Below are 144172 nucleotides of genomic sequence, written 5' to 3' on the forward strand. Positions count from 1 at the left end.
CCTCGACATAGGGTGGCACACTGTCCCCACACCCTCCACCTAACAGTTTCCACCCCTCTGTTCTATTATCTCCTCCCCATTCTCATCTGAATGGTGTATGTTTCTGCTAACTGAAGCAACTTGAACAATATAAGTTGTAATAATAACACTGAAGAAAAGCTGCACTAGACGGCTCCTTACCTGTATTTGCTGATGAAGACTGTGGCTGAAAGTTTTGTGTAAGAGTCTTTTAACTGTGCCTGTCTGCAACTTCGTGTCATATTTATGGTATGTAGCAGTCTATCTTTTCCTACATTGTTAGTTACAAGAAAGCTGACTGTGCTGGTCGATGGCTCCCACGTAGCTAAACAACATTTGCTTGATACATTTTTTATTTTGCTTCTGGACAAAAAGTTATTCATGGTGGTCAAGAGAAATGGAACAGCTTGTAGCTGGCCAAACACCTTTTGACATCAAATTATTGGTACAGCACTAGCCTATCAAAATTTCCATCACCAACTTCTATATTTCTATAAACACTTCAGTCATTTACCTCCTTCTTTTCTGATCTGGGAAGAATGTTAAGTTTTCTGTCACCGAGCACGCTGACTGCTCGTGGACATGACTGTCAGTCACTTAAACCACAACAACAAAAAGTCAGTCTGTCCAATAAGTGTGACAGCGAGACTGACAGTGCACAAAGAAAAACAATTTATATAAAATATGAAGACATAAGTTATTTTCATATCAAATTTCACATACAAAAATAGCATATCTGAACATTTGAAATACATTTCTGCACTCAAAACTACCAAACGGCCAAGACGGTTACAACTCCGTTACCTTGGAAGACTTTGCACACAAGCATGAGTTAGCACCAATGATATTCTACACACATTGTAGGAAATGTTAAAATCTTTTCAGTGTTAAAAATAATCCACAAAGCAATCACCAATATTTTCATTCAGCTCCCAAAGCATTAACAGTGATCAAGGCACAGATAAGTTTCACAACCTGTTACCACATCACTTGCTCAGCTTAATGGCTCCTGCCATCTAGAATGTTCTATAATACTAGTGTTTAAAATCCCAGGAAAAAGACCCATATGCTCCCATGCAATTCTGTTGATGCAGACACTCCATTGCTGACAGGACTAGAGAAACTAGACACAAACTGTGATTATATCACCAACAGAACTACTCTGAGAATCCATCGGTAAGGTACCGATACGTGTAGTCATAAGCAGCCACCATCAGGGCACTTCCAACACCTCTTCGCAGAAGTCTCGGAAGCAGACCTTTGAAAAGAGCTCGCAATCTGTAAGGGGAAAAAATGCTTAGTTACATACAAGAAGATAATTTACAAAATTTTATATTTCTTATTTTTATGAGTTTTTTTCAATAAATAAAGTCTTTTTTTTCTTTTTCTTTTCCCAAGCTGTTAATATATATATGGGGAACATCCGTTTAGGTGCTTCAAATTCTATGTTTTTTCTGCTTGTGTGTGAAGTTGCAAACAATTCCAACAGATGGCAGAGCTATAGTGAAACAGCAAAATGGTATCAACACAAGACATGATTTAAAAGGAATGCGCTGTAATTAAATTCTTGGTTGCAGAAAAAGAAACTGTGTTGAACATCCATAAACAATTGTGTGTAGTGTTTGATAATGATGCAATTAACAAGAGTACTGCTGGACAGAAACTGAGCTTCATGACTGGCCACGTTCAAGACATCCTGTAACAATGCTGTTCTCCACAAGGCAAATCACGCAGATGTCATTATTTGTGTAGACCGTCACATCACAATTGACAGTTGGCTCTACAGGTACCAATGATCACTGGAAGTGAGTCTACTATGATTGACACTCTTGGATATTCAAAGGCATCCTTAAGATAGCTTCAATAAACACTCACAACAATCTACAATTTTCAAAGAAAAACTATTTCATGTGAACTGTTGGGGCAATATGAGGCTGCTGGATGGGCCCTTCTGTCATAGATCATTGCAGATGATGCAAACTGGATTTTCATGTGAACTGTTGGGGCAATATGAGGCTGCTGGATGGGCCCTTCTGTCATAGATCATTGCAGATGATGCAAACTGGATGCACTGGAACTAAAGGACAGTCACTGGAGTGGTGTCACCCAAAATTTCAAAGGGGGGGGGGGGGGAAAGAGAGAGAGAGAGAGAGAGAGAGAGAGAGAGAGAGAGAGAGAGAGAGAGAAATTAAGGCTGCTCCCTCTGCTGGCAAAGTCGTGATGACAGTCTTCTGGATGTGATGGAGTCATTCTCATCACTTTGTCGCCAAAAGGATAAACCAATACTTCAGAGTCATATATGACGGCTAAATACTGGGCTGGTACCCACGTAATGCCTCTGGTAAACAATGTGTAAAATTGAACATGAGACTCAAGACGATGCACACCTCCATCCTGGAGGCGATACTGTAGATATTTGGCACAAGGCGAAGAAGAAGAAGAAGAAGAAGAAGAAGAAATGTGAATACTGAACAAACTCAAGAACTGTTTCCAATGTGTTAGGTCTGTCAAGAACCCAAAAGAATCTTCCTCCACACAACAATGCACATCCACACACAAAATTCATGTGCTGGGAAGACATCGACAAACTGGGTTGGATATCACTTGTCATCCAACCTACAGCTCAGAGCTGGTGTCCTTGGACTTCCATGTGTTTGGGCCACTGAAGTATTATATATGTAAGACACATTTTGAAGATAATGAGATCATAAGTTGTGCAGTGAAAATGTGGCTAACAGCACAGGAGAGGAGCTATTACCAACAGGACATTCATGCTCTTAAAAACACACGCATAAGGCCATAGAATGTGATGGAGACCATATACAAAAATAGTACATGTAAAAGAAATGTTGACTGATATTTTCTCCAAATTGTAACTATTGACACTTTGGCGACTGAGCCCGAGCATAGGTTAGGCCACAGAACTGCTTCAAAATGACCGCACCCGAGTATAGGTCGGGCGGCTGTTGCACACCACTCACAGCCTATTAACCATCCAGGGGCAGGCCAGCTACTGTGGTAGTGCTTCGTGGAACACCTTCCTATATGTCCCTCAACAGCTGCTCCCCTCTGTGTTCTGGTTTTAGAACTACATAAAAAGAAACGGCAAGACACACATAGCAACTTCTGTGACACGCTGCACCATTGTGCATTGGTGTAGGTGCAAGTTTCACGTGTTCTCATTACTGTTTGCCATTTCTTGTTAATTTTTATCTCAAATATGTCACATTTGCTGAGTGAGATAGAAATTTTGGAAGCCTTATAAGAAGAATTGGATGATTCTGGTTCTCAGTGGGAACTGTCTGAATGTGAAGAGAATGAAGAGGATCCAAATACAGGTAAGGAGCCGTCTAGTGCAGCTTTTCTTCAGTGTTGTTATTACAACTTATATTGTTCAAGTTGCTTCAGTTAGCAGAAAATTTATTTCTGTTTGTCTCGTCTATCTTGCAGAGGAATCTAATGAGCCTGCATCTGTGCAGTCAGTGATAACTGAACAAAGTACATCCTCTGCGACACAGTTGTTGGCTGTAACAGAGCTGTCTGTACCTCCAACAAAGAGGCAACGAATTTTGCGGGAAAAACCAACTGGTGCCGAATTAGGCTGTAAATTTGCTGACAATCAGCGTACTGTGCCACAATTTGTAGAGAAAAGTGGAGTAATGGCAGCTGTTCATGAGAATTCCACTCCTCTCAATGTGTTTTCGATCTTTTTCCCTGATTCCATAATGAAACACACAAAATCTGAAACAAACAGATATTGAAAGTCTGTCTATGACAAACTCAAAGCAGCTTCCGGGGTAAAGCCTCACAGTTTTTGTAATTTGTGGGTGGGAGTAAAGCTGCACGAAATATATTTGTTTTTTGGCGTATTTAAACACATGCGTCTTGTGAAAAAAGCTAAACTGGCAAATTACTGGTTTACCAACAATTTTATTTTAACCCCTTTCCCTGGTTCTGTTATGGCCAGAAATAGATTCAATGCAATATTATCAAACCTGCATTTGAATGACAATGCAAAATACAGTTCAAAAAGTCAACCTCAGCATGACCCCATGCATAAAATCAGGCCAATCCTGGATCATTTCTTATTAGAATCACAAAAATCATTTTACCCATCAGAAAACCTCACTATTGACGAAGGCATGTGTGGTTTTTGTGGAAGAGTGATATTTCGGGTTTACATAAAAAATAAAACTGACAAGTATGGAATCAAGATGTTTATTGTGTGTGATTCCAAAACTGGTTAAGTTCTTAGATTTGATGTATATGCTTGGAAAGGAACACAAGACAACTCTATAACAACATTATTGGAGAGGTTGCTAGCAGATTACCTGGGAAAAGGCCACACTGTTAACATGGACACATTTTGTAGTTCACCAGCAGTATTCAATTTTCTGTGACAACATAAAATGAAAGCAATAGGTTCATGCATGACTAAATGGAAAGAACTACCAAACGAAATTGTTTCCAAAAAACTGAAAAGGTATGAGTCCGTGTCAATGAGGAGGAATCATCTGCTTTGTCTGAAGTGGAAAGACACAAGAGATGTACCATGCCTGTTCACTGTGCACAAAATGACCAGCTCTGACACATCTGTTCATACAAAGGAAGGTATCAAAGTAAAATCAAAACCAGATGCCATTCTTGACTATAATAATTACAAAACGGGGGTCGATAGGAGTGATCACATGATTTCTTACTATGCATTTGGGAGGAAACAGATGATGATGTGGAAGGAATTGTTCTTCACATGCTTATAATGGCTGCAAACAAATGCATTTGTCTTATACCAGGAAACAAGGACTCCTGCTCAAAGAAAGAGCTGCTGTTTTTCCACTTTTCTACAACAAATTAGTGAAGGACTGATTCACAAAGGTATAAATTTGGCACTAGACTATGTTCCTAGTGAAACTCACAGCAACAGACTTACAGGACACCACTTTGCAGAAATATTCCAGCCACTGAGATGAAGGAGTGTCCAACTAGAGTGTGAGTTTGTTCTCAGAAAACAAAAAAACTATCTAGTGGTAAAGCAGGTAGGAAGGAAACCAGCTGGTGGTGTCCAGACTGCAATGTACCACTCGGCATGCCAGAGTGGTTCAAACTCTTCCACACTGAAGCTAATTGCCTGTGAATTTACACAAAACTAAAAACCAACATTTTTTTGTGAAACTGAAGCCACACATTTTATGTTTGTTGTTATTAATTTTGTCATCAACCAATAAAATTAAAAGAAACATTTAAAATAAACCATAAAGACTGTTATTTCATAATATGTTTTCTGTTTCAAGATACCTTAAATATAAACGTGCCAGTGACATTTCAAAAAAAAAAAAAAAACGCTAAGAATGGCTGGTCCACTGGACCAAGAATGTGTCTAAGCTGCCGGTCCTCAAGGTGTTAAGAACAAATATGTTCTGAGAAAAAAAATTGTGAGTCCTTATTTACTGACTGACTCTCAAATATAACAAAATTCTGTCTGTTGGATCAAAAATTCTACTCACATCAAGATTTTCCCATTCACAGTTTATTTACGAATTTATTGTTCTAAACAGAAATTATCTCAGGAGAGAGGTTACAGAACTTAGCGTTGCCTTGCACCCTTGCAGTTAATCTCCAGAAGTGTTCTCTCTCTCTCTCTCTCTCTCTCTCTCTCTCTCTCTCTCTCTCTCTCTCTCTCTCTCTCGCACTGAAGCACCTCCCTAACTGTGCACCAGTTAGTGCTCAATGAAAGTGCCCCATAGTGTTCCATACGCAGCCCACCACATACTGGGCCCTGCACCATCAATGCTAAACTGAGACATTGCTGCTAGCATCTGGATTGGACAATGGTCCTCTTTTCATATTTCCACTTGTAAGGAACTAGTCAATGACATTTTTCTTTAATGTACTTTTCGATACACCCAAATAAACGTACTACTCGATACATGGACATCGTTCAAAAATCATAATATTCTTAATAAGGTATAGAGTATTATTATACTTATGTGCAAATGTAAGAACATGTAACAAGAAATTTTTTCAAAAAGAGAATCTAACCAGTGAAGTTATGTCGAACATTTTTTTGTTTTAATTCTGAAAAACATCTGAAATTGTTATTATTATTATTATTTTTATTTTTCATGCTTTCCCAGCAATCTGTTGACATCTTGGATATTCGGGAATCCAGCTGGATGTTCGCATCGTTTTCGCACGATATTTCAACAGCGTGCCTCGCTGTCTTCTTCAGGTGCTACCTGAGACTGGTCCTTGGGTCGATAGAGTCCAGTATTTATGCCTGGAAGGAGCTGGGCATTCCCTAATCCGTCCACGCTGAGTCAAGTGTTTCATCTGTCGTCTGTGCCTGCCAGACTTGGCTTCAATGGACCCCACCAGTTGCAGACGTTCTGAATGCCGTCCGTGCCCGTTTTGGCTGCCCTCAATGGTTGTGGTTGTCATCTGAGGTGTGTCAGACCTGATCTGAGATGTTGGGTACTCTGTCTCATGACTGTTACTATGATTTACACTTCTGTTTCGTGCTGGAAACTCCATAATCGGTCCGCGCCCGCCAGACGCGGCTACATTGGACCTCTCTGGTCGTCGGTGTTCCAACCGCCGTCTGCGTCCAGCCTGGCTTTCTTCTGAAGTCGAGTTCATGATCTGGGGTGTGTCAAATCTGGTCTCTAATGGCTGACTCCTTGTCTCACGGCTGTTCTCTCAGCCTCCACATCTATTTCTTGTAGAATCCCGGAGTGTCCTGCGTTGAGTTTTCACAATCTCAAGTGCTGGATTCCAGGCAGTGCTGATTTGGTATCCCGAGTCACGATTGATTAGGTTGTCTGTGACCTTAATCTCAATGGCTTCTTTAATGACACTGTCCGAAAATCTTGATGTCTTTGTCACAATCTTTGTGTTATTGTAATCCATTGAATGTCCACAGTTCTGGTGATCTGGCCAATGTATGACATCCCACACTGGCATGGTATGTTGCTAATACCTGGCTTGCATAGCCACAGGTCATCTTTTACATTCCCCAGCATAGCCCCAATTTTGGTAGGTGGGCAAAATATGCTCTTGATGTCATATTTCTGGAGAATCCTGCTGATTTTAGCAGAGAGAGGTCTGGCATATGGCAGGTATGCCATCTTCTTCTGGTTCTTCTTCTGGATCCTTTGGCTGATTGGCAGGTTGAAATGGAGACCGAGAGAACATCCGTGAGACAAGGTGTCGGACATTAGAGACAAGATTTGACACACTCGAGATCATGAACTCGACTTCAGAAGATGGCAAGGCCGGGTGTGGATGGTGGTCGAAACACCGGTGACCAGAGAGGGACAATGTAGCCGCGTCTGGTGGGCGCGGACCGCAGACGGAATGCACGACACGGCACGGACCGATTATGGAGCGCCCAGCACAAAAAAGAAGTGGAAATCATAGTAACAGTCATGAGACAGAGTACCCAACATCTCGGATCAGGTCTGACACGCCTCATATGACGACCACAACCATTGAGGATGGCCAAAACGGGTGCGGACGGCAGTCGGAACATCCGCGACTGGAGGGGTCCATTGAAGCCGAGTCTGGCGGGAGTGAACCACAGATGGAACACCCGACTCGGCATGGACCAATTAGGGAACGCCCAGCTTGTTCCAAGCATAAATACTGGACTTGATCGACCCAAGGACCAGTCTCAGGTAGCACCTGAAGAAGATAGCGGGGCACGCTATTGAAATATCATGTGAGAACAACGCGAACATCCGGCTGGATTCCTGAATATCCAAGATGTCATTATTATTGTTGTTGATGTTTTTATCATTGTTGTTGTTGTTATTTCCATAATTTTTGTATTACAATTTGAAAGGCATTTCTAATGCAAATTTTATGAAATATTAATTGCATATAACTTTTACCTCTGGATGCACAGATTGATATCTAGATATAAATAGATCTGCCCTGTGAGTTAAGCATCACTGGTCACTTTTGTTGGTCTCACGATTTTAGTGTGACTCAACACAGTTCTGTAATATGGTGTGGTTCAGTTCTAGAAATGCTGTGGTGTTCTGTTATGTGCAATGTTGAAGTGCTTTACTACTTAATCCAGTAAGTTATTGTGAAAACAAGAAATTATGTAAATAATAAAAATCAACAAGGCTCTGTTATATTTTATTTCTCACATTTATGCTTGAATAACCAGAAATCTGGATTCCACCAGGTAAAGCAGGAATATATCCTGAATTTGAGGAAACTTAAACAAACTCTGAGAAAACTACTGACAGGCAATATATTACATAGCTTTTTTTTATTTCAAATACTGCTTTCTAACCATGTACACTAATTTGCCACATCTTTCTAATTTTTATCATATGCAGCTCTGAATAAAACTCACCATTAAAGATTGCTGCGCAAATACAAATATTAATTTTTGATATATCATCAATAGAAAGATGAGAATACACATTGTAATTACTTATGTCTCTGTTATGTGTGTGTAGATGGTAGTTTTTTGTTTCTTGTGGTTTTGCTAGTAATTCTGCACTAACTGACACTCCAAAATAGAAACCATTAAAGAGAGTAGGAATGCTATTGTGAAACACTCGAACTCATATTTATTTAACTCGAAAAATACAAAATGCAAAATTACAAAATGTTTTCCTTCTCATCCTTTCCAGTAAGTCTCCCCTGATACAGGATTCTGGGTAACTTTGCCAGTCTCTGCAACTTTTCCCAAACCTCTCCAGTCCTTTTCCTTCAACCCTAGTGCCAGAAGGAGCCACAGTTCTCCCAGGATTTGTAATGATCCAAAGAAACGACAACACTACAAACTTTACTGTAGCATTCTCAAGAAGGTTATAAATAAATCTAAAAGTATGTGCATAAAATCAGAAATTGAAAGCTCAGAAAATAAAATTAAAACTATTTGGAATGTAAGAAAGAGGGAAACTGGCAGGAAAACAGAGAACATGTCTCAGGTAGAGATTATAACAGGGGACAGTATCATAAAGAAACCTGAGTTGGTTGCAGAAATATTTAATAACCACTTTTTGAGAGCAGCAGAGAAGACAGGCTGTAATGGTTCTATGGAAGAATCATTGTCCCTCCTACAGAAAGCTATTAGCAACAGAATCCCACAGTTATCTTTACCTCCAGTTACTGTAAGCGAAGTCATAAGAGTAATCAGATCATTAAAAACTAAATACTTCTGCTGGTGTGGACAATATTTCTAGTACAATACTAAAACACTGTTATAAATTTGTTAGTCCCATCTTATGCAACATATACAATACATCCCTACAAGAAGGGATTGTCCCTGACAGACTAAAATTGGCTGTAGTAATTCCTCTCTTTAAAAAAGGTGATAAAAACGATGTAACAAACTATCGCCCAATATCCCTATTAACTACCTTCTCGAAAATTCTTGAGAAACTCATACACGGGAGGATTGTGGATCATCTCAACTTCCACAGTATCTTAAGCAAAAATCAGTTTGGTTTTCGTGCTGGTCTTTGTACCGAACAGGCAATATTCTCTTTCAGCAACCAAGTTTTGGAAGCCATTAACAAAAAAATGTCTCCAGTGGGTATTTTTTGTGATCTTACGAAAGCCTTTGACTGTGTAAACCACCAAATTCTTTTGAAAAAGGCAGAATACTATGGTTTAGGTGGTACTGTTGGCTTGTGGCTGCAATCGTATCTGAAGGATCGGAAGCAGACAGTAATGCTAAATGGCTCTTCTGGAAAACCTGCCTCGTCTGAGTGGGGCACAATAACATGTGGGGTGCCTCAAGGCTCCGTTTTGGGCCCATTGCTGTTCCTCATCTTCATCAATGATCTTCCTCTTTGTTCTGAGACAAACAGCAAATTTACCCTGTTCGCTGATGATACCACAATTCTAATTGATGATTTGATAGATCACAATCTTGAACAAACTACAAATACTGTCTTTAATGACATCTTAAATTGGTTCTCCTCAACTGGTCTCTCACTCAATGCAAATAAAACTCATTATATGAAGTTCCATACATCACAAAGTAATCTCAATGAAATTAACATAAAATGTAGAGATCAACCAATACAGAAAGTTGAAGATACAAAATTCCTGGGTGCTTATATAGACAGTAAATGTAATTGGTCAGTTCACATTCTACATCTATGTAAGAAACTTAGCTCGGCAACATTTGCATTACGGGTAATTTCTTCAGTGGCTGAAGTTAACACCATTAAGGTTGCCTACTTTGGCTACTTCCACTCATTGATGTCATTTGCTATCATGTTCTGGGGGAACCAACCACTTGCAAAAAAAGTTTTCACCGTCCAAAAAAAAGCAATCAGAATAATGTGTGGGGTCCATCAAAGACACACTTGCAGGCACTTGTTTCGAAAGATAGGTATCCTAACAACTGCCTCACAGTATATTTTTTCCTTGCTGACCTTTGTGTGCAAAAATTATTCTATCTACCAAGACAACAGTAAATTCCATGGCTATAACACCAGAAACAAAAACAATCTACATGTCGAAATGAAACGTCTCACTCTGGTACAAAAAGCAGTTTACTGCTCCAGCATTAAGCTGTTCAATGCTCTCCCACTACATATCAAATGTGTTCATACAGAACTGCCAAAATTTAAACAAGTTCTCAAAGATTACCTGACAGAGAGATCTTTTTATACTGTGGATGAATATTTGAAAGAAAGTGTACATCATTACTAAACTTAATGTGTCTAGAACTAGTTCAATTGATTTTATTGAGCATTTGAGCATAATCACAGTTTTTGCAACAACAAATTGGCTGTACCTGTATTTACTCATGTAGGCCTAATGTCTGATTTAACCTTGTGCTCTTATTTGTAACCTTTATTTGAAACTTTTTTCTGTTAAATAGTTGGTATGTTATTTAGCTGACATTGTATATATTACTGTATTTATAGTATGTCTTCCTTATACTATGTACAATTTGGCATTGAATTGCCCTTGTATTTATTGTAAGTTTAAATTGAAACCTGTACAATTTGACATGTTCCATATCCTTGTGATTGGCCCACTAACTGGATCTATGGAACATGAAATAAATAAATAAATAAATAAATAAATAAATAAATAAATAAATAAACTGGCTCTGAAACGTGCATCCATTTTACGTGTGCATTCTGCTACTGCTTGGTGAGTAGATTTTTTACAACCCAATTACATTTTCAAAAATGGATTATTTCTGTTGATACATTAACATCTTTATTTCAATAGACTGCTTAATTATACTGCCCCAGAAACATGGCATTTACACCACAGTACTCACCTCATCATATTTCAATTTCATGACTGTATTTGAGGCCTTGCACAGCGACAGCTGATTTCCTTGACTGACTGAGCTGAGTGTGTCGTTATGTGTGTGATCTTTGCATACCATCCCAACTGTTCTAACAGTGCACCACATAAGTCATTTCATGTTGGCAAGGAATGTGGTACCCACCTGTTTTTTGATAACTAGAGTGTTGTAAGTTTGCAAAGAAGACTTTTTATCTCTGATGAAGAGAGTGAAATAAATAGGTGCCAAGTTCCCACATGAGTCTACTGATGTATTTGCAGACTGGGACAATGTAGGTAAATAAGTCATTGTTGGTTTTTGTCTTTCTTTCTCAATTATAGTCTCTTCCTCAGTAGTTGATTTTGGCAGCATCGGCCACTTAATTGGTCAAATGGAATACTCCTTCTTTCAGAGCTGTTAATGTTCTTCAGTAAGGCTCTCCTTGTCTGAAGGTGTACAAGCTCTATGGTCCCTAATCTTTGGCATGGAATATCTTCCTTACCTTTCTTAAGGATTGTGTTAGCTCGAGGAATGGAGACACGAGGTCAGTATCTCATCAGCACGCAGTACACCTTGAGATCATCCATGCTGTCCTTCTCTGTATGTATTCAATATCTGCTGTCAATGCCATTTGTTATGAGTTCCACACACAATGCGAAGAAAATGTTGCTGGCCCTCTTTTTCAACTTCATACCTTGAGCCATCGTCAGCCATCACAAACAAATTTGGTGCAAAAGACTTTCAGAGAAAGAGAGCCTCACCGAGCACTTAGAACACCTGCGAATAGCGTTCCAGAACAATGGGTACGCTGATCGAAATACTGAGTGGGTGTTGCAATCAAAATGAATAATGCTCGAAAAAGTGCTAGAAAGCATGACAGAGAGAAGCCAAGAATCACTACCTACCTTCTGTTGGTACAAAATCTGGAAAGACTGCTGGACTCCTACAAAAACATGGCATCCAGTGTATTTTACTGATGTTAACAAATTAAAAAGGGTTCTTTGCACTGTTAAAGATGATCTTGGTCCCCGAAAGCCAGGTGCACTGCATGAGAATGTGGCACGCCGTAAGTGGAGCACACTATCAGAAGAGTCAAGGAGAATGTAAGAAATATCAGCAACACTACCTCACAAAACAACCAAACAAATCAGGTGTCGCTAAGTACTGCCTCAAATATAATCGTGAAATAAATGCAACGAGACCAATGTTGTGGTGCAAATGTCACGTTTCTGGGGTGGCACGGTTAAGAAGTCGATTGAAATAAAAATTTTGTAAAACCAAATAACCGAGACGGAGGTTTCAATTTAAGTGGGGCTTGAGATGTGGAAATTGATCTAGTAAGATCTTGCTAGCCATCATACCCACCAGAGCCGGAAAAAGCCGAGAGAATGTGTGTTTCGCGGGACTTCAGTGTGGGCTCCTGGAGAGGAGCACATGGAATAACAGTGGGTAAAGCCTAAAAGAACAGTTGACCAGTTACTTGATAGATATGGATCTAGGAGAACGGCTCATGAAGGAAATGACCACCATGGTATACAGTCACTGTAAATCAACTTCTACAGAAACAGAGACAACTGCATAATAGGTGTAAAACAAACCACATGGCTATAGACAGAGAGATGATGAATAAAACGTATCTGCCTGTATGAATTCTCCTTATTCACCCCCCACCCTGTCCCAATTCTCCATGGATGGATTCTGTGTACCCCACCTGTCTGTGTCTGGAGTTAATCTCATATGAAAGCATAAGAACATTATCCCAATGTTTCCACAACGTGTATCTGGAGCGGAACATAGGTACGTGCCAACTGTTCACCTAGTGCAATGTCAGAAACGGCCTAAAAATCACAGCCAGGCTGGTCAGTTCACCAGCCTTCATTGTTAATTCACAAGGCAGATTTGATCTGGATCAGGCTCACCTTCCTGTGTCCCGGAAGCAGTGCTTTAATGCGCTTGGCTATCAAGGCAAGTAACTTAATTTCTGAAAAGCATTTGACTCAGTACAACACTCATGCTTGTTACCAAAAATATGATCACATGGAACATCAACTGAAATTTGTGACTGGGCTGAGGATTTCTTGGTATTGGTACGAACAATGCAACATCTTATTTCAGCTGGAGAGTCATCAACAACTGTACGAGGTTGTTATAATAAAGTGGAGCAACTCACAGAGTTTGTGTGGATGGTAATTATCATATAGCAGACTCTAATGCATTAATACACAACCAACTTTTTCCGAGTGGGGGGGAGAGGGAGAGGGAGGGGGAGGGGGAGGGGAGGGTTGGAATAGTTCAAATCTGGCACGGTGAATGCAAGAAAGATGTATAGAAATGTTTCCTTGTGTAACAGGTTAAGAACCGAACATGGGCAGAGAATGTTAAACAAGTGAGAAAGGCATAATGTTGATTTTATTAACTGCTGTCTACACAATTTGTTCTGTACGAGCACCAGAGACATCAACAAGATGCCGATCCATAAAACGACATGATCGACAGTTGCTTGCAGCAGTTCTGGTGGAATATAAGCAACATATTCCTGTATAATGAGCTTCAGGTCAGGTAGAGACTGAACGGGTGCCTGGTAAACATGTTCTTTAGATATCCCCAGATCTGTAAGTTTCAGAGCATCAGATCAGGTGATCTATCAGGCCATGCATCTGGAAAACCTCTGGAGATAACACATTCATAGAAGGTCACATTAAGCAGATCTTTCACTGGAAAAGCGACACGAGGTGTTGCCCCATCTTGCACATAAACTGTGGCTTCCACGCAGTTGCACTCTTCCAAAGTAGGAATCACATGCTGCACAAGTAGGCCTTGTTAACATGGAGATATTGCTGTGTACTTGACAAGCCCTCTCGGTGTATTCTCTTCTAAGAAGAACAGACCGAGAATAAAAATGTCTGTGAATCTACATCGTACAAAAACATACGGCAAGTGCAATGGCTCTTCGTGTACAACATGTAGTTTAAAAGTATCAAAATTTGGCACTTCTGTGTATTCACTGCACACTTAAGTGTAAAATGTGCTTTGTCACTCCACAGAATATTACCTGGCCATATGTCGTCAACTTGGATCTGTGCCAGACACAGAAGAGCAAATTCAGAACATCAGAACATTGCTGTAGATGATGAGTTTTCAGTTACTGCACCGTCTAGTTGTTGTTTTGTGCCAGTGTAGCCTAGATCTTGTGCTGGTAACAGTGTAAAGCTTTCTGCGTGTCAGGACTACAGTGTGGACAATTCTCATGACACTGCACGGTTACCTTGTCAATAACTTCCACCAGGGCAGGAGCCTTCCTCTTTCAGGTGTCACACAAAGCTCACCCATGATTTCAAATTTCATTATCACCTTCTTTAATCCATTTAATGACATCCGACCTGTTCTCGAGCCCTTCAGTCGGTGATAACCTCTCAATGCAGCGCAGTAATTGCTGTCGTTCACGTAAAACAGTTTCACTGACAGCACACGGTCTCTCTTATCGATAGCCCTACTATTCACTCGCCTTGTCGAATGACAGTGTGGATATCGTAGAAACAGTGCACAGCATCACATTTGCACCTGGTGGCAAAAACTGGAACTAATTTTTTTCCGGCACAAATCGGGTCTCCAATCGCAGGTCAGCTCATCTGCCGAGTTTTCCTGCCGTGTGACAATTACAGCCCACACCGGACCTCTGTGAATTGCTGCACTTTAATTGTGAATATCTGATAGAAGTAAGTTCAGGTGTGCCCCAGGAAACTATGTTGTGACCCTAGCTGTTCGTGTGGTAAGTTAATGACCTTGCACACAATATTAATAGTAACCTTTGATATTTTGCAGATGATGAAGTTATCTATGATGAAGTACTGGCTGAAAAAACAGTTCTACAAATATTTAAATCAGATCTTTAGATTATTTCACGACGGTGCAAGGACTGGCGACCTGCTTTACGTGTTCAGAAATGTACAGTTTGAATTTCAAAAACAGAAAGTTGTAGTATCCTATGACCATAATGTCAAGTGAGCCATAGTTGGAATGGTCAACACATGCAAATACCTGGCTTTAACACCTTGTATGGATATGAAATTGAATGGTCACTTAGTGCAGTTGTAGGCACAGCAACGGGCAGAATTCAGTTCGTTGGTAGATTATTAGGAAAATGTAAATACTCTACAAAGGTATTGATTACCAAACAGTTGTGCAACCTATCCCAGAATACTGCTCGAGTGTGTGGAACTCTTAACAAATGGCACTGACAGCAGATATTAAATACATACAGAAAAGGACACCATGGATGATCAAAGGTTTTTCTATAGTATCTGGCTTTTTCCAGATATTCTACATTGTCACTTGAAGCTCTGCACACTACACTTGTAGCTATTCAAAGCACTCAATGGAAGAAGATCTGTAAGCTTGACAATGTGCCCGAGTACTGAAACAGAAACGCTGCACGAGCCACCACGAACATAGCATAGGCCAGCATTATGCAGGGATCTGCTCTTACACAAGTGGCCCTTGCCACACTAAGTGCATCAGCTGCCTTTCTGGGTTAGTAGTAGTAGTAGTAGTTTTATTCATCCGTAGATCTCTTTTTACAAGGATATAGGACATGTCAAAGTATTTACAAGCTTAGATCAATTTACAATAAGCTAATTCGTATACACATATATTTACAGACTTCTAGTTAGAGACAATCATTAGATTTTACTCCTGGTATACAATAATTTATTTACAAATAACTCATTAAATAATGTAATGCCACACTATTCACTCATATTTCACTATCAGTCACTGCACACACTATACACACATTGTTTCATAACACTTCACTCACTACACACACACACACACACACACACACACACACACACACACACACAGAGGTGATCCTTGGGCCATTTTCTGTACTGCAAGTTCCCATTTGCTATCCTGAAAAACTGAGTCAGCATCCCTTCATAATGAGTGAGATGTTGAGCTCAGAAAGAGGAAGAGGTGTTAGTATTGTGCTATGCATAGCTTGAGGGGAGAGTGTCTCTAGAAAGGAAAAAAGAAGAAAAATAATAAAGTGAAGGTGTTATGTGGAATATTGGATGTTTTATAATCATCATTATTATTATTATTTGTTTGTATAACATTTTTTTATCAAACCCCTACTCTGCTTTATCTAAGTAATCCTTCAATGTGTAAAATGTATTGCATAACAAGTGCTTTTTAGCTGCCTTCTTAAATAAGTGTATTTTTGAAATTTCTTTAATCTCTTTTGGTAATTTATTGTACAGTTTTATCCCTTGGTAGAAAATGCTGTTTTGAGTTTTATGTTTATTTTTTCTTGGTAAATGTAAGTTGAGTCTATCTCTTGTTGCATGGTCATGGACAGAGCTCTTTGTGCAGTAATTGCCAATGTTACTTTTGATGTGTACAACTGACTGGTAAATGTGTTCACATGGAGCAGTTAAAATTCCCAGTGTTTTGAACAGATCTTTACAATGAGCTCGACTACTATTTCTGGTTATTATTCTTATGGCTCTTTTCTGGAGTTTGAAAATTGTGTTCATATTTTGTGGATTTGTTCCCCAAAAAAGAATGCCATAGCTAAGAATTGAGTGTACATATGAATAATATGTAACTAAAAGACACTGCATGTTACACACAGATGATAGAATTCTAAGGGCATAACATGCTGATGACATTCTGTTTGCAAGTACCTTTGTGTGTTCGCACCACTTCAGCTGAGAGTCAATATTCATTCCTAGAAATTTTGCATTTGTTACACAGTCTATAGAGGTGCCATCTACATTTAATTTAACATTGTCATTTTTCCTCTTCAAACTGAAGTTCATGGCATTAGTTTTCTTTATGTTTAATGTCAATTTGTTGCTTATTGACCAATCGTAAACTTCCTTGAGAGTTTCATTTGCTTTCTCGGTAAGGAGTTCTCTTGTTCTCTCAGTGACTATAATATTGCTGTCATCAGCGAAGAGAATTTTCTCACCATGAGTAACACTACTGGGAAAGTCATTGATGTATATCAGGAATAGTATTGGTCCTAATATGCTACCTTGTGGAGCCCCTATATTAATATGTTTTGGTTCTGATAAGTATTTTACTAAATGTTTAGATCTATTTGAAGTATGTGTTATCTCTACTCTTTGTACCCTATCTGTTAGGTATTATCGAAACCAGTCATTAGCTACCCCTCTTATTCCTAATGCTTCTAATTTATTTAATAGAATCTTGTGGTCGACTGTATCAAAAGCCTTAGAAAGATCCAAAAATATGCCTGTGACACACTCATCTTTATCAAGAGCATTAAGTACAACTTTTGTGAATTCTACTATGGCTGACTCCGTATTTTTGCCACTTCGAAAACCAAACTGTGATTTGCTTAAAAGATTGTATTTATTCAGATAATTCATTAATCTGTCTTTCATAATTGCTTCTATTATTTTTGAGAATGCTGACAGCAGGGAAATGGGCCGGTAATTTTCTATGTCTTCTGCATTACCTTTCTTAAGCAAAGGTACAACTCTTGCCTGTTTTAGCTGCTATGGAAATGTCCCTGATGTGAAGGATTCATTTATTATATTTGTTAATGGGCCTTGTATAATCCCTATGCATTGTTTCAGTACACACATTGGTACATCATCTAAGCCTTCTGACTTTTTATTTTTTAGCTTTTGAACAGTTTTATTGACTTCATTCTCTGTTGTTGGAAGTAACATCATTGTATCTAGTGCAACAATTTTTGCAGGTGTTATTTGTTTTGGGGAATTTTTGCTGTAACTTCTCTGCAATACTTGAAAAATGCTCGTTTACATAGTTTGCTAAGTGTTGTGAATCATTTATTATTACCTTATCCCCCTCCCTTAGCAGTATGTTATTCTGCGTTTGTTTGCCTCTCCCCGTTTCCTTTTTTATAACATCCCTGACTGCTTTGCTTTTATTCTCTGCATTATATATTATTTTGTCATTAAATGACTTTTTTGCAGCAATCAGCACCTTCCTATAAATCTTTTTGTATCTATGACAGAAATTTAAGAATTCTGGATCATTGTGAATCTTTTTCATGGAACTGAGGTGTTTAAGTGTTTGGGAGGACTTCTTAATACCTGCTGTTATCCATCTGTTTTTGTGAGATGTTGATACAGTCATGCATACTTTTGGAAATGCTGTTTCAAAGTTCAATTTAAACAATGTGGAGAATTTGGAGAATTTCATATTCACATTGGTTTCCTTATACACTTCATCCCAGCTTTGTTTTTCTAGTTCTTTTGAAAAATCTTTTATTTTGATTTCTGATAGATGTCGTTTATAGGCTTGTAGTTTAGGGAATGATTCGATGCCTGATTTTACTGTTGTTATTTGACAGAGATGGTCTGATAGTCCGAGATCTTTTACAGCTACATCACATTTTTCCCTGTCTATATTTGTGGCCACATGGTCAATTACTGATGCAGTCATTGTAGTAACCCTTGTTGCACTATTGACCAATAGGGACATGCCAAAACTTTGAAGGATATTTATGAAGGTGCTGCTGGATTCATTTATGATATTAGTGTTGATGTTTATGTCCCCACACAGAATTATGTTGACCTTTGTACTTGAGACTTTATCTAGAACTTCTGTTAATTTATTGAAAAAAGTGTCCACACTACCACTGGGAGATCTATACACACACAAAATGATTAATTTCTTGGTGATATCGAGCCCTGATAATTCAATAGCTGATATTTCAATGTGTTTGTCTTCACTTACTGTACTGATGTCATGTCTAGATTTGAACTGTGTTCCTTTTCTGATATAAATGCATGATCCTCCACCCCTTGAAGTAGTTCTGCAGTAAGAGTTTGCCCTTTCATACAATGATAATACTACATGTTGGATTTCTGTGTCTCTACACCAGTGCTCAGTAATACAAACTACTGTGCAGTTCAAAGATTGGAGCTCAACTTCTAATGCTTGTATTTTATTTTTTATTGATTGCATGTTTTGATGGAGGATTGTTAAGTCTGTGAAATGCCCCATGTTACTCTTTCCGATGGTTTTTTTTTCTTTGTGACATCTGGTATGTGTGATTTTTGAAGTGTTATAATCTGTCTTGTGACAGATGTTACACACACTTCTGATGAGGGCAAACTGTCTGTACATCTGAAACAATATAAAACTATTGAACTAGTTTAGATTCTTTTCATTACAGTCAAAAGGTATTGGACCTGAATGCTGTGGTGCAATTAGTTTTGCAGAAAACCCATTAGCTCAGGAGATAAGATCCTGTAAATCTGGAAGTCAAAAATTAAAACCTAGCCAGTTTCTTTGTAGCCATTTTTTGCAAATTCTGAGAAGGTATTAAGTTTCTCCTAAAATGTCATATTTTAATAGCTATTTGTTAAATAATTTAAATTTTGGACACCACTAATTCTTATACTGAGCCATATTTCTGAAATATGTCGCAAGCATTATAGCCCGAAATTTTCCAAGCACAATAGTGGTTTTACGTTTCCAATAGCTCGTATCTTAAGATAAATACCCTAAATTTGAACTGAAATTCAGGGAACACTGCAGATGAAGCCACACTGTCAACAAAGTAATGTCTTGTTTTCTAGAGAAATACCATTATACAAATTATTTTGTACTTGGAATGGGGTCATGTTACACGCATGGGAGAAGCAAGGTTACCCAAGAGACTCATGGGTTCAGCAGTAGAGGGTAGGAGGAGTCGAGTCAGGCCAAGGAGAAGGTACCTGGATTCGGTTAAGAATGATTTTGAAGTAATAGGTTTAACATCAGAAGAGGCACCAATGTTAGCACTGAATAGGGGATCATGGAGGAATTTTATAAGGGGGCTATGCTCCAGACTGAATGCTGAAAGGCATAATCAGTCTTAAATGATGATGATGATGATGATGATGATGAAATTATTAGTCTTAAAATTCAATTTGATTAACTTTATATTCTTCAATGTTTTTGTTTTATTATTGAAATTATCAGTTATATGTAATTAAACAAAACAAAAAGGTTGTTAATTCCTGCCAAGGGGCTTATCTATAAATAGTGGAAATTGAAAGCTGACAGGGCAATCAGACAGTGTTTCTGGTTGAATACAGTCTACACTATACATATTGCTGAACACTGTAGTAATGTGTGGCAGGTATGAATACTGTAATAGAATATGAGCATTCCATATTACAAAGAAAATAGCAGGCAAACTTTTATTGGGTTAGGAGGATTGTCAGGACATCACCATGGTAGGTGCTGTGAGTAAATAAACTGACTATAAGTTATAATTAATTCCAGTGGGTTTTTTCCATACCTGATGTACCACAAATGATGTAACTTTGGAATCTCAGTTCACAGCATTACCTGACCCCGAGTGAAACGATACAGAAAGGAATGGAAATGTCACAGTAAAAATTCTGTTACAAGTATCACTGCATACTACACACAGTATCATGAGAGCTTGCAGAATAGGGGAAGATTTAATCTGCTAAACAAAGTAAGGGAAGATGAGTCAAGCTAAGTGAGAGGTGAGAATGACAGAATGGCATTAACAATGGAAAGGCGAGGATGGAATAAAAATAATATCACGAAAAGGATAGATTACTAATCGACATATAGAGCAGACGTTTAGTCACAGACAGGCACAATGAAAAGACTGCAATACATTTTAGCTTTCAGCCAAAAGGCTGTCTTCTGAAGTAGAAAACAATACACATTCACAAAAGCACCACTCTGACATGCATGACCACTGTCTCTGGCTGCTGTTGCCAGACTGAGTTGTAACTGTGCCTGGTGGGAGTGTGGTGGAGGTTCAGAGGCAGCATGGGGCAAGTAGGGAGGGAGGGGGGATAGCAGAGTGGAGTGGGGGAAGGTGAAATGCTGCCTGTTGAAGCTTGCAGGGGCATGGTGGGGGCAGGATATAGCTGCTAGCTCCAGCCGGAGGTTGGGGGCAACAGAAAAGGGAGAAGTAGAGAAAGGGAAAAGGACTCGTGGATGCGGTGGTAAAACAGAAGGCTGTGTTGTGTTCGGGTGGTAGAGAGGAAGGGGAAAAGCTGGTGTCGGTAGGAAAGATCCAGATGGCGCCTACCATAAGAAAGAGTGCTGTAGCTATGTCAAAAATAAATCACAACATACAAGGCAAAGTACAGAAGTCACTGAATTGTGGGATACCATTAGAAATACAACGTTGGAAGGAACACGGACAGAAAACATAGAAGTGAAAAGAACAAGGGATAAGAAAGTGTGGATGACTGGAAATATATTGGGATAAAATGGATGTGTTGGAAACTGAAAACTGACAGTTTGGGAGGAGGGACGAGACAGTAGAGAAAACTGATCTATGACCAAAGAAAGTCAACTGGCCAGGCTAGAGAGGAATAGGTGGGGACACCAATGAGAAGAATTGGAAAACAAAGGCAAGCTGGAAGAAATGCACAAACAGTGAATCTTTAATGAATAGAGAAGTATTGAAAACAAGCAAACAAGAGCTCTTAAATTTGTGAACAAGACAGTATGTACAGAAGAGAAGTAAGTTTGGATGGATTATGTGAAAAAATCATACGGTGCACAGGCAGATAACAGAAACTGGTGTTGGAAGGTGAAGAGAGGAAGATGGGAACTGGAGAAAACAAGTCAAGAGCTCCGGGAAAAGAAAGCATGGGCTGTGACAGAATACCATCTGAGGCAATGAAATGCATGGATCTAAACTCAGTAGCCAGATTCACTGATGTGGTAAGCAGAATTTGTTGACATGAATCAGGCTCCAAGATCTACTTAAGATTACGATGGCTGTAATGAAAGTCCTTTTGAGGAGGATCGAAAGAAAACTGAAGAAAATACTGTGGAAGATCAGTACAGGTTAAGAAAGGGTAAAGGAAAAGGAGATGCTGTAGGCTCCCTGACAGTGATTGGAGAAAGAATGATAGAAATGAACACAGAGGTGTGTAATTGTTTTATTGACCGGAAGAAGGCATTCAATAGAGTCAACCAGTGACACAGCTGAGAATTTTAAAGACAATGGTACAGACAAGAAAGACTAGAAAATTAATAAAGCAGATGTACACAAAACAGAAAGTGACAGAAGAGGGAAAGAGACAGAAGAGGTGAGCACTGGAAGGGACCCAAGGCGCAGGAATGCTGCTACACAATATGTCGAAGCACCAATGTTACTCACAATCAGACAAATTGAAGCACGTTCCTTGTGGAGTAACATTGGTACTCTGACACACCGTGGAACAAAACACCCTGCTATTCCATATAGTAAAACACCTTGCTACTCTGCTGAGCCCTGTAGTAGGCCCATGTGAGCACCGCATTAAGAATCTGGCAGATTTCTTACATCAATTAGATGAAATGTGTTTGACTGACTAAAATTATAGTAAGTTTTGATGTGGTTTCTCTCTTCATTCGTGTTCATCTATCTGATTTGTTATGGCTGATTGAGGTTAGGTTTGGTGCTGCATTAATGAACCTATTTTGACACATATTGACTCCCACTTACTGTTTATTCAATGACCAGTTCTACAAGCATACAGACGGAGTTGTGATTGGAAACTTGTTATCACCTATTATCAACAATTTGTTTATAGAGGATTATAAACATCCTATGGAATGCAGTAAACAAATGAGGATACATTCCAATGCTATCTTCCATGGATACAGCAGGCAGTAAACATCTCTTAGTGTTACTGCTGTTAACCAAATTCACAGTCTGATTAAATGAAGCACATACATTAGTTGTAATGGAACCAGTATGTGTTTTGGTAAGTTTGTGAAATGCTTTTACATTACAGTATAAAGAAATTAGGCAGGTGGCTACTCACCATATGGATCACACATCAAGGCAGCAGCTCGGAATGGAATGGCAGTCATGTGTGCACCAGAGGTGCTTGTTTATGTGAAGGAATGTGCCTGCTTTTCCTTTTCTGATGAAAGCTAATGTGTAACTGTCTTTTCGTTGTGCCTGTCTGCAACGCAACATGTCATCTTTATGGTGAGTAGTAATCTATCTTTTACTTATACTGTTGATAACCCAATCTGGAGTTTCCATCGTTTAATTTGGCATTACAGTTTCAGTTTTGCTCTTACCAGCATAATGGAAGCCTATTATCCTACACAGAAAAAGGCACACATGATCTTCTGTTGTGATCTGACAAATAGAAGGTAGTAGGTTACATCAGAACCTCTGCCCTTTCACAGTAACATAACAATATGTTCTCATTTGTTTACAACATCCCGTAGATTGCTCATAATAGCAAAGAGATTGCAGTAGAAGATATGTTTTCCACAGTAGTGAAGGTGAGCAAATACTCATAGCTCTTACAGTAGGCATTTCAGAGCCCATTTTTACTGGACTTTTCTCCTGTTTTGATCCATACTACCTCCTCTCAAAACATGGAATACTTTTTTGAACATTTTGTATATGCATCCCTACACTTATACAACATTCAAGAAACACATTACCTCAGGCATTAATCTATTTGGAGTTTCTTTGTGAAGGAGATCATACATGTTGGATGCATGAAACATTGCACATGGGGAACCTTCCTCAAACTTACGTCCAGCTTTAGGGAAAATATAGCCTCAAAACTGCTCAACAATTCATACTTACTCTGAATAAATAATATAGTTTGTAAGACAAACCTCTCTTCTCTGTAAATGGTTGCCACAGTAGTAAGGGGGGACCGGTATTTTCTGACACCGGGTTCTGGCTGAGGGCCCTGTATTCGAGTCTTTGCAACATCAAATGGATTACTGGCTATGGATGCCAGCGTACCAGCTGCAAAGCCAATGCCCATTATGTGGAACAGGTACAGCGTTTCATCCTGCAGCAGAGAGTAACTTACATCAAATACATACATCGAGTATCCTGAATAAGGATGTTTTCATTATAATGTGTTTTTCACATGTCACATGTCCATTAAATAGTAATTATAATGTAGTTATTGTGTATCAGGGATGTTCTACGAGTGTTTAGACTGTAAAAGGAAACAAGATTTAAAATAAAATGTTTATTTTATGCTCAGTTTCAGTGTTTCCCATGTGATGCTCTTATATGCACACAAGTCTGCCAAAATTCCACCATCCTTCTCATTGGGTATGAGGAGCTCTTTCTAAAATGTCCTTGGTTTTGTGCAAACTACAGTATTTTGTTGCCATAGTAGCTGTTTCAGCTGTAACTATAGTTATTCTGCAGCTCCCTCTTTCACATGAATTTACTCTAAAAAGGTTTGGTGAACTCTGTTGTTTAAAACCATCATGTAGAACCTTTAGTAGAGATATATTGTATTGAATTGTCACGTTCTGGTGCTCTATGTTCTGCACTGACACAGCTCTCATCTTGTAAAAGAAGGTGATGTAACAACAGAGGGAGGTCCAGGTAACAATTTGGACCACAAGCCTGATTAGACAACAGAGGATGACATCAAGCACAACGCTGAGTGATATGATAAACAATGGATGAGGCATTCTTTGAAATTTGTTAATGCAGAGCTTGGAAAATCACTCAGGGAAGAGGGATGTTTACACACGGGTGTGGCCATTGCAGCACCCAACACTCAGTTGCATTGTACGTGTGTCAGTTTATGGGGGGTGTTAAAAAAGAAAAAGTACAAAACAAAACTGTGGGTATAATTGAAGCCTTTATTCAAAAGTAATCTACAGAGGCCCGAACACAACTATCACACACTGTTTCAACAGCTGAAGGATTCCTTGTAACCAGAATTTCTGTGGCTGTGATGGGAACCAGTCCTCCACTGTGTCCTTCAGTTCACTTCTCATCGAGTTGTTCACCTTGTCGATGAGTTTGGCCGTGATTACCGCGTCTGCCTGGCCTGTCACTCAAACACTCCTGACCTTCACGAAAATGGCCAATAAAGATTATCACTGACTTGTCAGACACACAGTCTCCTGCACATATGACATCCTGCGATGAATATCGGCTGGTTTAACCCCTTTTGCAGTGATAAATCTGATATTGCACACTGCTCCTCAATCGCTGAATTTTGCAATGTGAACACCACAATGTCCTCACACGCACTGCCACATCAGATGGACCAGATGGACAGAATACAACTGCCTGCTTCTCACCAAAGTCACGAGCCTGTGTGCATGTGCACAACCACAGCGGGCACTACATTTGTCCCCCTAGATGTCTCACTACATTTTCCCAAAGAGGCATATGCAAATTTCGACTGGTTTGGTTGTTGTAATGTTTCATACCATTTTATTTGAGCACTACTTAATCCCCCACCACCACCACCCTTCTTCCAGGGTTTACCATATCTCTCAAAGAGTGGCACACTCCAAACACATTAGTTCACAGCATTCTCAGCAATGTGCCTGATGTCTAATTGAGGTTACAGTCCAAAATGTTACCTGCACCTGCTACTATTATTACATGTGCTTCTTTTCCAAGATGAGAACTTTATCAGTATAGATCACAGAACACCAGGACTGCAAGGATTCAGTACAGTTGACCTCTACTAAAGCTAGCAACAGCTGCTAGTTCTAAATAGTGGTTTTAACAAGTTACGACACATTTACATAGTCCTATTTCTCAAGCCTTACCCCCTGGCAGAATAATACTGACAGTTGCTTGACACGAACATCATGGCAATTTGGATGTGGTTGTTGTCAGCTTAGGATTCTTGATGATAGTCTTGTCCCAAATTCCAATAGAATAAAAATAATCTATATAAAGTGTAAAGGTGTTTTTACAAATGGATCATTATCAAGAATATGAAAGCTGCATAGTGCTGAGCATCTAAAATGTTAGCTACAATTTTATGTAGACTGTATAAATATTTTTCACCACATTCACACCATATATGTGCTCAGATTTTCAGTTTATTAACTATATTAACTTTTAATGAATTGTTTGGAAATTTATACAAATATTTTCATACACATAGGGTTTCTGAGAATGTGGAAACACAGAACTTACAGAAAATGGTCGAAGACGGCTCTTGAGCGACTTATAGACACCGAAATACACCATATTGAAAATCCCATGACTAATTATTGTAGCAGACATTCCCCTGTTGAGGCCTTCCACACCATAGCCCTGCAAAGAATGTGAGAGAGCTTAATGAATATTTATAACACAAAAATGATCAATTATTGATACAATTATTACATTGGATACATAAAAATCTACTCACCAAGCAGTGGCAGAACACACACATAAAGACTGTTGTGATTGGCAAGCTTTCGGAGCCAGTGGCTCCTTCTTCGGGCTGAAGAAGGGGAAGGAATAAGGATGAAGGAAAAGGACTGGAAAGGTCTAGGAAAAAGGCAAGATTTTGGGAAAGTCACCCAAAACTGTGGGCCAGGGGAGACTTACCGTACGAGATGAGAAGGAAAGACTGATTGTTGGGGACTGTATTGGATGAGATTTGAAAACCTGAGACCTTAAAGATGGAAGACAGGGTATTATGCAAGACAGAGATTACTACTAAAACATTGTGCACAAGTTTATAAGAGTGAGAAGCTAAGTGCATTGTACGTAACATTGGTGGGAGGGGGGTGGTGAAAAATAGACAGGAAAGACAATGAAAAACATTTGTGGTTATAATCATACTATGGCACGTTTTCCGACAGAAATGCGCAGGCCTTCGGGGGGGGGGGGGGGGGGGAAATTAGGTTTTCAGACAAAAGGTACAACTGGTTGTAAGCTATGGCACAAAATTGGCAACTACAGCAATAAATATATTGGATCTGGTGTTTATAAGATTAGCTGCCAGCATTGTGATAGATTTCACATCGCTCAGACAGGAAGAAATTTCCACTCGTTTTGGAGGACATACATATAGTCAAAATAAGGGTGCTTTCAGTACACATTTGGACAGAGCAAGACATTCAGTAGGATATATAGACAGTAATATGAAAGTGTTGCATAGGGCGCCAAAGGGACAGTTAAGAACCTGCTCGAAGAAATAGAGACTTATGTGTACAGAAAACAACAACTGGAATTGCTGCTGAATGAACAGAATGAGTTTAGCCTGAATACTCACTTTGATAAATTCAGAGACCTACTAGTTTGAATAGCATGGAGCACCCCAGCAGATTGGCGCGTGCCGGCCGCTGGCAACAAGGAGACAGGGCCTTCCTCCGTCAGCTCAGCCACAGGAAAGCAAAGAAGTCATGCAGAGAAGCCATGACATATTCGCCATTGATGCCACACTCTAATATAATATTGATTATAGATTTTCTATTTTTAATTAAGGAGTACTACTTTATTAATTGTATTATGATTAGGCTCACTGTTAACTGATCTCTTAGGATTGAAGATGTTGTGGTTTTTTATTTTTATACTTTTTATACTGGCATTCATAAAAGGTTGTATGTTACCTACCCAGGCTAAGGGCTGTATTGTATAGTATTTGTGCTTTTTATGGATTTCAAGTATGGGTCCAATTTCACATATAGTACATCAGCAAATGCTTTTAATGTCAGACACTCATTTAGCCAAAGGAACTGTTTTACTATGTGCTCTAGCAAAAGTGCCCTCTGCTGGCATTAGATTCTTGTATTAAATACCTGACTTACACTGCATTTATATTTACAACAGATCTTAAGATGGCAGTCAGCTGAAACCAGTAATAAAGTGTAAAGAAATCTGTATGAACAAGACAGACTTGTTCAAACTAGAGTGCCAAAAATAAAATGATTCCGGACTCATTTACAGACTTCATGTCTGTAATTGATAAAGATGTGAGAAATTAAAACGGAGAGAAGCAAAGAGCAGTTGCAATGAAGAAAAGCTGAGATGGAAGAGATTAACCTATTTTAAGGCCACGTGGGTGGCGAGAACCAAGGACATGTTGTAGTGCTAGTTCCAACCTGCAGAGTTCTGAGAAACTTGTGTCTGAGGGAAGAATCCAGATGGCATGCGTGGTGAAACAGGTGCTGATGTCAAGAATGTCATGTCACAGAGCATGCTTTGCAACAGGATATTGTGAGCTCCCAGTATATACCCTGTGCCTATGCCCATTCATCCTAATTGATAGTTTGATGGTAGTCATGCCGATATAGAAGGCCGAACAGTGTTTACATAACAACTAGTATATGATGTGTCATTTCATAGGTGGCTCTCCCTTTGAAAGTGTATGTTTTGCCAGTTACAGGGCTATTATAGGTGGTGATAGGAGGGTGCATAGAGCAAGTCTTGCAGTGGGGTGGTCACAGGGGTACGAGCCATAGGGTAGGGAGATGGGTGCAGAAGGAGCATAGGGTCTAACAAGAATATTGCAGAGATTGGGAGGACGATTGAAAACTATTCTAGGTTCAGACAGAATGGGTCTCATTTCAGGCCATGATTTTAGGAAACCGTGGCCCTGTTGAAGTAGCTGATTAACACATTCCAGACCAGGATAATACTGAATCACCAATGGTGTGCTCCAAAGCTGTTTTGTGGAGGGATCGGCAGTACCAGGAATGGATGCGACTGCCTGGGAAATCTGCTTTTTAGCTAGGCTGGTGGGGTAATTATGTGCAGTGAAGGCTGAGGTGAGAATGGTGGTATATTGCTGTAAAGAGTCTGCATCCGAGCAAATACATTACTGGCCATTAAAATTGCTACACCATGAAGATGATGTCCTAAAGACACGAAATTTAACTGACAGGAAGAAGATGCTGTGATATGCAAATGATAAGCTTATCAGGCACAGAGCACAACTTAATCATAGCTAACACTTGGTTTAAGAATCATGAAAGAAGGTTGTATACGTGGAAGAACCCTGAAGATACTAAAAGGTATCAGATAGATTATATAATGGTAAGACAGAGATTTAGGAACCAGGTTTTAAGTTGTAAGACATTTCCAGGGGCAGATGTGGACTCTGACCACAATCTATTGGTTATGACCTGTAGATTAAAACTGAAGAAACTGCAAAAATGTGGGAAATTAAGGAGATGGGACCTGGATAAACTGAAAGAACCAGAGGTTGTAGAGAGTTTCAGGGAGAGCATAAGGGAACAATTGACAGGAATGGAGGAAAGAAAAACAGTAGAAGAAGAATGGGGAGCTCTGAGGGATGTAGTAGTGAAGGCAGCAGAGGATAAAGTAGGTACAAAGACGAGGGCTGCTAGAAATCCTTGGGTAACAGAAGAAATATTGAATCTAATTGATGAAAGGAGAAAATATAAAAATGCAGTAAATGAAGCAGGCAAAAAGGAATACAAACGTCTTAAAAATGAGATCGACAGGAAGTGCAAAATGGCTAAACAGGGATGGCTAGAGGACAAATGTAAGGATGTAGAAGCTTATCTCACTAGGGGTAAGATAGATACTGCCTACAGGAAGATTAAAGAGACCTTTGGAGAGAAGAGAACCACGTGTATGAATATCAAGAGCTCAGATGGCAGCCCAGTTCTAAGCAAAGAAGGGAAGGCAGAAAGGTGGAAGGAGTATATAGAAGGTTTATACAAGGGCGATGTACTTGAGGACAATATTATGGAAATAGAAGAGGATGTAGATGAAGACGAAATGGGAGATACGATACTGCATGAAGAGTTTGACAGAGCACTGAAAGACCTGAGTCGAAACAAGGCCCCCGGAGTAGACAACATTCCATTAGAACTACTGACGGCCTTGGGAGAGCCAGTCATGACAAAACTCTACCAGCTGGTGAACAAGATGTATGAGACAGGCGAAATACCCTCAGACTTCAAGAAGAATATAATAATTCCAATCCCAAAGAAAGCAGGTGCTGACAGATGTGAAAATTACCGAACTATCAGTTTAATAAGCCACGGCTGCAAAATACTAACGCGAATTCTTTACAGATGAATGGAAAAACTGGTAGATGCAGACCTCGGGGAGGATCAGTTTGGATTCCGTCGAAATGTTGGAACACGTGAGGCAATACTGACCTTACGACTTATCTTAGAAGAAAGATTAAGAAAAGGCAAACCTACGTTTCTAGCATTTGTAGACTTAGAGAAAGCTTTTGACAATGTTGACTGGAATACTCTTTTTCAAATTCTAAAGGTGGCAGGGGTAAAATACAGGGAGCAAAAGGCTATTTATAATTTGTACAGAAACCAGATGGCAGTAATAAGAGTCGAGGGGCATGAAAGGGAAGCAGTGGTTGGGAAAGGAGTGAGACAGGGTTGTAGCCTCTCCCCGATGTTATTCAATCTGTATATTGAGCAAGCAGTAAAGGAAATAAAAGAAAAATTTGGAGTAGGTATTAAAATTCATGGAGACGAAGTAAAAACTTTGAGGTTCGCCGATGACATTGTAATTCTGTCAGAGACGGCAAAGGACTTGGAAGAGCAGTTGAACGGAATGGACAGTGTCTTGAAAGGAGGATATAAGATGAACATCAACAAAATCAAAACTAGGATAACGGTATGTAGTCAAATTAAATCGGGTGATGCTGAGGGAATTAGATTAGGAAATGAGACACTTAAAGTAGTAAAGGAGTTTTGCTATTTAGGAAGTAAAATAACTGATGATGGTCGAAGTAGAGAGGATATAAAATGTAGACTGGCAATGGCAAGGAAAGCGTTTCTGAAGAAGAGAAATTTGTTAACATCGAATATAGATTTATGTATCAGGAAGTCGTTTCTGAAAGTATTTGTTTGGAGTGTAGCCATGTATGGAAGTGAAACATGGACGATAACTAGTTTGGACAAGAAGAGAATAGAAGCTTTCGAAATGTGGTGCTACAGAAGAATACTGAAGATAAGGTGGATAGATCACGTAACTAATGAGGAGGTATTGAATAGGATTGGGGAGAAGAGAAGTTTGTGGCACAACTTGACTAGAAGAAGGGATCGGTTGGTAGGACATGTTTTGAGGCATCAAGGGATCACAAATTTAGCATTGGAGGGCAGCGTGGAGGGTAAAAATCGTAGAGGGAGACCGAGAGATGAGTACACTAAGCAGATTCAGAAGGATGTAGGTTGCAGTAGGTACTGGGAGATGAAGCAGCTTGCACAGGATAGAGTAGCATGGAGAGCTGCATCAAACCAGTCTCAGGACTGAAGACAACAACAACAACAACAAGCTTTTCAGAGCATTCACACAAGGTTGGCGCCAGTGGCGACACCTACAACTTGCTGACATGAGGAAAGTTTCCAACTGATTTCTCATACACAAATAGCAGTTGACCTGTGTAGCCTGGTGAAATGTTGTTGTGATGCCTCATGTAAGGAGGAGAAGCGTATACCATCACGTTTCCGACTTTGATAAAGGTTGGATTGTAGCCTATCACGATTGCGGTTTATCATATCGCGAGCGACATTGCTGGTCACGTTGGTCGAGATTCAATGACAGTTAGCAGAATATGGAATCAGTGGGTTCAGGAGGGTAATACAGAACGCCATGCTGAATCCCAAATGCCTCGTATTACTAGCAGTCGAGACGACAGGCATCTTATCCACATGGCTGTAACGGATTGTGCAGCCACGTCTCGATCCACGAGTCAACAGATGGGGACGTTTGCAAGACAACAACCATCTGCATAAACAGTTCGACGACATTTGCAGAAGCATGGACTATCAGCTCGGAGACCATGGGTGCACTTACCCTTGACGCTGCATCAGAGACAGGAGTGCCTGCGATGGTGTACTCAACGATAAACCTGGGTGCATGCATGGCAAAATGTCATTTTTTCGCATGAATCCAGGTTCTGTTTACAGCATCATGGTGGTCACATCCGTGTTTGGCAACATCGCGCTCAACGCACAATGGAAGCGTGTATTCGTCATCGCCATAATGGCGTATCACCTTGCCTGATGGTATGGGGTGCCATTGGTTACACATCTCGGTCACCTCTTGTCTGCATTGACGGCACTGGAACAGTGGACGTTACATTTCAGATGTGTTATGACCCGTCGCTCTACCCTTCATTTGATCCCTGCGAAACCCTACATTTCAGCAGGATAATGCACGACCGCATGTTGCAGGTCCTCTATGGGCTGTTCTGGATACAGAAAATGTTCGACTGCTGCCCTTTCCAGCACTTTCTCCAGATCTCTCACCAATTGAAAACGTCTGGTCAATGGTGGCCAAGCAACTGGCTCGTCACAATACGCCAGTCACTACTCTTGATGAACTGTGGTATCGTATTGAAGTTGCATGGGCAGCTGTACCTGTACACGCCATCCAAGCTGTGTTTGACTCAATGCCCAGGCATATCAAGGCCGTTATTATGGCCAGAGGTGGTTGTTCGGGGTACTGATTTTTCAAGATCTATGCACCCAAATAGTGTGAAAATGTGATCACATGTTAGTTCCAATATAATATATTTGTCCAATGAATACCAGTTTATCATCTGCATTTCTACTTGGTGTAGAAATTTTAATGGCCAGTTGTGTATGCTTGCCTCAGATGCCAAGGTTGTATGGGAGAGAATGTTCAACATGGAAAGGATGGCAACTGTGAAAATGTAAGTACTGTTGTTTGTTGGTAGGTTTAATGTGGACAGAAGTGTGTACCTGGCCTTCAGTGAGGACGAGATCAACAGATGTCATCAATGTATCTAAACCAAACCAGGGGCTGACGACTTATGGATCCCAGGGAAGCCCCTTCCAAGCGACCCATGAAAAGTCTGACATAGGAAGGAGCCATCTTGGTTTCCATGGCCGTACCTCTAATCTGTTTGTATGTCTGCCCGTCAAAGATAAAGTAGGTGTTCGTAAGTATAAATTTCATTAAGGGTGAGTAGGATGGATGTCATAGGTTTGGAATCAGTTGGGCACTGCCTGAGGAAATGTTCAGCAGCAGACAGACCATGTACATGGGGGATGTTGGTATAGAGGAAGGTGGCATCAGTGGTGACAAGCAAGGTGTGTGGAGGGTGCGGGACAGGCACGGATTTCAGACGATCTAGGAAATGGTTGGTATCTGATGTAGGAGGGAGTTTTTGTACTATGGGTGGCAGGTGTTGATCAATTAAGGCAGATATAGGTTTGGTGGGTGGCTTGAAGCCAGCAACTATAGGACGGCCAGGATGATTGGGTTTGTGGATCTTAGGAAAAAGGTAAAAGATGGAGATGTGTGGTTTGGGTGGGGTGAAAAGTTCTATGGATTGAGGTGTTAGCCCTTGTGAGAGGCCTGATGTTTTAAGGAGGGACTGCAGGTCAGTTTCATCACAGGGATGAGATCTTGATGGCAGACGTTCTATGTAGAGTTGTCACACAGCTGGGGTAAATCTTCACTAACATACCCCTTTCGGTTAAGTACCACAGTGGTAGATCCTCTGATTGCTGGGAGGATAATGATGGAGTCATCAGCTTTTAGGGAACATAGACCCTGGAGTTCTGCAGAGGACAACCCTAATCATCCTGGCCCTCTTACAGTTGCTGGCTTCAAACGACCCACCAAACGTATATCTGCCTTAGTCAATCAACACCTGCAACCCATAATACAAAAACTCTCCTCCTACATCAGATACCAACGATTTCCTAGATTGTCTAAAATCCGTACCCATCCCATTCCCACCTTGCATGTCACAATTGATGCCACTTCTGTCTATACCAACATCCCCCACATACATAGTCTGTCTGCTCTTGAACATTTCCTAAGTCAGTGCCCACATGATTCTCAACTTTTGACATCCTTGCTACTCACCTTAATCAACTTTGCACTTACCAACAAATACTTCAGCTGTTAGGGGCAGGCATACGAACAGATCAGGGATATGGCCATGGGAATCAGGATGGCTCCTCCCTATGCCAACCTTTTCATGGGTCGCTTGGAAGGGGCTTTCCTGGGATCCATGTCGTTATCCCCTGGTTTGAGATAGATACATTGATGACATCTTTACCATATGGACTCATGGTGCGGCTCACCTGCTAGAATTCCTGGAATCCCTGAATACCTTCTCCCAATTAAGTTTCACATGGTCGTATTCCAAATCCCATGCCACTTTCCTTTATGGTGTCACCGCCAGACACCACACTTCCTAGGTTGTAGCCTTTAAATCGGTTGCAGTCCGGTAGTATATGTCGGCCCCGCGTGTCGCCACTGTCAATGATTGCAGATCGAGCGCTGCCACACGGCAGGTCTAGAGAGACTTCCTAGCACTCGCCCCAGTTGTACAGCCGACTTTGCTAGCGATGGTTCACTGCCTACTTACGTTCTCATTTGCCGAGACTATAGTTTAGCATAGCCTTCAGCTACTTCATTTGCTATGACCTAGCAAGGCACCATTATCAGTTACTATTGATATTGTGAATCATGTACCGTCAAGACCGATGTTCATCATTAATGGTTAAAATTAAGTATTACACCAGCTACGTCTGTTTTTCTAAATTATAATTTCCTTGTCATGTTCCAGACATCACGCCAGCCTGCGTGAGCTAAAACGCGTGCATTTCGGCCTCCTTTAGTAAAACGCTGGTGGCTCTCTTGCCAACCACAACATCCTTGATGTTAATCTCATCCTCACAAGGCCAACTACCAGCTTCCTTCCACATTAAACCTACCAATAAACAACAGCACTTACATTTTGACAGTTGCCATCCTTCCCATGTCAAACGTTACTTCCCACACAGCCTTGACATCCGAGGCAAACATATTTGCTCGGATGCTGACTCTTTACAGCAATATACCACCATTCTCACCTCAGCCTTCACTGCACATAATTACCCCACCAGCCTAGTTAAAAAAGCAGATTTCCTGTCACATCCAATCCTGGTACTGCCGATCCCTCCACAAAACAGCTTTGGAGCACACCATTGGTGATTCAGTATTATCCTGGTCTGGAATGTGTTAATAAGCTACTTCAACAGGGCTATGATTTCCTAAAATCATGACCTGAAATGAGACCCATTCTGTCTGAACCTAGAATAGTTTTCCATTGCCCTCCCAATCTCTGCAATATTCTTGTTAGACCCTATGCTCCTTCTCCACCCATCTCCCTACCCTATGGCTCGTACCCCTGTGATCACCCTGCTGCAAGACTTGCCCTATGCAACCTCTTATCACCACCTATAATAGCCCTGTAACTGGCAAAACGTACACTTTCAAAGGAAGAGCCACCTACCAAATGACACGTCATATACCAGTTGTTATGTAAACACTGTTCGGCCTTCTATATCGGCATGACTACCATCAAACTATCAATTATTATGATTGGGCTTAGGCACAGGGTATATACTGGGAACTCACAATATCCTGTTGCAAAACATGCTCTATGACATGACATTCTTGACATCAGCACCTGTTTCACCACGCGTGTCATCTGGATTCTTCTCTCAGACACAAGTTTCTCAGAACTCTGCAGGTTGGAACTAGCACTACAACATGTCCTTGGTTCTCGCCACCCACGTGGCCTTAATATAGGTTAATCTCTTCCATTTCAGGTTTTCTTCACTGTAACTATTCATTGCTTCACTCCGTTTTAATTTCCTACATCTTTCATTGTCTTTCCTGTCCATTTTACACTGTCCCCTCCCACTTGTGTTACGTACAAGGCACTCAGCTACTCACTCTCATTAACTCATGCACAATGTTTTAGTAGTAATCTGTGTCTTGGATATTACCCTGTCATCCATCTTTAAGGTCTCAGGTTTTCAAATCTCATCCAATACAGTCCCCAACAATCAGTGTTTCCTTCTCATCTCGTACGGTAAGTCTCCCCTGATCTGCAGTTCTGGGTGACTTTCCCAAAATCTTGCCTTTTTCCTAGACCTCTCCAGTCCTTTTTTCCTTCATCCTTCTTCCTTCCCTTTCAACCCTTCTACCTGAAGGAGGAGCCACTGATTCCGAAAACTTGCTAATCACAAGAGTTTTTTTATGTGTGTGTTCTGCCACTGCTTAACGAATATTTAAACACTCAAAATATTGTGTTTACAGTATAATGATTCTCTCAAACATAACAGGTTTTCAAGTTATTTAGTATTCTGTCAACACACATCAATATCTCACTTCACTCCTAAAACAATACTTTTCTAATTAGACAATGGAAATTTGAGGATGGAATAATGAAAATGTTATGAAAATAATAGATTGCTACTCCATATACTGGAAATGTTGAGTCAAAGGCAGGCACAACAAAATGACTGCTAAACAAGAAAGTTTTCAGCCAATGGCCAAAAAGCCTACTTCTAAATTGACACACACACACACACACACACACACACACACACACACACACACACGATCCCTGTCTCTGATTGCCAAGGCACAACTGTGGGCAACTAATTACAATTCTAATTAGAAAGTAGAAGAGCCAATGAAAATTTTGTGTGTTAATATCTGCACTTCTAGCACATTGTTGTTGTTCTGATCTTTAGTCTGAAGACTGGTTTGATGCAGCTCTCCATGCTATTTCATCCTGTGCAAGCCTCATCATCTCCGCTTAACTACTGCAACATACATCCTTCTGAACCTACTTACACTATTCATTTCTTGGTCTCCTCCTACGATCCCCCCTCCCCTTTCCCTCTAATAGTAAGTTGGTGATCCCTTCACGTTTCAGAATGTGTCCTATCAACCAACCTCTTATTCTAGTCAGGTCATGGCACAATGTTTTATTTTTTATCCAATCCTATCTAGTACCTCCTCAACATCTACGCAATCTACCCACCTAATCTTCAGCATTCTTCTGTAGCATCACAACTCAATAGCTTCTCTTGTCTAAACTGTTTATCATCCATGTTTCATTTCCGTCAATGGCTACACTCCTAGCAAATACTTTCAGAAAAGGCATCCTAACACTTAAATCTATTTTCAATGTTAACAAATTTCTCTTCTTAAGAAATGCTTTTCTTGTCATTGCCAGTCTATATTTTATATCCTCTCTACTTCACCTACCATCACTTATTACTCGGCCCAAATAGCAAAACTCATCTACTACTTTAAGTGTCTTATTTCCTTATCTAATTCCCTCGGTATCACCCAATTTAATTTCACTAAATTCCATTATCCTTGTTTTACTTTTGTTGGTGTTCATATTATAGCCACCTTTCAAGATACTATCCATTCCATTCAAGTCCTTTGCTATCTGTTGCAGAATTACAATGTCACCAGCAAACCTCAAAGTTTTTACTTCTTTTCTTAGTTGAAAACTGGAAGTGTAAAAAGTTCAAAGTGCCAAATCTCTCATTTGCCAGGACATTCAGAAAACAGTGTATATCTTCTTGCACATAAATGATTTGTACAAAAAAATAAAAAAATAAATAAAAAGTAATCGGGCAGGAAGGTTAGAAAATTAAAAAGGGAAATGGATAGGTTAAAGTTAGATATAGTGAGAATTAGTGAAGTTCGGTGGCAGGAGGAACGAGACTTCTTGTCAGGTAAATACAGGGTTATAAATACAAAATCAAATAGGGGTAATGCAGGAGTAGGTTTAATAACAAATAGGAAAATAGGAATGCGGGTAAGCTATTACAAACAGCATGGTGGACGCATTATTGTGGCCAAGATAGATACGAAGCCCACACCTACTACAGTAGTACAAGTTTATATGCCAACTGGCTCTGCAGATGATGAAGAAATTGATGAAATGTATGATGAGATAAAAGAAATTATTCAGGTAGTGAAGGGGGATGAAAATTTAATAGTCATGGGTGACTGGAACCCGATGGTAGGAAAAGGAAAAAAACAAAACGTAGTAGGTGAATATGGATTGGGGCTAAGAAATGAAAAAGTAAGTCGCCTGGTAGAATTTTGCACCGAGCATAACGTAATCATAGCTAACACTTGGTTCAAGAATCATAAAAGAAGGTTGTATACGTGGAAGAAGAATGGAGATACTAAAAGGTTTCAGATAGATTATATAATGGTAAGACAGAAATTCACAAACCACGTTTTAAATTGTAAGGCATTTCCAGGGGCAGATGTGGACTCTGACCACAATCTATTGTTTATGAACTGTAGATTAAACCTGAATAAACTGCAAAAAGGTGGGGATTTGAGGAGATGGGACCTGGATAAAATGACTAAACCAGAGGTTGTACAGAGTTTCAGGGAGAGCACGAGGGAACGAACGACAAGAATGGGGGAAAGAAATACAGTAGAAGAAGAATGGGTAGCTTTGAGAGGTGAAATAGTGAAGGTAGCAGAGGATCAAGTAGTTAAAAAGACGAGGGCTAATAGAAATCATTGGGTAACAGAAGAAATATTGAATTTAATTGATGAAAGGAGAAAATATAAAAACGCAGTAAATGAAGCAGGCAAAAAGGAATACAAACGTCTCAAAAATGAGATCGACAGGAAGTGCAAAATGGCTAAGCAGGGATGGCTAGAGGACGAATGTAAGGATGTAGAGGCTTATCTCATTAGGGCTAAGATAGATACTGCCTACAGGAAAATTAAAGGGCCTTTGGAGAAAAGAGAACCACTTGTATGAATATCAAGAGCTCAGATGGAAACCCAGTTCTAAGCAAAGAAGGGGAAGCAGAAAGGTGGAGGCAGTATATAGAGGGTCTATACAAGGGTGATGTACTTGAGGACAATATTATGGAAATGGAAGGGGATGCAGATGAAGATGAAATGGGAGATATGATACTGTGTGAAAAGTTTGACAGACCTAAGCCAGAACAAGGCCCTGGAAGTAGACAACATTCCATTAGAACTACTGACGGCCTTGGGAGAGCCAGCCCTGACAAAACTCTACCATCAGGTGAGCAAGATGTATGAGACAGGCGAAATACTCTCACACTTCAAGAAGAATATAATAATTCCAGTTCCAAAGAAAGCAGGTGTTGACAGGTGTGAAAATTACCGAACTATCAGTTTAATAAGCCACGGCTGCAAAATACTAACACAAATTCTTTACAGACAAATGGAAAAACTGGTAGAAGCCGACCTCGGGGAAGATCAGTTTGGATTCCATAGAAATGTTGGAACATGTGAGGCAATACTGACCCTACGGCCTATCTTAGAAAACAGACTAAGGAAAGGCAAACCTACGTTTCTAGCATTTGTAGACTTAGAGAATGCTTTTGACAATGTTGACTGGAATACTCTCAAATTCTGAAGGTGGCAGGGGTAAAATGCAGGGAGTGAAAGGCTATTTACAATTTGTACAGAAACCAGATGGCAGTTATAAGAGTCGAGGGACATGAATGGGGAGCAGTGGTTGGGAAGGGAGTGAGACAGGGTTGTAGCCTCTCCCCGATGTTATTCAATCTGTATATTGAGCAAGCAATAAAGGAAACGGAAGAAAAGTTCGGAGTAGGTATTAAAATCCATGGAGAAGAAATAAAAACTTTGAGGTTCGCCGATGTCATTGTAATTCTGTCAGAGACAGCAAAAGACTTGGAAGAGCAGATGAACGGCATGGGCAGTGTCTTGAAAGGAGGATATAAGATGAACATCAACAAAAGCAAAACGAGGATAATGGAATGCAGTCAAATTAAATCGGGTGATGCTGAGGGAATTAGATTAGGAAATGAGACGCTTAAAATAGTAAATGAATTTTGCTATTTGGGGAGAAAAGTAACTGATGATGGTCAAAGTAGAGAGGATATAAAATGTAGACTGTCAATGGCAAGGAAAATGTTTCTGAAGAAGAGAAATTTGTTAACATCGAGTATGGATTTAAGTGTCGGGAAGTTGTTTGTGAAAGTATTTGTATGGAGTGGAGCCATGTATGGAAGTGAAACATGGACGATAAATAGTTTAGACAAGAAAAGAATAGAAGCTTTCAAAATGTGGTGCTACAGAAGAATGCTGAAGATTAGATAGGTAGATCACATAACTAATGAGGAGTTATTGAATAGAATTGCGAAGAAGAGGAGTTTGTGGCACAACGTGATTAGAAGAAGGGATCGGTTGGTAGGACATGTTCTGAGGCATCAAGGGATCACCAATTTAGTATGGAGGGAAGCGTGGAGGGTAAAAATTGTAGAGGGAGACCAAGAGATGACTACACTAAGCAGATTCAGAAGGATGTAGGTTACAGTAGGTACTGGGAGATGAAGAAGCTTAAACAGGATAGAGTAGCATGGAGAGCTGCATCAAACAAGTCTCAGGACTGAAGACCACAACAACAACAAAGTATTCTGATACCAGAGAATTATGCTGTCCATCTCATCACTGTAAAAAATAATGAGACAAATTAGAAAACAAATAATTTATTATGAACATTCTAAGTACCATACCCGGAAGCTATCTGGGAGTAGGTGTCAAAAATAAAGTTTTTGTTCCAAACATCATTAACAAAGAAGCATTATGTTTTATTTGTGATAATAGAAGTACAGAGCAACAGCAGTAATATTTTAACTAGTAGAACTGTAGTCAACAAAAACTTTTCTCATTTCTTTTACATATTCTTTACAAGAGAACTCTTTGCCTTTACATATGTCTGCTTGTGTCTGTATATGTGCAGATGGATATGTGTGTATGTGTGTGTGTGTTTGTTATTTTGTCAATCAATTACGAAACAAGTCACAAACAAGATTACATGTTACCTTGCCACAGGTTAACATTATTTGAAAATACGCCATATTATATGGCTTTGAAGCTTGGCAATAAAATCTGTTCAAAGTTGAAGGACTGCAAGCTAGAATCCACTTGTGCAAACATTGAAAAATATTTAAAAAGCTAATGCTACTACAGTGTGGATGATTTTATAAACGAGGAAGGCAAGTAGGAGATATTCATGTGCTTGGTTTTCCTGTTTGTTCTACATTATGTTCGATGTGTATGCTTATGTTCCCTTTTAATGGAGGTATATGTTCTTTTTATATGTGTCCATACTTATAAACTATGTATCTAAATATCTAGATGTAAACATATATACTACTATTAAGAAAGTATGTGGTCTTTGGAGTATGTCTATATTTATAAACTCCAGAAACAAACATGATAATTACTTTAAAAGAATGATTTCAAACCACTGTGGAAATGTTAAGAAAAAGGAAGAACTCTAACATGTAATTATCTTTTTATGTTGTTATGTGCTTGTGGGAGCATCCACAATGCATTATTTTAATGTATCTTGTTGTAGTTGTTGTAGGTATACTTAGGTAGGCATAGAATTATTCACTGACAAGTCACCAATGTTTCAATCGAATGATTGCATATAACATGTCATGTGACAATAAAGATTCTATTCTATTCTATAGGAAGCAAACGCCCTCGTTGCCACAAGGACTACTTAAACAGCACTGGTCCCTCTTTTAGTCATGACTGCATTCATTCCTTTATATTTCCAGTTTGCATTAAGAGACGAACTGTTCAACAAAATATCCTTAATATTCTCAGTCAAATGTTAATAACTTTAGTTTGTTATTCTGTGTGATCATCGATTCTTTTTTTGCAGCCTCGATTCAGACTACACATATCGCTCACTTTGAGAATGTCGACCACACACAAAAGTCATTATTGAAAACTGATGCAAACTCACTCTGCTAAAAAGTTCTCAAAAAATTGCCAAATAAAATGTAATTGCTTCCAAAGTACAACTGAAGAGGCTGGGCCAGACAAGCAGCAGCTCTCAGAATAGACCGATATGGCTTAAGAAAGCTGTGTGCATTGGCTACCTTGTTGCTGACGATCTTCTTTAGGACATCCCACGTGCTGGGCGCCTTCTCCACAGGTGACCTGTCTGCCATCAGGGTCACTTTCACACGCTCGAATGGATTCATCACAATCGCTTCGGTCACACCGACACACAACCCTGTTGCAAAATACGTCTGAAACATGTCACATTTCAAAACATTTATTACTTTTGTTCATCATATACCGTTGTGCAACTTTATACCTTTGTAGATAAATATGCAGAAAAGACATTACAAACCAGTCGATTAAATCTAGTTATTTTCTTTGGAGTGGAAAATTCTCGTTATGTAGTCTACAGTGTGTTAAAAAAAGAATGTCCTGACTTCAAAACTCCAATTAAAAAAAAAAAAAAAAACACAAACTCTTAAAGTTTTAGCTATGCTATTACAAATGCTCTTTGTGCCCAGCAGCAGGAGCACAAACTTCATCTAGACAATAGCTAAATTAATCACAATGCATCTGCTTTTACAGAAGCTGTGGCAGCTGATATTCTATTCTCCACTTCTACTATGCCATGACATAAAGGAAGGATCATCATACCTTCCTTCACATATCCCTATAGGAAAAAAATCTCACGGGGTCATGTCTGGCGATCTTGGTGACCACAAATGTAGAACAGCAACTCTGGGTCCCTGTGCACCCTATCCAGCATTGTGACACAACGTCATTGAGAAACTGACATACATTGTTTTCGCAGTGTGGTGGAGCTCGATCCTGGTGGAAATTGAAGTCATTGGAGTCCTCTAGAAATTTTGGAAAAAGCCAATTCTGCAGCATTTGAAGACAGCTCACTCCAGTCATAGTGTTTCCCTCAACCAAAAAAAAAAAGAAGGCACAAAAAATTTTCACTTCAGGTGAGTCTCTTTCATACCCAACAGAGTCATGAGGGTTCTGGAGCCCCGTATGCGCATGTTATGTTGATTTACTTTACTGCTAAAATGAAATGTTGCTTCATCACTGAAGATTAACCGTCGTAAAAATGTATCATCTTTCATGTCCTTTAACAGACGAGTGTATACGCGGACAAGAAAAAAAATTCCCGGGTTTTCCGGTTAAAAATACACTTTTTCCATGTTAAATGACAGTTATGGTTTCATACACCAGCGTAGAATTTCCCAACACTTTAGAAAATGAAACTGGAGGGGGGGGGGAGGGGGGGGACACATTTTGGAAAGATGTCTGATGTGCAGCAACATCATGTCTGATGGGCAGCAACATGTACACAGCATATTTTTGTACTTTGAAAGTGTAAATTCGAATTCCACCAAACACCGCACATTACTTTCCCAAGCACTGAAATCGAGATTGCATTGCGCTTTTGTATACCAGTCATAGCTCATGTCACGTGATCTCGCCAGCCTACGGCAGCAGCTGTTCAGAGCATAGGGCACATAATGTAGTCAGCCAATAGCAACATCACTGTTAAGTAGCGAGAAGACACAAATAGGGAAAGCTAATGCTTTAAATTAATATACAGTGTTGCTACAAGAAAAGTAAAGTTTCACATATAATATTGGTCTCTAAGATTAATAAGCTGCAAGAGAAGCTAAGCTTTCACATATAATGTTGATCTTTTTTGTGCGTATTACACTTAAAGATACATCACACAAATGTGCCAGTAAAATTTGTAACGATGACATAAATGTCTTATCCTCTGGGCTCGAAATTATTCTAAATGTTCATCCCCAAAGAGTTGATTTTTAAATGAGAGTCAAATGTTCTGTGATTTAAAAAATTCATAGTACATTCTCACACGTAGTTCATCTTGTGTAAAAGGAAACTTACTTTGAAAGTAATGCTTCTCAAACCACCACTCGCCACATTTTCCCATAACCTGTTAGAAATAGGCTTGTTTCAGCAGTTGCCAGAGAGCACCAGATAAAAGGCGTCACTGCGCTTGCGCAGCTATCATGACGCAGAAAGCCTGTATGTTGGTATGTGTAAAACATTAGAAGATCTTACATTATGTCATTAAAGAAACAAGACATCAGAGGATACTCCTAGAGCATCAGAAATTCATGAACCATACAAAAATGCATAATTCGGCTTAAAGCGCACATTCGTATGTCCAGAGTCAAATGTGAATTTTCTTGGAGTACCAGTACCGTATTATCTCACGTTTGGTTCTTTATTATGGCATAATGCGATACGTGCTAGAAGATGAAAACGTGCACTTGAAATGCAGCGAACAGTTGAAACTAGCCAATTGTGTGGATTTAAACGGGTCGTTTCAAATAAATGGACTGCCTCAGTGGAAAAGAATAATGAAAGCCAAATTTCTTTAGCAAATCAACAAAAATAACTTCATTGTTCTGCAAGGCGATTAATGCTTGACTGTCAGAAAGGTGGACATAAAATCAAATCTGAAACTAATAACTTATTTTAGCCTTGCGTGTTGTTGTTGTTGTCTTCAGTCCTGAGACTGGTTTGATGCAGCTCTCCATGCTACTCTATCCTGTGCAAGCTGCTTCATCTCCCAGTACCTACTGCAACCTACATCCTTCTGAATCTGCTTAGTGTACTTATCTCTCGGTCTCCCTCTACGATTTTTACCCTCCACGCTGCCCTCCAACGCTAAATTTGTGATCCCTTGATTCCTCAAAACATGTCCTACCAACCGATCCCTTCTTCTAGTCAAGTTGTGCCACAAACTTCTCTTCTCCCCAATCCTATTCAATACCTCCTCATTAGTTACGTGATCTACCCACCTTATCTTCAGTATTCTTCTGTAGCACCACATTTCGAAAGCTTCTATTCTCTTCTTGTCCAAACTAGTTATTGTCCATGTTTCACTTCCATACATGGCTACACTCCAAACAAATACTTTCAGAAACGACTTCCTGATACATAAATCTATATTCGATGTTAACAAATTTCTCTTCTTCAGAAACGCTTTCCTTGCCATTGCCAGTCTACATTTTATATCCTCTCTACTTCGCCCATCATCAGTTATTTTACTTCCTAAATAGCAAAACTCCTTTACTACTTGAAGTGTCTCATTTCCTAATCTAATTCCCTCAGCATCACCCGATTTAATTTGACTACATTCCATTATCCTCGTTTTGCTTTTGTTGATGTTCATCTTATATCCTCCTTTCAAGATACTGTCCATTCCGTTCAACTGCTCTTCCAAGTCATTTGCCGTCTCTGACAGAATTACAATGTCATCGGCGAACCTCAAAGTTTTACTTCGTCTCCATGAATTTTAATACCTACTCCAAATTTTTCTTTTGTTTCCTTTACTGCTTGCTCAATATACAGATTGAACAACATTGGGGAGAGGCTACAACCCTGTCTCACTCCTTTCCCAACCACTGCTTCCCTTTCGTGCCCCTCGACTCTTATGACTGCCATCTGGTTTCTGTACAAATTGTAAATAGCCTTTCGCTCCCTGTATTTTACCCCTGCCACCTTTAGAATTTGAAAAAGAGTATTCCAGTCAACATTGTCAAAAGCTTTCTCTAAGTCTACAAATGCTAGAAACGTAGGTTTGCCTTTTCTTAATCTTTCTTCTAAGATAAGTCGTAAGGTCAGTATTGCCTCACGTGTTCCAACATTTCGACATAATCCAAACTCATCCTCCCTGAGGTCCGCATCTACCACTTTTTCCATTCGTCTGTAAAGAATTCGCGTTAGTATTTTGCAGCTGTGACTTATTAAACTGATAGTTCGGTAATTTTCACATCTGTCAGCACCTGCTTTCTTTGGGATTGGAATTATTATATTCTTCTTGAAGTCTGAGGGTATTTCGCCTGTCTCATACATCTTGCTCACCAGCTGGTAGACTTTTGTCATGACTGGCTCTCCCAAGGCCGTCAGTAGTTCTAATGGAATGTTGTCTACTCCAGGGGCCTTGTTTCGACTCAGGTCTTTCAGTGCTCTGTCAAACTCTTCATGCAGTATCGTATCTCCCATTTCGTCTTCATCTACATCCTCTTCCATTTCCATAATATTGTCCTCAAGTACATCACCCTTGTATAAACCTTCTATATACTCCTTCCACCTTTCTGCCTTCCCTTCTTTGCTTAGAACTGGGTTGCCATCTGAGCTCTTCATATTCATACACGTGGTTCTCTTCTCTCCAAAGGTCTCTTTAATTTTCCTGTAGGCAGTATCTATCTTACCCCTAGTGAGATAAGCTTCTACATCCTTACATTTGTCCTCTAGCCATCCCTGTTTAGCCATTTTGCACTTCCTGTCGATCTCTTTTTTGAGACGTCTGTATTCCTTTTTGCCTGCTTCATTTACTGCATTTTTATATTTTCTCCTTTCATCAATTAAATTCAATATTTCTTCTGTTACCCAAGGATTTCTAGCAGCCCTCGTCTTTTTACCTACTTTATCCTCTGCTGCCTTCACTACTTCATCCCTCAGAGCTACCCATTCTTCTTCTACGGTATTTCTTTCCCCTATTCCTGTCAATTGTCCCCTTATGCTCTCCCTGAAACTCTGTACAACCTCTGGTTCTTTCAGTTTATCCAGGTCCCATCTCCTTAATTTCCCACATTTTTGCAGTTTCTTCAGTTTTAATCTACAGGTCATAACCAATAGATTGTGGTCCGAGTCCACATCTGCCCCTGGAAATGTCTTACAACTTAAAACCTGGTTCCTAAATCTCTGTCTTACCATTATATAATCTATTTGATACCTTTTAGTATCTCCACGGTTCTTCCACGTATACAACCTTCTTTCATGATTCTTAAACCAAGTGTTAGCTATGATTAAGTTGTGCTCTGTGCAAAATTCTACTAGGCGGCTTCCTCTTTCATTTCTTAGCCCCAATCCATATTCACCTACTATGTTTCCTTCTCTCCCTTTTCCTACTGCCGAATTCCAGTCACCCATTACTATTAAATTTTCGTCTCCCTTCACTATCTGAACAATTTCTTTTATTTCATCGTACATTTCTTCAATTTCTTCATCATCTGCAGAGCTAGTTGGCATATAAACTTGTACTACTGTAGTAGGTGTGGGCTTCGTATCTATCTTGGCCACAATAATGCGTTCAGTATGCTGTTTGAAGTAGCTTACCCGCATTCCTATTTTCCTATTCATTATTAAACCTACTCCTGCATTACCCCTATTTGATTTTGTGTTTATAACCCTGTAGTCACCTGACCAGAAGACTTGTTCCTCCTGCCACCGAACTTCACTAATTCTCACTATATCTAACTTTAACCTATCCATTTCTCTTTTTAAATTTTCTAACCTACCTGCCCGATTAAGGAATCTGACATTCCACGCTCCGATCCGTAGAACGCCAGTTTTCTTTCTCCTGATAACGACATCCTCCTGAGTAGTCCCCGCTCAGAGATCCGAATGGGGGACTATTTTACCTCCGGAATATTTTACCCAAGAGGATGCCATCATCATTTAATCATACAGTAAAGCTGCATGTCCTCGGGAAAAATTACGGCTGTAGTTTCCCCTTGCTTTCAGCCGTTCGCAGTACCAGCACAGCAAGGCCGTTTTGGTTAATGTTGCAAGGCCAGATCAGTCAATCATCCAGACTGTTGCCCCTGCAACTACTGAAAAGGCTGCTGCCCCTCTTCAGGAACCACACGTTTGTCTGGCCTCTCAACAGATACACCTCCGTTGTGGTTGCACCTACGGTACGGCCATCTGTATCGCTGAGGCACGCAAGCCTCCCCACCAACGGCAAGGTCCATGGTTCATGGGGGGCCTTGCGTAATTACGTGAATGTATTTTAATTTACCTGATAGCTCCCAGCCATAGAAATCTGTTTCGTTTTCATTTGACGTGACAGCATAAACGAAGAGGAAACAGCAAAATCACTAAACGTAAACACAGGTCACATGGAGACTACTCACCTCCGCACTACGACTCCGACTGCTTTTTGGATCAGTCCCGGATCTACATCATTTCCGAACCAGGGCAATACTAGATAGTGGCACCCCCCTTTCCTCGAGCGTTTGAGGTAGGTCGCCAAAATTTAAAAGAAAAAAAATTGACTGTTCAAAAATATGCTTATTTCGTAACGCACATCTTTCTTTAGAGTCTGATACGTAAGACATATATGTAATACATATATGTTAGAGGAAATGTAAGACATGTAATTTGGCCTTAAGTGTGTCAAAGTACAGTGCCACGCCTCTTCACACAGCAGTCTTCTATCGCACGTCACTTTATTTCAGTCTGTGGAACTCAAATGTGCAATATTTTGTAATGGGTGCCATCAAACTACAGTAAATGCCCTGTGGTGCCGCTATTGCTCCCAACTCGCAATTAATAGCGGATGGGGTTAAGTGGAACCGAGAGAACAAGAACTCTTCAGAAACTTTGCACTCTGTATTGCCTATTATCTAATCACTTGCTGTTTTGTGAGACATCAAATTAAATAGAAGATACATAAAAATCAGTACAGACAAGAGACAAACAAGACAGTACACATTTCTTCCATCCTTAATTCATAGCATTTTTTTCTCTCTAATCTTGCTATAGCTTTACATGGCGTGCTTTACTTTCTGGGAAAGGATCTACTAAATATTGAAAAAGCTGTTAAAGCAATAGTATCCAAGACTGGTGTGGTTTCTCAATCTGATTACATGTATTTTCTCACTGTCTGCTAAATAAAATGAAACAAGCCTGCCTAATATTGCAGCAATTGTATCACACAGCAAATAAACGAGACTGTTTTGGCACAAATGGCCACTTTTATAACGCGACTCAATTCACGAAGTACCAATATCAGATGCCTATCACGCCTACTACAAGCAAAAAGTTTTATATTAGGAAATAGTTTCACATTTCATTCACATGCTCTATCTTCTGAAGAATGAGATCGAAAAGCAGTAGTACAAAATTTTTATATAAATTTGGAATTGTCATATTGTTCCTCCATCCTCTTTCTAATAAACAATCTTCTCATCAATAATTCTGTAACTATTCCTGCCAGTGTCAGAACGTATTCTCCGGTTACCTTCACTAACCCTGTTACAATCACCAGTTTAGTTATCCCGCATTTATTCTTCGGTTAGGAGTTATTACATGTTCGTACAACGTGTTTTCTGTGCTACTCCCAGAATAGAACTTTAGCAGCTGCTAGCCAGGGACTGTACAAATGGCCCTTCACTAGTGTAGCGGTCTGGCCAAATATTTTCTGTCAAAATTTCATTTTCTTAGATACACCAAGAAGATAATATGTGATATTTTTTGCTTGTCACTCCTGTTAATCGTTTATTTCCACTCTGGTAGTCTGAATCTATGGATTTTGTTAGTAATTATAACAATGCTAATCATTTTCAAACCCAGTCAACCACATTGGCTTTCACCCGTTTGGCTTTATTCCGCTCAACTCATATAGCCCCGTCCCCTTTTGTCTGCAGGAAAGTTTTTCTGTAGATGCCACAGGAATTCCAATAGCAGGGACATCACATACACTATGCACACATTCAAAAATAAACTTACGATTCATTCAGGACCAACTTAGAATTTGTTCAAAAATGTTCAAAATCCAACAGGGATGTGTTTCGAAATCATATGAATAATCGACAGACCAATGTGCGCTGGATGCTAGGTGTTGTGTGAAACAAGGTCTTTTTCCTCAAGAATATGAATTTGCTCCCCTGCCCCCCCCCACCCCCTCCCCTCCCCTGAAATTGCCGCCCAGGGTAGATACCCCTGTTTGTCCCCTGACCCCTAGAGCCAGGCCTGTTGACCATGCGTGAATCTGGCAGCTTAGATGCGCCAGTAAAATTTTTCCGAGTAGTATTGGCTGCTTGCTGCTATTGCTTATACAGCTAACTGCCGCACTTCTGTAGGTAGAAACGGGAGAAGATACTAACTCATATGTGACGCTACAGTACATGTGCAAGAGCTCGCTCGCAACTACTCAAACGCTACTGCAGTTGTGACATCACACTCATCGGAAGCAAGTCATTGTTATGAAGCACTGCACAGTGTTCCTAAAGCCTTTGACACAATTTGCTGCTGGCAGACGATTGTATGAGCACTGAGTTTTGTAGTTATATATGGTGCATTTCCTTTGCAACTTAAGTTTTATTTTAGTTTTTTTTCCTCTCGTTCATGTTTTATTGCTCCAATATTATTATTCAGTAGTGAGATACAGTAATATTTTTTGGTAGAGTTTTGGTTCTTACCAGTCAAAGTTACAAAAATTTAACTGAAAACTAAAACAATAAAAATTCCAGGATTTCTCCCGGATGAAAAAATTCCCGGGTTTTTTCCGGATCTCCCAGGTCGTATACACCCTGAGCAGAGCACTACTGAAGTCAATGTATTTCCTTTCATCATCAAGCCAAATAGTTTGCACTAACTGTAGTCTGTATGGTTTACAGACCAAATGATGTCTTAACAATTCACAGTCGTATGAGGCATTGTCAATTCTCTGTTTGTGTGGCAAGCAGACTTTTGGACCTCGCTTAAACATTTGCCGAATTCTTCCACCGAGTGCGAGATGACCTAGACTCTTACCTTCATACAAGCACCCTGTCTCTTCAAAGTGGCAATGCCAATGACAGATTTTTTGGGACAGGTAGATCAGTGCTAAAACATGAATGAAAAGCACTCTGGACCAAAATCAATGACTCAGTCTTTGCAAAATGCAGCACACAAAACACTTTCTGTTGAGCAGATATCATCTCACTTCTGACTCACTGCTAACTGAGACAATTCATTGACTGACATGCTTATTTTCTGAAACTCTAGACCATGCCCATTCCAACACACTCTTCCTTTCTGGTACATCCCAATGTTTTATATTTACTGTCATTCTTTTTGAAACACCTTTATTATTGGCACACCCCCCCCCCCCCCCCCCCCCACACACACACACAATAGATTCATACACCATATTATTACTCATTGAGAAGTTCTTCCATGGCGTAGAAGTAGTTGTCAAGCATACACAACTTTGGATTGTACGTATCAAGCAAACACAATTTCAATTTGTATTTGTCAAGTATACACAATTTCAGTTTGTATTTGAAGTTCATTTTATTATCTGTCGAATTTTTTACATCAAATGGATATGGGGTCAAATATTTTTTATGGTTGAATTCATTTATTTCTGCACTACCCTAATGCTGAGGGAAGGATAGTGTATGTCATTACTCATTCTAGTATTATATTTATGAATATTACTGTTATTTTCGAACTGTGTTTGATTGTTGACAACAAAGTTCGTAGGACATCTGAGGATGTTGTCAATATACCCAACAGTTTTATGAGCTGACTAGATCAGGTTCTAGCTCTGAGGGAAAGTTTTGCAATAATTTCAATCTCATTTACTGTACTTGTAGACTAGTCTGTCTCAACAACATGGTGAGTCGGAGTGGTCTACAACTACAAATACAAGAAATAGTCTTATTTTTTACTCCTTCCATTATTTACAGATCCACATTTCTTTTATACACACATTGTTAATAAAAGTAGTATAAAACAGGATCAATCTACAACACATTATACTTACCAATGGTTTTGCTGTTTCAGCCCCAAACAAGAGGTGCTGCTCATAGTTTTCAAAGAGAAGAAACTGTAATATGAGATAAGTAGTTCAGATTAGTGATATGCATTACACTATGTCAGTAGTAAATTATAAGAAAGAACAGAAATTTATCAATTACAAGCAAATAAGCATACCTGTAACAGACACAAGTACCAAATTAATTAAATACTGTTATGAGCGGAAAAAAAAGATTTGAAATTTGGGAAAACAACATGTGTCACTGAACAATATCTGCAACATTTAAAAACAAAGGGATACATGGGATGGATAGGCTGTCTGTACACTAGTGCCCCATATGATTCCAAGTCTCTGCTTGACATATTGAAGTTGCTCTGCAGTATTTGTGTGCTATGACCTTTAACCACCATGACATAGCCAGCCTGCTACACATTTTTAAATAGTATCTGCATGTATCCTGCCAAAATTAGATGTCCTTGCACATATCTAGAAATCTAACACATGCCTCCTTAGATTTCTGTCATTATTAGTTGAAGAAAAGAGTTGTTATAACATCAGATTGAGGCAATTATGCTTTGGATTGGAAAAACTATTTCACAGGAAATTCCCAAAATTCAACCTAAGGCTCCATTTTGTTAGTATTTTACTTAAATGATCTACTGCTGAATAATGGCTGTCACTCAGTTCTACTTGCAGTGATACATCTGTACCATTGAAAGTGCCGGTGCTAACTAAATTCCTCAAACTGTCACAAATACGACAAAAAATTAGACAACTGATTTAACCTGGATGGTTTAAAATTAAAACAGAAAAAGATCAGTTATGCAGTTTCAAACAAAACAAAGAAAGTTAAATGATGTTCGAATTCATTACAAAGATCAGGATTTGCAGGAAATTCCTAGGAATGCAACTGGACATAAACATGTCATGGAGCTCACACATTCAGACCCTGCAAATATATGAAACAGCCTGGCATTTGCACTGATGATATTATACAATGCAACCAGCACAAATATAAGCAAAGCAGTATATCACCGCTACTTTGACTGAATAATAATATACCCAGAACTATATTTTGAGGCAGCTTGAACAATATGTCCCAACCATTAATGCTTCAAATATCATCATTATAAATATGCACAATGCAAAGCAAAGAATGTCGTGCCACCTACTTAAAAGTAATCTCCTCATTATACTAAATGTTGCCTTGCTCTACATTTATGAACTGGTTATACAGGGTGTGGTGTGGGAACTTCGTTATTTGAAACATGCACCACACACCAGCCATTACCCACTTGTGTGGAGTTGATTTGAAAGGATGGGTCCTAATGTTTTTCTGAAGATCAGTTTAGTAGTTATTATTGACAACAATTTTGGTTGAAACAAAATTATTATACATACTTATGAAAGAAAACATACAAAATAAGAGGAAAATTTATATAAAACTACAGTGCAGTGACTATACTATGAAGAGATTACCTCAGAAGCAAATTGAGTGACTCACATTCATTGCTCTCCTCGGAGTCTCAATGAGTATGGGAGGGATGACTCCCTTCCACAGCGAGAGGAAGCTCTCCTGGCGGTAGACAGTCCGAACACAGTTGACAACTCCTGTGTAGTAGTACTGGGCTACGCCCTTGGGTGTGGATCCGGCTACCGGTGAGTGCTGCAGCTGCAAACACGTCTTCACCACGTCAAGGGGGTGCATAGCGCATACTTCCAAAAATGCTGTAACATTGTGCATGTCCATGTAAGAGTAATGTGACCGTGTAAAATCTTGAGCAAAATAAACACGACAAACGGGTAAACTATATACATAAAAAATGACTGACTTGCAGTTTCTTTTTAACCATCCCCACACTATCCACCAGGGAAGGTGCTATATTTCCTAAAACTAGGAAGTGCCTCACTTTCACTTGGGTAGTTGTAATATAACAGCCCTAGATTTTCATATAGGAGTAGCTGATACAGGCTTCTACTGAAGCACGTGATGTGCTGTCACTTTTATTAAGTCGTTGTATATTAACAATTATGTTTTTTCCTGTCATAATACCATAAAAATGGGCAGTATTGTGAGAAAGGTATTACTTTGTGACAACAGTGCGTTCCAGCTTTTTAAAATTTTTTTGTTTTTAAAATTCAGTCTTAATCACACCACGTATGTTACAAGAACATAGGCGACCGGTTTCGGTCATATCACTTGACCAACATCAGACCCATGGCATCCTTCGAAGACGGTAGGTGGAGCACTCTTATCAGCTGCTGTGATATCACTATGTTCTTGTAACATACCTGGTGTGATTAAGACTGAATTTTAAAAACAAAAAATTAAAATAAATTTTAATCACTTTTCCAAAAATGTTTATTAAAATTGTTCCAGTTTTTTATTCTTGTATACTGTAACTCGGGTCAACATTCGACAAATACTTCTGCCACAGTGTGTTTTCAACATTTACCTTTGCTGCAGTGTGTTTCTCCACAATGCTGCTATGAGTAACGAAAGCTACTACCTGAAGGTAAATTGGTATAAATAAGTGATATGTGCGAACCATTGTGTACGAGCTGAAATTTATAAAAATTTTCTACACCCATTGGAAAGCAAAAAAAGTTATTTTTGGAGATTATAGGGGTAACTTTGCAACAGCACACATACCTGCAGAAAGAAGTGTGAAAACTATAGAAAACAAGCCTCATTAAAGAAATTAGGGATGTTTGTGAATAGTTCACTAAAAGACAGTTTTATCTTACATTATAAATTTGTTTCTAAATGCAGCAGCGATGCTCAGAACATTGTATTTAAAGTATTGTGATCTTTTTTTATTTTTTATTTTTCATTCTGATGAACTTGTTAAAAAAACTACCTCGCTTAGAGGGCACTTTGTTAAATGTAAATGTTGTGAGCTGGTTCCACAACAGATGCATAAATACATGTGAGAGAGTTTTGTTTAATTACATTGCTTAATGCAGTTTAGTCTTTCTTCCATTTTTATTTTGTATCAATGATGATAAGTCTAGAATTTTTTGGATTTTAAGAACGTTATAAAACGAAATCTAGCCAAATTCGCAAACTTTGTGATTAACATTTTTCTGTGTGTGGGTAAAACAAAACTCATAAAATAGCACAAACAGGCAACAAAGCTAAAAGACCCTAAAGGAGGCCATCTTCGAGACTGATGAATTTAACTCCACTTCCCTCATCTCAGACTTCACATCACAAAGTTATGCTGAGCTAGAGAGAAACTTTGTGACATTTAATATTCGATGTTTGAAATACCTTATCGTATAGCAGAACTTCACTGAGATTGAATTTAAAGGTTAAATGTTATAACATTCCATATATGTGGAAATTAAATGTTGCAGTACATATCTGTGTAATGTTATGTTAAACAGTGCTAAAAATGCCACAAAGCTGCCCAGTTTTACTGTATATTAATTATCACAGAACACCATTTGAAGTAATATAATGAACTGCAGTAGAAAAGTTCATTACCCCAAGTATTCTGAAGACTCATATTCAGTCATATCAATAGTGGTAAATCCAGGAAAATATAATCTCGTTAATAAAATGCAGTTTTTGTATACAATATGTAAAATGTTCTGATGGCAATTTCTGGAAAACATTACAAAAGAACACAGCCAAACATTCAAAGTGTAAATATTTAGCTTGCTAACAACCTTCAGCACAATTTTGAAGACTGTTGTCTGTATAAAAGGGGCAGTGGCGAGAAGGGGAGGGGGCAGAGGGGCGACGACCATGCTACCAGACCTCCTCAGCTGTGAGAAACTGCAAACAACATGTAAGAAGTGGGGCTGGTGCCCCAGTTGCTGTCTTTCTACAAGGGTACTGCTCTCCAATAGCACCGGTTATTCATTGTGCAGAAAATAGTGAAACACTTCATCTGTTAATCTATTTGGTCCTACGAGTCTGTCACAAAGAATTCCCGCAAATGCATCGATACTAGTGATGTCGATGCCTCGTTCCCACAGCTGCTCTAGGATATGCACCTGCCCACACGTTTTGTGGCAATACAACATGCCATCTCTTCTGAATCCTGCCTACACCACCAAACACTACACATTATCTGTCACAAGTGAAACAGTCCATGTCTCAATGAGTATCGGTTTCGTAAATAAAATAGAAAGAAACTTCCACATGGGAAAAATATATTAAAAACAAAGATTCCAAGACTTACCAAGCGGGAAAGCGCCGGCAGACAGGCACAATGAACAAAACACACAAACACACACACAGAATTACTAGCTTTCGCAACCGATGGTTGCTTCTTCAGGAAGGAGAGGGAAAGACGAAAGGATGTGGGTTTTAAGGGAGAGGGTAAGGAGTCATTCCAATCCCGGGAGCAGAAAGACTTCCCTTAGGGGAAAAAAAGGACAGGTGTACACTCACACACACACACACACACACACACACACACACACACACAGACACACATATCCATCCGCACATACACAGACACAAGCAGACTTATTTAAAGGCAAAGAGTAAGGGCAGAGATGTCAGTCGAGGCGGAAGTACAGAGGCAAAGAAGTTGTTGAAAGACAGGTGAGGTATGAGCGGCGGCAACTTGAAATTAGCGGAGGTTGAGGCCTGGCGGATATCGAGAAGAGAGGATATACTGAAGGGCAAGTTCCCATCTCCGGAGTTCGGATAGGTTGGTGTTGGTGGGAAGTATCCAGATAACTCGGACGGTGTAACACTGTGCCAAGATGTGCTGGCCGTGCATCAAGGCATGTTTAGCCACAGGGTGATCCTCATTACCAACAAACACTGTCTGCCTGTGTCCATTCATGCGAATGGACAGTTTGTTGCTGGTCATTCCCACATAGAAAGCGTCACAGTGCAGGCAGGTCAGTTGGTAAATCACGTGGGTGCTTTCACACGTGGCTCTCCCTTTGATCGTGTACACCTTCCGGGTTACAGGACTGGAGTAGGTGGTGGTGGGAGGGTGCATAGCACAGGATTTACACCGGGGGAGGTTGCAACGGTAGGAGCCAGAGGTTAGGGAAGGTGGTTTGGGGACTTCATAGGGATGAACCAAGAGGTTACGAAGGTTAGGTGGATGGCGGAAAGACACTCTTGGTGGAGTGGGGAGGATTTCAAGAAGGATGGATCTCATTTCGGGGCAGGATTTTAGGAAGTCGTATCCCTGCTGGAGAGCCACATTCAAGGTCTGATCCAGTCCTGGGAAGTATTCTGTCACAAGTGGGGCACTTTTGGGGTTCTTCTGGGAGAGGTTCTGAGTTTGAGAGGATGAGGAAGTGGCTCTGGTTATCTGCTTCTGTACCAGGTTGGGAGGGTAGTTGCGGGATGCGAAAGCTGTTTTCAGGTTGTTGGTGTAATGGTCGAGGGATTCAGGACTGGAGCAGATTCGTTTGCCACGAAGGCCTAGGCTGTAGGGAAGGGACCGTTTGATATGGAATGGGTGGCAGCTGTCATAATGGAGGTACTGTTGCTTGTTGGTGGGTTTGATGTGGACGGATGTGTGAAGCTGGCCATTGGACAGATGGAGGTCAACGTCTAGGAAAGTGGCATGGGATTTGGAGTAGGACCAGGTGAATCTGATGGAACCAAAGGAGTTGAGGTTGGAGAGGAAATTCTGGAGTTGTTCTTCACTGTGAGTCCAGATCATGAAGATGTCATCAATAAATCTATACCAAACTTTGGGTTGGCAGGCTTGGGTAACCAAGAAGGCTTCCTCTAAGCAACCCATAAATAGGTTGGCATACGAGGGGGCCATCCTGGTACCCATGGCTGTTCCCTTTAATTGTTGGTATGTCTGGCCTTCAAAAGTGAAGAAGTTGTGGGTCAGGATGAAGCTGGCTAAGGTGACGAGGAAAGAGGTTTTAGGTAGGGTGGCAGGTGATCGGCGTGAAAGGAAGTGCTCCATTGCAGCGAGGCCCTGGACGTGCAGGATATTCGTGTATAGGGAAGTGGCATCAATGGTTACAAGGATGGTTTCCGGGGGTAACAGACTGGGTACGGATTCAAGGCGTTCGACTGCATGTAATGGGTTGAAGGATTTACTGTCCTACAGTCGTAGTCTCTGCTGGAAATATCACTTTGCCACGAAGAAAAATAATCCTGATCCCACTCCTAATGATCCAACTCCCCAGGACACTATCCAAATTGAACCCTGCCTGCAACAGTTCTGTCCTCCATCACAGCGGGACCCACCTCCTCTTCCTCAAAATCACCCTCTCCAAACCTTCCAGGAATTTCTCACTTCCAGCCTTGCCTCTCAATCTTTCTTGAAAAACCTTAATCCTACTCCCAACATCACCACAGCCGAAGCCCAGGCTATCCGTGATCTGAAAGCTGACCAATCCATCATCATTCTTCCGGCTGACAAGGGTTCCACGACCGTGGTACTTGATCGTCGGGAGTATGTGGCTGAGGGACTGCGTCAGCTTTCAGACAACTCTACATACAAAGTTTGCCAAGGTAATCCCATTCCTGATGTCCAGGCGGAGCTTCAAGGAATCCTCAGAACCTTAGGCCCCCTACAAAACCTTTCACCTGACTCCATCAAACTCCTGACCCAAACCGACACCTCGCACTCCTACCTTCTACCTACTTAATAAAATTCACAAACCCAAACATCCTGGCCGCCCCATTGTAGCTGGTTACCAAGCCCCCACAGAACGTATCCCAGCCTACGTAGATCAACACCTTCAACCCATTACATGCAGTCTCCCATCCTTCATCAAAGACACCAACCACTTTCTCGAACGCCTGGAATCCGTACCCAGTCTGTTACCCCCGGAAACCATCCTTGTAACCATTGATGCCACTTCCCTATACACGAATATCCCGCACGTCCAGGGCCTCGCTGCAATGGAGCACTTCCTTTCACGCCGATCACCTGCCACCCTACCTAAAACCTCTTTCCTCGTCACCTTAGCCAGCTTCATCCTGACCCACAACTTCTTCACTTTTGAAGGCCAGACATACCAACAATTAAAGGGAACAGCCATGGGTACCAGGATGGCCCCCTCGTATGCCAACCTATTTATGGGTCGCTTAGAGGAAGCCTTCTTGGTTACCCAAGCCTGCCAACCCAAAGTTTGGTACAGATATATTGATGACATCTTCATGATCTGGACTCACAGTGAAGAACAACTCCAGAATTTCCTCTCCAACCTCAACTCCTTTGGTTCCATCAGATTCACCTGGTCCTACTCCAAATCCCATGCCACTTTCCTAGACGTTGACCTCCATCTGTCCAATGGCCAGCTTCACACATCCGTCCACATCAAACCCACCAACAAGCAACAGTACCTCCATTATGACAACTGCCACCCATTCCATATCAAACAGTCCCTTCCCTACAGCCTAGGCCTTCATGGCAAACGAATCTGCTCCAGTCCTGAATCCCTCAACCATTACACCAACAACCTGAAAACAGCTTTCGCATCCCGCAACTACCCTCCCAACCTGGTACAGAAGCAGATAACTAGAGCCACTTCCTCATCCCCTCAAACCCAGAACCTCTCACAGAAGAACCCCAAAAGTGCCCCACTTGTGACAGAATACTTCCCAGGACTGGATCAGACCTTGAACGTGGATCTCCAGCAGGGATACGACTTCCTAAAATCCTGCCCCGAAATGAGATCCATCCTTCATGAAATCCTCCCCACTCCACCAAGAGTGTCTTTCCGCCATCCACCTAACCTTCGTAACCTCTTGGTTCATCCCTATGAAGTCCCCAAACCACCTTCCCTACCCTCTGGCTCCTACCGTTGCAACCTCCCCCGGTGTAAATCCTGTGCTATGCACCCTCCCACCACCACCTACTCCAGTCCTGTAACCCGGAAGGTGTACACGATCAAAGGGAGAGCCACGTGTGAAAGCACCCACGTGATTTACCAACTGACCTGCCTGCACTGTGACGCTTTCTATGTGGGAATGACCAGCAACAAACTGTCCATTCGCATGAATGGACACAGGCAGACAGTGTTTGTTGGTAATGAGGATCACCCTGTGGCTAAACATGCCTTGATGCACGGCCAGCACATCTTGGCACAGTGTTACACCGTCTGAGTTATCTGGATACTTCCCACCAACACCAACCTATCCGAACTCCGGAGATGGGAACTTGCCCTTCAGTATATCCTCTCTTCTCGATATCCGCCAGGCCTCAACCTCCGCTAATTTCAAGTTGCCGCCGCTCATACCTCACCTGTCTTTCAACAACTTCTTTGCCTCTGTACTTCCGCCTCGACTGACATCTCTGCCCTTACTCTTTGCCTTTAAATATGTCTGCTTGTGTCTGTGTATGTGCGGATGGATATGTGTGTCTGTGTGTGTGTGTCTGTGTGTGTGTGTGTGTGTGTGTGTGTGTGTGTGTGTGTGTGTGTGTGTGTGTGAGTGTACACCTGTCCTTTTTTTCCCCTAAGGGAAGTCTTTCTGCTCCCGGGATTGGAATGACTCCTTACCCTCTCCCTTAAAACCCACATCCTTTCGTCTTTCCCTCTCCTTCCTGAAGAAGCAACCATCGGTTGCGAAAGCTAGTAATTCTGTGTGTGTGTTTGTGTGTTTTGTTCATTGTGCCTGTCTGCCGGCGCTTTCCCGCTTGGTAAGTCTTGGAATCTTTGTTTTGAGTATTGGTTTCTGTATATATAACTACAAACTTTTCTTTTGGTTTCTGACCAGTATTACTTTCTGTAGAAATAAATGACATTTTTTTCTTTGTGTGTGATTTACTGAACAAAAATGGAACATATGTGAATAACTTTTTTGAGACAGTCTCCCTGACATTCAAGATACCTCCTCTATTTTACAAGAAGTCAGAAGATTCCTCTGGGAAAAAAATTCTAGTGTCTGTATGCTCAAACACCTCGTGTGTCACCTGGTGCATCTCTTCATTGGAACAAATTTTCTTCCCTCTCATCTCTTCTTTCTGTAGTTCACCCTTTTTGTTATGAGTTGTAAGCAAGGTAAAGTGAGCATTAGGGTGGGAAGGGGGGGGGGGGGGGTGGTAGTGTGTAAAGGTACTGAAATGTGGACAGACAGTGACAGACGCAACTGTTGCACAAGCAGTACTTACTAAGTCAAGGATCGTTACATTGCAAAATGACAGCTGTAGACATTATGTCCACATTGCAGACTGAAGATGATTTTTGGACATGTTGATGTGACGCACTGGTGACATTGTTTCCCCTAGCAGTGCGTTGATACTTCCAGATGTGAATGAAAATCAGACATAAAATACTATGAGCAACGTTTTACATAATGAATTATCTAGAAATCAAGCCATCCATTTCATTAGAGACAACAGATGATGTTTTATATCAATGAAAAGAAAGACATCTGGTGACAAAAGTACACATTTTTAGTTGTTTGAGATGGACTTCAAATACTTTCAATAATTAACAAGCTCGTGATATTTACAATTGACTGTCCTGACCAAATCAATGTACAGTAGTAGTAGTAGTAGTAGTAGTAGTAGTAGTTGTAGTTGTAGTTGTAGCAGTAGTTTTATTCATTCATAGATTACTTTTACAAGGATATTGTACATACCGTGACATTATAATTCAAGAGCAACAAAAATAATATAATTCACAATATATTTACATACTTACAGGTCTAGTTTGAGCAGGATCAGACAAGTAAACATTTGGGTGCAGTATATTGGCAAACAAAAACCCTTAACTGTATATTTTTTGGTGCACAGAAGGATGATATCTTTAGCACATAAGCCACAATTATTCTGAATACAGCTAAACTTGGTAGCAGCCTGCAGCTTCTCACTCACCAAAGGTAGTTCTCAGCCAAATATTACAAATTTATATTTTGGGACAATTTTTGCTATTCTTAACTCTGGGACTGAATTATAGGGCTGTTTGTGAACATACATTTAAATTGAAAATTGGTCTTACAGAACATGGCAATAAAACTCATACACAAGTTAGACATGAATTTCTTATTCTTTTTAAAAATTTATTATACCTTTTGTGGCCCAAAAAAATGAAGAAATAAATGCATTAGTGGACATGATAACAGCACTATGACAAAAGAACTGCTTTCAACAAAATTATAGAGCATAGCCATTTATCGGTTTGACTTCATTTAAAATTCTCCTAAATTTTCTTGTCATACGTAAGGCAGCAATTTGAGCACAAAATTAAAATATTTTTTGTCAGAAAAATCTTTATATTTCTAAAAAGTATTTCATGAAGATGTCATGTATAAAACAAAATTACAACAATATAATGAAAATCACGCTTTGCTACTTGCCACATAGATGAGGCATTGAGTTGCAGACAGACACACTGAGAAAACTACTACACATTTCAGCTTTCGGCCACAAGGCCTTCTTCAGAAATAGAAAGAACACACACATACACACACACACACACACACACACTCCCTCCCTCCCACCCTCCCACCCACCCACACACACGATCACTGTCTCTGGCTGCTGTGGCCTGACTGCAGACTGAAACGTCTGACATGAGCAGCAGTCCTGGGTGGTGGGGATATGGAGGAGGCACGAAGTGGGAGAAGATACTGTGCTGCCTGTGAGAATGTAAAGCGAGGTGGTGGGGACAGGATAGGGCTGTGCTAGGTGTAGAGTTGGGATGCTGTGATAGGTGGGGGAGAGGAGGGAAGTGGGAGCAGAAAAGGCAGAGGAGAGAAGTGGAGAAGTGGAAGAGAATAGTGCGTGCATTGGTGGAATGGAGGCATGTGCAGTGCTGATGTGTGAGCTGGGAAGGGGATAGGTAGGTGGAGAACAGAGAATAGCGAAGGTTGAAGCCAGGGGGGTTGCAGGAACAACGAACAGGTTTTAGGGCGGGTCCCACCAGCACAATTCAGAAAAGCTGGTGTCAGCAAGAAGGATCCAGGTGGCAAAGGCTATGAAGCAATTGTCAAAGTGAAGTAGATCATGTTGTGCAGCACATTCAGCAACTTGAATGGTCCAGCTGTCCCTCACTGCCCGTTTGTGAGTGATCATTAGCACCAACAGACATCTACTTAATTGTCATACCACATGGTACAACGGTTGCAGCTTAGTTTGTAAATCACATAGCTGCTTTCACAGGTAGCCCTGCCTTTAATGGAATAGGAGATGCCTATGACAGGACTGGAGTAGAGTAGGTGCTGGTGGGAGGAGGTATGAGACAGGTTTCACAACGAGGTCTATTGTATGCAAGGATATGAGCCATGGAACAAAGAATTGGGAGCAGGGGTGCAGTAGGGACAGAATGGTTGGTTGACTTGGGGGAAGAAACCAAACAATGAGGTCTTCGGTTTCATCAGATTAAGGAAAGGATGGGGAAGTAAGTCTGCCGTGCCCGGTCAAAGGAACCATTGCGGCACTCGCCTGAAGCTATTTACGGAAATCGTGGAAAACCTAAATCAGGACGGCCGAATGCGGGATTGACTCGTCGTGCTCCAAATGCGAGTCCAGTGTGCTAACCATTGTGCCACCTCACTCAGCAGTAGGGACAGAGATGGGTATTGTGCAGTCTGGTTGGTGCTGGAACACTGATATGGAAGGGGTGGGGCAGATAGTGGGAACAATAGTGGGTAGGACACTCCTCATTTCAGGGCACAAGGAGAGGTAGTCAAAATTCTGGTGGAGATTTGATTAAGTTGTCCGAGTCACGGACAGTACTGAGCCACAAGACGAGTGCTCCTCCAGAGGGAGGTTGTGGTCACAGGAGAGACAAGGCAAAGGAGATCTGTTCCTGGACGAGGTTGGGAGGGTAATTTCAGTATATGAAGACCTCAAGCTATTTACGGAAATCGTGGAAAACCTAAATCAGGACGGCCGAATGCGGGATTGACCCGTCGTGCTCCGAATGCGAGTCCAGTGTGCTAACCATTGTGCCACCTCACTCAGCAGTAGGGACAGAGATGGGTATTGTGCAGTCTGGTTGGTGCTGGAACACTGATATGGAAGGGGTGGGGCAGATAGTGGGAACAATAGTGGGTAGGACACTCCTCATTTCAGGGCACAAGGAGAGGTAGTCAAAATTCTGGTGGAGATTTGATTAAGTTGTCCGAGTCACGGACAGTACTGAGCCACAAGACGAGTGCTCCTCCAGAGGGAGGTTGTGGTCACTGGAGAGACAAGGCATAGGAGATCTGTTCCTGGACGAGGTTGGGAGGGTAATTTCAGTATATGAAGACCTCAGTCCCCCCATGAACCATGGACCTTGCCGTTGGTGGGGAGGCTTGCGTGCCTCAACGACACAGATAGCCGTACCATAAGTGCAACCACAAAGGAGGGGTATCTATTGAGAGGCCAGACAAACATGTGGTTCCTGAAGAGGGGCAGCAGCCTTTTCAGTAGTTGCAGGGGCAACAGTACGGATCTGGCCTTGTAACACTAACCAAAATGGCCTTGCTGTTGTGGTACTGCGAACAACTGAAAGCAAGGGGAAACTACAGCTGTAATTTTTCCCGAGGGCATGTGGCTGAACTGAAATGGAAAAAAAAACATTAATAATGTCTGTAAGAAACTGAGCTCTGTCATTTTCTTAATGATGCAGCTATCACAGTATTCAGACAAGAACCTTCTGTGTACAATGTATCATGGACTTTTCGAACCATACTTACAGTATGGAGTGACTGTGTGGGGAAACTCAAACAAACAAGAGACAAAACGAGTGTTCACATTACACACACACACACACACACACACACACACACACACACACACACACACACACACACACACACAAAAAAAAAAAAAAAAAAATTAGGACCATTTTAAGAAGAAAGACCTCTGAAACATGCAGAAACTGTTTCAAGAATTTAGGTATCTTAACTTTTTCATCGTTGTATATATACAAAACAATAATGTACATCACAAAAGGTAGTGAGGACTGGATTACAAATGCTTGTGTACACACCCACAATACAAGAAGGAAGAATGAAGTACGGAGCATACCGCACCGACTAGCAATGCTAGAAAAAGGACCCCAGTACTCTGGTATCAGACTACTAAGAAGTCTGAATAAAACCCTGCAAGATAGTGTACTTCATAATGACTTTCCAAAGAAACTTAAAGACTATCTCATTGAAAAAGAGTTTTACAGCGTTGCAGAGTACTTATGCCATTAAATTTATATATATTGTTACTCTTTATCAATGATGTAAAACTGTAAGCTAAAGGTGTAGAAAAATAAGTGATAATGAATGTTAATTCTTTGACATTTCCTATATTACACATACATTTACTGTACACAATGTAATCTTACAGGATCAAATAAAATTCAATTCAATTCAATTCAATTCAACTGTATGATTAAATGATGATGGCGTCCTCCTGTGAAAAATATTCCGGAGGTAAAATAGTCCCCCATTTGGATCTCCGGGAGGGGTCTACTCAGGAGGACATCTTTATCAGGAGAAAGAAAACTGGCATTCTAAGGATAGGAGCGTGGAATGTCAGATCCCTTAATCAGCAGGTAAGTCAGAAAATTTAAAAAGGGAAATGGATAGGTTAAAGTTAGATATAGTGTGAATTAGTGAAGTTTGGTGGCAGGAGGAACAAGACTTTTGGTCAGGTGAAACAGGGTTATAAATACAAAATCAAATAGGGGTAATACAGGAGTAGGTTTAATAATGAATAAAAAATAGGAGTGCGGGTAAGCTACTACAAACAGCACAGTGAACGCATTATTGTGGCCAAGTTAGATACGAAGCCCACACCTACTACAGTAGTACAAGTTTATACGCCAACTAGCTCTGCACATGATGAAGAAATTGAAGAAATGTACGATGAAATAAAAGAAATTGTTCAGATAGTGAAGGGAGACGAAAACTTAATAGTAATGGGTGACTGGAATTCGAGTGTAGGAAAAGGGAGAGAAGGAAACATAGTAGGTGAATATGGATTGGGGCTAAGAAATGAAAGAGGAAGCCGCCTGGTAGAAATATGCACAGAACATAACTTAATCATAGCTAACACTTGGTTCAAGAATCATGAAAGAAGGTTGTTTACATGGAATAATCCTGGAGATACTAAAAGGTTTCAGATAGATTATATAATGGAAAGGCAGAGATTTAGGAACCAGGTTTTAAATTGTAAGAAATTTCCAGGGGCAGATGTGGACTCTGACCACAATCTATTGGTTATGAACTGTAGATTAAAACTGAAGAAACTGCAAAAAGGTGGGAATTTAAGGAGATGAGACCTGGATAAACTGAAAGAACCAGAGGTTGTACAGAATTTCAGGGAGAGCATAAGGGAACAATTGACAGGAATGGGGGAAAGAAATACAGCAGAAGAAGAATGGGTAACTTTGAGGAATGAAATAGTGAAGGCAGCACAGGATCAAGTAGGTAAAAAGACGAGGGCTAGTGGAAATCCTTGGGTAACAGAAGAGATACTGAATTTAATTGATGAAAGGAGAAAATACAAAAATGCAGCAAGTGAAGCAGGCAAAAAAGGAATACAAACGTCTGAAAAATGAGATCGACAGGAAGTGCAAAATGGCTAAGCAGGGATGGGTAGAGGACAAATGTAAGGATGTAGAGGCTTATCTCATGAGGGGTAAGATAGACACTGCCTACAGGAAAATTAAAGAGATCTTTGGAGAAAAGAGAACCACTTGCATGAATATCAAGAGCTCAGATGGAAACCCAGTTCTAAGCAAAGAAGGGAAAGCAGAAAGGTGGAAGGAGTATATAGAGGGTCTATACAGGGGCGATGTTCTTGAGGACAATATTATGGAAATAGAAGAGGATGTAGATGAAGATGAAATGGGAAGAGTTTGACAGAGCACTGAAAGACCTAAGCCGAAACAAGGCCTCGGGAGTATACAACATTCCATTAGAACTACTGACAGCCTTGGGAGAGCCAGTCATGACAAAACTCTACCATCTGGTGGGCAAGACGTATGAGATAGGCGAAATTCCCTCAGACTTCAAGAAGAATATAATAATTACAATTCCAAAGAAAGCAGGTGTTGACAAATGTGAAAATTACCGAACTATCAGTTTAATAAGTCACAGCTGCAAAATACTAACGCGAATTCTTTACAGACAAATGGAAAAACTGGTAGAAGCCGACCTCGGGGAAGATCAGTTTGGATTCCATAGAAATGTTGGAACACATGAGGCAATACTGTCTATCTGACCTATCTTAGAAGAAAGATTAAGGAAAGGCAAACCTACGTTTCTAACTTTTGTAGACTTGGAGAAAGCTTTTGACAATGTTGACTGGAATACTCTCTTTCAAATGCTGAAGGTGGCAGGGGTAAAATACAGGGAGTGAAAGGCAATTTACAATTTGTACAGAAACCAGATGGCAATTGTAAGAGTCGAGGGACATAAAAGGGAAGTAGTGGTTGGGAAGGGAGTGAGACAGGGTTGTAGCCTCTCCCTGATGCGATACAATCTGTATATGAGGAAATGAAAGAAAAGTTCAGAGTAGGTATTAAAATTCATGGAGAAGAAATAAAAACTTTTGAAGTTCGCGGATGACATTGTAATTCTGTCAGAAACAGCAAAGGACTTGGAAGAGCAGTTGAACGGAATGGACAGTGTCTTGAAACGAGGGTATAAGATGAACATCAACAAAAGCAAAATGAGGATAATGGAATGTTGATGAATTAAGTTGGGTGATGCTGAGCAAATTAGATTAGGAAATGAGACACTTAAAGTAGTAGAGGAGTTTTGCTATTTGGGGAGCAAAATAACTGATGGTGCTCGAAGCAGAGAAGATATAAAATGTAGACTGGCAATGGCAAAAAAAGCGTTTCTGAAGAAGAGAAATTTGTTAACATCGAGTATTGATTTAAGTGTTAGGAAGTCGTTTCTGAAAGTATTTGTATGGAGTGGAGCCATGTATGGAAGTGAAACGTGGACGATAAATAGTTTAGACGAGAAGAGAATAGAAGCTTTCGAATGGTGGTGCTACAGAAAAATGCTGAAGATTAGATGGGTAGATCATATAACTAATGAGGAGGTACTGAATAGAATTGGTGAGAAGAGGATTTTGTGGCACAACTTGACTAGAAGAAGGGATCGGTTGGTAGGATATGTTCTGAGGCATCAAGGGATCACCAATTTAGTACTGGAGGGCAGCACGGAGGGTAAAAATCGTAGAGGGAGACCAAGAGATGAATACACTAAGCAGATTCAGAAGGATGTAGGTTGCAGTAGGTACTGGGAGATGAAGAAGCTTGCACAGGATAGAGTGGCATGGAGAGGTGCATCAAACCAGTCTCAGGACTGAAGACCACAACAACAACAACAAGACCTCTGTGAAATTACTTGTATTATATGAAATTATTTGTGTTGTGAATCAGTTCCAAGTGAAAGCTTATGAACTGCAGCGTACTAGATATATAAAGCAGATATAAAATGCATGAGTCGTTTTATGTAAGATATAAGCACACGAGAAAAAAAATTGTTCACACCTTAAAAGAACATAGTGGTCGCTAAGGAGCACCGTAGACGGTGTAAGACTGGCACCAGACAGTCATCTTGCCCTCCAGCACTGGCACTTTGGGTACATGACAGAATGGCAGGAAGGAGCCATAGTATTTGGATGTTCCTGTCATTACAATGTGAATCGAGTGGTTCGATCTGTCAGTATCAATGCAGGCTGTTCGATACATCGACAGGGGTGGTTTGAAAATTGCAGAATCACCACCGGATGTCGATGGTAGGGTTACAATGTACCCCAGTAATAATATTTTGTAATTTACAAATAAACATGTGCGGCACTAGTGCTGTCGATAAGAGATCTATGGTGTTGGCGTCCCGTGTAGTGATTTCTGAAGACGGCAAAAATCCGAGACTCGAAGAGAGATTATGTAGTTCATAAAGAAAGTATGAAAATGAAGGAAATTTGTGCTGATTTCCAGAACACTATGGGGCACTCTGCTGCTCCTCATTTGACTGCTGCAGAATAGAGGGACGAGTCGGATGGTGATCTGCAGTGTGGTGCCACTACCTCTAATATTTCTGCAAAATTGCATAAAATGATCACAGAAGGTAACTGACTGAAACTGCAAGGAACTGCCAAAGATGCAGGGATGGCACCTGAATGCACTTGTTACATTTTTAGGGTGAAATCGGACACGACAAAAATAACTGCGAGACAGATGCCGTGACTCTGTAAGAGTCCAGGCTCAAAAATGGATCAGAATTGAAATGTCCGAACAATGTTTCACTTGTTTTCAGAGCAACTGATAAGATTTTTTGCACTGGTTAGTAACTGCACGTGAAACATGGGTCCACTGCTATACCACTCAAAACAGTGGAATTATGTCAATTAACTGTCAGCAAGGAAAGCAAATGCAATATAGTTGGCCACAAAGGTCAAGGCATCAGTTTTACATCTACATCTACATTTATACTCCGCAAGTCACCCAACGGTGTGTGGCGGAGGGCACTTTACATGCCACTGTCATTACCTCTCTTTCCTGTTCCAGTCTCGTATGGTTCGCGGGAAGAACGACCTTCTGAAAGCCTCCGTGTGCGCTCTAATCTATCTAATTTTACATTCGTGATCTCCTCGGGAGGTATAAGTAGGGGGAAGCAATATATTCGAAACCTCATCCAGAAACGCACCCTCTCGAAGCCTGGTGAGCAAGCTACACCGCGATGCAGAGCGCCTCTCTTGTTGAGTTTGCCACTTGAGTTGGTTAAACATCTCCGTAACGCTATCACGGTTACCAAATAACCCTGTGACGAAAAGTGCTGCTCTTCTTCGGATATTCTCTATCTCCTCCGTCAGCCCGATCTGGTACGGATTCCACACTGATGAGCAATACTCAAGTATAGGTCGAACGAGTGTTTTGTAAGCCACCTCCTTTGTTGATGGACTACATTTTCTAAGGACTCTCCCAATGAATCTCAACCTGGTACCCACCTTACCAACAATTAATTTTATATGATCATTCCACTTCAAATCGTTCCGCACGCATACTCCCAGATATTTTACAGAAGTAACTGCTACCAGTGTTTGTTCTGCTATCATCGAATCATACAACAAAGGATCCTTCTTTCTATGTATTCGCAATACATTACATGTGTCTATGTTAAGGGTCAGTTGCCACTCCCTGCACCAAGTGCCTCTCCGCTGCACATCTTCCTGCATTTCACTACAATTTTCTAATGCTTCAACTTCTCTGTATACTACAGCATCATCCGCGAATAGCCGCATGGAACTTCCGACACTATCTACTAGGTCATTTATATATATATTGTGAAAAGCAATGGTCCCATAACACTCCCCTGTGGCACACCAGAAGTTACTTTGACGTCTGTAGACGTCTCTCCATTGATAACAACATGCTGTGTTCTGTAATGTTTTCTGTTTTCTGGAATGTGAAAGGCATTCGCCCAATACATTATTCTCCCATTTGTCAAATAATTGCAGAACAATACTACACAAATCTCAGCGACTGACTACAATGGAAGATACACAAGAAGAAATACAATAGAGAAAGTGATATTTCATAGTGACAATGCACCCACACACAAGTATCACAGCCATGGCAAAAATATGTGAACTAAGACACGAATTGTTGCCACAACCAGTTTTTTTTTTGCCTGATTTAGCTGCATCAGGCTTCCATCTCTTCCTCAAGCTAAAAATTTACCTCAGTGGACAGAGATTCTCTTTGAATAAAAAACGGACAGCTGAAGATGATGGATATTTTGCAGAGCAGGAGGAATCTAATATTTGAGATTGGATTGAGGCATAGGAACATCACCAGATCGAGTGCAATAGTTTATGGGAAGCCTAGATTGAAAAATAAAAATATTTCACCGAAGTAAGTCGTTCCTTTCTATTCCGTTCTGAGAACTGTTCAAACTACCCTTGTATGACGAATGGTCTATCACTCCCAGTCACATACTGGGACCATCAGAACAAGATCCTAACTGACAGGGAACAAAGAAGAATGTCACATCTCATCAGTGACAACCAGTTTTGAACTGGCAGGAATTGCGGCTGTCAGTAAATGCAGGCACAAGTGAACTATAGGGGCTGTCATCAAAATAGACACTTTAGGATCATCTCACCATCTTACAGCAGTGCCAATTAGTGATAATTTCAAATGTTAATAAAACATCCTGAAAAAATTAGACATTTCTATTTTTAGTCTACAATTTTACAGATTTATTTCCCTGATATGAAAGGAAATAAAAACTAACGTCACACAAAATTTTGGAGAAAAATAATTTTTTACTTCAACATGTGAAAAATCACTGACATATTTGGATTAAAAAAATATAGGAACATTCTCAATGTTTCTAGATGCACATGATATATATTTTACTGTGAAAACAAAAAAGTATTGTGAGTCAGAATAAAATAATGTAAGAAGTTTGAAACTTTTCCACCTGTGTAATGAAAAATGTTGTTGCTGATGACTTTGCATTCTGTTGGCCCTAATAGAAACTTTCAGTGAGAAAGTTATTAAGAAAACTGTAAAATTAATTTTGGTAACATGTGTATTGTATTGTGTCACCCAAAAGTGCATTTTATTTACAAGAGATTCCATGTGCAATAGCATGTGAGTAGTCGTATGATGCCACCAGAACTTTAGTTCCAACAGCTCACCTAAACAGACCGAGAATATTCTGTTTTCCAATTTGTTTAAAAATTTTTTTATTTGCAGCTATTACAGACCCTTCGTCACTGCATCCAGCACCCAAATTGCCAATATATGCCTTACACAAGTAGGTCTCACTGTACATATTTTCAGCCCACTATTTCTATTGCAGTAGAGTGAAAGATATTTGTTTGTATGGTTTTGTGAAACCCAAGTTTTACTGAAGAATACTACGAGGCAGTTGTCCTCAACACACAATACGTGATACGTGCATTCTACACAAAAAGTTTGACCTTGCTGCTCCAATGTCTGTGTACCATTAAAAAATTTTGTCCGTCATTACACTTTCTGAGCCAAAAACCAAATAAACGGTGAAGCCAAAGAACAGAATTATTTCACAGAGATCACCCTGTATTTTTCTATCCGTCAAATGCTCTCCTCTGCTGCAGTAACCAATTACACTTCTGCACAATAAATTTTTGTTAAAAAAAATCATCAAATTCTGTAGATTTCCATTTTTGTTTGTATCCCTTTCTCGGAGGATCAAAGTACACGCTCACATCTGGAGACTCTGCCGATGTCACTGCACTGTTTACAAGGAATACAATTGACTCGGAAATACAACGAGGTTTTACTGTCAGTTTATACATTTGTGCAACATTTATATTATTCCTCACTTCTTCAGTGCCAGCCATATCAGAAAAAAAAACCTTCAGTATGTGCAATACAACAACCTTAGTTTATTTTCGAATGTCTTGTCATCCTTTACACACATCGACCACAGCTGGACCCTCACTCCTTCCTTACCCCCACTATAACACGCAAGTCAACGCACCTTTCTACAGAAGACAGAAACCACACACAAACACACAATATCACACGGAAACACTGAAAATGCAGGTGGTGCTGACCTCCATCGTCGCTGTAGCATGCAAATGGCAGCAGAGCCGTAAAGTGGACAAATTACAGCAGTTCGTGCCTGATGCTATGACGCAGTGAGCACAACCTCGAGATACTTATTTAGGTGACAGCTGCTATAGTTCCTGAGAGAATACTGTGAAGGAACTGTACAGAACGGACATCTGCAGTCATATAGCATTGCTCACAGCGGCACAGTAAGCTGCAAGTCTCCAGTGGGCCAAACAACACAGTAACTGAGTAGAGGTGTCTACTGTGGTTTGAGACATAATGAATTTGCCTCTGCTCAGACAACACGAGGCGAAGAGTCAAGTGGACCGATAGCTTAGTGATGTGTTCGACCACAGTGTGTGGAGGGTGCAGGACAGGCAAGAGTTTGTTCCCTGTTGCTCTCTCAGGTGTGCTATTTGTTACCATGACTCGGGCTCACTTGTTCCACAAAAGATCACTATACAGGAGTTGGGTTGCGAAGTCATTCTGCACCCATCTTGTTCACCTGATGTGGCACCATCAGATTTTCACCTTTTCCATTCTCTATCAAACATTCTTCAAGGAACTTCATTTCCGGATGAAAATAAGTGCTTAACATGCCTCAACAGATTCTTCACCACAAAACCACACAACTTCCAGTCGTGGAATCAAAACGTTATCCCCGCGTTGTAGATTATTGTAAATAGTAAAGAAGAATATATTACTGACAACTAAAGTCTGTATTATGTGTGTGTTACGTGTTTATTAAACTTACGCAAAAAGGTTAGAAACATTTGCACCAACCCAACATTATAATCTGTAACTTACTATAGCTCTGTTTTATACATTTTATAAAGTTATTTCCTACGTTGTAAGTTCTTAGAAAATTTTACTACCAACAAAGGTATAAAAGTGAGCAGTAGATAAAAAAGGGTTGACTACTCCTGCTCTAAATCCTCAAATCTTAATCGCAAAGGAAATTTCTTGCATTATTTGGAGCAGCAGGTGTATAATGTGTGTGGTGTTACATATAACCCCAGAGGAGTGATGTGTTCTGTAAGCATTCTTATGGAGAAATGATACTTGGGAATGAAAGCAGTAAAACAAGTTATAGTAGAGAAGAGCACAAATATTGTGCACATTTTTTATTTCATTTGGACACGGGGAACCATGCCGAGGGCTGACGTGTGTCTTCCAGATGGGGCAGTGACTGCAGCACCTTCATGAAAGGAAGTTCTTGTGCAGATGTGAATATGAAGCTCTTAGCATCATCACTCTACTTCAGAGAGGTGTGAAATCCTCACAGAATATAAATATTTTTTACAATAGTTAAGACTGATCAGGCAAATGAAATGTCGCTCATATTCATTCATTCTTTGAACAGACTTATACACCTCAGATGTTAAGATCTGACGAAAGTTACATGTTATCCAGTCAATCAATTTACATTTATAGACAAAACAATGTAAGAAATGCAGTATTAAATTTCCTTACAGTGATAATTACACACGGAAGAGACAAAGTCCATAATAGCTGCATACAAGGCGACTGTCGAGCAGTGAAAAGATAACAGAAAAACAATATTAAATCTCAGTTAAAGAAATCATTTCCAGTGAAAATGAGCACTACATGCTGCAGTCAAAATCCCTGTAATTTGGTAACTCTACAGGATATGACGATCAGTGAGCGTCATCAGCTGGATACGGTACACCTGAAGAAATTTGCAGCCTCCACGCTGATTTGAGCCCACTATGAGAGTTAAAGGCAAGGGCCTGATGATTCCTGAGGGTGAGAATTTTTTGTCTAGTGCGCTTATTTTCAGAGCACAATTATTGTACTCTTATTTACTACACTAGCAAAAAAGGAAAAATAAAAAGATAAGTGAGAATTCTAAAGAATAAAATACAGTAACATAGACATAAATGTGAGAATCATTTGGTGCAAATTGATAACAAAAGATGACATCGACAAGTGAGGCAATTTCATCAATCAGCTGAAAAGAACGAGGGAAGACGACACAGGAGATGAACCCTGGACAGCAAGTAACCTAATTCATTACATGCAGATGAAAAGAAGAAGCTGCAGTGATAAATGAGTAAGCTATTTCCCTGTCAGCTACTGAGTGTCACTCTCTTGTTGTTGTCTTACCTTGTAACAATGTTTACACATATATTTTCAGTACACAGCTTGAATTTAAAACTCCAACACCAGATATAATAGTAAATAATACAGTTGTACTTAATGTGCATATATAGTAGGTGATTTTGGACTGTACAGCAGTGCAAAATTCATTACACAGAGCTGTAACCTCTGACAGCAACTATGGCCTTAACCTGGTTGGACAGTGTCCAATTGAGCTCCATGCCAGAGTTCATCAATCATAGTGACTGGTGAGTATCAGTCCCTCGACTAGAAGTTTTCACTGTGTGAGAGATCCAAAGAATGTGTAAGCAACAGACAGCAAAGCAAAGGCGACGCCGTATGGTCTCACTTTATCACGTCTAACAATATTGTTACAGAGACCTGGAAGATGAGGCACCAGCCTACACTTCAGAAATAGGTCCAAAAGACCATCAATACAAACTGGAGGTGACCTCTCGATAAATGTTAACTCGAGCCTGTAGTTGGTGCTTTGCACCAGCAAGATGTAATATCTTTGTGTTACTTTGCTTAGAGAGTATCTTTGTAAAGTCATGGTCGTGAACAGACACAGGAAAGAGGGACTGAGACATGGCTTCATGCCGATGAAGTATAATTTTATCCTGTGAACTAAATGTGGTTAAAACCATGCGTAACGAAGATGTTAACTTTTCCAAATTATCAATTTCAAGAAGAAATACAAATCCACCACTCATAAAGTTAGTCTTTATTTTAAAATCTGCCCTTTATATCCTGTTTGTTGTACATTATTAATGAGGACCCATGGTTATGCTGAAGCTACAATTATAATTGAACAATTTGTTTGAACTTATAACATCTTTCAGAATCATATAACAAAATGTACTGGATGACAAGCTGAGGTACCAATTTCATCGAATTATCTAGACCTTCATCATCAACTTACATGTCCGACAGTGCAATTAGAGAAATGTTGCTTTAAACCTTAAATTTCATCATTTTGATATCTTTGTATTGTTTGAGCTGAGGGGACAGCCAAATTAGAGTATCGAAGAAAGTTGCAGCAATGGGTGATTTGCTGACAGTCCGTCACAATTTGAGACCTCGTCGCACTGTCTAGTTGCATACTCGTCTCACTGCAAATCTGAGGAAGCAGAACACTTTGTGATAATTTGACATCTGTTGCGTGTCATCTCCGGAATGTTGAATCTGTAATGGCCAGTAATATAGCACAGTGAATTCAAAAACAGGTGCCCTGGTCAGAACTGCGACCCCACTCTTGGTACGGTGCCAACTCCTCACCTCTGCACAGAAATTGAAGAGCCCGTATGAAAACTTACCTGTAATGCCACCTGCAGCTATCACCATTGCAGTGTTGTCCGACATCTTCAGCTACAGACGTCCCTTCCACTGTGACACGCTGAAATGAGGCTCTCTTCAACTGGTCACATGCAATATCTGTCAACAATACAGACGTTACTAGTAGTTATCCTAATGAGCAACAAGCCGTGACCACAGTAAATACTATTATTACTTTGTGTGAAAATTCTTGACTCATTTTGCACAAGCATTGGGAAAACATAGCTTCTCCAGCTTCACACTGTCGAAAATATACCACCCTCATCTTGGGTAGTGTCACAACAAGAAATAATGAACAGCACGCTGTTAGCTCCAGTAGCAGTGCACCTAAATTAAAACAATGTTTGTTCATCAAAACTGAACAGGGAGAATGTTATGTAAAGTAGATGAGTGCACATTTTGCAGAGTGGTGTTCAAGGACCTTGGTATACTTATATTCACTTTCCATTACATTTACTTTCTAATGGCATTTGTTGGTAACAATAAAAATCAGTTCGGATTAACTGTGACCCTTAGGGTGTGATCACAGTGTTAAGCTTTTTCCTATGTACAACAAGTAGGACACAGTAGCAGTAGTAGTAATAGAAGTAGTAGCAGTAGCAGCAGTTTTTACATGGATGAAGGTCACAGCGTATTCACTCGTTCATTCAGTCCCTTCGGGAAGAAAAACCTTCTGGGACATGGAACACGTCATGGTATACATTTACAAAATACAAGAAAATTGTAGAAAGTTAATCTGTGTGCTTCTAGCAGTGAGCTGTCATTTTAGTGTTTACGACAGCAAAATTCAATCAAGTTAATAGAAATAAAGTGATTACTTTGGAAAAAGCTGTTGTTTCCTCAGTGATACTAAGTAGCTGCACCTTAACATTTACATGATCATGAGAAAATAGGTAGCTACATCCAATCATAGCACACTAGTACCTGTCACACAGCTAACAGGACAACTGAATTCTCAGGTCCATATAATGGCAGAGTTCCAATGCCATCCCACGATAATGCATAACTCTACCAAGAAAGCTTGACAAGAAGGTAAAGTCTATGTATTTATTTATGTGTCTTGTACTGTTTGTGTATAGCTTGCAGCTCTGCTTAAACTGAGATTACTGTCAGTACCAAAACTCGCGATGGAGTAAATGTGTTGAAAAATGAATGTAAGAATTCTGACATTCTTAAAAAAGATTCTGTGAGATGTACAATTATCTCCTCTACATAGTATTCTGTATGCTCTCTTCTGGTGATCAAACATTTTATTTACTGTAGGTTCACTGCCCCAGAACATAATTGCATATGACAACAGGAGTAAAAATATCCAAAGTAATTCATCACTGGTCTTCAGATGAGAGATGTTTCTATGGGCATAACAGAGTCAACTGACATTCTTGCTTCATTCACTCATGTTTTGAACCCACTTTCCCTTGTTAACCATCTAGAGCCCAAAAAATTTTATACAGGGTGGTCCATTGATACTGACCGTGCCAAATATCTCACAAAATAAGCATCAAATGAAAAAACTACAAAGAACGAAACTCGTCCAGCTTGAAGGGAGAAACCAGATGGTGCTGTGGTTGGCCTGCTAGATGGCACTGCCATAGGTCAAACGGATATCAACTGCGTTTTTTAAAAATAGACACCCCCATTTTTTATTACATATTCGTGTAGTATGTAAGGAAATATGAATGTTTGACCACTTTTTTCGCTTTGTGATAGATGGCGCTGTAATAGTCGCAAACGTGTAAGTGCGTGGTATCACGCAACATTCCGCCAATGCAGACGATATTTGCTTTGTGATACATTACCCGTGTTAAATGGACCGTTTACCAATTGACGAAAAGGTCGATATCTTGTTGATGTATGGATATCGTGATCAAAATGCCCAGCAGGCGTGTGCTACACATGCTGCTCGGTATCCACCATCATCAAAGTGTCCGGACCGCTCGCCAGATGTTGTTGCTGTTGTCTTCAATCCTGAGACTGGATTGATGCAGCTCTCCATGCTACTCTATCCTATGCAAGCCTCTTCATCCCCCAGTACCTACTGCAGCCTACATCCTTCTGAATCTGCTTAGTGTATTCATCTCTTGGTCTCCCTCTACGATTTTTATCCTCCATGCTGCCCTCCAATACTAAATTGGTGATCCCTTGATGCCTCAGAACAACTCCTACCAACCGATCCCTTCTTCTAGTCACGTTGTGCCACAAACTACTCTTCTGCGCAATTCTATTCAATAACTCCTCATTAGTTATGTGATCTACCTATCTAATCTTCAGCATTCTTCTGTAGCACCACATTTTGAAAGCTTCTATTCTTTTCTTGTCTAAACTATTTATCGTCCATGTTTCACTTCCATACATGGCTCCACTCCATACAAATACTTTCAGAAAAGGCTTGCTGACACATAAATCAATACTCGATGTTAACAAATTTCTCTTCTTCAGAAACGCTTTCCTTGCCATTGCCAGTCTACATTTTATATCCTCTCTACTTCGACCATCATCAGTTATTTTGCTCCCCAAATAGAAAAACTCCTTTACTGCTTGAAGTGTCTCATTTCCTAATCTAATTCCCGCAGCATCTCCTGACTTAATTCGACTACATACCGTTATCCTAGTTTTGATTTTGTTGATGTTCATCTTATACCCTCCTTTCAAAATGCTGTCCATTCCGTTCAACTGCTCTTCCAAGTCCTTTGCTGTTTCTGACAGAATTATAATGTCATCGGTGAACCTCAAAGCCTTTTTTTCTTCTCCATGGATTTTAATACCTACTCCGAACTTTTCTTCCGTTTCCTTTACTGCTTGCTCAATATACAGATTGAATAGCACCGGGGAGAGGCTACAACCCTGTCTCACTCCCTTCCCAACCACTGCTTCCCTATTGTGCCCCTCAACTCTTAGAACTGCCATCTGCTTTCTGTACAAATTGTTAATAGCCTTTCGCTCCCTGTATTTTACCCCTGCCACCTTTAGAATTTGAAAGAGTACTCCAGTCAACATTGTCAAAACCTTTCTCTAAGCCTACAAATGCTAGAAACAAAGGTTTGCCTTTCCTTAATCTTTCTTCTAAGTCATAGGGTCAGTATTGCATCACGTGTTCCAAAATTTCCACAGAATCCAAACTGACCTTCCCCAAGGTTGTCTTCTACCAGTTTTTCCATACGTCTGTAAAGAATTCGCGTTAGTATTTTGCAGCTGTGACTTATTAAACTGATAGTTCGGTAATTTTCACATCTGTCAATACCTGCTTTCTTTGTGATTGGAATTATTATATTCTTCTTGACATCTGAGGGTATTTCGCCTGTCTCATACATCTTGCTCACCAGATGGTAGAGTTTTGTCAGGACTGGCTCTCCCAAGGTTCTCAGTAGTTCTAATGGAATGTTGTATACTCCCGGGGCCTTGTTTCGGCTTAGGTCTTTCAGTGCTCTGTCAAACTCTTCATGCAGTATCGTATCTCCCATTTCACCTTCATCTACCTCCTCTTCCATTTCCAAAATATTGTCCTCAAGAACATCACCCCTGTGTAGACCCTCTATACAGGGTGTTACAAAAAGGTACAGCCAAACTTTCAGGAAACGTTCCTCACACACAAAGAAAGAAAATATGTTATGTGGACGTGTGTCTGGATTACTTTCCATGTTAGAGCTCATTTTATTACATCTCTTCAAATCACATTAATCACGGAATGGAAACACACGGCAACAGAACGTACCAGCATGACTTCAAACACTTTGTTACAGGAAATGTTCAAAATGTGCTCCATTAGTAAGGATACATGCATCCACCCTCCGTCGCATGGAACCCCTGATGCGCTGATGCAGCCCTGGAGAATGGCGTATTGTATCACAGCCGTCCACAATACAAGCAGGAAGAGTCTCTTCATTTGGTACCAGGGTTGCGTAGACAAGAGGTTTCAAATGCCCCCATAAATGAAAGTCAAGAGTGTTGAGGTCAGGAGAGCGTGGAGGCCATGAATTGGCCCGCCTCTACCAATCCATCGGTCACCGAATCTGTTGCTGAGATGCGTACGAACACTTCGACTGAAATGTGCAGGAGCTCCATCGTGCTTCAGCGCATTGTCAATGCATGTGTGAAGATTACGGAAGGTGAACTAATTGCTGCTGAGAAGAATATCGTTACACGTATTGCCAAATGTATTGAGGTTGACAGACATCATTTTGAGTATTTTTTGCATTAATGTGGTATTTACAGGTAATCACACTGTAACAGTATACGTTCTCAGAAGTGATAAGTTCACAAAGGTACATGTATCACATTGGAACAACTGAAATAAGATGTTCAAACACACCTACGTTCTGTATTTTAATTTAAAAAACCAACCTGTTATCAACTGTTAGTCTAAAATTGTGAGCCATATGTTTGTGACTATTAGAGTACCATCTATCTCAAAGTGAAAAAAGGGGTCCAACTAAAACATTCATATTTCCTTATGTACTACACGAATATGTAATAAAAAATGGGGGTTTCTATTTTAAAAAATGCAGTTGATATCCGTTTGACTTATGGCAGCACCATCTAGTGGGCCAACCATAGCACCATCTGGTTTCCCCCTTCAAGCTAGACAAGTTTCGTTCTTTGTAGTTTTTTTGATTTGACTCTTATTTCATGAGATATTTTGCCTGGTCATGATCAATGGACCACCCTGTATAGTATATTTCATTTAGTGTACAACCACTAATGTGTATTTCTAGTGTTGACAGGTTATTGTTGCTTGTCTGAACTCGTGTAATATTAGCACTTTTGAGTTCAGATCTTGAACCATTAGCTGTGATCCATTAGTAACTCTATTTAATAGCTTCCTATCTCTGTTAATTCAAGTCCGTGTAGTTCGTAATACAACAATCAAAATAATCATAAACTATTAAAAATTGGTATAAAGGGAAGCGCACAGAAGGATGTAAAAAGCTGAAAGAGACCCAAGTAGCAGGGTCACTTGGTTACCTTGCAGAAGCAGTTAAGCATTGCTCACAACATTCTGTTAAAAAAGTTGAACAGATAAAGCACAATTCAGATGTGGGACACTGTGTGTTTTCACCTAAAACAGAGTGTATGTCTGTAACCAAATTATAGACTGTCCTCTCTGGTGTAAACTGTATGTACTCTCCTACATGTAGCATACATCACAAGCACTGAACATAATTTGAATACTGGGACAACCTTTGAAAGTTTCAGTGAACTTCTGAAAACTTCATATTTTATAAACATTTATTAAAAATAAAACTTAGTGTCCTACTTATCAACTGAAATGTTCTTTTAATAATACAGACAGCAAGCAGCAGTCCATATTTTTGGAATTAGTGAATTCAGAAACTTTTTACACACATCATTGTGTGTGACCACATTCCAATGAAAGACAAATCCTTCAGACAGCTGAGCAACTAGCACATCCCCACATATGTGTCTGAAGCCTTAATTTGGTCTCAAGTTTTTTGACTGTTCTGTGAAACAGGCAGTCAGTTTTCCTGGATCAAACAAAGTTTGACACATCTGGCTGGATGAATGATCTTGCCTAATAATTTACAACATGCTTTACACTTATCTGGAGCTCCTTCTATGTACCTTTCCAAGCTGCTTTTTTTGGCTTATAAGAGCTTAACTTTGTAGTACTATTTACTTTTCAAATAAGCATTGCAAACCATATTCCTCTGCTCAGTGCCTCAATTATCATCACTCTTATGTATTTGGTACAGTATGAGCACATTTCTCTAATTTGGGCCAATTCTTTTGCATACCACTTAACTTTTAAGTTTGCCTGATAAGCTAACATCTGCTTCTGCCAGTGAACACATAACTTGACTCATCCCACATTTGCGAAGCCTCTTCTTCATAGCAGACTTTACTGAATGTGATGCATGAACAAATGGACGATTTACACCAACACAATACAAGATGTTGTAACAATAATTTCCATGTAGACTTTGAATCTTTGTTTAGGGTGAGAGAGGAAGCTCTTTAAGTATTTGATGAAAAAAAGCATTCAACAAGCTATGATACGACACCAAACAATCAACTGAATAGCCATATACACCCAAAAGAAAATTAAGAAGTTTCCTCCTTCGTTGCCCCTATAGCATACTGTAGCATACTGGATTTCTTGTGTACAGCTACTGAATGTTTCTGTTAGTTGCATGACAAGTGTCATCATTCTTGTAAAGATATCTCTACTCTTACATCACATAAGTAACTGTCATCTCCACGTTTTTCTTGGCACAATTTCATTTTTCTGTAAGACATTTTGATGACTGATCCAGTATCCCTCTTTAGGTGTTGCAAACTGTATTGTCGACTCTGCCTCATCTTCTCTAATACCCACCTCTGTTCTCATGTAGAGGTTCAGCACACAGTTGTTGTTGTTGTGGTCTTCAGTCCTGAGACTGGTTTGATGCAGCTCTCCATGCTACTCTATCCTGTGCAAGCTTCTTCATCTCCCAGTACTTGCTGCAACCTACATCCTTCTGAATCTGCTTAGTGTATTCATCTCTTGGTCTCCCTCTACGATTTTTACCCTCCACGCTGCCCTCCAATGCTAAATTTGTGATCCCTTGATGCTTCAAAACATGTCCTACCAACCGCTCCCTTCTTTTTGTCAAGTTGTGCCACAAACTCCTCTTCTCCCCAATTCTATTCAATACCTCCTTATTAGTTATGTGATCTACCCATCTAATCTTCAGCATTCTTTTGTAGCACCACATTTCAAAAGGTTCTATTGTCTTCTTGTCCAAACTAGTTATTGTCCAAGTTTCACTTCCATACATGGCTACACTCCATATAAATACTTTCAGAAACTACTTCCTGACCACTAAATCAATACTCGATGTTAACAAATTTCTCTTCTTCAGAAACGCTATCCTTGCCATTGCCAGTCTACATTTTATATCCTCTCTACTTCGACCATCATCAGTTATTTTACTCCCTAAATAGCAAAACTCCTTTACTACTTTAAGTGTCTCATTTCCTAATCTAATTCCGTCAGCATCACCCGATTTAATTTGACTACATTCCATTACCCTCGTTTTGCTTTTGTTGATGTTCATCTTATATCCTCCTTTTAAGACACTGTCCATTCCGTTCAACTGCCCTTCCAAGTCCTTTGCTGTCTCTGACAGAATTACAATGTCATCGGCGAACCTCAAAGTTTTTATTTCTTCTCCATGAATTTTAATACCTACTCCGAACTTTTCTTTCATTTCCTTTACTGCTTGCTCAATATACAGATTGAATAGCACCGGGGAGAGGCTACAACCCTGTCTCACTCCCTTCCCAACAACTGCTTCCCTTTCATGTCCCTCGACTATTATAACTGCCATCTGGTTTCTATACAAATTATAAATAGCCTTATGCTCCCTGTATTTTACCCCTGCCACCTTTAGAATTTGAAAGAGAGTATTCCAGTCAACATTGTCAAAAGCTTTCTCTAAGCCTACAAATGCTAGAAAGGTAGGTTTGCCTTTTCTTAATCTTTCTCTTAAGATAAGTTTTAAGGTTAGTATTGCCTCACATGTTCCAACATTTCTGCGGAATCCAAACTGATCTTCCGCAAGGTCCGCTTCTACCAGTTTTTCCATTCGTCTGTAAAGAATTCGTGTTAGTATTTTGCAGCTGTGACTTATTAAACTGATAGTTCGGTAATTTTCACATCTGTCAACACCTGCTTTCTTTGGGATTGGAATTATTATATTTTCCTTGAAGTCTGAGGGTATTTCGCCTGTCTCATAAATCTTGCTCACCAGATGGTAGAGTTTTGTCATGACTGGCTCTCCCAAGGCCGTCAGTAGTTCTAATGGAATGTTGTCTACTCCCGGGGCCTTGTTTCGACTCAGGTCTTTCAGTGCTCTGTCAAACTCCTCCCGCAGTATTGTATCTCTCATTTCATCTTCATCTGCATCCTCTTCCATTTCCAGTACATCGCCCTTGTATAAACCTTCTATATACTCCTTCCACCTTTCTGCCTTCCCTTCTTTGCTTAGAACTGGGTTTCCATCTGAGCTCTTGATATTCATACAAGTGGCTCTCTTTTCTCCAAAGGTCTCTTTAATTTTCCTGTAGGCAGTATCTATCTTACTCTAAGTGAGATAAACCTCTACAGTCTGTCCTCTAGACATCCCTGCTTAGCCATTTTGCACTTCCTGTCGATCTCATATTTCAGACGTTTGTATTCCTTTTTGCCTGCATCATTTACTGCATTTTTATATTTTCTCCTTTCATCAATTAAATTCAATATTTCTTCTGTTACCCACAGATTTCTATTAGCCCTCGTCTTTTTACCTACTTTATCTTCTGCTGCCTTCACTACTTCATACCTCTGAGCTACCCATTCTTCTTCTACTGTATTTCTTTCCTCCATTCCTGTCAATTGTTCCCTTATGCTCTCCCTGAAACTCTCTACAACCTCTGGTTCTTTCAGTTTATCCAGGTCCCATCTCCTTAAATTCCCACCTTTTTGCAGTTTCTTCAGTTTTAATCTATAGGTCATCACCAATAGATTGTGGTCAGAGTCCACATCTGCCCCTGGAAATGTCTTACAATGTAAAACCAGTTCCTAAATCTCTGTCTTACCATTATATAATCTATCTGATACCTTTTAGTATCTCCAGGATTCTTCCATGTAAACAACCTTCTCTCATGATTCTTGAACCAAGTGTTAGCTATGATCAAGTTATGTTCTGTGCAAAATTCTACCAGGCAGCTTCCTTTCATTTCTTAGCCCCAATCCATATTCACCTACTATGTTTCCTTCTCTCCCTTTTCCTACACTCGAATTCCAGTCACCCATTACTATTAAATTTTCATCTCCCTTCACTATCTGAATAATTTCTTTTATTTCATCATACATTTCTTCAACTTCTTCATCATGTGCAGAGCTAGTTTGCGTATAAACTTGTACTACTGTAGTAGGTGTGGGCTTCGTATCTAACTTGGCCACAATAATGTGTTAACTATGCTGTTTGTAGTAGCTTACCCGCACTCCTATTTTTTATTCATTATTAAACCTACTCCTGTATTACCCCTATTTGATTTTGTATTTATAACCCTGTATTCACCTGACCAAAAGTCTTTTTCCTCCTGCCAACGAACTTCACTAATTCCCACTATATCTAACTTTAACCTATCCATTTCCCTTTTTAAATTTTCTAACCTACCTGCCCGATTAAGCGATCTGACATTCCACGCTCCGATCTGTAGAACGCCAGTTTTCTTTCTCCTTATAATGATGTCCTCTTGGGTAGTCCCCGCCCGGAGATCTGAATGGGGGACTATTTTACCTCCGGAATATTTTACCCAAGAGGATGACATCATCATTTAATCATACAGTAAAGCTGCATGCCCTCGGGAAAGATTACGGCTGTAGTTTCCCCTTGCTTTCAGCCGTTCGCAGTACCAGCGCAGCAAGGCCGTTTTGGTTAATGTTACAAGGCCAGATCAGTCAATCATCCAGACTGTTGCCCCTTCAACTATTGAAATGGCTGCTGCCCCTCTTCAGGAACCACACGTTTGTCTGGCCTCTCAACAGATACCCCTCCGTTGTGGTTGCACCTACGGTACGGCCATCTGTATCGCTGAGGCACGCAAGCCTCCCCACCAACGGCAAGGTCCGTGGTTCATGGGGGGAGGCAGCACACAGTATGCAGCACTAATGTAATGTAATTGAGGAAGAGATGGTTTTACTTCAATATAGCACCCTTCCTGCTAATTTCACTATGTTACATTTAACCTGTTAACACATAAACAACATAAAATAGGACTGTGATATTTAATACTAATCTGCCCTCATTTCATGTACCTAAAGGCTCTATGCTGTGATGGATGAAAATGTCTTGGGTTTGAGTATCACGGAAAAAAAATGGGGCTATCAAATGTTCAGATACTTGCACTACAAGAAAAATTGGATACGTTGCAGGTACAGAAATCACATATTTTGTGCAATTTCATTCATCGGTGCATCTGGGATTTGATTTTGGGGCAACATTTCATTTAGCCAAACAGTGTCCATCACATGCAGGTTCCAAAATGGGAATTCCACAATAACAGCAGTTGCAACCTTTGTCCATGAACTGCCAAACAGACTGGATAAAGGAAACAAAGTCACTGGGGTTTCTAGATTTGTCCAAGGCCTTTTATTCTGTGACTCATGTAGCTCTATTAACCAAATTAGAAAGTTACAGTATAAGAGGAGTAGCACTTAACTTCTTACAACTGCACCTCCGATATAGTGTAGTAAACTGCATTATAGGAATGAAATCATCATCATCATCATCATCATCATCATCATCATCATCATGATCATTTAAGACTGATTATGCCTTTCAGCATTCAGTCTGGAGCATAGCCGCCTTATCAGATTCCTCCACGATACCCTATTCAGTGCTAACATTGGTGCTGCTTCTGATGCTAAACCTATTACTTCAAAATCATTCTTAACCAAATCCAGGTACCTTCTCCTTGGTCTGCCCCAACTCCTCCTACCCTCTACTGCTGAACCCATGAGTCTCTTGGGTAACCTTGCTTCTCCCATGCATGTAACATGACCCCACCATCTAAGCCTGTTCGACCTGACTGCTACATCTATAGAGTTCATTCCCAGTTTTTCTTTGATTTCCTCATTGTGGACACCATCCTGCCATTGTTTCCATCTACTAGTACCTGCAATCATCCTAGCTACTTTCATATCCGTAACCTCAACCTTGTTTGATAAGGTAACCTGAATCCACCCAGCTTTCGCTCCCATACAACAAAGTTGGTCGAAAGATTGAACTTAGTCTTGGTTCACGGTGTGGGTTCCTGTAGCCATGTCCTAGTTCATGAACCAGGGGCAACGTATGAGTGGCCAAGAAAGTGGTCCTGACAGTCAGGATACCAGTTACTTTGGAATAAGGCTGGGCATCTCGGACATATTCTGAGCCGTGGTCACCTTTGTGCTCATACGGCAAAGACTACCAAATCCACCGGTTAGTCCCTCAACCGTTAGGGGTAAAACTCAATGGGACTCTGGGCAAGTAAGGCTAGCAACCTGCTTCCCTGATACTTTAAATATGATGCTGGCAACCATCAGAGCAAAATGCCTCGGACCTTTGGAGGTGATGGAGTCCCACCTCTAACTGAAATAAGAATGATAGTAAAATCCTAATTGTAAAACCAGCATACAAAACTATCAGCCATGGAGTTCCTTAGGGAAGTATTCTTGGGCCACTCTCATTTACTGTATATATTAATGACACAACTCGGCCACAAAACTTAAACCCAGTTAATTACGCTGCTGATATGCTATTTATTAACTGGGGCTGTACTGATCAGCTAGCCCTTATAAAGCAATAAAGAGAACTCTGAATTGATCACAGAACATCTAACAATGAGTTAACTTACAAGACTGTTGTAATGACATTCTTGTTGAATTAAAACCAATCTCATATTAATCATAATCTACAGTTGGAACATCTGATAAATGTGTCTTTAGGCATTGTGACTGACAAACATCTTAAATGGGAAGAGCATTTACTTACTGAAACATCTCTCAAATATAATAAATTTTCCTGTTCTTACACAAGTGTATTATTGATTAATTCACTTGTATTTGCAATACAAGACTTGAAATTTGAGGTTAAACATCCACACTCTACATGGACAGAATATTCAAGCTTCAAAAGAGAGCAGTTAAGATGACTGCCAATATAAGGAAATGCCAGTTCTGTAGGGACTACTTCAAAAATTATAATTTATTGACTGTGTATTCATTGTAGGTACTTTATATGTAAAAGAGAGTGATGAAGTAAATGTAATTAATACAGGCATTCACAAGTAAAAGAGAGCGATGGACCAAGTGTAATGAATAGACATCCATAATTACCATACATAAACCAGAAGTGATTACCATAGGATACTAATAAAAAAGTTTTAGATCACTGTCCACTTGATACTGGAAGACAATTCTGTACTAGTTTGCCAAATAATATAAAGCAGCTCCATGAAAATCTTTTTAAAGAAAAATTAAAACAGGTCTTAAGTAAAAAACATTTATACTCAATGAAATATTTCTGGGCTCCATTACAAACAATTCTAGTTTTGTATACCTCAGCTTACTAACAGTGGCAAATGCTTATATAATGTATAAGTCTGCTGTATACATCCATTATATGTATGACATGATCTCTTTGTAAATGTACTAAACTGACAATGTCTAAGACTGTAAAGTTATTATCTACATCTACATGATTACTCTGCAGTTCACATTTAAGTGCTTGGCAGTGGGTTCAACGAACCACAATCATACAGTCTCTCTGCCATTTCACTCCCGAACAGTGCGTGGGAAAAATGAACACTTAAGCCTTTCTGTTCGAGCTCTGATTTCTCTTATTTTATTTTGATGATCATTCCTACCTATGTTGGTTGGGCTCAACAAAATATTTTCGCATTCGGAAGAGAAAGTTGGTGACTGAAATTTCATAAATAGATCTCATCACGACGAAAAATGTCTTTGCTTTAATGACATCCATCCCAACTTGCGTATCATATCTGCCACTCTCTCTCCCCTATTACGTGATAATACAAAACGAGCTGCCCTTTTTTGCACCCTTTCGATGTCCTCCGTCAATCCCACCTGGTAAGGATCCCACACTGCGCAGCAATATTCTATCAGAGGACGAACGAGTGTAGTGTAAGCTGTCTCTTTAGTGGAGTTGTTGCATCTTCTAAGTGTCCTGCCAATGAAACGCAACCTTTGGGTCGCCTTCCCCACAATATTATCTATATGGTCTTTCCAACTGAAGTTGTTCGTAATTTTAACTCCCAGGTACTTAGTTGAATTGACAACCTTGATAATTGTACTATTTATCAAGTAAACTGATTTCTTTTTGAACTCATGTGGGTCACCTCACACTTTTCGTTATTTAGCGTCAACTGCCACCTGCCACACCATACAGCAATCTTTTCTAAATCGCTTTGCAACTGATACTGGTTTTTGGATGACCTTACTAGACGGTAAATTACAGCATCATCATGATTCACAATGTTTGAATACAGTATAAGCTCCAAAAGCCTACTGCAAACCAATGTCAATGATATAGGTCTGTAGTTCGATGGATTACTCCTACTACCCTTCTTAAACACTGGTGCGACCTGCGCAACTTTCCAATCTGTAGGTACAGATCTATCCGTGAGCGAGCGGTTGTATACGATTGCTAAGTAGGGAGCTATTGTATCAACGTAATCTGAAAGAAACCTAATCGGTATACAATCTGGACCTGAAGACTTGCCCGTTAGATTAATACTTGTTCCATAGATCATGAATAAGACACTTTGTAATGATGTGGAACGTGTTAGGTTAATAAGAGATGTCTGTACAAGATATTACATTACACAAAATGTTGCATGATACTAACGTTTAAGTTAGATTTTTCCCCTCCCTTAATTTATATCTAAAAATTCTGCCAATGAGTAGAAGGAGTTGTCATCTAGAAATTCTTTTAATTTATTTTTAAATGTTGGTTGACTATCTGTCAGGCTTTTGATGCTGTTTGGTAGGTGACCAAAGACTTTTGTGGCAACATAATTTACCTCTTTCTGTGCCAAAGTCAGATTTAATCCTGCATAGTGAAGATCATCCTTTCTCCTGGTGTTATAGCTATGCACACTGCTATTACTTTTGAACTGGGTTAGATTATTAACAACAAATTTCTTAAGTGAATATATATACTGTGAGGATCCCTAGACCCTTAAATAGATGTCTGCAGGATGACTGTGGGTGGGCTCCAGCAATTATTCTGATTACACGTTTTTGAGCAATGAATACTTTTCTACTCAACGATGAATTACCCCAGAATATGATGCCATACGAAAGCAGTGAATGAAAGTAGGCATAGTAAGCTAATTTACTGAGATTCTTATCACCAAAATTTGCAATAACCCTATTAGCATACGTACCTGAACTCAGACGTTTCAGCAGACCATCAATGTGTTGCTTCCAGTTTAACCTCTCATCAATGGACACACCTAAAAATTTTGAATATTCTACCTTAGCTACAGACTTCTGTTCAAAGTCTGTATTTATTACTAGAGTTGTGCCATTTACTGTACGGAACTGTATACACTGTGTTTTATCAAAATTTAAAGAGAGTCCGTTTGCTAAGAACCACTTAATAATTTTGTGAAAAACATCATTTACAATTACATCACTTAGTTCTTGGTTTTTGGATGTTATTACTATACTTGTATCATCAGCAAAAAGAACTAACTTTGCATCTTCATCAATGTGGAATGGTAAGTCATTAATGTATATCAAGAACAGTAAAGGACCTAAGACCGAACCCTGTGGGACCCTGTACTTGGTAACCCCCCCCCCCCCCCCCCCCGCCCCAGTTTGAGGAATCAGCTGTTATTTTAAAATTACATGAACCACTTATTTCAACTTTCAACAATCTAATCTAATCTAATCAAGCGATTTGAGTTGCTTCGCAACCCCTAAGGTATCTACTTCTAAGAAACTCATGCTTGCGGCTGTTAGTGTTTCAAATTCTGGAATATTCTATTCGTCTTCCCTGGTGAAGGAATTTTGGAAAACTACTTTCAATAACTCCACTTTAGCGGCACAATCATCGGTACCAGTACCATCAGCATTGTGCAGCGAAGGTATTGACTGCGTCTTGCCGCTTGTGTACTTTACATACGACCAGAATTTATTCGGATTTTCTACCAAATTTTGAGTCAATGTTTCGTTGTGGAACCTATTAAAGGCATCTCGCCTTTAAGTCCGTGCCAATTTTCGCGCGTCTGTAAAATTTAGCCAATCTTCGGGATTTCGCATTCTTCTGAACTTCTGATGATTTTTCTGTTGCCTCTGCAAGTAAATATTATTATTATTATTATTATTATTATTATTACATAAAAGAAAGTAATTAAAATTCCTGGACCAAGATTCTGTAGAGGTTGTTCATCAGTGTGTGCCAGACATCAAGTGTTTATACTTAGCAATAAAATTGTAGACAGTGTTTAATTCTTTGCCTTTTGATAATTATTCTGTTTTTCATTTTCTCATCACTGAATTCTCAGATTGAGGTGTACACACACATTTTCAATTAAATGTTCCAACATAGTTAGGTTAACCCAAACTGCAACATTTTTGGTGAGCCCAAAGTGATCTTAGGCACCAAGGGACATAATCTCAGGTGACAACAAATGTCAATTGATGCAATATGCATAATGTTGCATATCAAACATCGAGTGTAAACAAACCGCGCCGCCTGCACCATATTCCACCCACATACTACAATGTTTACTTGTTTTTAATGTCAAGCACCAGTCTTTCATGCCAGTTGTGTGTACACCATCCATGTATTGAGAGACAGCAACGTCACACCAGACACTGTCTGTTGATGTGCCTGTTTCAATAAACTGAGTCACATTTACATACCACCTTTTTGGCAACAGAATTCAGTTCTACAGTTCATGCAGCTCAAGAGACAATTTGTGCTCAATAACATCACAGCTGATGTAAGCAAATGTAGCTATGTTGTGGCTGCACTAAATGAAGATATGGCTTTTGAGGGACAAGATATTTTGACCTTATCGCCAGGCACTGACTGATATGTGACTTTAGAATGCGCTGGTCACTTGCCTTTCACAATCTGAAGCAAAGCATCTTGAGAAGTTCCTGTAAACAGAAGATTTAGGAGACCACACTTCCTCGCAGCCAATTGCCTTCGTTGACAAAACTTTGCTGGTACCACAGGCGCTTTTGTTCTCAACTGCAGAAATGCAGTCCTCCATGTGAAATTAAAAACACAGTAGAAGGCATAACGACAGTGACTGGCTTACCAAACAGCAGCCGTCAACTGTTTGTCAACGACCTCTATACGAAGCTCCAGTTCTTGGCAGACACAGGTGCATGCGTGTCTGCATACCTATCCACTCAACTGCGTCATTGTAGTAGTGATGACTGTCATCTTGACTATCAATGGATCTACGATACAGACATATGGCCGCCTAACATGATCGTGCCCACTGAACCTAGGTATGCGCTGTTAAATTTGAGTGGCAGTTTATTGCAGCAAATGTGACACATCTTATACTCAGAGCTGATTTTCTGTCAATTTAGGTCCTGCTACCAGACCTCTGACATCATTGTCCCCTCGATAGCACTCCCAGTCTGGGATGTGTACATTGTGTGGACAATACCACACTGGTGACTCTCCTTACGTATAGCTTCTTAAACAGTTCCAGAAATAACCCGATGAATACCTACGCTATTCGGCAGTTTATTATATCCTAACGACACACCGAGACCTCTGACCACACTTGACTATGATGCTTGACACCAGAGAAGTTGCAAGTAGCCAAACACGAAATTTCTTTCATGCTTGCACACGGAATTGCAAATATTGTTGGCACTGGGAGAGGGGAGTGAATGTAGTAGTTGTGCATCAACGTGTAGCAGTGTGCAAGATGTAAAGTGCCTACACTTAGGAGTAATATCATTGACACTGTTTTATTCTTCACTTATGGCAATTATTCTGTTATTGATTTTCTCATTACTGAATTCTCAAATGCAGTGCACATACATGTATGCAATTAAGGTTGCAATAGAGTTATCTGGAATTGCAACAATTCTTTCCCATGTCCAATGGATACTCTGACCATCAGGGTATCCTGTTATGGCTTAGTTTATGACAAACAAAGGAAAAGATGTCATCTGCTTACATCTACAGAACACACAGCAACGACCTTACCAGTATCGGCAAGTTTAAAAATGTACTTCAATCTCAAACCTGGAATATTGTTTACAAGGAAGATGATGTCAGCAAGAAAACTGACATCATGTGTCATTATTCCAACATTGCCTCCCCATTAAAATGAGTGAAGGTACAATATTCAGCCAGGGACACCCAAAATGGCTGGATCATAAAGTGTATAAGAATATCATGTACGACTAAGAGGACACACTGTGAACAAAGCATAACTACAGAAGATCCAAATTTCCACAGTTATTTCAAACTGAACAAGAAAGTCATTTGTACAATAATACATAAGACAAAGGACTAGCAAATAAAGCCTACCTAAATTGTTCAAAGAACAAATGCAAAACTATATGGGATATTGTCATAAAAGTATTGCAAACTGATATCAAACAGGAAACACCAGAATCTCTTCAATGTAATGGTTAATAAGTAACGGACACCAAACTCATTTGTGATACATTTAATAAACCTTTTTGTATGATACCTAGCATCAACAAAAACTTGCCTTCTAAAGTGTACAGTACCTGAGAAATCATATTTTCTGGTGCCTGTAATACTGAAGAAGGATCTCTTAATTATTATGAATATGAGAAATTCTCTCTCATCTGGCCTTGGTGGTTTACCTACCTACAAAATACAACATGTTGCTAATGAAATAGACAATCATTATGCAATATACTCAGCACCTACATGATTACCGACATTTTCCCCTCAACCACTCAAAACGCCCAAGATAGGGAACATGCGCGAGGTCAACAACTATCAATCTGTAACCCTCATCCTAACTGTATCCAAAATAACAGAAAAAATGATACGTCCTTTCTTGAAAATAACTCCCTGTAACGGCACAGTAGGTTTTTGGAAAAATACGTCAATAAAGCTCTCTTTTCAATTACTGACCGGACAAATGAAAATACAATTCTTCTGGACTTTTTATTGATATTACAGAGTCATCTACATTACTAAGCTGCTAAAATAGGGTATGGTTACCAGGTCCCACTTGCATGTTGTCTACCTAATGGCCTTCACAGGCATCAAAAATATTATATAATTATTTACCGTACTTATAAATTTAAAATGGTGTTGTAATCTAGAATAATGTTAAGTGAAAGGTTTAACAAAGCAAGACAAGTATCACAGTTATGTTATAAATTCCTTGCAAGTGCGCCAAGAGCTATGTGGGCCTGTCTAAATGGACGGTTGCCAATCTTGGTGTCAAGCATCAACATCACCTTAAATACCGGCATTTGGACAAATCAGTGGAGCACAGCACAGCCAGGTAAACAAACACAACATTTTGTTTGAACAAATGAGAATACTACCTCATGTTTCGAACTATTAGGATTCTGTGATCAGAGAAACAGCTGAAATTACATTCTGTGAAAACAACTTCAATAGAGACACCGGCTATGCACTTAATTATGCACGGAAGTGTACACTTGACAAGCAGCACTAGATAGAGAGCACAAGCAAAATCTATGGACATAGAGCGTGCCACCTCTGCAAGTGTCATCATGACATAATCCAGCCTACCATTTAAGTGGCTCCCTTTCCTTGTGGATCTTTGGAAGGCAATATAATCTAGCAGGATGGTAGTGGGGTGGGAGTATTCGAGGGCAGCACATTAGCTCTTGACAGCCTTTCGAGACAAGGAACTTTCTTATGTCTATACATATACATATACAAATAAAATAGAAAGAAACTTCCACATGGGAAAAATATATTAAAAACAAAGATTGCAAGACTTACCAAGCGAGAAAGCGCCGGCAGACAGGCACATGAACAAAACACACAAACACACACACAGAATTACTAGCTTTCGCAACCGATGGTTGCTTCTTCAGGAAGGAGAGGGAAAGACGAAAGGATGTGGGTTTTAAGGGAGAGGGTAAGGAGTCATTCCAATCCCGGGAGCGGAAAGACTTCCCTTAGGGGAAAAAAAGGACAGTGTACACTCGCGCGCGCGCACACACACACACACACATCCGCACATACACAGACAGGCTGTCTGTGTATGTGCGGATGGATGTGTGTGTGTGTGTGTGTGTGTGTGTGTGTGTGTGTGTGTGTGTGTGTGTGTGTGTGTGTGCGCGAGTGTACACCTGTCCTTTTTTTCCCCTAAGGGAAGTCTTTCCGCTCCCGGGATTGGAATGACTCCTTACCCTCTCCCTTAAAACCCACATCCTTTCGTCTTTCCCTCTCCTTCCTGAAGAAGCAACCATCGGTTGCGAAAGCTAGTAATTCTGTGGGTGTGTTTGTGTGTTTTGTTCATGTGCCTGTCTGCCGGGGCTTTCCCGCTTGGTAAGTCATATACATATACATATACATCTAAAGGCAGAGATCAGTGTATAAAAACTGTTGTAACAAAAATGTATCTATATTCTGTCATTTACTGTGTGTGTGTGTGTGTGTGTGTGTGTGTATGGACATCTTATAGTGGACAAGATTCTATGGATATATAAATTATCTGTGGAGTTCACAAACATACATTTTCTAACAATTTTTACACATAAACATGTTTTGCAGGCTACCTGTAAGAGAGTTTAGATTATAAATAAGTAAAAATAATGTAACCAGTCACTAAACATGAATCATTCAACTATGATGTATTCTGTAACCTTTACTCTGTCATCAAATGACAGTTTTTGTATTTAGATCAGCAGCATTGCTCCTGGGGAAGCCAGCAATGTTGAAATTTCTACACTGTTTTAATTTTATCAATTTGATTTCCAATACTTTTGGCAGTTTAGCAAAAATAAACACTTTAAGAACTGATGGTTACACGTCTATGTGAGAGTATGGATCACCACTCACCAAATAAAGAAATGGAGTCAGAAAAGAAGAAATACTCAGCCAGCTGTGAAGCTTTCAAAAGATATCATTGATAAGAGAGCTAATGTAAACACGGCCACTTATATTCCTGGAATTTTGGCCTGGTTTGACAACAGCATAAGAAAAGTAAACAAATTTTTGAGGTTCAGTGTCAGTGACTTCAAAGAATTTTCTTATGCTCAAGGAAACAGAATCCAGTTCATGCAGATATCCTACATTTGTAGTGGCTAAGACAGACTTATACACATATTTTTCTAAACATTGAAAATGCCACTTTTGGAGGTTATCTGATCACACAGTGATAACAATATGCCACTTGTTTCATAGCAGTTTTTATCTGAATCAGTTGTCATGTCCAGTTGCAGATAACTAATGTATGTCAAACCAAGCAACAGGCCAAGTACAGAACACTATGGAACCCTTTTCCACAACTATCTTACTCTCATTTCTTACAAGACCAGATAAATTAAATTCATTCTTTCAATTTATTGAAACTTTTTGCTTACTTTTTGAAGCAGCATCTTCCTAATTATGTCCATTTTTTTTAGACTGACACACTTTTATTTTTGGGATCCTCAGAAAGAATACACTTTCATGATCAATATACTGTCCTGAATGACACAAGATACAGTTTAAAGTGAATCCGTTCTTGTGGCTAACTGTTGCTTCAGAGTTTTCTGTCTCAATAGCTACTTACCTTAAACCACAGAACACCACTTACAACCATGTGGAGATGTCATTCTTAGTCACCCACTCAGTAACTCTGATACAATGTTGAAAGCGAACACTGGTGCCTAAAAATTAAGTTTAATGGGGAGCAGAGAATTATGTCTTAACACAACATGGAAAATATGACTTATAATGCCCACTTTACAGCCCGAATCATTCACGTGAATAGTATGCTGTTGGAAACTATTTTATTCATTCATTCAATTACCATGTTCTGTGAAACCCATCATGAAGGAGAGCCTTTTGGATGTGGAATGAGAAAGGTAAAAACTGCTGGCTGCAAACAACAAATTATGATTAGTGCTAACCTACTCAAAATGATACTTATGGGAATCTCTTCTAGATTAATTATATATGTATACGTAAATCAGAAGAAAACTACCTGCTGTAAGAAAAGCAACTACTACCCCTCTTACCCTTCTGATCTGTTGTTTCTTATCAAACACTTCAGACAAAGCACTAATGACTTTATACTGACCACAACTAGCTGTCTGTATCTGGCAAAGTTAAGCACTGTTTAATAGAAACATTAGTTAATTGGAATTTGCATCCCCAAGTCCAAGTATTCCGATAAACTGCAGTACCGGCTAAAGAGATCTATCTGAGGATTTTTGGTTTCCAGTCTGTTATCTACTGGCAACCTGTTAAAAGAATTTTGTACCACAGTATAGACCTCCATTCTGAACCCTAGAGAGGGATGCATAACCTAAACAGAAATTATTTCTACTTCTAATATGGCTTTTCTGAATTTTAGAACTGCTCCTAAATTCACTTTTGTTACTAACCACAAATATCATTAATGAGTATATGTATTTGCATGTTAAGTGTAAGAATCCCTAGGTCCCTGAAAGGATGCCTGAAAAATGTTTAGTTGTCAACTTAACATAATATTCTTACTGCACACTTCTGTAGAATAAACAATTTTTCCACATTGGCTGCATTGCCCTAAAATAGTGATTGGCAGTTTGGCTTGAGGGGACATTACTGGTAGATTGCTGCAATGCTCAGGACAGCTAATGTGGACTGTTTCACCGAGCTCAGACCACACTCATGGCAACAACAACTTGATTCCCCGTGCAACTGCCATTATCAGTCAAGGATACTTACTGTTAGCCTCATAATTGATGGCAAACACACTGAGGTTGTGCATTTTTGTGTGTGTGTGTGTGTGTGTGTGTGTGTGTGTGTGTGTGTGTGTGTGTGTGTGTGTCAGGAAGTTATAAAGAACTTCTACAGACACAGACTTACTGATGAACACCTGGACAAATGTATTTTTTTTAAATATATAAATGCCTTGATAACAAAGAATGCGTATTATCCTTCTTTGAACTTAATAAGTGTGTAAAAAAATCTGTCCTCAAAATTGGGCCACTCCATGTCGATTCAACCAATTTGAGAAAATGAAACTTCCTGGCAGATTAAAACTGTGTGCCCGACCGAGACTAGAACTCGGGACCTTTGCCTTTCACGGGCAAGTGCTCTACCAACTGAGCTACCGAAGCACGACTCACGCCCGGTACTCACAGCTTTACTTCTGCCAGTATCCGTCTTCTACCTTCCAAACTTTACAGAAGCTCTTCTGCGAAACTTGCAGAACTAGCACTCCTGAAAGAAAGGATATTGCGGAGACATGGCTTAGCCACAGCCTGGGGGATGTTTCCAGAATGAGATTTTCACTCTGCAGCGGAGTGTGCGCTGATATGAAACTTCCCGGCAGATTAAAACTGTGTGCCCGACCGAGACTCGAACTCGGGACCTTTGCCTTTCACGGGCAAGTGCTCTACCAACTGAGCTACCGAAGCACGACTCACGCCCGGTACTCACAGCTTTACTTCTGCCAGTATCCGTCTTCTACCTTCCAAACTTTACAGAAGCTCTTCTGCGAAACTTGCAGAAATAGCACTCCTGAAAGAAAGGATATTGCGGAGACATGGCTTAGCCACAGCCTGGGGGATGTTTCCAGAATGAGATTTTCACTCTGCAGCGGAGTGTGCGCTGATATGAAACTTCCCGGCAGATTACAACTGTGTGCCCGACCGAGACTCGAACTCGGGACCTTTGCCTTTCACGGGCAAGTGCTCTACCAACTGAGCTACCGAAGCACGACTCACGCCCGGTACTCACAGCTTTACTTCTGCCAGTATCCGTCTTCTACCTTCCAAACTTTACAGAAGCTCTTCTGCGAAACTTGCAGAACTAGCACTCCTGAAAGAAAGGATATTGCGGAGACATGGCTTAGCCACAGCCTGGGGGATGTTTCCAGAATGAGATTTTCACTCTGCAGCGGAGTGTGCGCTGATATGAAACTTCCCGGCAGATTAAAACTGTGTGCCCGACCGAGACTCGAACTCGGGACCTTTGCCTTTCACGGGCAAGTGCTCTACCAACTGAGCTACCGAAGCACAACTCACGCCCGGTACTCACAGCTTTACTTCTGCCAGTATCCGTCTCCTACCTTCCAAACTTTACAGAAGCTCTTCTGCGAAACTTGCAGAACTAGCACTCCTGAAAGAAAGGATATTGCGGGGACATGGGTTAGCCACAGCCTGGGGGATGTTTCCAGAATGAGATTTTCACTCTGCAGCGGAGTGTGCACTGATATGAAACTTCCCGGCAGATTAAAACTGTGTGCCCGACCGAGACTCGAACTCGGGACCTTTGCCTTTCACGGGCAAGTGCTCTACCAACTGAGCTACCGAAGCACGACTCACGCCCGGTACTCACAGCTTTACTTCTGCCAGTATCCGTCTTCTACCTTCCAAACTTTACAGAAGCTCTTCTGCGAAACTTGCAGAACTAGCACTCCTGAAAGAAAGGATATTGCGGAGACATGGCTTAGCCACAGCCTGGGGGATGTTTCCAGAATGAGATTTTCACTCTGCAGCAGAGTGTGCGCTGATTAGAAACTTCCTGGCAGATTAAAACTGTGTGCCCGACCGAGACTCGAACTCGGTAGCTCAGTTGGTAGAGCACTTGCCCGTGAAAGGCAAAGGTCCCGAGTTCGAGTCTCTGTCGGGCACACAGTTTTAATCTGCCAGGAAGTTTCATATCAGCGCACATTCCACTGCAGAGTGAAAATCTCATTCTGGAATTTGAGAAAATGTTCCAGCTGATAATCTCAGAGTTGGCTGAAATTTAGCACACCAATGCTACCAAGTGTGGAACACTCATGTGCAAAATTTTAAGTTCCCCTGCCAATTAGTTCCAAAATTATGGCTTGTGAAAGAAGGTGGCATGAATCGGAAATTGCAACCCTCATCTGGCTATCTATCTTCAGACCCAACTTCAGGTCTTAATAACTTTGGAACTATAACGCACAGTCCAGTGAAATTTTTACAACTCAGTAACATCCACTTAGAGAACACACTCTACGAATCAAATACCAACAACATGGTCTAAGTTAGGTTGGAAGGTGACAATCTGCTTGTGAGTTGGTGAAGCCAAAGACTGTGAAAGTGGAAAAATGATTCTGGTCACCAATTGACTGGTACAGCCAGGCCATATTGGAATATGTAGGGGGGGGGGGGGGGGGGTTTCCCACATGTGACTTTTACTGGAAAAGGAGACAATGAGCATTATCTGCTGAAAGACACTTGCGTATCTAGGGAAAGAGTCATTGCTACCAATTTACTCTTTCAGTAAAGCAGTATGGAATAAATAAGATACAAATTAGTTTAGTTACCCTGTCCAGTCTGAATGTTGTTGAACACTGACCTTTTAGTATAGGCCAATCCCTGCAGGTAAAGTAACCAATCACTATTTACTGTCTTGAAATATTTATTTTTCCATGAACTAGTTTCAAGCCACCCTGAGGTTCATTATCTGAAGGGGTTGATTGCACAAGCATTATTCTGCAAGGGTCTCACCAGTACATATTGCCACCAGTCTTGTGGCATTGCAGTAGTCTAGCATGTATTGAGAAACACCATACACATCTGCAAGTGGGAGGGGGCAGGGTTCAAAATGGTTCAAATGGCTTTGAGCACTGTGGGACTTAACATCAGAGGTCATCAGTCCCCTAGAACTTAGAACTACTTAAACCTAACTAACCTAAGGACATCACATACATCTATGCCCGAGGTAGGACTCGAACTTGCGACCTTAACGGTCGCACGGTTCCAGACTGAAGCGCCCAGAACTGCTAGGTCACACTGGCCAGCAGGGGCAGGGTCATTCCATGTCAAAACACGCAATAATTCAAGGATTTATAACTCTCAGATTTTCATGGAACTTGCACATTTGCTTATACTTATAACACACAAACTTCTGCAAAACCTTTTTTTCTCAGGCTACAACTTTATTTTCTATTGAATTTTAAATGTAGTGATATTCTGATAACAGAGCTCAGCAAGATCGTCAATGCAAAATAGTACTTATCTACATAAATGCCTGTAACTCAGATGTTTATGAAGCTTTTGCTTTGAAATTTTCTTCAGAAGTTAGGTAAGGCATATAGTTAACAGATATCCAGTTATTGAAGCAGTAAAGTAACAAAGAAAAGTTTTAAATGATATTACTGTAGGTCAGTTTTCGATTTCAGAAAAACTGTGAGGATATGGAAAAATACTTATAACACATTTCTCCAACCTACTGGGATCCTGATTTTGGTCTTCAATAATCCTCTAGATTGTAAGCTTTCCAATAAAATAAAAATTTTAACAGTCTTTTGCTAATTGATACGCACATCTGAAATCAAAGTACTTTTTGCTCTGATCAAAAAAGGTCATTTTAAGTAAGTTCAACCACTCACTGTCTCACTGCCTCAGATGCAAGAGTATCAAATTAGTATATTTAAGTATAGCTCATTTTAGACAGGAAATTTAATTCTAAGTGTGAAAATTTATTCTCATTCATTTGACTAATTCATTAATTTTTCTAAGACTATAATATATACGATTTGTGTGTCCAGTCCATCACATGCTCACAGCGATAAAAAAAAGTGTTCTTAAGACAGCAGTAGAGCATTTGCATTCTTTATAGGCATGAAAACAATGCAACAATTACTGAAATTTATTGTTTTTAGATTAGATTTACTTCATTCCAATAGATCCATAGTGAGGGGGTCCCCGAGGATGTGGAACATGTCAGAAAAACAACAATACGTAACAAATATTTACAACTAAAACAAATAAGCTGATGTACTATTCCACAGGTCCCAAGTGGAATGATCGTCATTTTTTAATAAACACTATATGAAAGAGTCATTTTACAAATCCTAATGCACTGAATTTAAAATAAAAAAGGTTTACTTATTTATTTATAAGTTAATAAATGTGTAATACAACTACTATAATAGAATGGACACATTACTGCACAGAAACGGTGCAGAAGTTAGATTGTACTCACACACACACACACACACACACACACACACACACACACACACACACACACAATTACAGTGAACACATTACTGCACTGAAATTGTGCAGAAGTTATATTAGTTGGTATTACTGAGAAATTCATCAATGGAGTAGGAGTTGGCCACCAAAAAATCCTGTAGGCTTCTCTTAAACTGAATTTCATTGGTGGTTAAGCTTTTCATGGCTGCTGGCAAGTTATTGAAAATGTGTGTTCCTGAATAATGCACACCTTTTTGTACAAGACTAAGTGACTTTAAATCCTTGTGAAGATTATTCTTATTTCTACTATTGATTCCATGAATTGAGCTGTTGGTTTGAAAAGGTGATATATTTTTAATGACAAATTTCATTAAGGAATAAATATATTGGGAAGCAGTAGTTAGTATCCCTAGTTCCCTAAACAGACTTCTTCAGGATGTTCTTGAGTTCACACCACATATAACTGTTATTGCACATTTCTGTGCACGGAAAACGTTAGCTTGGCTTGATGAATTGCCCCAAAAAATAGTCCCATATGACATTATGGAATGAAAGTAAGCATAGTATGCCAGCTTTTTCTTTTTTGTATCCCCCATGCCTGACAAAATTCCCATTGCAAATAGAGAATTGTTAAGATGCTTCAGCAGTTCTGTGGTGTGCTCCTCCCAGTTGAATTTATTATCAATCTGTAATCCCAAGAATTTAACACTGTCCACATCTTCTATCTGGTTGTCATCGTATGTTAGGCATTTACTTGTGGGACACCCCTTACAAGTTCTGAACTGCATGTAGTGTGTTTTTTCAAAGTTTAGTGACAAAGAATTGGATAAGAACCAGTGATTAATGTCCACAAATATTTTATTAGCTGATCTTTCTAAGACTACACTTGATTTGCTATTTATTGCAATGCTTGTCTCATCGGCAAACAAAACGAACTTGGCATCTGGTAATGTTACTGATGAAAGGTCATTGATATACACAAGAAAAGGTAAGGGCCCTAAAATGGAACCTTGTGGGACCCCAAATGTAATTAGATCCCAGTTGTATGATGCCTGATAGCTTGATACATGTCCCTTTCCTAATGACACCCTTTGTTTCCTGCCAGAGCTTCTAACCATTTTACAGCATTTCCTGTTACACTATAATATTCTAATTTTCTTAAAAGGATATTGTCTTTGACAGATCACAAAATATAGCAGTAGCCTGCAATTTTTTGTCTAATGAATTAAGCACATTTTCACTGTAAGTGTAGATAGCCTTCTCAATATCAGAACCTTTTAGAAATCCAAACTGTGACTTTGACAGTATGTTATTTGAGATAAGATGGTTATAAAGCCAACTGTACATTACTTTTTCGAAAAGAGAATAAATGGCATGTGGCAATTAGTCTGTCTGACCTCAGCTGCTCTTTGTCTTTCTGAGAGATAGGTCATACCTGTTTGCGGTGCAGCGCTATTGTTCCACTTGTATAAAGTATGTTTCAAGTGAATTAGCAATCCATTAATTGCAAAGGAGAATGTGAATTCATGCACTGTTGGAAAATTACTAAAAACACCATGTCATTTGACAACCTATATCTTAGTAAAAACTCTACAAAAAATAGAAGAGCTGTGTGAATACCAGTGAGATTTGATATTTCTGTGACCCATATAAGCATTCCACAAGATCAAGAAATTGCTACTACATGTGGACATCACAGATACTATTACTTAAAAGTGTTTGAAAGTCATCAAAGAACTTGTTGTGGTCTTTTCAAAAAAACACTCTGAGGTCAGTTTGCTTGTCTTTGTCTAAAACAGTAAGTGCTAAAAGAATCTATGTAAAACCAGGCCAAAAACTGTGCACAACATGTCGTAAGATTTGTGAACAGAAAACTGGCATCGGTGAAAGAAATGAAAGTGATGCAGATGACCTGGAAGTGACAGTCCACAAATCAGTAAATCAAAACATTGAGGATGAAAATAAAACTTTACATGATTTGGAGTGCTCTCCCTTAAGACTTCACTACATTCCAAATTACAGCAAGGCTTCATATGGCAAAAAGAAGCTAGAAAAAGTGAAGAAAGTTTGGAAAGAAAAGTGTGCTGGGCATTGAAGATCCTGACCATAGAGAAGAAACATTTAATGATGAAATTCTAAGAAAGCCAAACATTTTGATGGCCATGATATTGTTAATGAAAGAAAAGGTGGCTAGTGTAAGAGTACCTGCAATATTTCATATTTTAACTTTAGCTCCACCCTCTTGATCAAAAGAAAACATAATGTTAGAATTCAATGATAGTGAGTATGTGGTTCAACAAGAAAGGAAACTGAAAACAGAAATGGGTGCTTTATCAGTTCCTAAACCAAAAAGGGAGGAAGTTATTGCTGATGAAGTGGTAAAGATTTCTAACAAAATGATGAATATACTCGAATGTTACGAGGAGCAAAGAAAGGTAGGATTCCAAAGAATGTGTATATGCAAAAAAAGACTCATCCTTTTCAACTTAAGAGAACTGTACTCTTGTTTTAAATGGGAGAACTCAAACATTAACATTGGTCTTTCTAAATTCTGCTCACTAACACCGAAGCGGTGCATTTTAGCCAGTGCTACAGGCACTCATTCAGAGAGAGAGAGAGAGAGAGAGAGAGAGAGAGAGAGAGAGAGAGAGAGAGAGAGAGAGAGAGAGAGAGAGGGAGAGGGGGGGGGAGGGAGGGAGGGAGGGAGGGAGTGTGTGTGTGTGTACCAAAATGTAAAAACTGCTGTTGGATGTGGAATAAGAAGAAACATACAAAGAACTTTTAAAATTTCTTGTATGTTACCCTGAAAACTACGACCGCATGCTTAATCACTGTGACAAGTGTGCCAGTGATGACAAACTGTCAGAATTAGTAACCAAAAATTAGCTTACAAAGATGCTGAAGATAAAATTGAATTCAGCAAATGGATAAACATAGATCATCAGGCAGAATTGGTAAAGCAGTCTACAATTGTTGTGGAATACAAAGACTGGTTGGTAACGAAATTACAGGCACTTAATCCACTCTCATTTATATCTGTCAGTCAAACTGATTGAAAAAAATTGAAAGATAATCTAACCCTGGCAAAAGCTATTCTGTTCACGGACTCTGCTGAAAACTACAGTTTTGTAATTCAGAATAAAATTCAGCATTACTACTGGACAAGAAGCAGCTGTACAATCCATCACGTTTGTGTTTATGTGGTAAATAAAGAAAGTGAATTGGCAATAGTGAACCACTGCTTTATAAGTGGTGACATGGAACATGATGTAGGATTTGTAAATGCTGTCCAGAAAGAAGTGGGTAAGTGGCTGGCAGAGCATAAGTGAAGAAAGTGCATTATTTCACTGATGGACGTGCTGCTCAATATAAGAATAGAAAAAGCTTTAAAAATTTGTGAGAGCACAAAAACGATCTTTCTATTGATGTTGAGCATTCCTTGTTTGTGACTAGCCACGGTAAATCTATGTGCAGTGGTTTGGGAGCAATTATAATATGTATACTGAGAAGAACTAGTCTTCAATTAGCGGATGATGCACGAATAACAACTGCACATTTTAAATTAACATTAGTGTGGCTAGAATAATTGTTGTTTAAAGATGCTAATTTGACACCCTAAATAAAGTTAACCCATTTAATGATAATCTTTCAATTCAATTTAAAACTTTTGGTTCTGTTCTTTCATGAGGCAGCCTTACTATAGGTTGTCAGTTTACCTGATTTGAACGATCTTCCGAACAATTATCAATGATGTGATGTATGTTAAATGAACATTCAATGCCTATAAAAACAAGGCGTACTTCCCTCCTCTTCTTATAAAAATCAGAGTTTCCATAAAAATAAATCTTTTATCAGCTTTTTTATTTGAGCGGAGCTTCAGTTATTTGTCTTGAACTGCTAAATCTGCTATTAGCGAATATTCAAGCATTTGCAAGGCTGAATATCATAGGGTGACATTTGATTCACAATGGAAAGGAAAAACGTAAATCGGATTGTTCAAAATTCGAGTTTAGTGAACAATGAAAGCCATGAGGTGTGACTTCACATGTTACGTACATGTCGTATGGCATGAAGTTAAGTGTATGTTTCACTTGTAGAGGCCGGTCATTTGGTTTGTTTATAATAGGTCAACGCTGTTTATTTATTTTGGTTGGTGACCCAGATCGTGTTGTGCACGATACTCGGGTAGATGTAGTAAAGCTGTGTTTTGGGTTACCTTTTGAACAAAGTTAGTAGTACAGACATGGGCCTAGTATAGTCCGAGGTCTAGATTAGGATGGAAGGTGACAGTTTCGTTATGAGTTGGAGAAGCAACAAATGTAATATGACAAACTTGAGTTTTCGTATACATTGCACATTTCCTGGTAATATTTATGCCTTTAATCAAAAGCCTATTTTCGGACTTTGGTCTCATATTTGCAAGCTTCTAACATAATTGAAGGGATTAGTAACAAGAACATTCCCATCCCATAGCTCCTCTATTCCTGCGGGGATCCCGTTCATTGTCGGTTTTTATTTTGCAATTTTTTTCGTGTTGTTAGTGACAACGAACATTTGATCGTTCTTAAGAGTTGTATGTGTGCTAAGTTAATTACGTCAATGATCTATTGATGGAGTGTGATGATGCTAAGTAATGGCCAATATTCCTGAGTGTTCATACTGATCAGTACTTGACTTGTAAACAACATGTTCTAGGTCTTCTCAAGACCTTGATATCAACACTTCCTTTGTGTAATTGTTGATTTTATAGATGAAAGCATTATAAGATTAACTTACTTCACACTCTCTCATTGACTGACATCATATGGAATAATTTTCTGGAACAACTCCAAGCACAGACACAAGGTACTCTTTGTACAGAAACCTGTTGTGAGCTTAAAATAAAATGTCCTTTCCTCAACTTCAGGTACGCAACTATTTAAACAGATTAGACATTCTATAATATGAGGGACAAATACAGCATCCATTATCAACATCTTAGCCCAACTGTTGCACAAAAATAAATGTGCAGCTAAAAAAAAAAAGAAAGAAAAAAAAGGTTAGCACCTCCCGTGTGAATTAGCGAGTCAGACTGGTTATGAAAGTCTTAAATACGATTGACACCATTTCTGCTGATCAGCTGCTCCAACTCCATGGATGAATATTTGAACAGGTATCATCTGATTTCCTTTTTAAATTTTTTTTAGAGATTTAGGACGTATAAAAAAAATCATGATGTTATATAAATGGTCACATTGTAACCATTTTTCACAGAGAACTGTTTTATTCTTTAACCTACTGTCACATTCCAAAAACGCAAGAAATTAAAGTTGGAAACTTGATTTTTGAGCTACGTGCATATTTTCCCTTAGGTTGAGGAACAGTGGTATGATCCGGAAGGTTGTGTAAAACTTTTTAGACACATTTTAACAAAAGATCATTTACGATTTAGTTATCTACACTGTTGCATGTGTCCTCCTGGAATCTAGTGTAAAGAGTTGTTATTCATTACAGAATTCTCGTACTTTAAGAAGCGAGTGGATAACCATTGGTTCTGACGGATGTAATAGGCTTCAGTGTCAGATATAAAATTTGTTGTATCATGACATGTCTTGAAACTGGCTCATTTATATCAGAAATGGCTATTTTAGAAATCCCCCCGTCCGGATAAATTTCTGTAGCTGCCTTTGCACTGGCATGTAATCAGGAGGCTGCAAGACTAAATTTGTCGAACAGAAGTTATACAGCTATTGCTAAAGCCATAGTATTATTTTACTACTATCAGCAAATAATGCTGCAACTGACTAAACGAGAGGTGTAATGGGAATATGGGATATCACTTCTGGGAGTCTATGATGAAACTTTGCACATTTGCTTATTCTTAGAACTTGTACAAAATATTTTTGTTTACAGACTAAAACATTTTTTATATTGAACTTTAAATGTAGTGATATTCTGATAACTGGGCTTTATAGGAGTGTTAATGCAAAATGGCACTTATCTACAAAAACACCCATAACTCAGGTGTTTATGAAGCTTTCGATTTGGAATTTTTTCCTTAGTCAAGAGAAAAACACACTTAACAGACATGTAATTGTTTAAGCAATAAAGTTACAAATAACAATATAAAAAAATTAATGTGTGTCACTTTCCAATTTCCAGAAAAAGGGTCGACAGAAGCATCAGATCCCATGCGTCAGCTTTGACCCATGACGTGAGGGTGTTGTCGTGTGTGACGTCATGAAGGTGCAGAGTTTGGTTTGTGAGTGTGGCGTCTTTGTAAATGTCGTTGTGTTGTGGTTTGTTGTGCTCTCTGGTGGTATGTTCAGGGTTTTCGTTTGTGTGGTGTAATGGGCTCAGTTTGATTTTACTCCTTATCCAGAATGGTTTGAGTGTCGGCTGTGTTTGTAGTGGAATTCGTTTCAGTGAGTTAATGATTTTGTGTGAGGGTTTAGTGTTGTTCGCTGTACATTGTGTGGTAATTTGAGTAAAATTAATCGGTTGTTGTTTTTATTCAGGAATGGACATGGCGGATAAAATTAACAGTGTGCAGGTCAAGGGAAGTGTTTGATCCCATTGTGTGGCTGTGTAGTTAGTTATATTACTTGTTCCATGGATCATGAACACGATTCTTTCGTAATTATGTGGAACGTGTTAATATTGGTATCAGGATATGTTTTTGTGCTATATAGGCCAAGGGAAGTGATTGATCCTAATTTAGGGGATCGGGAGCTGCTGTTGAGATATATAGGTCAAGGTAAATGTCCGATTCCAGACGATATTGTGTTTAGTGCTATTTGGGGAGATTTGTGATGTCGGTTTTTTTCGTCGTTTAGTGTGGTTTTGTATGGGGGGTGGATGTCTAAATTTGTTTATATTTAGTTTGCCCCACCCAAAAACACCCCATTTTCCGCGCTTGTCCCGTTAGTGTCATTAAGCTATTTGTGGCAAATGTGTGTGTTTGTTTTTCGATGTATTTTGGTCATAATGTGTACGTACCGACTTTATATGCGCCATATTGGAATCGTGGTTGAAGGTCGTTTCCGTCATATTTGTGACGTCATGGGTCAAAGCAGACGGGCGGGATCGGACGCTTCCGTATATCCCCAGAGAAGATACATTGAAAAATACTTAACCTGGTGGGAACTTACAATTGGTCTTAAATAATTCCCAAGATAATACATAGTGTAATAAAATTATTAAAGGGTTTCTATGAATAGACACTCAAATAAATCTGAAATCACAATACTTTGTGTTGTGATGGAAAAAAATTCTAAGTAAGATCATCCAGACATGACACCCACTGCTTCAGATTTTTACAAAACTTTTTTTTATTTGTTACTTTCTGCATGCAATAGTCAATGCAAACTTTCTCCACATAAATGCTCCAACTGAAGTTTGTCATTTGAATTGCATTACTTCAGACAAAAATAATAAAACAGAAAGTATCTTATTTTCAACACATCACTGTGATATTTCCCCAGATGTCACAGAAGGGATGTGTCTTTATAAGAAAACAGATTAATAACTATTCTAGACTTAAGCTGTTGTGGTCCAAACAATGATTTTTAAATCAAGTTCAAGACAAATAACCGAAGCTACGCTCAAATAAACATTAATATTAAAATTCGTCTGTTACGACATTACAACCGGGTTTTAACAGGAAGAGTGAGGTCTACCATTTCTAATCAATTGATACTACGTACATTTTTAGGCGTTTCGTCATTAAGTTTGAGTCACGTACGATTTAATGACATGTTTGTACATGTCGTAGATACATTCAAAAGGTCCGGCATGCTGATCCAGAACAGAAACGGTGACAATTCACAGGCTTTATAACAATATCCCATACAGTACATGTCATAGTACGAAGAAACAAACCCATCCATACCAAATTTGTTTACTTTACCAATGCCTATAGATTCCAAGAGATGACACTTCCATATGACATGGATGCTAGCACAAACTAGTTGATACGCGGAAAAGTTCTTTCGTAGGCACAATACTCACCAGTCCATAATGTGCAGCAGATAAGCTTATCATAGTGTAAACAATGATTGCAATCCTGTCCGTCCTGATAACCAACCAGACGTTCATCTGCAACACAGCGCTTTAAAAATCATTCCTTTCGCTAGGTGCTCTGCTAATTGTGATCAAGTAATGATTATTGTTAAATGCATGACAAAAACCAAATCAGCAGAACGTTAAATGCCTAATTCCTGCGTTTTGGCAACTGATAAATCTCTCAGGGTTTAAAAAATCTTTAGATGTCAAATGTCAGAATATTACAGGAAAACGTCTAGATATTACATGTATGGAATAGAACAGCCAAATACAAGCACTCGTGTCAGTGTTCTAACATACTAGTAACAATATCAGAAGGAAGTTTTTTCTGCCCTTGAGCATCTTTGTCGACATTGAATTGGGCGCTGTTATCTGGTGGAAATCGACAGCGTTTAGATAACATCTGTGGTCATCTTACATACGGAACTCATATCATGACCTACCGATAGTTTTGTCACGGTATAGGTTTTGAACGATGTCATTTTGATTAGAAGAGTATTGCAGTTGAGGTAATTTTTTTGCAGATAACACATTTAACCACGTATTTGACAAGTATTTACAGGATCTCCCTAAATGCGCTGAGCAATTGAACATTTGCAGTTAAACTGCTGTCTTAGTCATAACAGAAGGAATTTTTAAAACTTCTCTTAGTATACTGTCATCGCCATGTACCAAAAAATTCAGAAACACACCTTCGTCTGCTTGGTTATAAATTTTAATTAATTTCTAAAGAAAATAATGATGTCAGTATTGATTTTGTTAATATGACTAAAATATGCTGCATACACCTATTTATATAACTGGAGATAAGAAAACCACCTCTAATGAGACTCATTTCATTCTTTCAGTTCCCTTTATACTGTAAATCTTTGAGAAAGTGGTCTATAATACAGTACTGACGTTTATCTCAGCAGAACTTGTTAACTGTCTTTCAACGCCCGGACTTCGGTCCTCTCGTAGCATAGTGTAATGCAGTGTCAAGTTGTGTCGTGTGCGCGTGAACTTAAAGCGTATGTAGAAGTATCATTACCGCACAGTTGTCAATCTGCTTTCTGTGTCAGCAGGTAGAGGCGCCGGTATTGTCGGTGAATTATTCCGAGTCGTCATAGAGATTTTATTATTTTTTATATACGTTCTTGTGTTGTTCTTTTCCTTAGTGACAAGAAATAGTTTTAGTTCAGATACATTTATCAATTCTAGGATGGTGTGTCTTACCCATGAGCTTGCCACTTCCTTGTGAAGAGCTTAACTCCTTCGGCGAACTCAATAAACAAATGGTTCACATCTGGTATGATGGATTCATTGGAGGCGACGATTCCGTCAGTTTCAGTGCGCTTACCCCTATTCTGGCCACACGGCCCGGCACTATGATTCCGTAAGTGGAAGCTGTTTTCCTCTCTGCTGGTATTAAGGCAGATGCCACCAAATTTGCGCTGGTTGTAAGTCAGCTGGAGAGTTGTTACACCACTGAAATGGAAGACGTGATCCCCACACCACCTAGAGTTGACATGTTATAAAAGCTAAAATCAGAATTGATACATTGGGTTTCCACATCACAAGATGAATGGCTTTGACAAGCATTAAGCCACAAGGACATAGGAGATTCCAGAATGAGATTTTCACTCTGCAGCGGGGTGTGCGCTGATATGAAACTTCCTGGCAGATTAAAACTGTGTGCCCGACCGAGACTCGAACTCAGGACCTTTGCCTTTCGCGGGCAAGTGCTCTACCAACTGAGCCACCGGAGCGCGACTCACGCCCGGTACCCATAGCTTTACTTCTGCCAGTATCCGTCTCCTACCTTCCAAACTTTACAGAAGCTCTCCTGCGAACCTTGCAGAACTAGCATTCCTGAAAGAAAGGATACTGCAGAGACATGGCTTAGCCACAGCCTGGTGGATGTTTCCAAAATGAGAATTTCACTCTGCAGCGGAGTGTGCGCTGATATTAAACTTCCTGGCAGATTAAAACTGTGTGCCCGACCGAGACTCGAACTCGGGACCTTTGCCTTTCGCGGGCAGAAGTAAAGCTGTGAGGACCGGGCGTGAGTCGTGCTTCGGTAGCTCAGATGGTAGAGCACTTGCCCGCGAAAGGCAAAGGACCCGAGTTCGTATCTCGGTCGGGCACACAGTTTTAATCTGCCAGGAAGTTTCACATAGGAGATTGAAAATCTTCAAAATATTTATGGCATTCGCACAGGAATGTGGATACTGGAACAGAGCCAGACAACCAGCTGCACACTTTGTAGAGCAGCCACTTGCTGCCAGAGACGAAAGCCATCATAGCATTGCAGACAGAGGTGCTTTTGGATGCGGTGGCTGACTTGGCCAATTGGGTAGTGCACTGTATAGTTCCTGCTCCGATTGGCTCATCAGTTGCTACGTGTGACAACATGCCGGCAATGTCAAGTAATCCAGTTCATCAACGATATTCTCTGTCCCAACTGATGCACTGGCTGTGATGTCTCATAGCCTAGTATCAAAATGGTAACATGGGCAGATTACGACAATCTGGCAGCTAAGTTCGAGATCCTCACCAAGTGGTTGACGAGTTGCTATCTTGGTGTGACAGCAGCAGTGACAGAAACTGGTACCAAAAGAGGTCTCAAAGTCATTCCCCCACTACCTCCTCGACATCCGAACAAGAACAGCAACCAGTCTGCTGATATTACAGAAGATTTGGGGACCGGGCACACCAGCACACATCACCACGCATGTACCAAAAGCCAGCAACAGTCACTGCCTCTGGTTGCCAAGCATTGTCCTAGTGCCTTCTAATCAGTGATCGGAAGTTAGGCTGCAAATATCTAGTCGATACTGTGTCAGACATGTGTATCTTTGTCTGGAGACTGCTACATTGTTGTAGACCAGCAACCCTATTCTATGTGTCTGCTGCAAACAATTTGTCAGTAGCAACCTACGGCACCCACCCAATGTATGGAATTAGACCTGGGGCTGTGCCCAGTGTTTATATGGGATTTTACAGTCACAGATGTCACTGAACCCATCGTCAGTGCTGATCTGTTGGTGAACTATCACACGCTACCGGATAAGGTAAACACAGTTAGTTGATGGCGTAATCGTTCTGGTGACTTTGGCGTTCCGTCGCTACACGGTGGCGCACTCAGCTGAAGTTATGCAGGCAGATGCTGCATAGTATGGTTTCCAGCCTTGACATGAACCCCAGCGGTATATCATGATACTGTACGGATATCAATACCACAGATTGTCCACCAGTTTCGTGTCGACCATGACATCTGACCCCACAAATGCACAATTTAATGACATGCAGGGAGAGAGAGGATTATATTGGCCATCCAGTGGTCCACGGTCCTCCAACATACATCTACTGCGAAACAAAGATGGTGCATGGCGTCTCTTTGGGGATTACAATATCTTCAACACCCAGATGTTGGCACATCGTTATCATGTTTCTCTAGTGTTGGATTACAGCTATGCATTATGTGACGTGACAGTTTTAGTGTACTGTATTGTGCTAAGGCATGCACGCAAATACAGGTAGTGGAAGAAGACATTCTAGAAACAGCACTCACTACCCTATTCAGATTGTCTGAGAGTCAGTGTATGACATTGGACTTACGAAATGCTGCACAAACGTCGCAGCGGTTTATTGTTGGGGTACTGCAAGGACTACCCTTCCGTTTTACATACTTTATCTTCTTGTCAAGCATGGAACGACACGAGCAATACCTGACAAGTCTTGGAAAGGCGCAATACATACGACGTGTACTTAACACAGCCAAGTGTGTTTTTGGACAGCCATATGCCGATTTTTTAGGACACTGAATTCCATTGAAGGGCTCATTTCCTCTGGCTGGAAAGGTAGAAGCATTCTGCAGATGGTGCGCCCACATACTGTTCGGGACTTCGGATGTATTCTAGGCATGCAGAACTTCTGTGTGTGTGGTGTGGTGTGTTGGGGCTTATGGGCGCTCAACATCGAGGTCATCAGCACCCTGACACACATTAAAAGGAATGAACGTGGACAGATCTAAGAAAACTAAAGCACACACTCAAAGAAAGCAGCAAAAGAAGGAAAATCCTACATAAGAAAGTAAAACCTAAGGAAAGGGGGAACATAGCAACAAGAATGTCACAGGAAATTGTTATTGGCTGCCCACTTACATAAAATATGGGCTAGCTTGTCACACAGTGAGCAAATTAAAATCCTCTCCCTAAAATCTTTGTAAAAACATTTGACATGTCACAGAACTTTAAAACTTTAGCCACATTCGTCCGAGTGTTGCCTAAAAGAGATGGCAGGTCCACTGGCAAGTCAGCTGCGGCCCGCTGGTCAGAAAATAAAACGCAATCCAATAAAACGTGGCGCACAGTGACCTGGACGCCGCAAGCACCACACATTGGAGGGTCCTCTCGCCGGAGCAGGTAGCCATGCGTCATAGGGCTGTGGCCTATTCGAAGCCGAGTGAGGAGAACCTCGTCCCGTCGATGGGGCTGAAAGGAAGTACACCACACACGCATTGTGGGCTTGACTATACGGAGCTTATTGTCAGTCACTTCCAGCCACTCATCCTCCCACCGACGCATAACCCGTGAGCTCAACACCGAGGTGAGTGCGTGCAAGGGGATAGCACACTGAGATATTTGTGGGGCGAGACACGCCTCCTTGGCTGCGAGATCTGCCCTTTCATTCCCAGCAATGCCGACATGCCCCGGAACCCAGCAGAAAGCTACAACCTTCCCCAGTCGCTGTAGTCGGAGGAGGGCATCCTGGATGGTCTGGACAGTTTTGTCTGCTGGATACAAACGTTGGAATAAGTGAAGGGCTCTGAGTGAATCGGAACAGACAAGAAATTAGGAGAGGAAGAATGTCTCATGTGCTCCAATGCCCGCAAGATCGCAGACAATTCTGCATCAAAGACAGTAAAAGTCTGAGGCAGTCAGACCTTGTGGACACGATCCGGAAAAACAACTGAGCAACCAACAGAATCCCCTTGTTTCGACCCATCCGTAAAAACAGCTACATAGTCGTGGTGCTCAGATAAAATGGCAGAAAATGCTGCATTAAAAACGGTGGCAGGAGTGCAATCTCTCTTGTACTGCAATAAATCTGAAATCACTCGGGGCCTCTTCAGTAACCAGGGTGGCAGGCGGTTAAAACCCTGGATTTGGGGTTGTACAGACTCCACACCAAGGGACTCTAGTACACGTTGCATACGGATCCCAAATGGCAACGTAGCTCGGGGACGGCGGGAAAAAAGGCGGTCCAGAGGTGGATGGGCAACAAGATGGTGAGCAGGCGAGCTGGGAGCTGCAAGAAATTTACAAGCCTGGCGCACCAGCAGGAGCTGCCGCCGGATGGTAAGTGGCGGTTCCCCAGCCTCAGCACAGAGGCTGGGTATGGGACTGGTCTGATAAGCACCCGTGGCCAGTCGAACCCCAGCATGGTGAACAGCGTCAAGGATCTGCAAATAAGAAGGCCTCGCTGACCCATATACTGTGCACACATAGTCCAACCGTGAACGCACGAAAGAGCTCGGTAAAACTGAAGGAGACGTGCCCTGTCCGCTCCCCAAGACCTGTGGCTGAGGCTCTTGAGGATGTTGAGTGCCTTCAGGGTTTTGGCTTTCAAGTCACGTAGGTGTGGCAGCCATGACAACCTGGAGTCAAAAATTAGGCCCAGAAACCGCACTGTGTCTCTAAAATGTAGGACAGTATCCCCCATATGCAAGGCAGGCAAAGTAGAAAGACGACGAGAACGATTAAAATGAACACAAACACACTTATCGGCAGAGAACCGAAAACCCGTCTTTGCAGCCCACTCCTGTAACCGCCATACTGTTAGCTGCAACTGACGGCTCACGGTCGCAACACTGGAGGAGGAACAGAAAACAGCAAAGTCGTCCACAAATAAGGAGCACTGTACTGGACTCCTCACTGTAGACGTTATACTGTTGATGGCTATGGCAAAGAGGGTAACGCTTAAAACGCTGCCCTGGGGGACACCGTTCTCTTGCTCAAAGCGATCAGACAGTGTGTTACCAACGCGGGTCCGAAAAAACCGCTGAGACAGGAAAGACCGAATGAAAATCGGGAGGCGGCCACGAAAGCCCCATTGACGCAGTTGTGCAAGAATACAGTATCTCCAAGTAGTATCATATGCCTTACTGATATCAGAGAAGACATCAATACAGTGATGCTGACGGAGAAAAGCCTGCTGAATAGCCGTCTCTAGGAGGGTCAAGTTGTCGACCATGGACCGAAATTTTCGGAATCCACACGGAAAGCTGCTAAGGAGCTGTCTGGTATCTAACAGCCAGACCAGACGCCGGTTAACCATCCGTTCCAGGGTCTTTCCGACACAGCTTGTCAAGGAGATACTACGATAACTACTGGGACGTGTGTGGTCCTTTCCCGGTTTGAGGAGAGGGATGAGGATTGCCTCCAGCCACGAGGTGGGGAACACTTCTGTCTGCCATATGAGATTAAAACATTCGAGGAGGATTTCCTTTGACGCCGCTGGCAGATGTCGAAGCATGGAGTACCGGATGCGGTCGTAACCTGGTGCAGTGTCAGAAGTCTCACTAAGAGCCGATTCAAGTTCCCACATGGAGAAAGGGGAGTTGTACGCCTCAGAACTGTTCGACCGAAAGTCCAAGTTCGCTCTTTCGACAGTCGCACGGTAGCGACGAAACGCTGGATCCTGATTTGCAGTGGCAGTACTTTGTGCAAAATGCTCTGCCAGCGTCTGAGCAATGGCTCTGGGTGTCGTTTGGAGGCACCCCTGGTTCAGGACAGCAGTTATTGGTAAACCGCTATGTTTACCAGAAATCCGCTGGATGGCTTCCCATACTTTTGTGGAACAAGTGGAACGGTTGATGGAGTCCAGGAACGCCTGCAATGACCTTTTCTTGCTCTCTTTAATGACACGGCTTGCCCTGGCTCTCGCGATTCGAAAGGCGGTAAGATTGACCGCTGTTGGACGGCATTTAAATCGGCGAAGAGCCGCACGTCTGTCCCGGATGGCTGAACGGCACTCTTCTGTCCACCAAGGCACAAGGCGCCGCTTAAGAGTGCCAGAAAACTGTGGTATGGACAGGTCAGCAGCATGATGGATCACAAGCGTGATGTGATCCACCCATTTTTGGATGCTATTGTGGCGGTCAAAGACAGCCAACCGAGTGAACAGTGGCCAGTTAGCCCTGCCAATTATCCACGATGGTGGCCGCTGCTCCAGCAATACACCATCCAGGAGATGAATGCGGATAGGGAAGTGATCGCTGGAATGAAGGTCGTCAATGACCTCCCAGTGAACAGAGTCGGTGAGGGTTGGGCAGCAGAAAGATAGGTCAATGGCTGAGAATGACCCTGTAGCAGGAGAGAAATGAGTCGGAGTACCTGTGTTGAGGATGCACAACACTTGAGATGTTAGGAGGCTCTCCAAAATTCGACCTCGAGCGCAAAGAGAAGTGGAGCCCCACAGGACATTATGGGCATTGAAGTCTCCCAGGAGGAGAAATGGTCGGGGGAGTTGGTCGATAAGATCTGTGAGAGTGTCTAAGGTCATTGCATCCAGAGGGGGTAAATAAAGGGAGCAAACGGTAAGCCTCAGAGGTGAATGAATTTCAACTGCGACTGCTTGCAGGTCAGTATCCAGGGGGAGAGCAGAGGAGTGGTGGTCATTATTGACAAACACAGCGACTCCGCCTTTGGCCCTTTCTCCAGTCAGGTCATCTTTGCGATATGACGTATAGCCCCTTAGTATAGGAGCATAAGATGGTTTGAAATGCGTTTCCTGTAAACACAGGCACAGGGGGCGTTGCCGTGTTAGGAGGTGCAGTTCCTCCACATGTGCCCGGAATCCATTCTTGTTCCACTGTATAATGGGAGCCATCTATCAGGGTGGGAGTACCTTCATTCTCACTTTCTGTCGGGGAGGAGAGCCCACAACAGACGGAGGCTCAGTTTTGGGGCGAGATGAGTGCCATAGTCGGACATCAACCTCCATCGCCTCTGAAGAGGAGTCGAGAGAGACGTCAGAGAGAATGACATCCACATCAGCAGACTGTAGAATGTCGGTCTCCTTTAGCGGGCGAGTCTTCACCTTTGTCTTTGGCTTCGATTTTCTGGCCTGAGGCGGCATTGGTGCCAAAACCTCAGAAGCAGCAGGGGGTGTAGCAGCGCTGGGCAATGCACAAGACTGGACCCAGGAAGGGGCAGGAAGTTCCGTGACGTCAGCTACCACGGCCTGGTCAGAAGGCCAGGGGGGAGCAGCAGGCTTCACAGGAACGGCAGCAGCACACGTACATTGGCAAACGCAGGTGCTAGTGCTGACAGTAGCAACCTCCGTTTGTGTAGTGGCATCGGATTTCAGCACTGGCTGTTTGAGAACGGAAGAAAAGGAAGCAGCGAACGTGGGCGGCTGCATGGACTTGTAAATTTTCTTCGCCTCACCATACGAGAGGCGTTTTGTAGTTTTAAGGTCGTGGATCTTCCGTTCCTCAAGGAAAACTCTGCAGTCCCTACTCCACACAGGGTGATCCCCAGAGCAGTTGACACACTTGGGAGGAGAGGAGCAGCCAACTCCCTCATGGGCAGCTTTACCACATTTCCCGCAAGTGGCTTCCCCTCTACAGCCGAGAGTAGTGTGTCCAAAGTGTTGGCATTTAAAACACCACATGGGGTTGGGGTAATAAGGCTGTACACTGAGACGGAGGAAACCGGCCTTCACATGCTCTGGCAATTTGGTGGTGTTAAATGTAAGGATAAACGAGTCAGTCTTTACGAGAGTACCATCCACCCGTTTCATAATGTGTTGCACGTCGACAATTCCTTCCCGGAACCATTCAGCCTTCAGTTCGTCTTGGGGAATGTCAACGACATCTCTGCAAGTCACAACACCCTTGCTGTAGTTCAAGGTGTTGTGAAATTCAGTCTCTATCGCAAACTCCCCAAGAAATTGCGCCTTCTGAAGGTTCTGGGCTTGCTGGAAGCTAGATGTTTCAACCAACAAGGTGCCATTTCGCAAGCGCTTTACAGATTTTAGAGTGCCAGCAATGCCTTCTAAGCCCTTCTGGATATAAAATGGTGAAACTTTTGCGAAACTCCCATCTTTTCTTTTAATTACAAGAAACACATTCGGCGAAGCAGCATGCGTTCTGTTACGACTACCTGACTCAGGAGGACTGGCTACACGAGCCCTCTTGTTAGATTGGGTGTTAGAACCTACCAGCGGCCCACCCTCTCCGCTGGGAGAAGAAGAAGAAAAGTTCGAGGGATCCATCTCGGTCCCACGAGCAGCTAGGGAACTAGAGGTCCACCTAGACAGAGCCCCGCGTACCTAGGTAAGCCTTATACAACTGAGGTGCGGCAGGTTCCCCAGAGGTTGCCCACTAACGACTGTTCCACCTCAACAGCCATGCATCTCATCGGCGCGCAGCACACCTTGAGATTGAGGGGTTGTTTATAGAGGTTTATTCCATCCTCGCGATCCGGGCGGCCAAGCCAAGATCCCCACTCCCTGAGACACACAACATTCCACCGCCGCGCCGCACGGTGGTCGTTGAAGCATGCCCAGAGCTTACGGTCACAGGGGGCTGGCGGCGCTCACCAGTCCCCAGCTCAGGAACCCCGGGGTCGCCAAGCCCGTACTCAGCAGATGAATGCTGAGGCCCTGGGGGCTGCACAACTTCTATCAGCAACTTCTTCCACACTCAGTTGCATTATAAGAACCTTTTACCACAACATGTACTGGCAGTACTCGTGTACATGCACTGTGCAAGACTTACCTCCACCTCATCCATGCGGGAGCTTCTCGCTGTAGTCCTCATACGTCAGTTGTATTGCTGAATGGTATCATCCCTAGCTTGGAAGTATTTTACGAACTGTGGTATCAGTGAAGTTTAATGCTCCATTTGCTGTAAAAGTTTAAAAACGGGAGTAGGCACAGTGAACTTTTGACATCATAAAAAGGAAAACCATCCTCAGTCGGAATTTTAGTTGTAAATTGTTGTAGTTGCGCTGGAAAAGTCCCTGAGCTTCAAGCGCTAATAGAAAGCACAGAAGCTGATATCGTTATAGGTACAGAAAGCTGGCTAAAGCCTGAAATAAGTTCTGCAGAAACTTTTACCAAGTCTCAGACGGTGTTCAGGAAAGATAGATTAGGCAGAATTGGTGGTGGAGTGTTTGTGTCTGTCAGTAGTGGTTTATCTTGTAGTGAAGTCGAAGTAGATACTCCGTGCGAATTGGTGTGGGTGGAGGTTATACTTAACAGCCGAATTAAGTTAATAATTGGCTCCTTCTACCGACCCCCAGACTCCGATGATACAGTTGCGGAACAGTTCAGAGAAAGTTTGAGTCTCGTAACAAATAAATACCCCACTCATACGGTTATAGTTGGTGGGGACTTCAACCTACCCTCGGTATGTTGGCAAAAATACTTGTTCAAAACCGGTGGTAGGCAGAAAACGTCTTCCGTGATTGTCCTAAATGCATTCTCCGAAAATTATTTCGAGCAGTTAGTCCACGAACCCACGAAAATTGTAAATGGTTGCGAAAACACACTTGACCTCTTGGCCACAAACAATCCAGAGCTGATAGAGAGCATCATGACTGATACAGGGATTAGTGATCACAAGGTCATTGTAGCTAGGCTCAATACCATTTCTTCCAAATCCATCAGAAACAAACGCAAAATAATTTTATTTAAAAAAGCGGATAAAGTGCCACTAGAAGCCTTCCTAAAAGACAATTTCCATTCCTTCCGAACTGACTATGCGAATGTAGACGAGATGTGGCTCAAATTCAAAGATATAGTAGCAACAGCAATTGAGATATTCATACCTCATAAATTGGTAAGAGATGGAACGGATCCCCCGTGGTACACAAAAAAGGTCCGAGCGCTGTTGCAGAGGCAACGGAAAAAGCATGCGAAGTTCAGAAGAACGCGAAATCCTGAAGATGGACTAAAATTTACAGACGCGCGAAATTTGGCACGTACTTCCATGCGAGATGCCTTTAATAGGTTCCACAACGAAACATTGTCTCGAAATTTGGTAGAAAATCCGAAGAAATTGTGGTCGTATGTAAAGTACACAAGCGGCAAGACGCAGTCAATACCTTCGCTGCGCAGTGGCGATGGTACTGTTATCGACGACTGTGCCGCTAAAGCGGAGTTATTGAACGCAGTTTTCCGAAATTCCTTCACCAGGGAAGACGAATGGAATATTCCAGAATTTGAAACACGAACATCTGCTAGCATGAGTTTCTCAGAAGTAGATACCTTAGGGGTTGCGAAGCAACTCAAATCGCTTGATACGGGCAAGTCTTCAGGTTCAGATTGTATACCGATTAGGTTCCTTTCAGATTACGCTGATACTATAGCTCCCTACTTAGCACTCATATACAACCGCTCGCTCACCGATAGATCTGCACCTACAGATTGGAAAATTGCGCAGGTCGCACCAGTGTTCAAGAAGGGTAGTAGGAGTAATCCATTTAACTACAGACCTATATCATTGACGTCGGTTTGCAGTAGGGTTTTGGAGCATATACTGTATTCAAACATTATGAATCACCTCGAAGGGAACGATCTATTGACACGTAATCAGCATGGCTTCAGAAAACATCGCTCTTGTGCAACGCAGCTAGCTCTATATTCGCACGAAGTAATGGCCGCTATCGACAGGGGATCTCAAGTTGATTCCGTATTTCTAGATTTCCGGAAAGCTTTTGACACCGTTCCTCACAAGCGACTTCTAATCAAGCTGCGGAGCTATGGGGTATCGTCTCAGTTGTGCGACTGGATTCGTGATTTCCTGTCAGGAAGGTCGCAGTTCGTAGTAATAGACGGCAAATCATCGAGTAAAACTGAAGTGATATCAGGTGTTCCCCAGGGAAGCGTCCTGGGACCTCTACTGTTCCTGATCTATATAAATGACCTGGGTGACAATCTGAGCAGTTCTCTTAGACTGTTCGCAGATGATGCTGTAATTTACCGTCTAGTAAGGTCATCCGAAGACCAGTATCAGCTGCAAAGCGATTTAGAAAAGATTGCTGTATGGTGTGTCAGGTGGCAGTTGACGCTAAATAACGAAAAGTGTGAGATGATCCACACGAGTTCCAAAAGAAATCCGTTGGAATTCGATTACTCGATAAATAGTACAATTCTCAAGGCTGTCAAGTCAACTAAGTACCTGGGTGTTAAAATTACGAACAACTTCAGTTGGAAGGACCACATAGATAATATTGTCGGGAAAGCGAGCCAAAGGTTGCGTTTCATTGGCAGGACACTTAGAAGATGCAACAAGTCCACTAAAGAGACAGCTTACACTACACTTGTTCGTCCTCTGTTAGAATATTGCTGCGCGGTGTGGGATCCTTACCAGGTGGGATTGACGGAGGACATCGAGAGGGTGCAAAGAAGGGCAGCTCGTTTTGTATTATCGCGTTATAGGGGAGAGAGTGTGGCAGATATGATACACGAGTTGGGATGGAAGTCATTACAGCATAGACGTTTTTCGTCGCGGCGAGACCTTTTTACGAAATTTCAGTCACCAACTTTCTCTTCCGAATGCGAAAATATTTTGTTGAGCCCAACCTACATAGGTAGGAATGATCATCAAAATAAAATAAGAGAAATCAGAGCTCGACCAGAAAGGTTTAGGTGTTCGTTTTTCCCGCTCGCTGTTCGGGAGTGGAATAGTAGAGAGATAGTATGATAGTGGTTCGATGAACCCTCTGCCAAGCACTTAAATGTGAATTGCAGAGTAGTCATGTAGATGTAGATGTAGCGTTTCTTGAAAGAGAAGGTAAATTTGATTGATGTACCTATAGTTGTAGTGATATGCTATAAACATGAAATAATAAATAATAAGTAATTTTGTGGTTCCTTCAGGGCGAAAATTGATACCATCCAAAGCTGACGTTGGAGGGAAATCATCAACTTGTGACCTTACAGCCGGCCGCGGTGATCTAGCGGTTCTAGGCGCTCAGTCCGGAACCGTGCGACTACTACGGTCGCAGGTTCGAATCCTGCCTAGAGCATGGATGTGTGTGATGTCCTTAGGTTAGTTAGGTTTAACTAGTTCTAAGTTCTAGGGGACTGATGACCACATATGTTAAGTCCCATAGTGCTCAGAGGCATTTTTTGTGACCTTACATTCTCCTGTCACTGTTCCTGTTTACTTCACACTCGCAATCTTTGCTGGAGAGAATCAGACCTATTTCTATTGCAATATCGACCATGATGTCCTACTCATTGACCTTCATTAGGATTTTTCAATCTTTGTTTGAAGTCTACGTTTATTACTTGAAGTAATAATACTAAAAAAAAAACAAAAAAAACGAAAATCAGTTATTTCAGAAACCGGTTTTTTTTAGCAGTTTTAACGAGCAGGATAAACCAGAGACGAAAGGAACCTGTGTAACTGAGAGCTGGTTGGTTCAGCAGTAACTGCAACCCCTGTGTGGAGGGCGGACGCTGAGCTGCTGCTCTCGAGCTGTGACGTCAGCCACCTGGGTAAGAACTATCCGCTGTGTTTTCCCCATAGTACATGATATTCATAGATTGAAGAATTCGTCGTAAGTATCGGTTGCTGCTCAGCTCTGAACTACACTAACTATTGCAAAAATGGTTTTCGCGTGTTTAGTTTTCCCAGTGACTCTGAATGAAGAAACAGATGGGCCATAAACCGCCAGAGAGAGAACTGGTCATCACCTGGCTCTCAGCTCTGTATTGTAAATATGCGTTAATAAAAGTAATTGTAAACATGAAACCAGTTCTATACAATTGCATTTCTTCCTAGTTGAAAACTGTTCCGAAGTAGTTAGTCTCAAAATTTTTCGATTCATGAGATATTTTCGCAATGGACAGAGTGGAGAGGAATATCTTTCATGTATTTATATGTCTTATCATAAACACACATACAAAAACTGGACAATACTTGTAGTGTTTATGTCTAAATTATGGTATGATCTTTACAGCTAACAAAAAAAGAGTTATATTAAGTGGTGTGCTGATGGTATCTGATTACATATATCTGACCCTCTTTACTTCAGATCTTATTTCTTCCATGAATCATTAATAAACAACACTGAAATTATTACAGAGTATTTAATACTACACTGCCAGTTTCTGACGCATTATTCCCGCTACTCCAGAGCAACAACTGCCCACCACTGCGCGACCTAACATAACCTCTCTGTTACACATACTCTGCCCAGCGATAGTTTCCCCACAGCGGTCTTACACATACGTCTTTGTAATCGACATATCGCTTATGCTCTTGATAATACATTAAAATTTACCATTTTCATTATATATACCTATTTCACACTTAACTCCATTTCTTATATCGGTACGGTAGAACGAGTGGTAATATAGCGGACTGGTCATTGTCAGGGAACCTGCACAAGTAACATAACCTTCAAAGAATAAAATCTTTACCGTAGCTCAAGAAGCAACAAACGTATCATGAAGTACATAAAATGAATACTGGTTAAACGATAGATGAAACTATCAATAAAAATTCTTTCAGCTGTATGACTCCCCCTCCGCCCGCACTATAAAATAAAAATGCAGCGTTTCTTAGAGACTCTTTTTTTGAATAAAAAATAAACATCTGTTTTACAAGTGGCTATATACAGGCAAAACTAATAAATAGCCACAAGTTGTTGCTGCATAAAACTCATATTTGAAGAACATTGGTTCCGAGTTTTTAACTCGTTACATTTAATATTCTCAAACCACCATACAAGTTCCAGTCTACGTTTCTGTAGCCCTGTAATATTACATTTCAATTTTTCTATTATGTGAGAAGGGCATTTTGAATACCTCTATGAACATTAATTACTATTTTGTTTACTTCATACATGCAATACAAAATATTTTATAAGTAATACTGTAAAACCTTGTGTGTATATATTAACCAACCACAAGGTAAGCACTGCTGAATCGTCAGAGATGGAGAAAACATGGCGGACGATTCAGCCTATTGTGTAGGAGCTTTACACTTACAGCTGCCCGAGGCGACGCAGGACGACCCTGCAGTGCTGCGGGCTGTGTCCGAAGGGATCGTATACCGGGCTGTGCACTGATAGGTCACCAGGATGAATCGTCACTCTCACAGGACAGCAGAGCTACAGAGAGGGCGAAGCCGACATGTACCTCGCATCACGTGGCAACAGATCTAAAACTTTTCGGCAGATGAAAACAGTGTGCCGAAGTGGGACTGTCATGGGTGACCCTCGCCTTCTGCAGGCACATAGTCTGCTGAGAGAACTACTCAGGCACAACCCAAGATTTGCTCACAGTTTTGCTTCTCCTGGCTCCCCTCCCTTTCTTTTACAACTTCAGTGAAGTTCTCCAGCATACCTTGCTGGACTAGCTTTACTTGAAGAAAGGCTGTTGCACAGACATGACTTTGCCCAGCCTAGGAAATTTACATTGTGTAGCAAAGTGTGTGCAGATGTGAAACTTTGTTTCTTCCAGTAGTATTAGTTCTGCGAAGCATGCAAGAGAACTTCTGTGAAGTTCGGAAATTAGGAGAGAAGAAGTTTTCCGTTAGGGTAGGTCATGAGTCGCATGTAGATATCTAAGTATGTAAGAGCTTTCATCCCTATAAGTCAACGGTTCTGGGTTAGATTCCCTGTCTGACAATTAATTCTGACACATCACGTCCCATATGGTAAAAATGAGTTATTACATAGAATTGACGAACATTGGTGTTATAAAACACAATCTTGTGTTCTATGTACACAGAAAACTTTATTTAGATAGGAGTAATTTTAGGTGAAGAATAGAATTTTTTACATGGTAATTTGTAAAATGGTTCAAATGGCTCTGAGCAGTATGGGACTTAACATCTGTGGTCATCAGTCCCCTAGAACTTAGAACTACTCAAACCTAACTAACCTAAGGACATCACACACATCCATGCCCGAGGCAGGATTCGAACCTGCGACCGTAGCAGTCGCGCGGTTCCGGACTGAGCGCCTAGAACCGCTAGACCACCGCGGCCGGCGATAATTTGCAGATACCTGGTAGCTATGAACCACATTTTCCTGCTTCTATGCTATAAATTATTTGTATTCGCTGTCTTTATATATAAATAAGAAAATTAGTTTTCAAAGTATCAGTATTTTAGAAAGAAATGCTTATTTTTTAGTTATACTGTTTCAGTGTACTTAACCTACCCTAGCGGAATTCCATGTTGTTAGTGGAAAACACTCATCTATCTGCTCTAAGAATGAAGGCCTGTTTTAAAATACTCTTTGCACAGGTGTTGGGCAAAAACATAGGAAAACTCAAGAAATGCATGCTTGAACACAAATGCAGATGCTTGCAAAACCTGCACGTTGTTTTGTCGTATTTGGGCACGGCCGACATCTGTGCAATGTCTTCAATACATTTTAAGTGTCAGTCATGAAGGCATTCACAATAATAAATATGATGTGGTGTGATGGTCCTCAACTATGTACCACCCCCCCCCCCCCCCCCATTCAGAGTAGAAATATTAAAAGTTTTGGCTGGTTTCGTTGTCTAGGGGCTGGGATACGTAGTTGCCACATTATAAGCCAAATAATGCGGGCCCTACAGTATACAATATGAATATACACATGAATCGAATGGTTAAAGGTACCTATCAGTCGGCAATTGCGAATGTAACGTATAAATTTATAGATGAAAGATTGATATGAGAAAAATTTTAACGACTTTAAATGGTGAGTACGACAGTAGAAGTACTTTTGAGAATGTGGTATATTTCTGCCAAACACTTATTGGTGTCGATGGTCCAGATATTAAATAAAATATACGTTGAATAACAGGTAAACGATAGATTCCTACTGCACGTAATTAGTTACGAACAACAACATAGCTTGCAAGACATTCACTTCTAAACGTACACTACGTCTCCACTGTAGAAGCCACGGAAATCTCACAAGTGCACAAGTCGCCACACCAACGTATTTCTGCCTGGCGCGACCACGCGCCAACGGCTCCATACTCAAGTCCTTCCTGCGACCGTACTGCAGGGCCCTCTCCGTGTCCTGTGCGGCCGTCCCTCGCGCTGCGCTCTTCTGGACTCCCCTCCATTCACTTCTGCAGTCGCCTCCCTTAGTAACGAGCGCTGTGATTGGCTAGAGCGCTCCCTCCATGTCCCCGAGCCAATGTACACTCACAAACATTTTCAAACACATTCGAAATACTGGATTCACATTTAAATAACTTGAAATTAAATAAATATTCCTACGGCTGGACCATAAACATGCTCTAACTCTCATTATTAAATACATAAAAAATTAAATTTTAAACATATATGAAAACAATAGAACAGAAGTAAGTCAGTAGCCTAATGTCTCTGTGCTTTCTAAACCATAAAAAATAATTGACCGATTTCTTCATGAATTGTATATATCAGATATAAACAAAGACATACATGAATAAATATATTTATAAGTATGCTGCTACCGTTTTTTCGTGTAACTGTGGAGTACTTATGGCCTGACGTAATCGATAGTAATAGTCCACTCTGACCGCGAATAACTCATGTACTATTCAAGTTACATGCCTGTAATTTATACCAATTTAGGTTTACAGTAACAGCTTTCTAAAGACACGCCAATCGATAAAATCGGATGAACAGTTTAGATTTTGGAAATTCGTTGCTGGGTGTTACTTGTATAGTTTATCGTCAGACACTAAGCTTTAAACTAATAAAGATATTGAAAATATGATTACACCATCAGAATCGTTGTGCAAATAATGGTAATGCGTATGTTTCTTTTTCAAGTATCATGATTCATCTGGCTACTATTAATTTCTCTACGAACTGTGAAATGTCTGCCACTAGGGTTTCACAACGTCCGCCATCTTTGACACTCCCTGCGTGTCTCCTATCATCGACACAGCGTCACCATGGGATTCCAAGCCACGCGGCCGATGGACCCCGGCTAACGGTCGTCAGCAAATAGCCGCCGACGAATACGAGCACGGTAGCTCAGCAGCTCAGCGTGTTCAGTCACAGGGTTAGCTGCCCTCTGTAATTAAAAAAACTGAGTTAATCGATCAACAACGAACTTAAACGACGTCCTCCACGAGCAGATGCAACGAACGAAAGTGAACAAAATGAGATTTTTTATAAAAAAAACAAAAACAAAAACAAAAAAAGCAAAAACGAGCCGCAGCCGGCTCGCCGGGAGGCCCCAGCGCGGCCACGCCAACTCCGAACAGAATGTATCCAGGGCGCCACAACTCGCCTGTTACCTCACAGTCGTGATCAGGCAGTGTTTTGTGCGGTTGTGGGTGCATCATGTCAGAGCTAAGTGACTTCGAACGTCGGCAAATCATCTGTGCTCGTGTTCTGGGTACTTCCGTAACCCAGGTAGCAGAAGGGTTCGGTGTTTCAACAGGCACCGTGTCGAAGATTAATCGCACACATGGAAAGGGGTAAAACGTGCTCCGCTAAGTCACAACGCAGACGAAAGTGTGTGCTGAGTGATCGTGACAGAAGGTCACTGAACAGGATTGTGGCGAAAAATAAGAGGACGCAAGCGGCAAGATCCACCGCTGAATTGAATGTCACATTCGTGAACCCTGTCAGTGCCAAAATAATACCAAGCCAGCTCCAGAAACAGGGAACTGCAGGGCGACGTTCAATTCCAAAACAACTCATCAGTGATGCAATTTCACGTAACTGGAAAACGTCATGAGGAAGTCATAAAACCTGGACTGTGATGCAATGGAAGAAAGTCATTTGGTCGGACGAGTCTTCTTTCACACTCGACATAAAAGTTTTCTGGGTTTGGTACCGCGTAAGTACTGCAGCTGGAGAAAAACCAACGTTTCGGCCACGATTGCACCGACCTTCTTCTGGGTCTAATGGTGCGTTCTAGCTATGCGGTGTCCTTTATATTTTATTGTTAGTGTTCACTGCGCGTGCCATTACGTCATAATTTTAAAAAGGTAGTTAGTTTCATGGGTCACATAAGGAAGAAGGAGAGGGAACTTTATTTTAATAGGTTATTGCGGTGGAGGGAGAACGTGGCCTCTGTTGGCCATTGGCTCTTGTGTTATGTGCCATGATTGGTGGCCGCCGTCGAATGAGAGGTTGGCTGCTGTTCACCAGCTGCTGGACGTCGGCAGTTACTCGTCGGCGGTGCTCGCGCCTCGTGTGACAATGCGGTCTGTTGGGCTCTGGTTGCTGGCAGCCAAGATGGAGCAAGCCTGAGTCCATCCTCCCTGTTCATGTTGTTAGCGTGTTTAAGTATTTCGATGGCCTCTCTGATTATGCGTTTCGTCATAATTATTATGGAAATGGAAGAGGATGTAGATGAAGATGAATTGGGAGATACGATACTGCGTGAAGAGTTTGACAGAGCACTGAAAGACCTGAGTTGAAACAAGGCCCCGGGAGCAGACAACAATCCATTGGAACCTCTGACGGCCTTGGGAGAGCCAGTCCTGACAAAACTCTACCATCTGGTGAGCAAGATGTATGAGACAGGAGAAATACCCTCAAGACTTCAAGAAGAATATAATAATTCCAATCCCAAAGAAAGCAAGTGTTGACAGATGTGAAAATTACCGAACTATCAGTTTAATAACTCACAGCTGCAAAATACTAACACAAATTCTTTACAGGCGAATGGAAAAACTGGTAGAAGCCGACCTCGGGGAAGATCAGTTTGGATTCCGTAGAAATGTTGGAACACGTGAGGCAATACTTACCCTACGACTTATCTTAGAAGCTAGATTAAGAAAAGGCAAACCTACGTTTCTAGCATTTGTAGACTTAGAGAAAGCTTTTGACAATGTTTACTGGAATACACTATTTCAAATTCTGTAGATGGCAAGGGTAAAATACAGGGAGCGAAAGGCTATTTACAATTTGTACAGAAAGCAGATGGCAGTTCTAAGAGTTGAGGGACATGAAAGGGAAGCAGTGGTTGGGAAGGGAGTGAGACAGGGTTGTAGCCTCTCCCCGATGTTGTTGTTGTTGTTGTTGTTGTTGTTGTGGTCTTCAGTATTGAGACTGGTTTGATGCAGCTCTCCATGCCACTCTATCCTGTGCAAGCCTCTTCATCTCCCAGTACCTACTGCAACCTACATCCTTCTAAATCTGCTTAGTGTATTCATCTCTTGGTCTCCCCCTACGATTTTTACTCTCCACGCTCCCCTCCAATACTAAACTGGTGATCCCTTGATGCCTCAGAACATGTCTTACCAACCGATCCCTTCTTCTCGTCAAGTTGTGCCACAAACTTCTCCTCTTCTCCCCAATTCTATTCAATACTTCCTCGTTAGTTATGTGATCTACCCATCTAATCTTCAGCATTCTTCTGCAGCACCACATTTCGAAATCTTCTATTCTCTTCTTGTCCAAACTATTTATTGTCCATATTTCACTTCCATACATGGCTACACTCCATACGAATACTTTCAGAAATGACTTCATGACACTTAAATCTATACTCGATATTAACAAATTTCTCTTCTTCAGAAACGCTTTCCTTTCCATTGCGAGTCTACATTTTATATCCTCTCTACTTCGACCATCCTCAGTTATTTTGCTCCCCAAATAGCAAAACTCCTTTACTACTTTAAGTGTCTCATTTCCTAATCTAATTCCCTCAGCATTACCCGATTTAATTTGATTACATTCCATTATCCTCGTTTTGCTGTTGCTGATGTTCATCTTATACCCTCCTTTCAAGACACTGTCCATTCCGTTCAACTGCTCTCGCAGGTCCTTTGTTGTCTCTGACAGAATTACAATGTCACCGGCGAACCTCAAAGTTTTTATTTCTTCTCCATGGACTTTAATTCCTACTCCAAATTTTTCTATTGTTTCCTTTACTGTTTGCTCAATATACAGATTTAATAACATCTCACTCCCTTCCCAGCCATCGCTTCCCTTTAATGCCCCTCGACTCTTATAACTGCCATCTGGTTTCTGTACAAATTGTAAATAACCTTTCACTCCCTGTATTTTACCCCTGCCACCTTTAGAATTTGAAAGAGAGTATTCCAGTCAACATTGTCAAAAGCTTTCTCTAAGTCTACAAATGCTGGAAACGTAGGATTGCCTTTCCTTAATCTTTCTTCTAAGATAACTCGTAAGGTCAGTATTGCCTCACGTGTTCCAGTATTTCTACGGAATCCAAACTGATCTTCCCCGAGGTCGGCTTCTACCAGTTTTTCCATTCGTCTGTAAAGAATTGCAGCTGTGACTTATTAGACTGATAGTTCGGTAATTTTCACATCTGTCAACAACTGCTTTTTTTGGGATTGTAATTATTATATTCTTCTTGCAGTCTGAGGGAATTTCGCCTATCTCATATGTCTTGCCCACCAGATGGTAGAGTTTTGTCAGGACTGGCTCTCCCAAGGCCGTCAGTAGTTCCAATGGAATGTTGTCTACTCCGGGGGCCTTGTTTCGACTCAGGCGTTTCATTGCTCTGTCAAACTCTTCACGCAGTATCGCATCTCCCATCTCATCCTCATCTACATCCTCTTCCATTTCCATAATATTGTCCTCAAGAACATCGCCCTTGTATTGACCCTCTATATACTCCTTCCACCTTTCTGCTTTCCCTTCTTTGCTTAGAACTGGGTTTCCATCTGAGCCCTTGATATTCATACAAGTGGTTCTCTTATCTCCAAAGGTCGCTTTAATTTTCCTGTAGGCAGTATCTACCTTACCCCTAGTGAGATAAGCCTCTACATTCTTACAATTGTCCTCAAGCCATCCCTGCTTAGCCATTTTGACTTTCTGTCGATCTCATTTTTGAGATGTTTGTATTCCTATTTGCCTGCTTCATTTACTGCATTTTTATATTTTCTCCTTTCATCTACTGTATTTCTTTCCCCCATTACTGTCAATTTTTCTCTTATGCTCTCCCTGAAACTCTGTACAACCTCTGGTTCTCTCAGTTTATCCAGGTCCCATCTCCTTAAATTTCCACCTTTTTGCAGTTTCTTCAATTTTAATCTACAAGTCATAACCAATAGATTGTGGTCAGTGTCCTCATCTGCCCCTGGAAATGTCTTACAATTTATAACCTGGTTCCTAAATCTATGTCTTACCATTATATAATCTATCTGATAACATTTAGTATTCCAGGGTTCTTCCATGTATACAACCTTCTTTCGTGATTCTTAAACCTAGTGTTAGCTATGATTAAGTTGTGCTCTGTGCAAAATTCTACGAGGCGGCTTCCTCTTTTATTTCTCTCCCCCAATCCATATTCACCTACTACGTTTCTTTCTCTCCCTTTTCCTACAACCGAATTCCAGTCATGCATGACTATTAAATTTTCGTCACCCTTGACTATCTGAATAATTTCTTTCATTTGATCATACATATCTTCAATTTATTCGTCATCTAAAGAGCTAGTTGACACATAAACTTGTACTACTGTAGTAGGTGTGGGCTTCGTTTCTATCTTGGCCACAATAATGCGTTCACTATGCTGTTTGTAGTAGCTTACCCGCATTCCTATTTTCCTATTCATTATTAAACCTACTCCTGCATTACTCCTATTTGATTTTGTGTTTATAACCCTGTAGTCACCTGACCAGAAGTCTTGTTCCTCCTTCCACCGAACTTCACTAATTACCACTATATCTAACTTTAACCTATCCGTTTCCCATTTTAAATTTTCTAACCTACCTGCCCGATTGAGTGATATGACATTCAACGCTCCGATCCGTAGAACGCCAGTTTTCTTTCTCCTGATAACGATGCCCTCTTGAGTAGTCCCCAACCGGAGATCCGAATGGGGGACTATTTTACCTCCGGAATATTTTACCCAAGAGGACACCATCATCATTTATTCATACAGTAAAGCTGCATGCCCTCAGGAAAATTACGGCCGTAGTTTCTCCTTGCTTTCAGCCGTTCGCAGTACCAGCACTGCAAGGCCGTTTTGGTTAATGTTACAAGGCCAGATCAGTCAATCATCCAGACTGTTGCCCCTGCAACTACTGAGAAGGCTCCTGCCCCTCTTCAGGAACCACACGTTTGTCTGGCCTCTCAACAGATACCCCTCCGTTGTGGTTGCACCTACGGTACGGCTATCTGTATCGCTGAGGCACTCAAGCCTCCCCACCAACGGCAAGGTCCGTGGTTCATGGGGGGAGCTCCCCGATGTTATTCAATCTGTATATTGAGCAAGCAGTGAAGGGAACAAAAGAAAAATTCGGAGTAGGTATTAGAATCCATGGAGAAGAAATAAAAACTTTGAGGTTCGCCGATGACATTGTAATTCTGTCAGAAACAGCAAAGGACTTGGAGGAGCAGTTGAACGAAATGGACAGTCTTGAAACGAGGGTATGAGATGAACATCAACAAAAGCAAAGCAAGGCTGATGGAATGTCGTCGATTTAAGTCGGGTGATGCTGAAGGAATTAGATTAGGAAATGAGACACTTAAAATAGTATAGGAGTTTTGCTGTTTGGGGAGAAAATTAACTGATGATGGTCGAAGTAGAGAGGATATAAAATGTAGACTGGCAATGGCAAGGAAAGCGTTTCTGAAGAAGAGAAATTTGTTAACATCGAGTATAGATTTAAGTGTCAGGAAGTCGTTTCTGAAAGTATTTGTATGGAGTGTAGCCATGTATTGGCTGCTTGGCCAACACATAGGCTTCGCTGAATTTTATTTCTTTTCCACAGTCTTGGTGATGTTCTGCCACTGCGGATTTATTGTGTTGCCCTAGACGAATACAACGCTCTTGTTCCCGAATGCGCGTTGCTATTGACCTTTTAGTCTCGCCGATGTATGCCTCTCCACATTCGCATTCCACCTTGTAAACGCCTGCAGTGTGTAATGCATCCACCTTGTCCTTGGTGGACCCTACCACGTCCTGGATCCTACGACCACTATAGAAGACAGGCTGCACCCCAACGCGGCGAATGTGTTTGCCTATTCGGTGAGTAACGTTTTTTACTAATGGTAAGCGCACTGTTGGCTGCAGTTTGTCTGTTTCCTGCTTATCTTTCTTGCTTGTGTTCGTCGACAAGGCTGTGTTTATCGAGTTACGGCTGTAGCCATGGGCTAGAAACGTTGTACGTAACCTTTTTAAGCTCCGGTGTGATGTTTTGAGCATCACTCAGGCGCTGCGCACGGACTGCCAAAGAGCGGACGACAGAGTTCTTCTGGTGCTGGGTGGTGGTAGGATTGGGCGTGCAGATACCTGTCTGTATGTGTTGGCTTGCGATATACTCCGTGCCCCGGTTTTTTACATTATGGCGCGGTACCAAACCCAGAAAACTTTTATGTCGACTGCCTCTGGCCGCGGAAGCTTACGCAATTATATTCTTTCACACTGTTCCACAAGCTGGTCGAGTTTACGTCCGAAGAGTGAAACATGGTGGGGGTTCGGTCGTGATCTGTGCAGCCAATGCCCCACGCGTGCCAAGAGCGTCACGGCTACTGCAGAGGGTCATGTGACCATTTTGGCTGATAGGTGCCGCCGTACGGTACCACGTTTGTTCCCCAGTGACGATGCTGCGTCTGCAAGACGACCAGGCACGTGATCACACGGTGCTCATCGTCCAGAGCTGGCTCTGTGAGCAAGAGGTGAACTGTCACGTGTCCCTGCCCACCGCAGTCAATGCCCCACGCGTGCCAAGAGCGTCACGGCTACTGCAGAGGGTCATGTGACCATTTTGGCTGATAGGTGCCGCCGTACGGTACCACGTTTGTTCCCCAGTGACGATGCTGCGTCTGCAAGACGACCAGGCACGTGATCACACGGTGCTCATCGTCCAGAGCTGGCTCTGTGAGCAAGAGGTGAACTGTCACGTGTCCCTGCCCACCGCAGTCAATGCCCCACGCGTGCCAAGAGTGTCACGGCTACTGCAGAGGGTCATGTGACCATTTTGGCTGATAGGTGCCGCCGTACGGTACCACGTTTGTTCCCCAGTGACGATGCTGCGTCTGCAAGACGACCAGGCACGTGATCACACGGTGCTCATCGTCCAGAGCTGGCTCTGTGAGCAAGAGGTGAACTGTCACGTATCCCTGCCCACCGCAGTCAATGCCCCACGCGTGCCAAGAGCGTCACGGCTACTGCGGAGGGTCATGTGACCATTTTGGCTGATAGGTGCCGCCGTACGGTACCACGTTTGTTCCCCAGTGACGATGCTGCGTCTGCAAGACGACCAGGCACGTGATCACACGGTGCTCATCGTCCAGAGCTGGCTCTGTGAGCAAGAGGTGAACTGTCACGTGTCCCTGCCCACCGCAGAAAATGCCCCACGCGTGCCAAGAGCGTCACGGCTACTGCGGAGGGTCATGTGACCATTTTGGCTGATAGTTGCCGCCGTACGGTACCACGTTTGTTCCCCAGTGACGATGCTGCGTCTGCAAGACGACCAGGCACGTGATCACACGGTGCTCATCGTCCAGAGCTGGCTCTGTGAGCAAGAGGTGAACTGTCACGTGTCCCTGCCCACCGCAGTCAATGCCCCACGCGTGCCAAGAGCGTCACGGCTACTGCAGAGGGTCATGTGACCATTTTGGCTGATAGTTGCCGCCGTACGGTACCACGTTTGTTCCCCAGTGACGATGCTGCGTCTGCAAGACGACCAGGCACGTGATCACACGGTGCTCATCGTCCAGAGCTGGCTCTGTGAGCAAGAGGTGAACTGTCACGTGTCCCTGCCCACCGCAGTCAATGCCCCACGCGTGCCAAGAGCGTCACGGCTACTGCGGAGGGTCATGTGACCATTTTGGCTGATAGGTGCCGCCGTACGGTACCACGTTTGTTCCCCAGTGACGATGCTGCGTCTGCAAGACGACCAGGCACGTGATCACACGGTGCTCATCGTCCAGAGCTGGCTCCCTGAGCAAGAGGTGAACTGTCACGTGTCCCTGCCCACCGCAGTCAATGCCCCACGCGTGCCAAGAGCGTCACGGCTACTGCGGAGGGTCATGTGACCATTTTGGCTGATAGGTGCCGCCGTACGGTACCACGTTTGTTCCCCAGTGACGATGCTGCGTCTGCAAGACGACCAGGCACGTGATCACACGGTGCTCATCGTCCAGAGCTGGCTCTGTGAGCAAGAGGTGAACTGTCACGTGTCCCTGCCCACCGCAGTCAATGCCCCGCGCGTGCCAAGAGCGTCACGGCTACTGCAGAGGGTCATGTGACCATTTTGGCTGATAGTTGCCGCCGTACGGTACCACGTTTGTTCCCCAGTGACGATGCTGCGTCTGCAAGACGACCAGGCACGTGATCACACGGTGCTCATCGTCCAGAGCTGGCTCTGTGAGCAAGAGGTGAACTGTCACGTGTCCCTGCCCACCGCAGTCAATGCCCCACGCGTGCCAAGAGCGTCACGGCTACTGCGGAGGGTCATGTGACCATTTTGGCTGATAGGTGCCGCCGTACGGTACCACGTTTGTTCCCCAGTGACGATGCTGCGTCTGCAAGACGACCAGGCACGTGATCACACGGTGCTCATCGTCCAGAGCTGGCTCCCTGAGCAAGAGGTGAACTGTCACGTGTCCCTGCCCACCGCAGTCAATGCCCCACGCGTGCCAAGAGCGTCACGGCTACTGCAGAGGGTCATGTGACCATTTTGGCTGATAGTTGCCGCCGTACGGTACCACGTTTGTTCCCCAGTGACGATGCTGCGTCTGCAAGACGACCAGGCACGTGATCACACGGTGCTCATCGTCCAGAGCTGGCTCTGTGAGCAAGAGGTGAACTGTCACGTGTCCCTGCCCACCGCAGTCAATGCCCCACGCGTGCCAAGAGCGTCACGGCTACTGCGGAGGGTCATGTGACCATTTTGGCTGATAGGTGCCGCCGTACGGTACCACGTTTGTTCCCCAGTGACGATGCTGCGTCTGCAAGACGACCAGGCACGTGATCACACGGTGCTCATCGTCCAGAGCTGGCTCCCTGAGCAAGAGGTGAACTGTCACGTGTCCCTGCCCACCGCAGTCAATGCCCCACGCGTGCCAAGAGCGTCACGGCTACTGCAGAGGGTCATGTGACCATTTTGGCTGATAGTTGCCGCCGTACGGTACCACGTTTGTTCCCCAGTGACGATGCTGCGTCTGCAAGACGACCAGGCACGTGATCACACGGTGCTCATCGTCCAGAGCTGGCTCTGTGAGCAAGAGGTGAACTGTCACGTGTCCCTGCCCACCGCAGTCAATGCCCCACGCGTGCCAAGAGCGTCACGGCTACTGCGGAGGGTCATGTGACCATTTTGGCTGATAGTTGCCGCCGTACGGTACCACGTTTGTTCCCCAGTGACGATGCTGCGTCTGCAAGACGACCAGGCACGTGATCACACGGTGCTCATCGTCCAGAGCTGGCTCTGTGAGCAAGAGGTGAACTGTCACGTGTCCCTGCCCACCGCAGTCAATGCCCCACGCGTGCCAAGAGCGTCACGGCTACTGCGGAGGGTCATGTGACCATTTTGGCTGATAGGTGCTGCCGTACGGTACCACGTTTGTTCCCCAGTGACGATGCTGCGTCTGCAAGACGACCAGGCACGTGATCACACGGTGCTCATCGTCCAGAGCTGGCTCTGTGAGCAAGAGGTGAACTGTCACGTGTCCCTGCCCACCGCAGTCAATGCCCCACGCGTGCCAAGAGCGTCACGGCTACTGCAGAGGGTCATGTGACCATTTTGGCTGATAGGTGCCGCCGTACGGTACCACGTTTGTTCCCCAGTGACGATGCTGCGTCTGCAAGACGACCAGGCACGTGATCACACGGTGCTCATCGTCCAGAGCTGGCTCTGTGAGCAAGAGGTGAACTGTCACGTGTCCCTGCCCACCGCAGTCAATGCCCCACGCGTGCCAAGAGCGTCACGGCTACTGCGGAGGGTCATGTGACCATTTTGGCTGATAGGTGCCGCCGTACGGTACCACGTTTGTTCCCCAGTGACGATGCTGCGTCTGCAAGACGACCAGGCACGTGATCACACGGTGCTCATCGTCCAGAGCTGGCTCTGTGAGCAAGAGGTGAACTGTCACGTGTCCCTGCCCACCGCAGTCAATGCCCCACGCGTGCCAAGAGCGTCACGGCTACTGCAGAGGGTCATGTGACCATTTTGGCTGATAGGTGCCGCCGTACGGTACCACGTTTGTTCCCCAGTGACGATGCTGCGTCTGCAAGACGACCAGGCACGTGATCACACGGTGCTCATCGTCCAGAGCTGGCTCTGTGAGCAAGAGGTGAACTGTCACGTGTCCCTGCCCACCGCAGTCAATGCCCCACGCGTGCCAAGAGCGTCACGGCTACTGCGGAGGGTCATGTGACCATTTTGGCTGATAGGTGCCGCCGTACGGTACCACGTTTGTTCCCCAGTGACGATGCTGCGTCTGCAAGACGACCAGGCACGTGATCACACAGTGCTCATCGTCCAGAGCTGGCTCTGTGAGCAAGAGGTGAACTGTCACGTGTCCCTGCCCACCGCAGTCAATGCCCCACGCGTGCCAAGAGCGTCACGGCTACTGCGGAGGGTCATGTGACCATTTTGGCTGATAGGTGCCGCCGTACGGTACCACGTTTGTTCCCCAGTGACGATGCTGCGTCTGCAAGACGACCAGGCACGTGATCACACGGTGCTCATCGTCCAGAGCTGGCTCTGTGAGCAAGAGGTGAACTGTCACGTGTCCCTGCCCACCGCAGTCAATGCCCCACGCGTGCCAAGAGCGTCACGGCTACTGCGGAGGGTCATGTGACCATTTTGGCTGATAGGTGCCGCCGTACGGTACCACGTTTGTTCCCCAGTGACGATGCTGCGTCTGCAAGACGACCAGGCACGTGATCACACGGTGCTCATCGTCCAGAGCTGGCTCCCTGAGCAAGAGGTGAACTGTCACGTGTCCCTGCCCACCGCAGTCAATGCCCCACGCGTGCCAAGAGCGTCACGGCTACTGCGGAGGGTCATGTGACCATTTTGGCTGATAGGTGCCGCCGTACGGTACCACGTTTGTTCCCCAGTGACGATGCTGCGTCTGCAAGACGACCAGGCACGTGATCACACAGTGCTCATCGTCCAGAGCTGGCTCTGTGAGCAAGAGGTGAACTGTCACGTGTCCCTGCCCACCGCAGTCAATGCCCCACGCGTGCCAAGAGCGTCACGGCTACTGCGGAGGGTCATGTGACCATTTTGGCTGATAGGTGCCGCCGTACGGTACCACGTTTGTTCCCCAGTGACGATGCTGCGTCTGCAAGACGACCAGGCACGTGATCACACGGTGCTCATCGTCCAGAGCTGGCTCTGTGAGCAAGAGGTGAACTGTCACGTGTCCCTGCCCACCGCAGTCAATGCCCCACGCGTGCCAAGAGCGTCACGGCTACTGCGGAGGGTCATGTGACCATTTTGGCTGATAGGTGCCGCCGTACGGTACCACGTTTGTTCCCCAGTGACGATGCTGCGTCTGCAAGACGACCAGGCACGTGATCACACAGTGCTCATCGTCCAGAGCTGGCTCTGTGAGCAAGAGGTGAACTGTCACGTGTCCCTGCCCACCGCAGTCAATGCCCCACGCGTGCCAAGAGCGTCACGGCTACTGCAGAGGGTCATGTGACCATTTTGGCTGATAGGTGCCGCCGTACGGTACCACGTTTGTTCCCCAGTGACGATGCTGCGTCTGCAAGACGACCAGGCACGTGATCACACGGTGCTCATCGTCCAGAGCTGGCTCTGTGAGCAAGAGGTGAACTGTCACGTGTCCCTGCCCACCGCAGTCACCAGACCTCAGCACTGTCGAGCATCTGTGGTCCAGTTTGGAGAGCAGGGTACGTGATCGCTATGTAGCTCCATCATCATTACCAGGCCTTACCACTATTTTGCAGGAAAGGTGGAAAGGTGGCCGGCCGCGGTGGTCTCGCGGTTCTAGGCGCGCAGTCCGGAACCGTGCGACTGCTACGGTCGCAGGTTCGAATCCTGCCTCGGGCATGGATGTGTGTGATGTCCTTAGGTTAGTTAGGTTTAAGTAGTTCTAAGTTCTAGGGGACTAATGACCACAGCAGTTGAGTCCCATAGTGCTCAGAGCCATTTGAACCAACCAGGAAAGGTGGTACAAGATTTTTGTTCAGTCTGACCTGGGAACATCATTCTACACTTTTAGATTGAGTGCAGGCAGGAGAGAGATTTCCTTCAAGCTGCAGCAGATTGTTCTTCTCAAACATTATAGCCTCTAGAAAGGTTCGTCTTTCTACAGACACCTGCTGCGGAAATTTGGATAGAAAATTATTATTTCTGATTGTCCTTAACGACTTAAATGCAAGCCGAGAGACGATTTCCGCCAAAGTGCAGTATGGCAAGACACACATACGCGAAAGTCTACCAGAAGGCGGCAACCGTGTAGCTTGCCTGCTCCAATGATGTGGAGCATGTGGAGGTAGTCGGAGTCTTGGAGACGGGTCTCACGAACAGGTTTTGTGTGCGATGGGCGAAACATCTTACTGGCATGTACACACGGTACCGTGTAAACGTGCATTTATACGCAGAATAAGCAGTGAGAGATACACAAAAAAAGTTTTAAAATTTTTTTTGTTAATCATCTCTCTACTCCGGAAAACGATATGAGCAATGTAATGCGATGGTGCAGTCCAAGACACGTCAAGAAGGGGGGAATATACTATATAAATTTATTTACTTTGTGTTCTTCTTTTAATTTGTAACAACAAAAATTTTATTTTGTTCATAAATAATGACAGCCAAAAGACGTTCGTTTTAAATCCTACACCCATGGGAAAAATCCCAACGCCAAAAAAATAATCAATGTAGACTACTGAAGAGTATGGTTTTCAAAAATCAAAAACGTTCAAATGTGTGTGAAATCTTATGGGACTTCAATGCTAAGATCATCAGTGCCTAAGCTTACACACTACTTAACCTAAATTATCCTAAGGACAAACACACACACCCACGCCCGAGGGAGGACTCGAACCTCCGCCGGGACGAGCCTCCCAGTCCATAATTGCAGCGCCCCAGACTGCTCGGCTTATCCCCCGCGGCAGCACAGTTTTTTAAATAAAATATTTAAGTGATTAACATTGCAACCCACAGGTTAATGTAAGCGCTAGACAAGCCATTGCAAACGTGAAATGTCGGCACATTAGTAACACGTGTAACGAGCAGAATGTTGATTGTAACATGCAAACATATATGCATTGTAACTACCTGCTACCTGGCAGATTAAAACTGTGTGCCGGACCGAGACTCGAGACCTTTGCCTTTCGCGGGCAAGTGCCCTACCAACTGAGCTACCGAAGCACGACTCACGCGCGGTACTCACAGCTTTACTTCTGCCAGTACCTCGTCTCCTACCTTGCCTGCGAAAGGCAAAGGTCCCGAGTTCGAGTCTCGGTACGGCACACAGTTTTAATCTGCCAGGAAGTTTCATATCAGCGCACACTCTACTGCAGAGTGAAAATCTCATTCTGGATACATCCCCCAGGCTGTGGCTAAGCCAAGTCTCCCCATATCCTTTCTTTCAGGAGTGCTAGTTCTGCAAGGTTCGCAGGAGAGGTTCTGTTAAGTTTGGAAATGTAGGAGACGAGGTACTGGCAGAAGTAAAGCTGTGAGGACGGGGCGTGAGTCGTGCTTGGGTAGCTCAGTTGGTAGAGCACTTGCCCGCGAAAGGCAGAGGTCCCGAGTTCGAGTCTCGATCCGGCACACAGTTTTACTGTGCCAGGAAGTTTCATATCTGCGCACACTCTGCTGCAGAGTGAAAGTTTCATTCTGGATATATGCATCGTGTTGTACGGGTGCCGGATGTTAGGCTCCCGCTGGAGATTTGAGTGCTCCCTTGGGCATGGGTGTGTGTGTTGTCATTAGCGTAAGTTAGTTTAAGTTACGTTAAGTAGTGTGTAACCTTAGGGAACGATGACCTCAGCAGTTTGGTCCCATAGGATCTTACCACAAATTTCCAAAATTTCTGGATGTCAGTTTGTAGGCTGATGTTCCATGCCTGCTGCACTTGGTCGGTCAATACAGAGACAGTTAATGGTGTCTGTGTCTATGCATTTTGTTGTACATGTGCCGGACGTCAATTTGTGGGATGAAGTTCCATGCCTGTTACACTCTGTCGGCCCGTATAGCTATGGTTAACGTTGGTGTGCATCACTCTAGAGTTCTCGTCCAATGCCCGAATGGAGACAGATCTCGTGATCGAGCAGGTCAAGGCAACATGCCGACACTCAGTAGAGCGTGTTGGGTTACAACAGCGCTATGTGGGCGAGCGTTATCCTATTGGAAAACAAACCCTGCAATGCTGTTCACACACGCACCATCTAAGGCGTTTTCTAGATCAACAAATCCTATGGTGTGCCTTGATTTTTTTTTCTTCTCTTGCTTCCATTATCAGGTGCAACGTCAAAACTGCCTGGCTAGTGCGTTCACCTTTCGTAAAGCTGAACTTAGCATCTAGTTTTTCATTCATCGGTATATTTTTGTTGTCAACAACTTGGATGCATGAGCTTGTTAACTTGATTGTGCGATAGTTCATATCTCCCCTTGCTATCTTCGGGACTGCGTGGACGATATTTTTTCGGAAATTTTCTCGTGATTTGCAGAATTTATTTACATTGGTTGACTGTTCCGTCGATTCTTGGTAGAGTATTTTATAAATTACGAATGGAAAGACACACAATACTGGTGTAATATTCTACGATATTTATTATTTACTTAACAAATTGGCTTTCGGCTTTTATGCCATCATGAGGTGCAAACATAAGCATGTGGTGCACAGAAATGTTGTTGGATCGAAGATCATAAACTAGTGCATCTACAGAATATCTCCATTACCAAAGATTAAAATGTTAATGTTAGGTTTAGGAATAAAACAAGAGTGGTTATTTCAGGTATAAAGGCGACGTAATGTTGTTTAATCTATGTAAAATATGTGACACATTACTGGTAACTAATGAACTATACACAAATTACAACATTTGTTCATATAAGACAATACATTGAACAATGAACTTTGGTGATCTGTTCCAATTGTGTGGTTGAACAAAATAATCTTGCCTTTAGCAAGTCCTAAATTACAAACAGATAACATATACTAGTGAGATTAAACAGGTAAGTGAAGCAGCTGTGATTATACAAAGCAAAATTTTTAACACAATAAGAGAAATTATAGTAATGGAAATTTAGGAAAATGGGACACGTGAGTGAGAGGGATGATTTACAACATGGGCTGTATGGGATTATGAGCAGTAATGCTGATAGAAGCGGCGAGCAAGGGAACAGTTATAAGCTTGGGATGGGGGACATAAATTACTCTTCTTACTCACATGCTCCGATTCCCTTTGTTTTCGCTACTATAATTTCTCTTGTTGTGTTAAAGATTTCGTTGTAACACTGTTGCTTTACTTACCTGCCGAATCTCACTAGTACATCTTATCTGTCTGTAATTTAAGACCTGTTTAAAAAAGATTATTTTGTTCAGCCACACATTGGAAACATGTCACCGAAGTTCATTGTTTAATTTATTTTCCTTTATGAACAATCGTTGTAATATTTGTATAGTTCATTAGTTACCAGTAATGTGCCACATATTTTATCTTAGTTAGATCATTTTACACCGGATTTACACTTGAAATAATCCTAATTTAAAATCTTTGATGTAACAAAATTGCGACGGAAAGTCCTGCACCGCTGACGCTTTCGCAATTGTGGTCGGCTGTTGAAGGAGCATGTCTCGGTATTTCTGCACGGGACTTAACAACGACTTGTTGAGTCCATGCTGTACTACGCCGGCCAAGAGGAATTTCAACACGTTTTGAGGGGGTATCGCAAGACTTTGACTCCTCGGTGTATATTGACATGAAACGACTGTTGACATAGCTGCCTGACTGCGTTATGACTACAAAGATATTTTGGGAGCTTGTAAAAATTTAAGAGGCAGTTTATTATAAGCGCGATTAGTCAAAAAAAAGTAGAATGGCCGTTTTCGTGGACCTCTTTACTTTTAGGTGACGTAGTTGTTGCAAGAATGATCGTCTATACCCATCCTGCTTAAAATACACTATTGGCCATTGAAATTGCTGCACGAGGAAGAAATGCAGATGATAAACGGGTATTCATTGGACAAATATATTATACTAGAGCTGACATGTGATTACATTTTCACGCAATTTGGGTACATAGATCCTAAGAAATCAGTACCCAGAACAACCACTTCCGGCCGTAATAACGGCCTTGATATGCCTGGGCATTGAATCAAACAGAGCTTGGATGGCTAGTACAGGTACAGCTGCCCAGGCAGCTTCAACACGACACCACAGTTCAACAAGAGGAGTGACTGGCGTATGGTGACGTGCCAGTTGCTTGGCCACCATTAACCAGACATTTTCAATTGGTGAGAGATCTGGAGAATGTGCTGGCCAGGGCAGCAGTCGAACATTTTCTGTATCCAGAAAGGACCGTACAGGACCTGCAACATGCAGTCGCGCATTATCCTGCTGAAATGTAGGGTTTCGCAACGATCTAATGAAGGGTAGAGCCACGGGTCGTAACACATCTGAAATGTAACGTCCACTGTGCAAAGTGCCGTCAGTGCGAACGAGAGGTGACCGAGACGTGCAACCGATGGCACCCCATACCATCACGCCGGGTGATACGCCAGTATGGCGATGACGAATACACACTTCCAATGTGAGTTCACCGCGATGTCGCCAAACACGGATGCGACCATCATGATGCTGTAAACAAACCTGGATTCGTCCGAAAAAATGATGTTTTACCATTCATGCACCCAGGTTCGTCGTTGAGTACACCATCGCAGGCGCTCCTGTCTGTGATGCAGCGTCAAGGGTAACCGCAGCCATGGTCTCCGAGCTGATAGACTATGCTGTTACAAACGTCGTCGAACTGTTCGAGGAGATGGTTGTTGTCTTGGAAACGTTGACTCGAGGATCGAGACGTGGCTGCACGATCCGTTACAGCCATGCCTGTCATCTCGACTGCTAGTGATACGATGCCGTTGGGATTCAGCACGGCGTTCCGTATTACCCTCCTGACGCCACCGATTCCATATCCTGCTAACAGTCATTGGATCTCGACCAACGCGAGCAGCAATGTCGCGATACGATAAACCGCAATCGCTATAGGCTAGAATCCGACCTTTATCAAAGTCGGAAACGTGATGGTACGCATTTCTTCTCCTTACACGAGGCATCACAACAACGTTTCGCCAGGGAACGCCGGTCAACTGCTGTTTGTGTATGAGAAAGCGGTTGGAAACTTTCGTCGTGTCAGCACGTTGAAGGTGTCGCCACCGGCGCCAACCTTCTGTGAATGCTCTGAAAAGCTGATCATTTGCATATCACGGCATCTCCTTCCTCTAGGTTAAATTTCGCGTCTGTAGCACGTCATCTTCGTGGAGTAGCAATTTTAATGGACGGTAGTGTA

The 144172-nt window shown here is 41.5% G+C and overlaps 1 protein-coding gene and 4 non-coding genes across 13 annotated transcripts; all 5 read right to left on the bottom strand.

Annotated features, from left to right (window-relative positions):
- Positions 1–846: 846 nt before the first annotated feature.
- Positions 847–109090, bottom strand: LOC126292068 (mitochondrial 2-oxodicarboxylate carrier-like). Of its 9 annotated transcripts, none has more exons than XM_049985879.1 (9): positions 108615–108716; positions 89032–89100; positions 75078–75195; positions 52691–52914; positions 51193–51255; positions 41723–41875; positions 26220–26339; positions 23918–24099; positions 847–1296 (listed from the first exon to the last, which is right to left on the bottom strand). In XM_049985879.1, the coding sequence occupies exons 3-9, from the start codon at positions 75121–75123 to the stop codon at positions 1176–1178; spliced, it is 909 nt and encodes a 302-aa protein (XP_049841836.1). In that variant the 5' UTR covers positions 75124–75195; positions 89032–89100; positions 108615–108716; the 3' UTR covers positions 847–1175. The 9 variants fall into 9 exon arrangements, with proteins under 9 accessions (XP_049841836.1, XP_049841837.1, XP_049841832.1 ...); XM_049985880.1 differs by having other exon boundaries at positions 108633–108710; XM_049985875.1 differs by lacking the exon at positions 108615–108716 and adding an exon at positions 108430–108606.
- On the bottom strand, positions 97131–97205 carry Trnas-uga (transfer RNA serine (anticodon UGA)). Its single transcript has one exon. It is a non-coding gene; the product is annotated as a tRNA-Ser (tRNA).
- Positions 97431–97505, bottom strand: Trnas-uga (transfer RNA serine (anticodon UGA)). The gene has a single exon. It is a non-coding gene; the product is annotated as a tRNA-Ser (tRNA).
- On the bottom strand, positions 97731–97805 carry Trnas-uga (transfer RNA serine (anticodon UGA)). The gene has a single exon. It is a non-coding gene; the product is annotated as a tRNA-Ser (tRNA).
- Positions 98031–98105, bottom strand: Trnas-uga (transfer RNA serine (anticodon UGA)). The gene has a single exon. It is a non-coding gene; the product is annotated as a tRNA-Ser (tRNA).
- Positions 109091–144172: the final 35082 nt, after the last annotated feature.

The sequence above is a fragment of the Schistocerca gregaria genome, chromosome 9 (assembly GCF_023897955.1).
Source record: "Schistocerca gregaria isolate iqSchGreg1 chromosome 9, iqSchGreg1.2, whole genome shotgun sequence".
NCBI classification, from domain to species: domain Eukaryota; kingdom Metazoa; phylum Arthropoda; class Insecta; order Orthoptera; family Acrididae; genus Schistocerca; species Schistocerca gregaria.

Coding starts and splice junctions, on each gene's coding strand:
- LOC126292068 (XM_049985878.1), bottom strand. CDS start 75,123: ATGTCGGACAACACTGCAATGGTGATAGCTGCAGGTGGCATTACAG. Junction 52,915..75,077: donor AGCTGCAGGTGGCATTACAG/GTAAGTTTTCAT, acceptor ACAATGTTACAG/CATTTTTGGAAGTATGCGCT. Junction 51,256..52,690: donor CTCCGAGGAGAGCAATGAAT/GTGAGTCACTCA, acceptor CTCATATTACAG/TTTCTTCTCTTTGAAAACTA.